Source organism: Prionailurus bengalensis, chromosome A1 (assembly GCF_016509475.1).
Source record: "Prionailurus bengalensis isolate Pbe53 chromosome A1, Fcat_Pben_1.1_paternal_pri, whole genome shotgun sequence".
Classification (NCBI taxonomy): Eukaryota; Metazoa; Chordata; class Mammalia; order Carnivora; family Felidae; genus Prionailurus; species Prionailurus bengalensis.
In genome coordinates, this window is record NC_057343.1 from 53,655,416 (window position 1) to 53,799,594 (window position 144,179).

At 37.9% G+C, this 144,179-nt stretch overlaps 1 protein-coding gene across 1 annotated transcript; it reads left to right on the forward strand.

Annotated features, from left to right (window-relative positions):
• Positions 1-16,638: 16,638 nt before the first annotated feature.
• NDFIP2 (Nedd4 family interacting protein 2) lies at positions 16,639-80,241 on the forward strand. Its single transcript, XM_043581396.1, has 8 exons — positions 16,639-17,066; positions 46,313-46,469; positions 52,664-52,797; positions 58,155-58,248; positions 66,583-66,707; positions 71,294-71,360; positions 74,228-74,333; positions 76,898-80,241. Exons 1-7 carry the CDS (start codon positions 16,794-16,796, stop codon positions 74,329-74,331), a joined length of 954 nt encoding a protein of 317 aa, XP_043437331.1. The 5' UTR covers positions 16,639-16,793; the 3' UTR covers positions 74,332-74,333; positions 76,898-80,241.
• Positions 80,242-144,179: the final 63,938 nt, after the last annotated feature.

Below are 144,179 nucleotides of genomic sequence, written 5' to 3' on the forward strand. Positions count from 1 at the left end.
CAGGAGGCATCACAATCCCAGACTTTAGCCTCTACTACAAAGCTGTCATCAAGACAGCATGGTATTGGCACAAAAACAGACACATAGACCAATGGAATAGAATAGAAACCCCAGAACTAGACCCACAAACATATGGCCAACTAATCTTTGACAAAGCAGGAAGGAATATCCAATGGAAAAAAGACAGTCTCTTTAACAAATGGTGCTGGGAGAACTGGACAGCAACATGCAGAAGGTTGAAACTAGACCACTTTGTCACACCATTCACAAAAATAAACTCAAAATGGATGAAGGACCTGAATGTGAGACAGGAAACCATCAAAACCCTAGAGGAGAAAGTAGGGAAAGACCTCTCTGACCTCAGCCGTAGCAATTTCTTACTTGACACATCCCCAAGGGCAAGGGAATTAAAAGCAAAAATGAACTATTGGGACCTCATGAAGATAAAAAGCTTCTGCACAGCAAAGGAAACAATCAACAAAACTAAAAGGCAACCAACGGAATGGGAAAAGATATTTGCAAATGACATATCAGACAAAGGGCTAGTATCCAAAATCTATAAAGAGCTCACCAAACTCCACACCCAAAAAACAAATAACCCAGTGAAGAAATGGGCAGAACACATGAATAGACACTTCTCTAAAGAAGACATCCAGATGGCCAACAGGCACATGAAAAGATGCTCAATGTCGCTCCTCCTCAGGGAAATACAAATCAAAACCACACTCAGATGTCACTCACGCCAGTCAGAGTGGCCAAAATGAGCAAATCAGGAGACTATAGATGCTGGAGTGGATGTGAAAAACGGGAACCCTCTTGCACTGTTGGTGGGAATGCAGACTGTTGCAGCCACTCTGGAAAACAATGTGGAGGTTCCTCAAAAAATTAAAAATAGACCTACCCTATGACCCAGCAGTAGCACTGCTAGGAATTTTCCCAAGGAATACAGGAGTACTGATGCATAGGGGCACTTGTACCCCAATGTTTATAGCAGAACAGTCAACAATAGCCAAATTATGGAAAGAGCCTAAATGTCCATGAACTGATGAATGGATAAAGAAATTGTGGTTTATATACACAATGGAGTACTACGTGGCAATGAGAAAGAATGAAATATGGCCCTTTGTAGCAATGTGGATGGAACTGGAGAGTAATGCTAAGTGAAATAAGCCATACAGAGAAAGACAGATACCATATGTTTTCACTTTTATGTGGATCCTGAGGAACTTAACAGGAACCCATGGGGGAGGGGAAGGGAAAAAAAAAAGAGAGAGGTTAGAGTGGGAGAGAGCCAAAGCATGAGAGATTCTTAAAAACTGAGAATAAACTGAGGGCTGATGGGGGGGGAGGGAGGGGAGGGTGGGTGATGGGTATTGAAGAGGACATCTTTTGGGATGAGCACTGGGTGTTGTATGGAAGCCAATTTGACAATAAATTTCATATATTTTTAAAAAAAGCGTTCTTAGTTATTGTGGTAATCATTTCACAATATATGTAAGGCAAGGCATTATGCTGTGTACCTTAAACTTATGCAGTGCTGGATGTCAGTTATATCTCAATAAAATTTAAACAAAATAAAAACAACAACAAAAAAACTTATCATCTTTCAGAGATACATACTAAAATGTACATAGACAAAATGAAATAATGTCTGAAATTTGCTTCAAAATAATCCAATGGAGGCCAGGGGTGAGAGAAGGCAGGTTATAGATAAAGATTGGTTATTAATTGATAATTGTTGAAACTACCTGATGAACCCAGGAAGATTTATTATGTCAGTCTCTCTACTTCTGAGCAAATTGTGATTTTTCATTATACAAAGTTTGTTTTAATCAGAGTTTGATCTATTAAGTATTTAAAAAGATAACAGGGTTGCCTGGGTGGCTCAATAGGTTAAGCATCTGACTGTTGATTTCAGCTCAGGTTATGATCTCACAGTTCATGAGTTTGAGTCCCTCATCAGGCTCTTTGCTGACAGTTTGGAGCCTGCTTGGGATTCTCTCTCTCCTTCCCCCCACCCCTCCCTCTATATCAAAATAAATAATTAATTTTTAATAAATAAATAAATAATAGAGAGATAAATGAACAAATAAGTGAGAAGATGACATTTGTTAAATATGATAGGAGTAAGTTTTCACTTAATGCAGAAAAGAAAAATGTGAAATAAAACATTTGTATCACACTCACATATCATTTTTCTTACATTTGATCCTTACTATAGATGATTAGTTTAGTTCTGAAATAATATTAAGTTTGTAGTATACTATAAAAAAAAATTTCTGTTACCAAAAATTGAGTAATTTATTGAATAAAATGGAGGCAAAAAACATAACTCATGAATTAATGCATAATCCAAACATGCCACTTTCTGCCTAAAGCCATAGTACAGCTCCATCCAACAATATTTTAATTCTGCAATAATTAAAATGTTCTATATCAGCTCTATACAATATTGTAGCCACTAGCCACATATGGCTATTGAGCTGGCTGGTGTAACCAAGTGGCTTGTGGGACTGGGAAATGGAAATTTAAATTTTATTGATTTTCACTTGTATTTTTAAGCACTTTTCATTATATCTGAGAAATTATGTTTTTCAGTGAAAATGTATATCCCTTGGACAAGTGAAAAATAAAATTATAAACTTAGTCCCACCATATATTAAAAATTATATAATTAGAAGTCCTACTACGTGACCTAAAATACTTTATAGTATTTATAGTACTTTATAGTATGTTAAAATTTAAACAGAAGGCTGTATAAATAATCTATAAATAATATTACAGATTTTAAGAGTAGTTAATTATTGTATTTGTCTTGTTTAAGATTTCAGTATTTAGCATACCAAATATGCACTTAATAATTTTGTGTGTATTTAATGTGTTGTAGGTTAACACATTTAATTCTTATACCAATCCTATCAGGTAGGTACACTTTATATTCCCATTTTTCTTTTTTTTTTAATTTTTTTTTCAACGTTTATTTATTTTTGGGACAGAGAGAGACAGAGCATGAACGGGGGAGGGGCAGAGAGAGAGGGAGACACAGAATCGGAAACAGGCTCCAGGCTCTGAGCCATCAGCCCAGAGCCTGACGCGGGGCTCGAACTCCCGGACCGCGAGATCCGTGACCTGGCTGAAGTTGGACGCCCAACCGACTGCGCCACCCAGGCGCCCCGATATTCCCATTTTTCAATGAAGAAACTGAGACAGAGAAGAAATAACTTACTCAAGTTAATGCTAGCAACTGGTGGGACTAGGATTTGAACACACAAATTTGGCTTAGGTCTACATTCTTAATTGCTTTGTATGTTTCATCTCCTGAAATAAGTTACCAGGAAAGGAGTTAAGAAAGAATAATTAGTTAGTTGTTAAAAACATGTTCATAAATTTAGAGATTTTCATCACCTTGGAAAAATTGTATGTAAAGTGTTATAAGTTCTAGTGGAAAAGGATATAAAATTGAATATAGAGTATCATTGACTATGTTTACTCTTTCCATTAGCCCCCTAAAAAAACTATGTCCAGGAAAAGAAATCAGAAATAAATATTTTGTCTATTTTTTTATATATACAGATTTCTAAAATTAAAAAAATGTTAATTATAAAACTTTATTATAATCATAAAGCATACTTAAAATTTCTTTATGGTATAAATTAATATTTTATATGATAAAATAAAAAACTATATTATTATAAAAGTTCATAAAAAATTTGTCTGAATAGTTTGGTTGTTTATTTTCCCAGATGCTAACTCTGAGAATTAGTTCAGTCTGAAGATGCTTTTATTTTTAATAAGTTATTAATTCCATATTCCTTAAAGATATGATTCTACTTACTTGTTAGAAAAACAAAATGAAACATTTTCTCCCTGAAGAGACAAATCACTGATACTCCTTAAAAGTGAACTCTTTGAAGTTCACTTTTAACATTTTAACCTCTTTGAAGTTGGCAAATAGATTGGGGATAGAGTAAAAAAAAAAAAATGCATGTTTCACAAATGATTCTTTTCTTCCTTGGGTGATCTGGATATTTTCTTTTATTTTTTTAAAGTTTATTTTTGAGAGAGAGTGGGGGAGGGGCAGAGAGAGAGGGAGACAGAGGATCTGAACCAGGCTCTGTGCTGACAGCAGTGGGCAGGATGCAGGCCTCAAACTCACAAACAGTAAGATCATGACCTGAGCCAAATGCTTAACTGACTGAGCCACTAGGTGCCCCAAGTGATTTGCACACTTTAGAAGTCAAAAATACCTTTTGCGTATGCCATATGTATATGACCTGAGATGACTTTTTCACAAAGCAGGTGATGCAGGAGATACATTGAGTACGTTAGTTTGGACTTCTGAGATGAATGGCACAGACTCTTGAATTGTTTGCCATCAACATGAATCATTATGTTACTAGCTACCCTTTATTTAATAGCAATTATATGACAAGCACTACACTAGGTATTTTGTTATCTTATTAAATCCTTACCCCAGTGAGGTGGGTAATTTCATTTCCATTTTACAAGTGGTGAAATTAATATGCAACGGGAAAATTCAACTTGACCAGAGTCAGTTGCTATGTAAGTGACAGACTCAGCTTTCAAATTCAGGCCTACCAGGACTGGTAATTGTGAAAATTAAATAAAATAACCCAAGTGGAAACAACCCAAATGTCCACTGATGGATGAATGGATAAATAATATGTGATATATACATACATTGTATATACATACAATGTATATACATACAATATACAATACAATATACAATGTATATACATACAATGTATAATTCAGTGTTAAAAAAAAAAGAAATTCTGACACATACTATGACGTAGATAAACCTGAGGACATTATACTAAGTGAAATAAGCCAGACGCAAAAGGATGAATCTATGATTCTACCTACATGAAGTACTTAGAATAGTCACATTCATAGAGATAGTAGTGCTTGCTAGGAGCTAGGAGGAGAGGGGAATGGGGAATTCGAATTTCATGGGTACGGAGTCTCACTTTGGGATAATGGAAGAGTTCTGGAGATGAATCATGGTGGTGGTTGCATAACAGTGTGAAAGTATGGGCTGTACCCTTAAAAATAGTTAGAAGGGTAAATTTTATGTTATGTATATTTATGTGTTACGTTATATGTATATGTATAAATATATGTTATGTATAATAAAAAGTAACTTAGGGAAACTCTTCTTTTTGTTTTTAGAGAGAGAGAAAAAGAAAGTGTGAGCTGGGAAGAGGGATGGGGTGGGGGGAGGGGGAGAGAGACAGAGAGGCAGAGACAGAGACAGAGAGAGAGAGAGAAAGAGAACCTTAAGCAGGCTCCATGCTCAGCACAAAGCCAGACATGGGGCTGGATCCCAAGACCCTGGATATGACCTGAGCTGAAATGAAGAGTTGGGTGCTCAACCGACTGAACCACCCAGGTGCCCCCACCCCCACCCCACTGCACCTTTTTTTAAATAGGCTTTATAACCAGTACAGAGCACAGCACAGGGCTTGAAATCACAACCCTGAGATCAGCACCTGAGCTGAGATCAAGACCTGAGCTGAGATCAGGCGTTGGACACTTAACCGACTGAGCCACCCAGGCACCTCATGAAAATTCTTTTTAATTCCTTTTTTTGGTGGGGGGTGGGGGTGTCTGGGTGGCTCAGTTGGTTAAGCAGCAGACTTCAGCTCAGGTCATGATCTCAATGTTTGTGAGTTCATGCCCTGCATCAGGCTGTGTGCTGACTGCTCAGAGCCTGGAGCCTGCTTCAGATTCTGTGTCTCCCTTGCTCTCTCTGCCTTTCCCCAGCTTTTGCTCTCTGTCTCTCTGTCTCTCTGTCTCTCTGTCTCTCTCTCTCTCTCTGTCTCTCTCTCAAAAACATTTTTTTTTAATGCTTATTTATTCATTTGGGGGGGGGGTGGGGAGGAATGGGCAGAGAGATAGAAAGAATCCCAGTCTCTGCACTGGCGTGCAGAGCCCAATGCAGGGCTCGAACTCAGAACTGTGAAATCATCACCTGAGCCGAAATCAATAGTTGGACACTTAACCGACTGAGCAACCCAGGAGCCCCCTCATGAAAACTCTTAAGTAGAGTTATAGCCCATTATAGAACCAGTACAAGGTTGAGAATCATGAGACTCTATCTGTAATAATAAACGAAAGTGGGGCGGGGCGCCTGAGTGGGTCAGTCAGTTAGGCATCTGACTCTTGGTTTGGGCTCAGGACATGACCTCATCGTTTTGTGGGTTCGAGCCCTGCATCAGCCTCAGAGCTGACAGTGTGGAGCCTGCTTGGAATTCTCTGTCTCCCTCTCTCTTCTGCCCCTCCTCCACTCTCACTGTCTCTGTCTCTCTCAAAATAAATAAATAAACTTAAAAAAAAAAAGTGGGAAGGAGATCATTAGTGAGATGCTATTTAAGTGGTCAGACCTAGTTCTATTTACATTTCGTATAAACCAGGAAAATATTCATGGAGAAATACTAGAGACTTTCTAAACCTCATTTACAAAGTATGGCATTTTTTGTTATCTCTTGAAATATTTTTTTTTTGATGTTAAAAATTCTTAAGAAACAAGACAACATTCTATGAATGGATATACTATGCATCTATTGCATGGCAATCAAATGGAGGCTTCAATCAATTACAGTCAACAAGTCAATAATGAGGGCCTACTTTATGCAAGGACCCATATTAGGTACTGAAAGCAAACACATACATCCTATCCTCTGTAGCCAGTGCTTGTAGGCAGGGGAAGTGAGCATACATAAAAAGCTGTAAAAAAGACAGGCGAGCAGGCCAAGTGGCTAAAGCCTTTGAAAGGAATGTTGAAAAGACGAGGCAGATAGACAGTGTGGCACTCTGACAGACATGCACGCACTCACTCGCTGAAACCAAAGGTCAGACTTAAAAAAAAAAAAATCCAAATAGACCAGATGCTGATGGATGGTTTTGCACTAATTTATTCCTCCTGTCACTATTTTAGGATATGATTTTTCACCTTCTACTCCTGGCATTTTAAACGCGTGCGTAAGAGAAGGCAGAAAGTGAAGCAAATTACCTATATCTGTCACTTGCCTGAAGCCTACTTCCTAACTCTGAGAAGAGTGAAAAGGGATATATGTGTATATATGAAGGACCCATTATCTCCGAAAAAATGAGTTACTGCAAGTCCCAAATTAACGCAGGTAATTAAATAGAAAAAAAGCAAATGACCAGATCAACAAAACGATCTCCACATGATTAATAACGATATCAAAAAGGAGTTCGACTTTATTAATCATCAGAGAAGTCAAAATTGAAATCACAATGAGATACAACTATCTTCCCATCATGATGGTCTAAATAAAAAAGACACCATACCAAATGTTTGTGAGGCTGTGGCTCAGCTGGAATTCTCATACATCGATGAGAGGAGGGGATATTGGTATAATCATTTTGGAAAACCGGCAGTACCTACTCAAACTGAACATATACGTACTCTAAAATCTATCATATCCACTTGTGGGAGTATACTCAGCAGAAATAAGTACATGTATTTACTGAAATATGTACAAGAATATTGTTAGCAGTGTTGGCCCTAGTAGCCTTGTGATGGGTTCAATTGTGCCTCTCCCTACCCCCAACTTACATGTTGAAGTCTTAACTCCCAGTGTCTCAACTGGAGCCTTATTTGGAAATAGGGTCATTGCAGATGTTCTTAAGGTGAGGTCATAGTAGGGTGTGGCCCTAACCTGACTAATGACCTTTTAGAAGGGGAGACTTTGGATACAGACACACACACAAAGAGAATGCCTTTGTAAAGATGAAGACAGAGATTGGGGTGATGCTTCTACAAGGCAAGGAGCACCAAAGTTTGCCAGAAATCCTCCAGAAGCTAGGGGAAAGGCATGGAATAGATTCTTCCTTACATCTCTCCAAACAAGTCAATCCCGATGACACTTGATCTCAGACGTCCATCCTCTAGAACATGAGATAATACATTTCTGTTGCTTAAGCCACTCAGTTTGTGATACTTAGTTATGGCAGTTCTAGGAAACTAATATGAGCCCCAAATTAGATGCAACCCAAATTTCAATCAGCTGTATTTATTCAGCAAAACAGGTAATTAAGATATGATATATTCTTGCAGTGAAATACTGCACAGCAACAAAATGAACTAGCTACACCTATACTCAACTGTGTAAATAAATCTTACAAATATAAAGTTAAGCAGAAAAATCAGACTCAGAAGAGTACATATACTATGATTCCATGTATATAAAAGTCAAAACTATAAATTAGTCCAAACTACTATATGGTGTTAAAAGTCAGGATTATGGTTACTGTTTGTCTGGGAGAAGACACAGGAATTAGGCCAAGGGTTTTTCTGAGGTTCTGGAACTATTCCATTTCTTAATATGGGTTCTGGTTGCATGGATTTTTTAGTTTATGTAAAATCTGTGAGCTGTATGTACACTTACGAAATGCATACAAGTATGTATATTTCTTTTTTTTGTAATGTTTATTTATTTTTGAGAGAGAGAGAGACCGAGCATGAGCAAGGGAGGGGCAGAGAGAGAGAGATGGAGACACAGAATCCGAAGCAGGCTCCAGGCTCTGAGCTGTTAGCACAGAACTTGACATGGGGTTCGAACCCATAAACTGCAAAATCATGACCTGAGACGAAGTTGGACACTTAACTGACTGAACTACCCAAGCACCCCAAGTATATACATTTCAATAAAAAGTTGTTAAAGTAAACAAACAAACAAACAAAAACAACAAAAACAAACAGAAAATTCCTTTTACCTCAGTTGTTGGTGACCTTTGGTAAATTTCTTGAGACTCTAGGTCTCGGTTTTCTGATATATAAAGTGGTAGTAACAATAACACTTATTGCATAGTTTGTTGTAAAAGATATGATGCACTTAGCAAACTGACTGGCAGCATTTAATGAATGTTAGCTATTATTACCACAATTATAATGATTGACAAACATACTTCTGGATAAACAAATGACATATTTTCTATGGTTACACATATTGGAGTCTTTTATTTATTTTAGGATGACTCCTGCAGAGCATACGCCCAGACACTTAGCTTAGAAAAAATAAGATGTGGCCAAGTTGGGAGGCCTAACCAGCTTCTGGGTTCTTTCAGCAAGTCTCCATCTTCTCCAAACTATAATATTTATTCCACATTTTAAGTATAAAAGGTATTAAACATCACTTTTTTTTTCTCTTGCAGTCACTAGAAAATGAAAGAAAGGAAAAGAACCTCCAGGATTAATACTACTTTTTATTTGTATGGCTACATTTCATTTGAGCTTTACAACAGCCTGTGAGACAGAGAGAGAAGGCATTAGTATTCTGATATTTAAGAGGAGCAAACCAGCTCAGCAGGTTAAGTGACTTGCCTAGGAGCCACACTGTTAAGATATTCAGAGTTGGGACCAAAGCTATTAGAAAATTAGGCGGATAATTCAGGAAGTAAAAGAAGGAGGGTGGGGCGCCTGGGTGGCTCAGTTGGTTAAGCACCTGATTCCGGCTCAGGTCATGATCTCACGGTTTGTGGGTTCAAGCCCGCCTCAGGCTCTGTGCTGACAGCTCAGAGCCTGGAGCCTGCTTCAGATTCTGTGTCTCCCTCTGTCTCCACCCCTTCCCTGATCACACTCTGTATCTCTCTCTCAAAAAATAAACATTGAAAATTTTTTTTAAAAAAGGAGGGTAATTTAAGATGAATAGTAAGAGAACCTTTGCTTGAGCAATGATGGCAAATGGAACTTTCTGTGATGATGCAAGTGTTCTTTATCTGCCTTGTCCAACACAGTAGCTGTTAAACATTTATGGTTAGTATCACTGAAGAACCACGTTTTTAATATTCGTTTAAATGTAAATGATCACCTGTAGCTATCATATGTATGTGCAATGTATATCATTTCCAGGAATCATGGCAAAGTCCCATGGTCAAGGGGTTGGGGCGGCACTGAGAGCTGGCATCCTGTTCACTGTATGTGTTTACACATCTTATATCCCAACCTTATCTGAATGGGCATGCTTGTATGGGATTGGGATTGTTTAGTTTTTAAGCTTGCATGCAAGCTGTAACTTTAGTTGTAACTAATGTTAGGTATCTATTGTATTTTCAAAGATTATCTTTTTGGAGGACTCATTTATTGTATGTTAAAAAGTAGACTTTCATGGGGAACCTGGTGCTAAACCATTTGTAGACGACCTGCTTCTGCTTCTGCATCGGGGTTTCATACTTAGCAGAGCAGATCTCTCACTGTGATCTATTCAAAGTCAGGCCTCAACGAAAGGGTTTGAAAAAAAAAATATATGAAGAGGGGCACGTGGCTGGCTCAGTTGGAAGAGCATGTGATTCTTGATCTTGGGGTCATGAGTTCAAGCCCCACGTTGGGTGTATAGATTATACTAAAAAAAATATATATATAAACTTTAAATAAAAGAAAAAAGAGCGGCCCCTGGGGGGCTCAGTCAGTTAAGTGTCAACTCTTGATTTTGGCTTAGGTCATGATCTCATGGTTTGTGAGTTCAAACCCCATTATGGGCTCTGCAGGGACAGTGCAGAGCCTGTTTGGGATACTTTCTTTCTCTCTGCCCCTTCCCCTACCCCTCAAAATAAATAAATAAGTAAACAAATAAATAAATAAACAAATACATGAATAAATAAATAAAAAGGACAAGAGATAAAACAATATTTAATATGTTTATAAAATTTTTAAAAAACACACAGAAAAAGGACAAAAAAAGTAGATGTTTTACTTGTTCTGAAGCAGCAACCCCTGAAAGAATTAGCAACAATCTTAAAATTTATCCTGTTTGGTGGCAATACATTTCACTATAATATTTCTTCCAAAAGAAATGTTGACATGTTGAGTTCATGATGCGTTGGAGTTCTAGATTTATTTTTACTAGTAATGTTTTGGAGGGCCGTTTCTTGTTGGATGTGGTAGGAACAGTCAATGGGGTATTTTTTAATGTTTTATAAGTTACCACATTTGAACTAAGCTGGAAGTGGAGTGGTAGTTTCACAGATAATCACTTCAAGGCACATTTACCTCTCTCAGCCTTAGTTTCGGTATCTCCAAAATGAAGGTTTTGGAATAGATGACAAGGAAGATCCCCTGAAATGCTAAAATTTTATTAATCCATGAAAACACACATTTCTCTCTTTTTCAGACATTTGGGCTCTAAGGAAATTTCAGTGACCTGTGAGCCAAATCATCTGTTGTGTTCAAACTGAAGGAATTAAATTTGATTTTCTATTCTATGTGCTATATTTGTAAGTACACATGTGTTTTTCGTAACATTTATGCTTTTTTTTTTAATTTTTAAATGTTTTATTTATTTTTAAGACAGAGAGAGACAGAGCATGAGTGGGGATGGGGCAGAGAGAGGAAGACACAGAATCTGAAGCAGGCTCCAGGCTCTGAGCTGTCAGCACAGAGCCCAACGCAGGGCTTGAACTCACAAACTGTGAGATCATGACCTGAACTGAAGTCGGACGCTCAACAGACTGAGCCACCCAGGCGGCCCTATGCTTTTGTTTTTAAAAGTCAGTATCTGGATGCTATCATCTGAATGTTTGTATCTCTCCCCTCCCCCCTCCCCAAATTCAAATACTGAAAATCTAATGCTGAAGTTGATGGTATTAGGAAGTGGATCTTTAGGAGGTGATTAGGTCCAGAGGCATTGGATTAATGTCCTTTTAGTCCCTAGATAGATCCCTCAGGACCCCTTCTGCCATGTGAGGATACAATGAGAAGCTGGCAGGATGAAACCTGCATGGGGTCCCTCACTAGAACCCAACCATGCTGGTATCCTGATTTTGGCCTCCCAGCCTTGAGAGCTGTGAGAAATAAATTTCTGTTTATAAGCCACCCAGTCTATGGTATTTTGTTACAGCAGTCTAAACACACTAAGACACTGGATAAAGAAGATTTGAGCTTGATGTCTTTATTGGGGAAATCATGCCAGATTTCTCAGTGATCATTCTTCGTAAGGAGAATTGATAGACATTTCATGGGAGCTTCACATATTTTTGACAGGTGAAGTGGAATAGTATAAATATTTTATTTTTTCTATGATATCTAGCATATATAAAACAACTCTTTTTTTTCATTATCTTGACTTACTTAGGCTCTGTAAGGCCATTAAGTTTGTTTGTTTGTTTTTCCCTATTTGAATCTTAAGACCAGGAATGGGTATGAATTTCTTCTTAATTATGGAAAGGCAGCATCTTGTAAGTCACTCTGTCTAAATACTGTCATCATTTTGTCCCTTCAGATATTGAATGCCCTTTATCCTCACTACTGAAATGAGGCACCTTTATCATACGGCAACCTTATTGGTAATGTTGTACAATGTTGTTAATAGCGAAGTGGCATTCTGACTTCAGATGATTTAACAAATGAGGCCTGGTTCCTGTTACAGAAGGAGAGCAAACAATGTCTTAGATGTTACGAAAATCTTGATATGTAAGAGACATTTGTCTCTCCTAGTATTTTATACACACACACACACACACACACACACACACACACACCCCTACATGCACACATAGTATTTGTCTTCTTCCATGATCATCTTGGCGGTAGTTAGTCAAGAGAAACCTGTCATAATAGGCAATGTACTCAGTGCCAGTTCTGCTCTTCTATGATGAAAGTGATTATCAGGCTTGCAGAGAAAACAGGAGACAAATAACACATAAAATCCTGCCTTAAAATGGTCAAAGAACAGCCTTCTGTACTCAAGGTAAAGCAAAGAACATTTTAATAATTTATGAATTAGCCCAATTTTAAATACGTAATCCCTAAGGCAAAATGGCTGTTGATTTGATTTGCTCATGACTAAACAAAAATGAAAATGATAAATAAAAGTAGTGTTAGGACAGCTTGTCAAAATTCAAATATTTTCTAATTGTTGCCTGGTGATGCCTCCATATATATAACAGTATGTATTTAAAATAAAGCTGATAGGAAATACTTATTATGGAAATTTATTTTAATCTCTAAGCTAACTCTCTGTACTTCGTTCTCTCTTCTGTTTCTCTCTCTCTCTATTTTATAGAGACAGTTTCAGCTTGTAGTATTTAATAAACATGGGATAGTCAGTTTTCTGTGTCAGCTTGGTTAGGTTATAGCTCCAATTAAAACTCAAACACTAATCTAGGCGTTGCTGTGAAGGTACTTCTAGATACTATGATCAAAGTCCAAGATCAGTTGACTTTAAGGAGATTATCTTCTATAATCTGTGTGGGCTTGATTTAATTTGTTGAAAGGTCAAGAGCAGAACTGAGGCTTCCCTGAGGAAGAAGAAATTCTGCCTGTAGATAGCAACTTCTAGAATCTTCTAGAGTTCCAGTGGCCTATACTGTGGATTTTGGATGTTTAGCCAGCCCTCACAACAGTTTAAGCCAATTCCTCACAATAAATCTCTTCATATATATCTTCTATTGGTTCTTTTTCTTAGGTTGAGTCCTGACTTATAAAAAACATGAGCTGCATTTTAGATTCTTCCTATATTCTTACTATATTGATATTCAACATAGTGTATGAGAATAAAGAGAGAGACAGGAAGTAGATACCTGATTGTCAAATTGCTCACTCAGATTTCCTCTCTTAAATTATAGACCTGAACAGATGACAGGAATCTCAGAACCAGTTAAATAAGGAACACTATGTGAAGCTAAATTGAGATACAAGCCTCCAAACTGCTAAAAGATCCACGTACATGGTAATAGAGGTAAAACTTTGGAGTAATAATTATACTCATTTTCATTTACCAAAATGACACAATAGTTTCTTGTATTTTCTAAAATCTACTTCAGAATTTAGTGAGCAGAAAATAATGGCTACTGAATTTTTTAGGTAGAGTTAGAAATCTTCAGACAGAGAATGCAATTTTACCTCTTTTTAATCATTCTCTAGATATACAAAATCATACATATTCCAAATGCAATTAACCATTAGGATCTATGGTCACACTAGCCATCAGCAGCTACTTGGCGAGTAGTTTTATGTTGTATGTTCTATGTTGTAGTGGAAGTGATAAAAAACTAGAAGTCAAGAAGTAAGGAAAATTTGGAGCATTTGCCTACCTATGATTTAGGCCTGTGTAGAAAGCCATGTGCTGGCAAGGGCACGTCTGTCCACTGCTCTTTAACGGGTGAGAATAACAACAAAGAATCCTGGCACATGTACATGCAGTTTAGCATATCTGGTTTGAACTAGGAGGAGGGTATGGAGGATGATAAGAAATCAGTTTATCTCTAAAGGGAATGGCTCTGCTTCTGGGAAGGTACAAGGGATTCCCAGTGGGAAGTATATCCCAGGGAAAGGGGTCTCTATGACTAGATAGCATCACTCTACAGAACTTCAAAGTCGTTCTTGGTGGGAAGAATGTAGATACATTATGCCCACATGAGAAAATGGTAAAAATGGAGGGTAACGGGGGCGGGGGGGGGATTATTCTGGGGATGACGCATCAATTGATGTGAAAAGACAGTTGTCACTTCATACAATTTTGATATTGACCATGTTTTATCACTTTATGTCTTGGCACGTGTTTAGTTTGGGTTCTCTAGGAAGCAGATGCTGATATGAAGTTATGAGTACAAGAGATTTATTGGGGAGTTAACATCTGTGAAAAAGAAAAGGATTGGGCAGGAGAGTCATCACAACATACTACAAAGCTAACAAAGTCTCTGCCAGGTTAGCAGGGAGTTTGGAAGCAAAGATTGCCTCTTAAAAGGGTGTCAGGCAAAAGTGGCTCCACCTGTACCACCACCAGTTGATGGCCAGATGCCACCCTGAAAATAAACACAACCACAGGTTGAAATAAACAACCTGTGGTTGAAATAAACCACACAACCACACAACCACAGGTTGAACTAAAACAACCACAGGTTGAAAACTGAAGGAAAACCGGGCAAAACAACTGGAGGTTGTTAGTTAATCACACTCCTTATAACTAGTCACAGAGTATTTTCTTGATAGGGAATCCAGGCAGTTTATCTCCATGTCTGCCCCAGTATTCTGAAGTTTCTGAACCTCTTGGTGCCTTAGTTTCCTGACTTGTTAAACAAGGATTATAGTTGTGCCTACCTCATGGAGTTGCTGTGAGGTTAAAATGACATAACACATGCAACGCCTGGCTGGGGAAAGGCTAAATATCCATTAGCTGTTATTCTACTTCTTTCCTCTTTTTCTCTTCCTTTTCTTCACTGAAAAAAACACTTTCTGTTGAATTTTGTTGTCTGCTGTCTAGATTAGCAAAATGTTCACAAAGCTTGGGAGGAGGGTAAAATTGAAAGAATCTGTTACTTTAACAGGATTCAGGATGTCTGCTTTTGGTCTTTGCTTTTCACCATTATGTTCTCAGTAGTGTTCTGGGTATGCTAGGTGCAAAAAATGGCCACTGCGCTGAGCATTAGTCTATTTGCAAAACAAAAAATGGGCATATAAATGATTAATGAAAACACAAGCACATATAAAATTAAGTTCTAAAGGAACAGTACAGACCATAAGTGATGTAGGAATCTAATTTCATTTTTCTGTTTCAACACTGTGTGTTGTTTTATTTAAAGGTGGTATCATTTGGGGTGAAACTGTGAAGGTGACCTCTTGTACAATAATACAATAAAATGTCCTATGTTTATTGTCTTCGAATCCAAAATACATGAATTTATATTTAAAAAAAAACAAGTTTAAAGACATTTCAGTATGTTATTGCCTCCTTTTATTGTTAGTCTATTCATACTCTCTACCATTAGATGTGTTGAGATGGTAAAAATAGGAAGAACTGGTCAATGCTTTGAATAAAACTATCAAGAAAGCTTAAATGTTTTTAGCTGATTATTTCTCAGTGAGTTTGTCTTTATTGTATTTTTGCTATTTTAACTAGCCTATCAGACTCACTCAGTGGCTTTTTTTTATCCCAGGACTCTACTTTGGAAATTCAGAAAGGAAGTAAAAAGTAAAGGAGATCGCTGGGCCAGATTATGTGAGATCATAGTTTTTGGGGTATAGAAAGGTTAAAAGATACTTTACTTTGTCCCATCATACTCTTCTACTCCGTAGAAAAACATGCTTTGTGGCCTTTGGGAGATACTCTCACATAGTAGGTCACGTGTGCCTAATCGGACACTAAGACTGTCTTACAATGTTGCACACCAAGTGATTTCTTACTGTTATTTCCTTTGGCATTACTGAAGTGAGTACGATGACAAAATAGTCCTATCGTACTGCCTTATTTTCTTGTATCCTTCCAGTAACCTAGGGTTCTAGAGGCCTCCTTCCTTGGCGAGACGTGAGTATGGTTGAAAAGTCCCTGTTAGATTCTCAAATCTCATACTACCAAGAAGGGGACAAAACAGTATTTAAAAAGATATCCTTTACCTCACTAATGATTTTGAACGAGCGTTTTAGGGACGTCTTAGAGACGGATCTCCCCGCATTGTCCTAGCCTGGGTGAGTTATACGAGGAAGTGTTGGGTAAACGGATGACCCATCCTGAGGTGTTCTAGGAATGCGTTCCCTTCCTCCTCGACTCCGGTGTCTGTGTGGTGTGATTGTGTATCCGCCTGTGCCGGCGCCGAAACCCGTCCAATAGAAAAGACCTATCAAGGACGGTGATTTTTTTTTTTCCGTCCCTTTTGCCACCGCCCACTCCCGACAAGCAGACAACCTAGACAGTTCCCCGGACTTGTCTTACTTTTCCATTTCCTTCCACCCAGCCAAACCCGCCCCCCCCGCTCGCGACGCGAACCGACGCCGGAAGACCCCACGAGCATGCGCGACCACTGCGAGCATGCTCAGTAGCTCGCGCGGCGTTCTGGAGCTTCGCCGCGCGGTGGCCGACGCGGAGGTTTCCGCGACTGCTGCGGGAGCGACAGGAAGTGAAGCGGCCCGGCCGGGCGACCGCGGCGGCAGAAACAGCAGCGGAAGGGGCGCTGCGGCCAGGACGTCGTCGACGGGGGTGGACGAGGGGTCCGAGAGCCGAGAGGACTCGCCCGCTCGGAAGCCGGATCCCGAGCCGGGCAGGATGGATCATCACCAGCCAGGGACTGGTCGTTACCAGGTGGTGAGTTCCTGCGTCCCCGCCCCGGCCTTCTGCGCTGCCCAGGACCCCAGAGCTGCCTCCCGCCGTGGACCCGGGAGTCCCCTTCCTCCGGCTAAAAACTGCCTAATTCTTCTTTTTTTTCTTCACACCTTTCCTTGTGGAGCTTGTCTCTGACTCCTTCGAGACCCTTTCCTCTCAACCCAAGGCTCCTCCTGCCTCCCCATCCCTCACCCGCACCCTATATTTGGCTGTAAGATACCCTTCTCCCTCCCCCTTCCTAAAACTTCTATTTGTTTTACTTCTCACCTTCTTGGTCATTTCCTTATTTCCTGACCCAGTCACTTCTGAGATATTTCCAGTGGATTGTCTGCTGGAAATGGTGCTGAGTTCACGTACCTGCTGGGAAGAGGATCGCCGTCAAAAATGGAGCGGGTAGGGGGGAAGGAGATGTAAGCACGATGTAGGGTGGGATGTGGATTCGGTGAAAAATGTGGGTTGAAAAATTGTGTAACTACGGAGAATAGTGGTGCTGATCTGTGTCTTCAGCTCTAGTTAACCTTGCCATTTTGTCCTGTTCCATTTTGTTAGTATTCAGATTTTATTTCTCTTCTCACTTGGGGGGGGAGGAGGCAGGAGAGGAAACAGGTTTTGCTAGAAAAAATGCAAATCCTGTTTGAAAATTATTTTTCACTAAATACAGGGTTTTCCAGTTCAACCACACAAATCTTTGTATGTTAAATGAGTGAAAAGTGTCCCTCTACATTTTCAGTGTCAGTTTCTCTAATGTAGTTTTTCCTGTAGTCTTAATTCTGGTAGTGTCGTTGGAGATTTCTCTTCTAAACCCTCTTTAAAAAATGGGCTCAGCAATAGTTGACTGTTTGGTTGTAGCTAGGTAGCATGTTATAAACTTTCATGTGGTAATTAAACCTTTTCACTAAGGAAGAATAGGAAAGCATTAATATGTAGCATTGATGGTGCAATTAATAGTGCTGTTTGTGAAATTTTGCAGATGTAGATATATTAGTGCAGATTTCATCTCTCAAATATGTATTTGCAAATGTGAGACTTAGTTACGAACAAAGAATTCCTATCAATAAGTGCATTTTGACGAATACGAACGAAGGCTACTGAAAGATGAAATTCCAATGTATGCAGTTGTGCATTTGTCTAAGATACAAGCTCATGATGCTTCCATTTCATCTGGTTTACATCCTGTAAACCTTCAAATGATCTATGTTGAATTTTGTGAAAATTTATCTATTTTCAGAACGGTTTAGAAAATATTGCTGCCACTGTGGAAGGCATTTTTCTTTTCTCTTTTCTTTTCTTTTCTTTTCTTTTCTTTTCTTTTCTTTTCTTTTCAATGTTTATACTTTTGAGAGAGAGAGGGATGGAGAGAGGGAGGGGGAGGGGCAGAGAAAGCAGGAGACACAAAATCCAAAGCAGGCTCCAGGCTCTGAGCTGTCAGCACAGAGCCCGACACGGGGCTTGAACCCACAAACCATAAGATCATGACCTGAGCTGAAGCGGCATGCTTAACCGACTGAGCCACCAAGGCGCACCCCTGGATAGTTTTTTTAAAAAAGTCCTTCTTTTTGCAGATGTTAGCTAAAATAAAATGCAGAAAATATTGAGTACTCTTTCCAGTGTCTTTTTTCTAATCCCTTTCTTTTCTTACTCCTATTTGTTCCCTTAATGGCATTAGCTTTATTTGAATTCTTTCTCGTTGGGGTTTTGTGTGTCAGAATCAACTGTGTTCTTATACACAAGTCACTACTCAAAACATTTTTAACTGATGTAGCTGTGTCTTAAAATAATTTGTTACAGTTGCTTTCAGTAATTATGACTAGTTGAGATTTGACTTAATTATTACTAAAAAAATGTTTTTCTGACATCAGTGTATTGAAATTTACTTACCCAGTTTTAAGATATTTTTTCTTTTTCTCTACAACTCCTTTTGCAACAAATGGGTATTGCATACCCGCCCCTGCCCCCCTCACCCCCCCCCCCACCCCCGCTCCCACGCCCACCTGGAGATGTGTCCTACATAAACTTTGAAATAGACTTTGAATGGGTGGAAGCATTCCTTCAGAGCAGAGGGCAAAAATTGGTTCTTGTAAAGATACTACTCCTGGTAGGATATCAGTTGTTTTCTTTGTAAGGCAAAATGTTTGAGAATCTTAGCATAGTTTAAATTTGGATTTTAATTCCTGTTGCTTTGTAATTACATAGCTATTTCATCTGTCTAGTATAACTCTGGGTTTTATTGAGGATGGCCTGATGAATAACTATATCTAGGTATTCTGAAGAAGCAGCTGAGTTGTTGACTATTAGACTATTTGGGGACAAGTCTGCAGCTCTGGATTATATGATGAACACAACTGCTGTGTAGTTGTCTTTACTCAGTTTTTTTGAAAACTCTGGAATGATTAATAAATTATTGATCAATAAGTAATTTCAGTTGTTAAATGTTAAGAGCTAAGTAGGAGACAGGCAGATATGCTTAGGAGTACAATCGTCTGTAATGTTAATTTATCTCTTATTGATAGAGTTAAAATTTAGGTTTCCATATTGGAAAGATAGTGGTGATGACCGTCAGAATGACTCACGACCATTAACCAGTGTACAAGTTTAATGTGGAAACAGCTTTTTCTGTGATGTCTTCTTCCCTTCTGTTGTTATAGGAGTCTGAATTTTGTTAAGTAAAGCAGTGGATAATAATGTAGAGCTACAAAAAGCCTGAATTATTACCCTTCTAATTTTAGAAAAAGCTAGATATGCTATATGGTTTCCTTGGGTTACGGGATTAAGTTTTGTTTGGTAGAAAATGAGCAATGTTGCCAAACTATGTAGTTGTTTTAGCTTGGAGTTGTTAGGCCACATTCTAACTTTGATGTTTTCTATTGTAAAGGATTATGTACCTATACCAAGCTGACTACTAAGGTTTCAGAGATGTTCTGTATACAGGTTAAGTTGGCATTGTTGATTGTAGCAGTAGTTTCCCAAACTGTTTTCCAGAATGATGTAGTAGATGGTCTTAGAAGATTTATGGCATATATTAGCGTGTTAAAACAAATATTTGCATATTAAAACAATGAGAAATTCTGCAGTAAAGACAATGGTTTAGATATTTAATCTAGCTCTTCCTAAATTTTGATCACAGATTTTTAAAGAAAATTTTGAGATTATATTAACATTTCCAAAATGTTAGTTTTCTGTGAACCTAATGAAGTATTCATACTGTAAAGATCTAGATACTTTGGCCTTGTATTTGGAGAATTAGAGTTGTCCTTGATAAATCAGGGAAGGGGATTAACTGTTGATGGTTAAAAAAAAAACACATTTTAAAGTCATCTGGGCTTATATTTAGGTTGTGCTGCTTACAATTTGTGAGCTCTTACCTTAGTTAATTTATTTAGCATTTTGAAGCCTCAGTTTTGTCATATCAGTACCTACCTCATAAGGATTATTATGAGAATTATACGTTGTAATATACGTAAAAGATGTAATACAGAGATTGTTATGTGGTAAATATTACGAATAACAAGGCATATAAACTGTAAAGTATTATATATCAGTTTTTGTTTGTGACCACTTTTGTATTTTTTTTTATACAGCAACAGGAATATCAACTACTTCTTTCTTGTTCATGTCAAGTACTGTGAAAAGTCTTAAGATTTGATTTTATCCTATTTACAGGCTAAGAAGTTAGTTTGTTAATGTTTCATGGTTACTAGCAGAAAACAGGAGACTCCCAGATGAGAAACAAATAGCATTCTTACTCATAGCACAGCGAGCTGCATGAACGTCAACATATTTGGGTACATTTTCCTTGCACCCACATCCCATTATGGTGATGGGTCTAGATAGATGCACTTGGTGGGTCACAGCACAGGAACTCAGGACCAAGGCTCTAGCACTTTAGCAAGCAACAAACAAGCTAGTTAACCTCTCCCTAGGAGTAATGTGCTGTGGTAACCTTGACCTTCTTTGTTGCCTAGGTGACTTATTACAAGAATCCACTCAGTACCAGGAAATAGATAAGTTTTGCAGACTTTAACACTCAGCAAGAATGTGCACAGACACTTAGGCCCATGGCAGACTGCCATACCCAATAAATAGTACATGTTCTGGGTGAGATAATAGATGGGAATTTTTAGGTGTAGTCATTTACTTTTGTTTTCCATGTTAAGGAAATATTGCAGTCTTTTACACTATGTTGCTGTCTAGTTTTGCCTTTCTTTTCTTGGCCGACCTCTGTTCCTTTGATCCTTAATTGTTTGTTTCCTTTGAATTTATCAGGAGTCTTTGGTTTATATTCTTACCACACCACTTTTACATCATCAGAGTTGCCCATTGCTTAATCCAATAGATACTTTTCAGTTCTCATCTTACTTGATTTCTGTTACATTGACCCTGGGAACCTTCTTATTCCTGAGAGGAAGACACTTTCTACTCTTTACTTCTCTGACTTCTCTTTGTAACTCATTTTGTACTTACTCCTTAAATGTTAATACTTTCTAAGGCATCAACTATTGTAATAGCTTACTTACTACTTTCTTCCTTCATCCAACCATTCTTCAGAATGTCTTTTGCATTGTGTGAGTCCTATTTGTAGAACCTAAATTTTATTTTCATTTCTCTGCTCAAAAATCTTCAGTGGCCTCTTAATTCAATGACCTGTTCCCCACATTTAATATTAAAACTTTAAAATACATATATAGAAATGTTGAAAAATTATACTGTTAACCCCCATATACCAAATACCAATTGTAGGATCTACAGTTGCCAGCAGTTAATTTTTTGTGTTGTATACCTGTCAGTCCATCTTCTTCTTCTTCTTCTTATTTTTTGATGCATTCAAACTTGCAGATACCTTGCAGTGTACCTCACTGCAAACCACATGCTTATCATTAGCCTAGAGTTTGATATTTCATGGTTCTCTTTCTTTGAGGTTAAAATTAACATAGAGTGAAATGCATCAATCTTAAGTCCTTTATTGGATGAGTTGTGACAAATGCATACACCTGGTAAGTCAAGTCACTTTCAAAATATAGAGCAGGGATCAGCAAACTATGTTCCAAGTACTGTTTTGTAAATAAAGTTTTATGGTAACAGCCATGTCTATTCATTTACAATGGCAGAATTGAATATTTGAAACAGGGCTACTGAAGTATTTATTATTCTGCCCTTTATAGAAAATGTTTATTGACCCCCTGATAGAAAACATTACTATTACCCTAGAAAGTTCCTTCATGACTCTTCCCTGTTGATTCCTATTCTCTAGTTGATAGCTGTTCTGATTTTTTTGACTTCAAATTAGTTTTGCTTATTCTAGAATCATATAGCTTATAGTCAGCAAAACTTCTTTCACTCTCTATGGAGTTTTGGAGATTGATCTGTGTTACTGTGTATATCAGTAACTCATCCTTTTTATTGGGGAATAGTTTTTCATTGTATAAATTGAATGAATACACTAAAGTTTGTTCATCCATTGCTCTGTTGATGGACATTTGGGTTGTTTACAGTTTTTGGCTATTATGAATAAAACTGGTAGGAATTTTGTACAAATCTTTTTATGGACATATGTCTTCATTTGTCTTGGGTGGAATAACTGAGTAATAGGGTAGGTGTATGTTTACTTTTATAAGAAACCATCGGACTTTTTTGAGTAGTTGTACTATTTTACACTTCTACCAACAATGTATGAAATTTTGGTTGTTCTACCAACTTCCAAAATTTTGGTGTTGTCAGTCTTTTTAATTTTAGCCATTCTGGTTGACTGATTGGCATTTTGAAGTATAAATTTTTGTTTTTAATGTACAGACAGAATGGATGGGTCTTCTCATACCTGTACAATGCAATATCTTAGCAGTTACCCCTTTTAATTTTTATGCACTAACTGCTGTTGTCCAGCAGTACTACTTATTATTAGTTCTGTAGCCATAATGTATTCTCTCTTTTACTTCCTTGGTTCTACATGTTTGTTTATCGTCTGACATTCTGTACCACACCCCTCTGATTTGTTTGCCTCGTAAAATACTGTTCTTAAATGTGAAAACTATGAAACCATAATTGAAAGGTAGGGCAAGTTACTTGTGTCTGTCATCTACATCAAGGCAGAGAAAAGTTGAGAATCACAGTATAGTTATAATGAATCACGTTGTTGTATGTCTTTCTGCTTTCTAGACTGGTGTATTTCAGAGGTGCATCAGGGTTCCTGTGAATGTCTGGTTTTTATCTCTTTAAAATAGGTTTTAAACTTATAAAAACTGTAATTAAGGAAATTCACACTCAAATGTATTTTATATCACGTTTCTATAGCTTGAAGATTAGTATTACGTTATTGTGTGTTGTCAGGGTAATTTGTTTTTGAATGGAGGGCATAATTAGTTTCTTTGGCTATTTCTGTGCTTGTAGTGATATTTACTGTAAGTGGGTTACTGATTTGATTAGAGCAGCTCTTTTTTTTTTTTTTTTAATTGTGCAAATGAACAAGAAACAACAAGTTTTGGTGAGGACGTGGAGAAACAGGAACCCTCGTGCACCGTTGGTGGGAATGCAAACTGGTGCAGTCAGTGGAAAACATTATGGTAATTCCTCAGAAAGTTTAAATAGAACTATCGTACAATTCAGTAATCACACTACTAGGTTTTTATCCTCAAAATACGAAACACTACTTCAGAGGGATGCATGAGTCCCTATGCTTATTGCAGCATTATTTACAGTGGTCAAGTTTTGGAAGCAGCCCAAGTGTCCATCGATCGATGAATGGATACAGAAGATGTGGGATGTGTGTGTGTGTGTGTGTGTGTGTGTGTGTTCACGTAAATATAAATCAGCCATAAGAAAGAATGAAATATTTCTATTTGCAATAACATGGATGGAGTTAGAGAGTATAATGCCAAATGAAATAAGTCAGAGAAAGACAAATACCATATGATTTCACTCATGTGGAATTTAAGAAACAAAACAAACACACAAAAGAAAAAAAAGACAAACCAAGAATTAGATTCTTAACTATAAAGAGTAAGCTGATAGTTACTAGAGGGAGGTGGGGGGGAGTGAAATAGCTGATAGGGATTAAAGAGTATACTTATAATGAGTACTGAGTAATGTATAGAATTGTTGAATCACTATATTGTACATCTGAAACTAATGTAACACTGTAAGTTAACTGTACTGGAATTTAAAAAGCTTAAAATACTGTATTAAAAAATTATACAAATGAGTATACTGTATTAGCACACCTAATTGGAGGTTGAATCAAATGCTAGTCATTAACTAGGGCGTATTTGTTCATTACATGAGCTAGTAATTGTAAATGATTTGTGCAGTAATAAGTAAATGCATTGGAATTATATCATGAAAATATCACATTGTAGCTTATATGCTTATTTTATGTTTTGAGTACCTCTTGTCAGATTTACACTTAAGGTATGGGAACAGTGTTAGATATCATTATTGATTATGGAAAAGAGGTCCTATAACTTATTTATTCAATATATAATTTATGAAGTATCTTTGCCAAATTCTGTTTTAAGTGCTGGTGAACAAGACAGTTAAGTTCTTGTCCTATGGCTTATACTGTGGTGGAGGAGGTAGAACTAGGTAGTTTAAAGAAAATGAAACAGCCTTGTGGGATAAATAATACATTTCATCAATACTAAAATAGCAGTAAGAGAACAGTAATGACTTTGCATTATGTCAGGAATATGCTGAGAACTCTGCCAAGTGCTTTATGCATATGAGCACATTTAATCCTTGGACCACTTCTATGAAATAATGTCATGATCCTCACTTTGCAGATGAGAAAAAATGATACATAAAGAGGGTAAATAATAGGCCCAGCTGTGATAGATCTTGTATTCAGATATAGTTTTAGTTTTGTTTTTTTTTTAATGTTTATTTTTGAGAGAGAGAGAGAGAGAGAGTGAGTGAGTGAGTGTGAGCAGGGGAGGAGCAGAGAGAGGGAGACACAGAATCTGAAGCAGGCTCCAGGCTCTGAGCTGTCAGTACAGAGCCCAGTGCGGGGCTCGAACCCATGGACTACGAGATCATGACCTGAGCTGAAGTTGGACACTTAACCTACTGAGTCACCCAGGTGCCCCTGTTTTAGTTTTATATTACTTTGTAGCAAACTACTCCATACACAAGCATTTTATTATGTTTCAGGATCCCATGGGTTGGCTCTTATCAACAGAGTGGTTTTTCTGCTCCATGCGATGTTAGCAGGGTCTGCAGCCATTTTGTGGCTTATTTGGATTGAACACTCACTTGGCTAGCAGTTGATGCTGACTATTGATTGGGAGCCCAGCTGACACTGTTGACTGACTCATTTCAGTTCTCTTGTGTGTTAAAAATTAAAGCAGTCCTAGGTTCAGCCCAGATTCAAAGGGAGAGGAAATGAACTCCATCTTTCAGTGAAGGAGAGGCATGCATGCACATGGTGGTAATAAATTAGTAGTGACCATCTTTGGAGATGTCACACCAGTTGGTTTGACCTCTTGGTTGATTGGAATCAGGATAATAGAGAACTGTATCCATTCTGAAGGTATGACAGTTAGGATGAGACTTGATTGAACTGTTGTAGTTGGTGAGTATTTCAGGTGTGGTAGTGGCCTATGGTGGAAATGAATTTATTTAAGAAATATGAAGAAAACTGTGGTAGAGCAAGATGAAGGGAGTTGGCTCATAGTGTAATGGGACAAACCATAGTAATTTTGTGAATTTGAAGAATGGAACTTTCACTTACAACTTCAGTTTATAATTTTTGTTTTATGAAAACAGTGAAGTCTAGCTACATAATTTGCAAGGTCCAATGCCAAATGAAAATGTGGTGTCCTGCCCTGGGGCAGTCCCTTTCTGTAGGTCTGCTGTCTCAACCCACAGCAGATGGACAACTCCCAATGGATTGCATCCTCCATGCTAGGACTTGCTCCATACATGAATCAGCAATAGGAGAAGACCTTGCTGGTTTGCCTGTGAACGTGTCATGGTGATACCAGCCTGGGATGGGGTCTTATCTACTTCGCCCCTCTACTCATGGGGCAAAGGTAGGGAGATCAAGCTGAGCCAGAGAGTTCAGCTGACTGAGAATTCTTCCTTGGGAGGCGGGCTGTTTATGAACCAAGGTTCTAAGGCCCTGGCACATGGTCTGTTGTCCCTTTGGAGTTCACTTATAAAACAGAAGACCATGGGGGAGGGGAAGGGGGAAAAAAAAAGTTGCAGAGAGGGAAGGAGGCAAACCATAAGAGACTCTTAAAAACTAAGAATAAACTGAGGGTTGATGGGGGGTGGGAGGGAGGGGAAAGTGGGTGATGGGCATTGAGGAGGGCATCTGTTGGGATGAGCACTGGGTGTTGTATGGAAACCAATTTGACAATAAATTTCGTATTTAAAAAAAAAAACTCAGATTCAAAGATAAAATTATTAAGAATTTTAAGATGGTGACCACAAAGCATTAAACCCCAAGCATGGGGCCTTTTTGAGTCAGGATTCTGTGTGACTACACTGGTCATGTGCTCATGAAGATGTCCCTGAAAGTGGTCTTACTATGAAGGGGTGGTGATGATGATGATGATGATTATGATGATGATCTAGACCAGGTGTTGTCAAACTTTCTGTAAAGGGCCGAGTAGTGAATATTTTAGGCTTTCCAGGGTAACATGGTCTCTGTCATAACTTCTCCAATCTGCCGTTGTAGTGCAAAAGTATCCATTCTTAATATGTAAACAAATTGATGTGGCTCAAAAGCAGTGGGCTGGATTAGGCCTGCTGGCTGTAATTTGTCCACCCCTGTTGTAAATGATTTGGGAATGTACCTCAATCAGTCCTGAATTTGGGGCCCTTTGCCAGATGCTTTTGCCAAATTATTTATTTCACCCAGTCTCCAAAACAAACCCTTAGGAATGTGGTAAGGTTGTTTTGTGTCACTTACTTGTAATCTCGCAGCTACCTAGTCTGTCACTAGAATGGGGGTAGAGATGAATGGATAGTGGAATAGAGTATGACATTTTGCTGTGAGAATGGCAAAGACAGGTTTCTCATGTCTGGTAGAATCTTCATTCTGTTGGAGTGGTCACGTCATTGAAGCCATTCTTGGCCCTCTTACTTGAAATAACTACACTTTCTTTACAGTACTCCTAATTCCACTTTCTCAGTTTTTTCCCATAGTACTTATCACCAACTGATACTCTAAATATTTTGCGTATTTAATTCGTACCTCCTCCTTTCACCACAGGTGTAATCTTCATAAGGACAGGGATTTTGTCTGTTTAGTTCACTGCTGTATCTTTCAATACCTCGTATATGGGAGGCCCTTAGAAGTATCTGATGAGAACGAATAAACAAATGATGCTAGCTCCAGACCAATTTCATACACTCAAAACCTTGCTTATGTTATTTTATTCTATTTTTATATTTGTTTTTCATTGTTACTGACACTTGGGATCTCTAAGGTTGTTGTGGTGGTGGTGTGTGTTTATGTTACCTTCCAACTTAACGTGTATTGCCTTGTCTTTCTGTGTATACATGATTGACACCCCCTAGAGTTGTTTATTAACCCATGAAGCCATTTGCAGTGGCCCGGCTTAGTATTTTCCTTAACTATGGAGCTGTGAGTACTCCTTTGGTTTTCTCATCTGTTTTATATTGGTTACTTAACGACTATTTTCTTTTTATTCTTTCCTTAATGTCAGACTTACATTCTAAAACATTGTCTGATTATGTGTGTATTAATAATATTTCAGAATTTTGTATATATTTTATGTTTATAGGCCTGACTTAAGTTTAAATAACTATAGAATACATTCTATTCTGCTGATGTTTATTAAATGTAAATTTACTGACAAGATCCTTGTAATTTGGACTAGCCTGCCTAGCATGTGATCATAATCCATCCTGTGTCTGTGTTTTCATGTCTTGTTGTTATGGTTTCTTCCAGAGTTTGATTACATAGCTGGAATTAAGGTGTGGATAAAATTCTTGTTAAAGACATGCCAAATGCAAGTTGGGAAATGCTGCAGTGGTCTCAGATTTACTATCAGATTATTTCAACTTGCTTACTTTTAAGATTTGTTTGAACATGAACAATTTAATATTTTAAAGTTAGGAATGTGCTGTCGTTTAGTTTGTGATGTTTCTCCAGAATTACCAGTTACCTTATATAAAGAGAGTGCTGTTTAGCATAGGCTTTGAAAATCAGGAAATAAACTGGGTGGTTTTACCTCTTTACTAATTTTGAGGTGCTTAGGACTTGTAGACTTTAGATGTTGGACTGAAGAAATCCAGTAGTGACAGTTTTTATAGAACATCGTTCTCACTTAGAGCTTTCATTTATATCAGGGTGACTTCTGTGTGATTTCCCCAAAAGAGGAAGGGCCTTGAAATAAATCTGGACCCTTTTTGAGTTTTTGTTTAGAGAACAACATGAGCCTCTGCTTGATTTGTTATTGCGCTGTGCACTAAGGATATTTTGAACTCTTTTTACTTTTGTTCTCTTGCTCTGCTCCTCTCTAACCACCACTCCGAAGCATGCTCTCTTGCTTTTTGGCTTTTGAACATATTACCCCCCCCCCCCCCCTTTTTCTTATGTCCCTCCTTCCTCAGGATTAATTTCTGTTCTTTATTCAGATCTGTTTAGATGTGCTTTCCTCCAGAAAATCTTCTCTCACTGTCTGCTTCCTCCCTCCCCCATTTCCCACCCTTTACTACCAAGTTCTGTGGGTTATTTTAATACTGTGCATGGATCCCTATCATAGTTCTTGTTCTTTGGTATGTATTTTGTAAACCCAATGGGAAGTAAAGCTTAGGTCTGTCTTGTTTGTGATAGTATATATCATAGTTCTGAACCCATTATAGATGCATAGTGCATACTTACTGAAGAAATAGATCAGGTCTTTCTGAATGATTTCAGGTGTATGATGAGTTACTGGTGTATTATCTTTTATTTGTAAAGTGAACAGTTTTCCAAAGTTACGACCAAAAAACCCAACAACGATGTTTTGCCTAGCCTATACAATGTTGATATTCTTGATGTCCATAATTAGGGTAGGTACTTTCTTTTAGAATAGTGCTGAGGAATCTGTTTAAATGAATTCTGCAATTTTTACATAATTCTTTATCTGACTGGTGGCTTGTATTTGCAAGATAGTGAACCATGGTTAGGTTATTTGATCTACTTATGGAAAGAAGGAGAATAAACTGTTTCCATTTATTGTGGAAGTTAGCTAGTGATCATTTTCTTCATTCTTCTCATTTTATAGATTAACTGAAGGAGGGGGGTCTGTTCCAGGTTGTGCAGCAAAGGTGGGAGGACAGATGTTACTTTATTACTTGCAAACATATCAGTTAAGTTAAAATATATTACATTTTATAATATATGTTACAGTAGTAGATATTAATATTAATGTCAAATACTGAGAAATAGTCCCCTTTTTCATTCTTTGTCCTCTAAGCCTTTCTCCTCAAAAAAAAAAAAAAATCTTTTTTAGCTGCTTTAACTCTGCATTTTTAACATATAATATGTATATTCATTTACTTATTGATTAATTCTACAGTTGATCCTTGGACAACATAGGTATAACTTGATGTTACATGTATTATATACTGTATTTTTATAATAAAGTGTGCTAGAGAAAAGAAAATCTTTTTTTATTAACTTATTTATTTTTATTAGAAAGTGCACAAACGGGGGAAAGGAGAGAGAGGCAGAAGGAGAGCTAGAGGGAGTTGGGGGAGAGAGAGAGAGAGAGAGAGAGAGAGAGAGAGAGAGAGAGAGAGAGAGAGAGAGAGAGAAAGAGAGAAAGAGAGAAAGAGAGAAAGAAAGAGAGAGAGAGAATATCTTACGCAGGCTCCATGCTCTGCGCATAGCCCAACATGGGGTTTGATCCCATGACCCTGGAATCATGACCTGAGCTAAAATCAAGAGTTAGACGCTTAACTGACTGAGCCACCCAGGTGCCCCTCATTATAATTTTCTTAAGATTTTCTCTCCTCAGGGCACCTGGGTCCCTCAGTTGGGAGTGTCTGACTCTTGATTTCAACTCAGGTCATGATCTCGTGGTTGTGAGATTGAGCCCTGCATGGGGCTCCGTGCTGGGTGCGAGCCTCCTTAAGATTCTTTCTCTCCCTCCATCTCTCTCAAAAACAAAACAAAACAAAACAAAACAAAACAAAACAAAACAAAACAAAACCCAAGAAAGTTATAATGGAAATACAATTACAGTACTGTATTTATTGAAAAAAATCCGCATGTAAGTGGACCCACACAGTTCAAACCCATGTTGTTAAAGGGTCAACAGTATTTTCTTACATGTCCTGCTTTCCCCTTTCAGATCTTGATCTTTGTAGTCTCACCTCTAGCGTCCAAATCTTGGCTCCTCGCTATAGGCACTGTAACCTTGGGCCAGTTACTTAACCTCTCTATGCTATAACTTCCTCATCTATAAAGTAAGGGCAGTACAAATGCAGGACCTACTTCATAAGATTATTGTGAGGATTAAATATATGAAATTTACCTAATTTTTAAATCAGTAATAGTGTTTACATTTTATGACATGAAAATATTGTTCGCTACTGAGTCAGGTGGTGTATTTTGTGGAACTTTTTAATATTTTTAATAGAGTTGCCTAATTTTTATTTCTTTATTTTTCTCTGTATCTGAGTTAATTCTTAGCGTACCCAATGGTGGTTTTTCAGAATTTGGTCTTCAGCTGTATTCTTTGTATCAGATAATTATTATTTTGTTCTTTGAAGATAGTCTTCTAGAGCCCTTCTTCCTCCTTTTTCCATTTGTACTGTTTGTTTTCTAGGCTTAGTACAGAGCTATCATACTGAGACTTCTTTGTGTAATACTATGTTGGATTCTGTTTCTTAAATTACAAGTCTTACTCTGATTTTGATTTATTCTTTTATTTCATTGTGACATGTTTTCTGGTAGGTTCCTAAGAAAAGATGCTTGGAGGTAAAATTCACTCAGAAATTTTGTTGCTGTTTTTTTTCCTGTTTTTCTGCTCAGATTCTCTGTCATTTCATTGATTTCAAGGTAATTTTGCTTTACTTCCTGGAACATAATTATAAGAGCTGCTTTAAAATGCTTGCATGGTAACTATAATCTGAGTCATCTTGGAATTGGCATTTCTTGATTGCCCTTTTCCTGGAGAATGTTTTATATTTTCTAGTATTTTTTATTTCTAGTAATTTTGGATTTTATCCTGGATCTTCTGAGTTTTGCTGTGGTCCTCTGGAGAATATAGCTGTTTTGTTTTAAGAGCCATCCTCTCAGCTTTAGATTTTAAGTACTGCTTCACACTATGTGTGCAGTGGTTCAAATATGACATTAAATTTTAGGCCTTTACTGATGTATTTTGGGTCAGTCTTACACCTACATGGTTCCAAAGGTAGTGATGCTTCTGTACTTTCTGGCCGGTTTGGCTGCATTCCATGCTTCTTTTGGCCAGGAATAGGATTTCTATTGGGGTTTTAGTAGCCCAAGCCACAGTGGTTTTCCACAACTGTGGTTCTACCTCAGAGCAAAGCTGCAAAAAGAAATAAAAGGCGGGTGGTGGTGGGGTGCTGGTATTTTGTGCAGGTTGTTTCATCAAGTTTTAACTTTCCTCTACATCCCTATTTTCTTTAGTGTTCAGAGTGCTCAGGCAGTTGGGTTGCTTTGTATGTTGTCCCGAGTTTTTAGTTGCTATCAGTGGGAGGGTTTGACTTTAGGGGGCCTATACTGCCATGCCGGAACTAGATCCAACTGTAGATTAGTGAGATTTTTTATTTTCTACTCCCTACATTAACTTTCTTTTTAATATTTTTGTTTTGTTTTTCTTTCATGTTGGAGATTTTCTTTAAGTTGGGTACTCCTCTAAAGGAGATATTTTTCTAAAAGATTTGTGTTTTATAAGATGTGTTTATGTGTTCTTGACTGACATAGGTGGGCTTCAGTGTTGTATTATTTCTTGGTGAACCAACCAAGAATTAACAAATGTTAGTGTCTGCAATTTAGTTAGGAAGCTATGGCAATAGTTTAGGTAAGAGATAGTGGTGGCTTGGATTAGAGGAGTGGCGCTGAAGGGAAGTAGATGGGTGGATTCAAAGATGGGGTGTGTGTGCGCGCGCGTGTGTGTGTGTGTGTGTGGGTGTGTGTGTGTACGTACTTGAATCAGCATAAGAAGTACTCAAAAAGGTTATTTTGTGGCAGAATGGATTACTACCCCTGATTTTTTTATTGGAGGCATTTTGAAATAGAAAGAGTCTGAATTTAGAGACAGTACAACCTGTATTTGAATCTTGGACTCTGCTTCTAACTAGGTGTGTCAGTTCAATTCATACTTGTTCCACCGTACTCATTTTACTCAGCCATACTCAGAGGGCTATCGTAGAGACAGAAGTGGGTGATACATGTAAAGTGGCTTTGTCTTGTTTTTTTAAACTAACACTTATTGGAGTTTTACTGTGTCAGGCATTATTCGAAGTGTTTACAGGTGTTAATTTTATAATTCTTATAGAAACCCTGTGAGTAACCATTTTGTGTTTAAGATGATAAAACTGAAGCCCAGGTAGATCACAAGAGTTAGTCAGTGCTGGAGCCTAGATTTGAATCTAGAAAAGTTGATTCCAACCCTGTTGTGTTTAAACCCAGTATGCTTCTTATTCTTAGCCCAATTCAGGTGATTGAGGATGGGCTCAGAACTGTTTGTGCTAGTATTTTATTTCATTTGTCTATACGTAATACATGCCTACACAGTGCTATTCATTGACTCTAGTTAAAAGCAAAATTACTGTATAATGAAATATGTACTTTCAAGTCTTTCACTGTTTTACTTACGCTAACTAAAGATTTCTTTTGAAAGCAAAATTCAGTTTTGCAGAGAGTAAAGCATTTAGATTACCAGGTTTCCCCCTCCCCCACCCCCCACCCCCCCGAAAAACCTATTTGGTAAATTTGTTTTATTATGTGTGCTGAGATTTGCTGACAGTTGGAATTTGAGTAACATAGAGAACCACCTACTCAGCTTCTCTCTGGGAAGTAATTTTGCTCTGGTTTCTTCAGAGGCACAAGTTATAACATGTTTTTGTCTTGTGCATCTTTGCTCCTAGGGCAAATCAATACAGTAATGGAATTCATGTGTGTAAATTTTTATTAGAAAATGCCAGCAGTCACATCAAGTTGTGTGGAAAACCTAGGCATAATGGTGTTTCTGTATTGACCATGCCTTTAGAAATGTGGCAATATAGGGATCACTATAGCATGAGAATAACTAATATTTATATGGGAATAAAATACATAGTGTGAGTCAGTGTAGAAACACATGATTTTTTGAAAGGAACAGAGAGAATGTGTGTGTGTTTGGCTTCTGATATTGTGAAGTTATTGAGATTATGTATTTGATTTATCAACCAACTTTTGAAGGTTTGCTTTTGCATGTAACACTGATGGATGAGTCCTTTGACTTTTGCCTGTAGTGGCATCTTGGCATTTGCTATCCTTCCTGGATGAATCATTAACAGCTTTTCTCATAATTGTTATTACTGTATTTAGTTTTGCTTGAGGATTCTGTTCGTAGCTTCTCTGTGTTTGCTGAGGGAAAATTGATGTTTCAGGCCTGGGTCCTTGCTGGTCTTGGCTCTCTGGTGTATCTGTGATAGACGATACAGACTTTTATTTTCCTTTATTCTCTCTGTTGTAGCCCTAGTTATACTGTATCATGGCCTTGCCTAGAGCTCCTAGTTGTTAGAAGCTAGAAGTTCTAGGGATTGATGGGTTGGAATTAATACCCATTTCTTGCACCCAGTCTGGTACCTAGAACATATTAGGCACTTAGTAGATGTTAGATAACTGACTACTGAATGACAATGAATGATTCACAGAAAGAAGATGAAGCCCAAAGACCAGTGAAGATTATGCAGTTAGGAGGGGTGGGAAATTTAGATCTTCTGATACTAGGTTATCTTCTTTTCTAGTTTATTCATTAGCAGCTACGCAGCCATCTAAGAGAATGTAAAATCAGAAGACAGTACACTGTGCTATTTTTTTAAAATGGTGAATGCTTGTAATAGCAACTTCAGCATTGTTACATGGGGTTAGTTGCTTATGCCCTTGGTAAATGAAACTAAATCATATCAATTACACACTATCCAGCTTCAGTCCAGTCTGTCTTCGAGGCAGTCTCCACAGCTCTTGATTCAGTTTTAGCTAAGACTTTTTAAAGTTGGCAGAGTAAAATAAGGACCCCTACAAAAGAAACAAAATGAGTAGTCAGAGGTAGGAGGAAAACCAGAAGGAAATAGTTCTGTGGAGGCTAAAGAAAAACCAATTAGAAGTACACTCAATCGAGTTGAATGTATTAAAGATTTTCTTATAATGAGGACTGAAAAAAAGGCTTTTGGATTTAACAATTAGGAGGTAGGTGTTCCTAGCAAGAACTCTTTGAGTGAAAGCCAGTTGGTGATGGATTGAGAGGAAATGAGAATTAGAAGTGCACAGAGTAAGAATAGATCTTTCTCTCTCTCTCTCTCTCTCTCTCTCTCTCTCTCTCTCTCTCTAGGGTGTTTGTCACTGAAGGAAGGAAAGAAAGGCAAGATGGAAATAGTTCAAAAAGCACAGGGGAAAAAAAACTTTATTTTTAGCTGATGGCAGTTTTTCTCTTTTAACTATGGCATGAATAGAATATACATGTGGGTAGAGAGGCAGAAATTAGTGGAGAAAGGAAGGAGAGACATAATTTAAAGAGAAAATGATCCTTTGGGAGGCAGGATCTTCTCTGTGCAGTTGTCTGGCATTTAGGAGTAAAGAATATGTTAGGATGGATGCCATAATGCTAAATTTAGAGATGCAGGGGAGAGAAGTTGAAGGAATTTTTGCTTGAAAACCTGTTTTCCTCTGTGAAGTAGGAAGCAAAGATTTTGACTGAGCTCCACGGTCGGAAGTGGAGGATAGGAGGTTGACAGAGCTGAAACACCTGTCGTGGTGAGGACTATTCTGATGACCCTGCTGAGATGAGAAACTAAATTTTCGTGGCACAATTGTGTGATTTGTTTTCCTCTTTCTACCTGGAGAATAGCAGAGAGACTCATTCCAGATTGGATCTCAGTAGTGTACATGTAGCAGAGGATATAGGAGCTAGAAAACTGAGTGTGCCATGTAAATTTTTCACTTTATAATCCTGGCTGCATAGGATAGAAAGTAAAACCAAGTGGCAGTGAATGTAGGGCCCAAAGAATAGACTTAGTGGAAGTAAGGAAGTGAGAAAGGCAAATGCCAGGAGTTTGTGAACCAAGTACTAGATGTAGAAATCTTTTTTATAGAAGCAGGAATAGATGACTGTCAGGTCAGGAAAAGTGGTGAACTGAGGTAGTCTCTGGATAACTCAACTCTGAATATCATCACTTCCTGTTTTATAGCTGGGGTGTTAAGTTGGTTTAGTGATCCTGTAACATAGTAGGACTTAAGGCAGAGGGGATGTTGGGGGTAAGAGCTGGCTTGTCAGGCTTAACTGGGGAATGATTTTTGACCCTTGTGAATAGTAATAATAAGATGTAAGTGGGTCTAACAAGCTGTATAGATAGTGTAAACTTTAAGAGAGCCTCTTGATCTAGATCTGGCAATATCCAAGAAAATGTCCCTTTTCTTCTTGTTTCCAGATAAGGGGGAGCTGTGGGAGGATTGACATATTTGTTTGAGAGGCCTTTGAGGGTTGTAATGCCATCCGGGGAAGTTGGATTTTGATTAAATGTGGAGAAACCATTTTCTACAGTGACTGAAGGTGTGGAGGTTTTTCATGATCTTATAGGATTTCTAATGCTGGAATGGAAATTGTTAGAAGCCAGATTATAGAGTTTAAGTTAATCTGTTGGTTTTTGTACAACATATTGTTCTATTTTCTTATTGTATAGCATTTTGTTTTTTGACTTTTATTTTAAAATAATTTTAGACTTATAAAAAGTGTGGAAAAAGATTCCAAAGAATCCTGTATAGCGTGTATACAGTTTCTTCAGATGTTGATTTTTTATTATATTTGCTTTGTGATATTCCCATTACATTGTATGTATATATACAAACATACACTGTTTCCCCCCCGCCCCCCCCAAGCATTTTTGAAAGTAAATAGCAGACATGCTGTACTTTTACATCTAAATATCTCCGTGTATATTTTGTAAAATCAAAGGCATTATCTTATAAACTTATAGTGCAAATTATCAAAATCAGTAGCATTGATATAATATAATCTGCAAAGTTCACTAGTTTCCCTAAGATCTTTTATAGCAAAAGAAAATATTTTTTATAATATCAGGATGTAGCTCTTTATTAAATATTGTGCTTCTGTTAGTCTCTTTTAATCTAGAACAGTTGTCTAATTTTTTAAGTCTTTCATGACAATGTTTTGGAAAGATTCACATCTGCTATTTTGTAGTATACTCCACAAATGTCCATTTTTTTCCTAACAATACTTTCACTAACTGGCTTTAGAATTTACTGGTTATTATTGCCTGAAATAGTTATACCTATGGTAGTCGTCATGGTAATTTTCTAGTTCTTTCATTTCTTCTACATTTATTTAGAGTTGTACAAGGAAACATTTCCTTGCCTCCAGTTTATTTATTCATTTATATTAGTATGAATTAATGGATTCTTATTTTATTCTACTGGTTATAATTTGATACTATTATCATTTATTATGAGGCTCAGCTCATCCCAGATTTGACCAGTGGTTTCCTCTTTCATCTCCCATGTCCTTTGATATGTCCCCATCATGTTTGCACTTTCCTACCATACAGAATCTAGATAATGTGAAAGATCTGATTTCTAGAGTTTAGTTTGGATTGAGGAAGTACTGTTTACACTTAAACATAGGGCTATAGTGGAAGCAAACTGACCAGCACAACAGTCACTGCCATAGTAGCTTACTATTGCTCTACTGGGTGCTTACTGAGCATTTTCTCACAGAGTTGTTTGTGGAAAGTTTGCAGAGTCGTTTATTAGCTGAGTTGTTGAATAAAACAGAATATTGGCGGCATGTTGCTGACGATGTAAGTGTGCCATCCTTGGAACTGGAGTATTAAGGACTAGATAGTGTTCCTGTGCAAACAGAATGACTTTGTAAATGATGTACATGAATATGTAATGTGATTAACAAAGGCAAAGGGACCCCATAAAGCAAACTCTGCTATAAGATGGATAAGAGACCAAGAAAAAGCCCTTATGAGTAATTTTGGCCTCTAAAGTGTGTTTTATTAGAAAATCATCACACGAAAATGGGTACATATTGGTATTACTTTATGTATTAGTGCTATTAACTAATTGATGGAAAATAAAGATCATATCAGTTTATATACCTGACTTTCTTTTCTTGTAAAGATAATGGTTATAAAAGGTTATTGGATGTATGTAGAGTATGTGGTGATTTTTTTTTTTTTAATTTGGTAATGGAGAAATTTTATAGTGTCTGTTTTCTAGCTTACAGAAACTTCTTTCTTTAAGCATAGATGGAAATGTCTTTAATATATCCCTTTGTGTCTTAAGAATAAAAACGAATGTTTCTTACTTTCATCTCAGTTCTAGAGAACTTGGAGAAAATAGAAAAGTAAAAAACAAAGAAACATAAGTACAACTTGCAAGCACTCATGCTGCCCATTTTGTCACCTGTCAGTTTGAAACACTTTTTCTTATTTAAACATAGAATAATATATAATTTATCCACAATTTTGTCAGTTTTTTAATACTATATCATGATCATTTCCTTATGTCATTAAGTATCCTGTTAGAAACACCATCTTAAATGGTTCCATTCTTTTGATACTCCTATATTAATTTGGATGAATAGATTGTTTCCAGTTTTCCATTACTGTAAAACTGTGATGAACAGCTTTATAAAGAAGTCTTGTTTTAAGTTTCTGATTAGTTTGTTTGGGTGTAGTCTTAAAGTAAGAATTACTAGATTAAAGTGTGTTTTTGTAATGACCTTTTTAATTTTTCTAAAAAGTTATATATACTTATTTTTAAAAATGTAGGCAGTAAGAGTACAAAGAAAGAAGCAATATAGGCATCCATACCTTAGCAACCAGAAATAACTTATGTTAGCATTTGGTGCACATAATTTCATTTGTGCTTATAGAAAGGAATAATGTTATAAAAATAGGATAATGCCATTTATGCTATTTTAAAAAATGAAAACATGAAATATGATTTTGTTTGAATTCAACACCAGGGGAAAAAATCTAAATGAACAGCTGAATTCTAGATAAAGGTTTAACAGAGCTGTTCGGTTATGTAAGATTTCACCAAAATTAAGAAAAAATACAAAAACCAGTAGGGAATTAGGATAATTTAAAAAAACTGCATGTTTTAATTTTAGGTATTGGAGATTAAATCCCAGCTGTGATAGATGAGATAAATGATACTTTCTCTCATCTCTTTTTTTCCTCAGTCCCTCATTTCTATGTTACGTATATTTTTACTTTTTTAGGTTATGTAATGTTTGCTTTTTGGGTTTTTTTGTTAAAGTTTTTTTTTTAATGTTTATTGATTTATTTTGAGAATGAGAGAGGGGTGGGGAGCATGTGCAAGCAGGGGAGGGGCAGAGAGAGAGAGGGAGAGGGAATCCCAAGCAGGCTGTCAGTGCAGAGCCCAAGTATTCACAAACCATGAGATCATGTGAGCTGAAATCAAGAGTTGGATACGTAACTATTAACAAACTGAGCCACCTAGGCGCTCCAGATTTTTGTTTTTGTTTTTGTTTTTTTTTTTTAAGTTTATTTGTTTATCTTGAGAATGAGAGAGAGAAAGAGCGTGAGCAGGGGAGGAGCAGAGAGAGAGGAGAGAGAGAATCCCAAGCAGGCTTAGCACTGTCAGTGCAGAGCCCAATGTGGGACTCCATCCCACGAACTGGGCAGTCATAACCTGAGCCAAGGTCAAGAGTTGGACACTTAACTGACTGAGCCACCCAGGCGCTCCTGATTTCTGCCAGCAGCTTAGACTTTAGCTCCATGTTTAGCATTAGTTCTGTATTTAAGAGGATTCAGTGCTAACCACCATATCTTTTCCTAATACTTTTCTCTTTGCCCTGTATTTGACTCATTTTCTGATTGCCTGTTTTTCATTGTGGATTAATTTTTTTTAAGGAGTCGTGGGTGCTATAAATATACATGGAGACAGGGGCGCCTGGGTGGCGCAGTCGGTTAAGCGTCCGACTTCAGCCAGGTCACGATCTCGCAGTCCGTGAGTTCGAGCCCCGCGTGGGGCTCTGGGCTGATGGCTCAGAGCCTGGAGCCTGTTTCCAATTCTGTGTCTCCCTCTCTCTCTGCCCCTCCCCCGTTCATGCTCTGTCTCTCTCTGTCCCAAAAATAAATAAACGTTGAAAAAAAAAAAAAATATACATGGAGACAACTTGGCCAGCTCAACTTTTTGTTTTAAATGTAAATATTAAAATTATGAAACATTTCAGACATAAAAGTACAGAAAATAATATACAAGATAGTTTTATATCCACTGTGGAGATAATGGCAAATGGAGATAATAGCATTTTGTCATGTTTGTTTCAAGTTTTGAACTTTTTTTTCCTTTTTTTAAGGAAAGGTATGCTTAAAGCCTTGCATTCATGCCTCCCCCTTCTTCCTTGTATGCTATCTTGAAGTTGATGTATATGATTTCTATGGATGTTTTTTACTATATGAAATAGATAGGTTTTAGATTTATGTGAAAATGTACTTATTACAGTTTTTTGCTGTTTTATACTTTTGCAGCTTGCTTTTTCACCTGGAATGTTTTAAAGATTTATCTGTGATGATTCATATTGATCGAATTCATCAATTTAAAGTGTTGAATTGTGTTATAAAATCATGAAATAATATTCATTTCCTGCTGGCAGACTGTTGTTTTCAGTATCTTACTATTACAGATAGTACTGCTGAGAGCAATCTTGTACATGTATTTTTATGTCCTAGTGAGTTTTCTAGTGTTGACATCTGGAAGTAGAATGATTGTATCCTACACACCTTCAGCTTTCATAGGAATTGCCAAATTGCTCTTCAAGGTAGTTCAGTGAATTTATACTCTTACTAGTTTAGTTTGAGTCCCAACACCATTCTTCCTAACAGTTTGTGCTCTTTTAATTATTAGGAATATTTTCTTTTTTTAATTAATAATTTATATTCCTTCTGTGTGATGCTGTTTTGTTTCTTATGTCCAGTAAAATTTGTTTTCTTAGAGTTTTCATTTTTACTAACTTTTATCAAAAGATCACCCCTTTTATGACCTGTTTTTGGTTTTGTACTTATATTCTTTCATAGTAAACTATTTTTTGATGAGTAAAAATCCTGTGTATGAACTTTTGCTACTTTGTGCTCTGAGTCCCTGATGCTTCTATCTGTACGTACACTCTCAGGTAGTTTGTCTGTAATCCAGTGACCCTTACCCTTGCCAACTCATTGATTTGCTTATGGGAGAGGATAGCTGCATGTGATTTTTGTGACTTTCTTTGTTGTTGGTTGTCTTGTCTAGCTGTGGTAAGAAAGGCTGACTCTAGTGTAGTTTTTCTGAAGACTTGGGTGATGTGGGGTTGGAATTTATTTTCTTGTTTAATGTAATTCAGAGATTTTTTTCTGAAAATATGGTTTAATTTTAGTAGGCTTAATAACAAACATTTTCTTATTAATTAATAATAACTGCCCACAAAAGTTGAATGACTAAATATTTCAGGTGTCTACTATATGTAGAGCACCGAGGAAATCATAGAAATATATGAAGTATGATTCTTGATCTTGAAATGTTAAGTGCATCTATTACTTGACTAAACTCCCTCCCCCATTTTGGTAAAAAAACTCTGGGAGGCTTAGACAACTGTATTTTATGTGAAGCCTACTCAAGCTCTACACTCAGCTACCTGTTTTAGGGTATACCAGGATGAATAAAGCATACTTTCTAAATTTCTGAAGGTTATGATCTGATCGGGAAGGTGGAAACATTCCCAAATCTAATTAGAGGTTGTCAGGGTCCCTAAGCCCCCACAGGGCATCATGAAGCACAGTACAGACTTGCAAGTGGTAGTTTGCTGGAAGGAAATGGTTGCAATTAGAATTGACTAGATCTTGTTTTTCATTCTTGTGCCTAAATGGTTTTGATTTTAAAAGCTCTTGAATGTTCAAAATCTGATTGCTGAATTAGGGGCTTATTTCATGTGTGGTGACATTTATTTTCATAGTTTCACTCTATTTTAATGTCTGAGATCTCAGTTCTTTTTTTCAGTTGACGTGTTGGAAGCAGACAATAGCAGTTTTGAAATGAAACCAAAACCCTTATTTGTTTAAGAGAAAACTAAGATGTGCCTTGATAAAATATCTGATGACACTTTTTTTTGTTGTTAAGTTTATGTATTTATTTTTCTGTAAGAAAGAGTGTGAGCAGGGGAGAGTCAGAGAGAGAGAGAAAATCTTAAGCAGGCTTAGCACTGTCAGTGCAGAGTCCAATGTAGGGCTTGAACTTAAAGTCATGAAGCATGAGATCATGACCTGAGCTGAAATCAAGAGTCAGACACTTACCCAGTTTAGCCATCCAGGTGCCCCGACACTTGGTTTTAAATAGTTGTTTTGCAGCCTTGTTCAGGTGATGGAGCATCTAGAACTCATGGTACCGTTTGTGGAGCACTATGAAATAATGATATTTTTTCATGCTAAGAAGAAAGGTTTTACTAGCAGAAATATGTTTATATTATGAAATATAAAACAACTAAAATTCTGTACTTTCAAGAGAAGAAGCTGAAAATTAAGCATGATTTGCCAACTGACAGTTTTTTATTAATATTCATTCATTGCTTATACATTCTTTCCTAATTGTTTATATTTTTGCTTTATCATAAGCTAGCTCTCATTAGTGGATAAATGTCCAGAGACAGGAAAGTTATAGCGAAGAAAAAACACCCTAACATTAAGACAGTTCTGTTACTTTGCTTAATAGCATATTTATATATATAAGGAAGACTGCTATAATTTAGTTTTATTGGTAGAAAATCTAACTTCATATACCAGGCAGCGGTGCTTTGTGGGAACCTGTGTTCCACGCTATTGGTTTAGATCGCTTGTGCTGTCTGCAGGGATTTCGTAGCTCCTGCTATTATCACCTTATCCCTAGAGGCATAGATAAGGTAGCTCATTTTCTTCTTGGGTGATTAAAATGAGTAGCTGGACTCTACCAGTTGATGTTATTGCAACTCTAATCTGTTTTCTCCTTTAATTGAGGTGTTAAGGCAACATAGAATGATAGAGACTACCATAGGTTTTTGCTAGAGTCATGTTATCTTATAGCAGCCTTTGCCATCTATTAATATTATATAAAGGGCAAGAATCCCATTATATGTAGGTTGACTATTGAATTGACCATTCAGTTTTCTTAAGAATGAAAGGGGTGGAGAAAATGCTAAGTTGAATGGAGCCCTGCAACAGTAAATATAAAAAGTAGGACTCTTCTGGGAAAAACAGTTATATGGTCTGCAGCCTTGCCAGAGAATCATCCAAAATCTGCCTGAAAGTGTTGCCCTTCAGAAAAGCTAGCATTCTAATAATTTAAAAGATCTAATTAAAAAATTTTAAAGGTTTTTTATTGAGGTAAAATTTATCTCCTTGCGTCTACGAACTCTTCTTCCCAGTTTTGTTTTGTGCTAAAATTAAATGTAAGAATATGGTAGTATACAAAATATACATTAGTTCTTCACGTACTTCCCCCCCCCCCCCAATAACTTACAATTTTTTTTTTCTCTTTCAAACACTGCTCACTGAACACTTCATAGTACATCCATACATTCTCATCTTGGTATGTTTAGAAAACATTCATTAGGTTTCTGGCTTCTCAGAAGCAAAGCTCACAGTTATTATGTTAATCTTTTATCACGTTAAGATAGAGTGAAGTGCCATAGCATAGGAGAGCTTAAAGGACAATAAATAGTAGTTTACACATGAGAAGGCTGGACGGCAAGGTAGAGTTAATCATAATGGTTAAGGTTGTCTTATCATTAAAAATAGTCAGCATACATCAGTAAGGATTAGCTACAGGTATGTTGAAGATAGCCCTCTTGTTATCCTAGTATCCTTTAGGCTAAAAAGCTGTGGCTCCCTGTGCAACTTTTCATCACCCTGGTCACTATATAAAAGACATGTTTTAGTTTTCATGTGCTATTTTTAAAAAATATTTATTTAGTTTGAGAGAGAGCACATGAGCGAGCCAGGGGCGGATAGAGAGAGAGGGAGATAAAGACTCCTATATGGAAGCTCAGTATGACAAACCATATCATGACCTGAGCTGAAATCAAGGATCAGAGGCTTAACTGACTGAGCCACCCAGGTGCCCCTTCCTGTGCCCATGTTTTTTTTTCAGGAGACTTATAAATAGGATAAGCTAGGAAGATAACTTTGGAGGTGCGTTGTTCATTATTGTATTTATGTAGGTCCTACTCTATTTATCCCTGCCCCTTTTTTTGCTGTTTATGGTAATCCTTACAGAATGTAAAATAGAATCATTGCACAGCATGATAAAGGAAAAATTTCCACAAATGACACTGTCTGCTTTGATAAACATGTGATTTGGTTTGAGCCCTTGAATGGACTTAGTTAAAAGGCACTCAAAGTAGGCTAATTTACAGAGGCACCAAAGAGATCAAATAAAAAAATTGCATTTTGGAAGTTCTCTGCTACAGTGGATAGACATTATTGACTGAGTTATTGGGTTTTACTATTGATACATGGCAAATGTTCACTGTATAATTTTTTTAAAAAATAAAACTGGAACTGTAGGGCATTTGAAATAATTTAGGGTATGTTTTACAAGTTCCGAGCTCTACTTCTGAGATCATATATAAAAATATCTGTAGTTAACTCTTTTTATTGCAGTTATCTGAGTACATTTCGATAGGTTTTAAAAATGAGTTGGTCATTCTGGGGAACACATTTATGTATTTGATATGGTAAGGAGTGTTTCTTAGGAACCAGAGGAGAGCTGTTTTGTCATAAGGCGTTTTCTTTAGTATAGTTCACCCACATTTGCATTGTTAATGGTAGCGATGGAGCAGTGGTTTCCTTTTTTGACACCGTCGCTGTTAATTGTTTAGTTGTGAATGTTAGTATATATCTGTACTTCACTTTTATTTGCCTTAATTTGCTCGTCTAACATTTTTGCTTTTCAAAATATGATCAAAGATGACTAAGTTAGGTGTTCCCTGCGTAACTTGTACTAGGAAACATGGAAGATGCTTTGTGACTCTGAGGCAGTGTTGCTAGTCAGGAGGGTGGTCGTGTAGTGCCTGCTTGGAAAACTGCAGGTAAATACAAAGCTCATGCAAAATTCACTTTATGATTCTTTGACCTTACAGTTCAGTTTCTGTGAGTGAATTCTGTCACATAAACCTTGGTGTTATGGAGAAAAAAACTGTCTTAGTAACTTGAGAAGTGATTTTAGGTATGTTTATGGCAGTTCTGTTAAAATTTATGAACTCGACAAAAGTATTGTGTTAGTGAGATCACTTACCAAGACATATGCAAACAGCAGTGAAGTAAATTTTACTTTGCGTATATATATTTTTAATTTTTTTAGAGGCATATGAGTGACTATTGGACTGATAGCACCCAATTATTTCAGGTCACAGAATAAAGTATATTAAAGGGGAAGAAGGAGGAAACTAGTATTTATTAAATGCCTTCTGTGTGTTAGATGTTAATATTAGGTGCCTTCCAAATATTATTTTACAATGCTATGAGGATTTTGGCTGCATTTAGAACTTAAACTTGGAGACACTGAGGCACAGAGAAGAGGTTTCTCAAAGCTCCTAAAAGGTAGAGCAAGAATTTGCATGCTCTTTTTAAACTCCAAGTGCATGTTCATTTCACCACATCACAACACTCAGATTTGTGTTTATACAGTTTTGCTGTGTGACAAAATTTATTTGGGGGATTTTTAACATTGAATTTCTTTACAAGAATAAATTAAGATGTGAAAATTGAATAATATTGAAGACCTGTAGTTTCTTTTCAAAACAAGGTTCTAATAGATTTAAAAGTATCTTAAAATATTTCATAAGAGAAGGGGAAATAATAGTTACAAATAGAGGGAGGGAGGCAAACCATAAGAGACTCTTAAATACAGAGAACAAACTGAGGGTTGATGGGGGGGCATTGAGGGGAGGGGAAAATGGGTGATTGGCATTGAGAAGGGCACTTGCTGGGATGAGCACTGCCTGTTGTATGTAGGCGAAGAATCTTGAGATTCTACCCCCAAAACCAAGAGCACACTGTATATACTGTAAGCTAACTTGACAATAAATTATATTAAAATTCTTTTAAATAGTTAATAAGAACTCTTTTGCAAATATAGGGATCAATTATAGTACCTTTTTGATGAGTCACTTTTTAGATACTGATGCTTTTGGTTGACCTCGAATTAGTTTGACTGTATGTCGTTATCATCACCTTCTAACAAATTTAAAGTTTTTAAAAGACTTTTTAAAAGGTTACTTGTAAATGAAGTAAGAAGTCTGCAGCCCTGCTGCTCAGGTTTGAGTCCTGGCCTTACCCGTCCTGGCTGTTGTGATGTCTAGCAAGTTACTCTAGCCCTTTCAGGGTTGTTCCCTTCCCCCATTTTAATCTGTCAAATGGGGATAATACTATTTCATAGATATGTGGTGAGGATTAAATGAGTTAAATACAGATCCAACGTATTATTTTGCCAATTCTGAGCTTTCAGTCCGTTTGTTGTGTTGAAGAGCGTCTTCCAAGATTTTATATACACATTGATTCATCTTGCTTGATAAGTAATTCTTCTGGTACTTGAGAAGACCTCCTTAGAGTATTCTGTATTTTTGAAATGTTTATATATTATTATTTCATTTTATTAATTCAGGTTACATTTCAGTTATCCTAGATGCTAGTGTAATAGAAATGGTATTGTGGTTGTATTAGTTGTTTTCTTTGTAGCGATTAATACATGGTAGATGATAATTAACTTAGGATTGAATGGATTTGAATGTATTTTAGTCATGATTTTTTTTCTTTACAAGTGCTTAATTTGAACCTCAATTTTATTGTAAAGAAACTACCAAAAATACAATTTTTTAATGACTGCTTAGGTCTCTTACAAATTTTGTTCATCTTTTTAAATGCTATTTTTCTTTGTTTTTAGCTAAAAAGTGATCCTTTGCCTAAAACAGTCTTTGAAAATCAGCTTAAATTTTTTAAAAATAATAATGAGAATTACATTATTGTTTCCTTTTTCCTTGTTCTCTTAGCTTCACAATGAAGAGGATAATTCAGAGTCATCTGCTGTAGAGCAACCATCGACTTCAAACTCAACACCGCAGACTGCTCCTTCTGCATCAGTACTTGAAACTGACTCTTCTCCTCCACCTTATAGCAGTATTACTGTGGAAGTACCTACAACTTCAGGTATTGTTTCTAGTTTGAAACGACAAGTAATATTTTTAATATCTCCTTTTTTTTTTTTATTTATTTTTATTTTTTTAATTATTTTTGGGACAGAGAGAGACAGAGCATGAACGGGGGAGGGCAGAGAGAGAGGGAGACACAGAATTGGAAACAGGCTCCAGGCTCTGAGCCATCAGCCCAGAGCCCGACGCGGGGCTCAAACTCACGGACCGCGAGATCGTGACCTGGCCGAAGTCGGACGCTTAACCGACTGCGCCACCCAGGCGCCCCTCCTTTTTTTTTTTTTTTAACCAGTATGGTTTCGTGTAATTATCGAGTCTATTAAGAGGCTTCCTGGTTTTATGATTTTTTTAAAAAAAGGTTTTCCCAAGGATAGTTTGTGAAATGTTTATTCATATATTACTTGCCTCATATTCTTGTTGTTTTCAAAAAAAATTATAAGTATAAACTTGCTTATGCTTATTGCTATTTCCAACAGAGTAGCATATTGCTTTTGGAAGAAATAAATACATTGTATGTACACGACATATTTTTATATATTTGTGTTTGTGTATATTTACTTACATAGTTGTAAAACATAGTTGTAAAACAAGGTATTATTGATGCTGAGTGTGAGCAGGAATGTGGTATGTGTGAACGGAGGTGAAGGGTGTACATAATGTTATCACATACATATGGTAGTAATTCCTGGACATACAACAGTGGTTCCGGCTTCTTACTGTTCATCTTATCTTTTCAGGTCATTCTAAAGAGATATCCTCCTCAGTTTCTCCGGCCACAATTTGTATTTTCCCAGGAATGCTAAGCTAATCATTATATAATTTATTTTTTATTCTTTACTTTTATTCCAGTACAGTTAACATACAGTGTTATATTAGTTTCAGGTGTACAATAATTTAGCAGTTCTGTACATTTCAGTGCTCATCATGATAAGTGTACTCTTAATCCCCTTCACCTATTTCATTCATCCCTTTACTCACGTCCTTCCAATAACCATTTGTTTGTTGTCTGTGGTTAATAGTCTCATAGTCTCATTTTTGGTTTGTCTCTGTTTTCTTTCCTTTGCTCATTTGTTTTGTTTCTTAAATTCCACATATGAGTAAAGTCATATGGTATTTGTGTTTCCCTGACTTATTTCACTTAGCATTGTACTCTCTAGCTCCATCCATGTTGTTGCAAATGGCAAGATTTCATTCTTTTTTAAAAAAGCTGAATACTCCACTATATACATACACACCATATCCTTTGTATCCTTTCATCTACCAGTGGACACTAGGGCTTCTTTCATAATTTGGCTATTTGGCTATTGTAAATAGTGCTACAATAAATACAGGGGCGCATATATCCTTTCAAATTAATGTTTTCATGTTCTTTGGGTAAATACCCAGTAGTGTGCGATTACTTGGTCATAGGGTAGTTCTATTTTTGACTTAAAAAAAAATTTTTTTAATGTTTATTTAGTTTTTAGAGAGAAAGTGAGAGAGCACTCGTGAGAGTTGGGAAGGGACAGAGAGAGATGGAGACACAGAATCGGAAGCAGGCTCCAGGCTCTGAGCTGTCAGCACAGAGCCCGACGCAGGGCTCAAACCCATGAATGGTGAGATCATGACCTGAGCTGAGGTCAGACTCTTAACCGACTGAGCCACCCCCTATTTTTGACTTTTTAAACTTCCATACTGTTTTTCACAGTGGCTGCACCAGTTTGCATTCCCATAGCAGTGCATGAGAGTTTATTTTTCTGCACATCCTTGCAAACATTTGTTGTTTCTTGGAGTTAATCATTATATAATTGAAAAAAGTTTAGGGGCGTCTGGGTAGCTCAGTTCGTTGAGCGTCCAACGTTGGCTCAGGTCATGATCTCACAGTTTGTGAGTTCGAGCCCCGCGTGGAGCTCCCTGCTGTCAGTGCAGAGCTTGCTTGGATCCTTTATCCTCTTCTTTCTCTGCCCCTCCCCTGCTTGCACTCTCTCAAAAATAAATATTTAAATTTTTAAATGTGCTTTTGTATACGATTGTAAATAACCTCTATGTATTTTATGTATTCTTTAGGAAACACTTTTTAAATCTATTATAAGAAACATTTTAATATTAGAAGACCCTTCACTAGAGTATTCATCTTTCTTATCTCTTATTCTGTAATCAATATCAATACTTCTCAAACTTCTGCCAACCTTATCTTGTTACCATTTCTGCTTCTACAAATTTTATCTAGACCATATGGGTGTGTAAAAAGATCATACCATTTACTTTTTCCATTTACAATTTTATGCAATTGCTGAAAATGATTTTCTTACGAAGGTATTCTCACTAATTTAGTAAATGCTTACTCCTTTTGTTTGTATATAATGTTTGTTTGATCAATGTGCTTCTTTAGTGCCCAGTTTGATGGACAGTTTTTATATTGATTTATATCAGTTTTATTTGTCTTTGTCCATAGGATTTAACAGCTGGATTGGTGCTAGCTAAAATTTATTTTGGGCTAATTTTTTTTTCATTATTCTACGAGTTTCCAGAATATAGTGCAGTGAATTTGCTATTCTAGTCTAGGTAAAAGAAAAATAAATCTATTTGATGGTAGTCTTGAAGAAAGAAAAGGAGGTGTTTTCCTGATGCTTTGCCTGTGTTTGAATGATGGACAATGCTAAGATTGAAATTACAGGTTTTTTTCTTGTGGCCACCATTGCCTGGCTGTATAACAAGCTACCATAAAACAAACAGAGTAAAGTAGCAGTCATTTAGTGTTATCAGTTCTCATGGTTTTTGGGGTGGGCTAGACTCAGTTATGCGATTGTCTCCCAGGATCTCATGTTATTATTATCTTTTGGTGACCTGGAGCTGGAGTCATCTTGAGGCTTCCTTATTTACATATTTGGCAGCTGATGCAAGCTTCCGCTGGGGCCTCCGCTGAGACTGTTGGCCAGAACACCTGTACGTGACCTCTTGTGGCCTGGGCTTCCTCACTGAATGGAGGCTGAGTTCCAAGAACAAGCCAAATAGAATCTGTGTCACCTGTTGTGGCATTACCACTCAAGTCACACAGTGTCACGTCTGCCACATTTGATTTGTTAGAAGTGAATATCTGGGGTTAGTCTTTATTCAAGACAATTAGTCTCCACCTCTTGATGGGAAGAGTTTGAAAGAATAAAGGAGGTTTCAGTACCTTTAAAACTGTCAGTGGCTTCTTCCTCCATCACTGAACCTTTTCCTTGTCAGTTGTCTTCACTTCGGTAAATGGCTCCACTAGGCCAGAAACCTTGAAGGCATCTTTTTGGGTCTTTATCACAGAATTATGTTTTTTTCTCCTTTAATTTTTGACATAATGAAATATGTTATTACTAGATTTCTTTTTAAGCCAATTCATTTCTGCATTCATAGACTAAATTGTTACCATATTCTAATCCATTCTGGATTTATATTTGTTAATGTTTTTTTTCCCAAAAGTTTTGCAATTTTATTAGTGGGATCTTTAACCCTTGTACTGTCTTTGTGGTTTTAGTGTTAATATTATGTATGGAAGCAACATAGCATGAATTGAGAAGCTTCTCATTCTTCTGTGCTCTAGAATAGTTTTGATAATGGAGCATGTCCATTTTTTTTTTTTTTTAATTTTTATGTATTTTGAGAGAGAAACAGTGTTAGTGGGGAAGGGGCAGAGAGAGAGAGAGAGAGATATGGAGAAAGAATCCCAAGCAGGTTTCACACTTAGTGTGGAGCCTGACATGGGGCTTGATCTCACAACCATGAGATCATGACCTGAGCCAAAATTAAGAGTTAGATGCTTAACCAGCTAAGCCACCCAGGTGCCACACAGATCATGTCATTTTTAGAGATTGGATAAATTTCCATTTAAGACAGGTTGTCCTTGCTACCTAGGTATTCAGTTATTCTTATAATCTGTGTGACTACTGGTCTCTTATTTTTACACTTGTACTAAAAGGCCATTCATGACTGTAATTGAACACAAGAACTGAGTAATTCTAGAAGTTTGCTTCTCTTTAATGAAAAACATCAATAGTGTTTTTCTTCAGCCTTTTACTGTTAAATTTTAAGCATGGACAGTACCAGTTTTCTGTGGAGATTATGTTCTTCAGTAGGTCACTTTATGACTGGTTTTATAGATCTGAGCGCCATCAATAATAATAGTTGACATTTGTATAATGCTTTACAGTTTACAGAGTCCTCTTGACTACTCTTAAATCCTGTCATATAACAGCAAGTAACAGCCTTACTGAGTCGGTTTTATGGATGAGAAAGTAGAGCTTCATAAAGTGCTTAAGTGATTTGCTTGAGGTCACACAGCTTAAGACGAGCAGCTAGGATTGGAGCTCCCCAGACTTTAAATTTTCTGGTTGAGAACTGCTGCCTTAAAGGGTAGATAAAAAATAAGTAAAATTAACCAGTGAAAGTTAAAACTATAGCAGTGCTTTTTCCCAGTTTGCATTGCATTTGTTAGTTTCATTTTGCCTTTCACGGGAGTTAAAACTTTTCAAAAATTACATATCTGTTGTTAATGTAAAAGATCTCATCCTTTTGGGTAATGTATGTCATTGTTCCAGTTTTTAAATTTATAATTTTAATGTTACTGCCTTAAAATTTATAACCATTGCTTTCACTTAAATTTTGCTTCTATTCGAGGCTTCAGAACTAAAGAAATCTATTTTCCTGACTGTGTGTGGTGTTTTTACATCTGAATAAGAAGTCATTTCTAAGGATTTATGAGCCTTGTACCATTTTGGTGGTACTCAGTGTTCTGCTGCTACTAGCATTACCTGTCATTGGATTAAAAATTGCCTAGCTTCATATCCTTAGCTCTTATTGATAGCATTTAAAAAACTTCTTTTAAAACCAGTATACATTAAAATACAAAAGGAAAAGAATTGCTAGAGTGAAATGTGTTTTCATGTGGAAATGCAAGAAATTCTGATAGAGAAAATTATAAACCGATATAGAAAATGTGCAAATGCTGTATTTATAATCGAGGAAATCACGAAAGCGATGTCAGACATTGGGGTGTGGATAACTTTGAGAGTCTGATTTTCTTGGCAGTGATGCTAGCATGAGTCTAATCAGTATATCAACCTGTATGTATCGCTTTACCTGTACTGCTGAAGTTGGTGATAAGTGATGCAGGTTTTTTTTCTAAATTAGCACTCTTTGGGGCTCCTGGGTGGCTCATTTGCTTAAGCGTCCAACTCTTGGTTTCAGCTCAGGTCATGATCTCACAGGTTCGTGAGTTCGAGCCCCGCATCAGGTTCTGTGCTGGCAGTGTGGAGTCTGCTTGGGATTCTCCTTCTCTCTCTCTCTCTGCTCCCTTCCCAACTTGCTCTGTCTCTGTCACTCTCCAAATAGATAAATAAACTTAAAAAAAAAGTAAAATTAGCACTCTCCCCTTGCTATTGTGTTATATTTCTGAAGATCATATTTTAAAAATCATCTAAAAATTGGGGAGGGAAAAATTCTTCATAAAAAGAAACTGAAAAACTAGGTAGATACGGAAAAAAATGAGAAGAGGGGAAGAGGAGTAAAAAAGAACTAAAAATCACCAGTCTTTTTTAGGAAAGAGAAATGTTGAGTTTGCTGAAGAGATTTGGACAGTTGCTAAAACTGACATGTAAAAAAAAAATGAACCTCACATGTTATGAGAGCAAATATTGGTAATTAGGAAATCCCTGGACTCTGCCACTTGTTGGTTGTGTAATACTGGGCAAATTCCTTAAGTTTTCTGAACTTGAGAGTTGCTAGGATTAATGTCTATAGAAGTGGCATATTAAATAATGAGTACTATACAAGTGTTATTATTCCTGATACTTCTACTTTTAGGCTATGAGATTATGAGCAAGTAAATTAAATTCTTTGAGCATAGCAGTAGGTAGAATGGATGCTCATATGTGATGACTTTCTCACCTCCCTTGTCTTGCACAGATTTTCAGATTTCATTCTTGATATTTTTGTTTTTTGTAACAGCCTTTAGATGATATTTATGAGTCTTTTCCCTTTATAATAGATACGGGACTAAACTAACACATAGGATTGAATTAGTAACTTACATACTACCTAGCTTTATAAAATAAGACTACAAATAGCAGTAATAGTCTTTAGTAGCCTGTTGTAAATTATTAAATTATGTTTTTGACTGTAAAAATTTTATTAAATAGTTTGTTTTAATGGTTGTCCTTTTTTAATCCCTTTCTTCAGATTCAGAAGTTTACAGTGAGTTTTATCCCGTGCCACCTCCCTACAGTGTCGCTACCTCCCTTCCTACATACGATGAAGCCGAGAAGGCCAAGGCTGCTGCCATGGCGGCTGCAGCAGCAGAAACAGCTCAGAGAGTAAGGCGATCTGATTGCTTCCTTTTGAGAATATCGTCTAGTAATTCTGAGTACATTCAGTAATGTCAGAAATAGTTCTCTAAGAGTGTTTGTGCATGTAGATTGTTTTTTAGTATTTTCTCTACTACTGCTTATGTGTGTTGTCATGCTATGGTGAAATTGGCACTCTCCTAGTTAAATCCACCTTCTCCACCATTTCTTTTTCTGTTAATTTCTATATCAGTCTTCCTCCTACACTCCATCTTAGTTTGTGGACATCCTAGTCCTTATCTTTACCGATATGTTTCCTAAGTCTTGATTTGTCTTCCCTCACGTGCTGACTTTTACCCCCCTCACTCTAGTTACTGTATCCCATTGACCTCTTCACTGTTGATATCCTTATTTCCTTCTTTATATAATTTGGATTTTGTGGTCCTTAACTACAATCATAAAGCATCTTTTTTTCCCCTACTCAATTGTGTGTATTAGTATAGCCAGTCTAGTGACTCTGAATGAACTCAGTGTAGGTTAAAAAACACAGAGAAATAACATTACAAGGCCTCCAAATTATGTTTGTCAACTAACTTTTTAATATTTTTTGGCATTTTAACACATCCCACACTAGAAGTTTAGAATGATGGTCAAGGATTCCACCTGCCCCTTCTCCCCTTACTGTCTCAGTAGGAGAGCCAGTGATACATATGGATGCTACTTCTTGTTCTGGTAAAGGAGTGACTATCTCAGTAGTGGACAGTCAACAAGATGCATGTGCGCTATTTTACAGTCCAGTAAAAGATGGAAGTTATTTCATTTCAGCATGGCTGCAAGCCGGGCTAGAGTTTGTTGCCCTTTTTTCTTGCTTTAGACGTTAGAGATGAGTACCATTTCAGAGTCCTAGATTCATCCCATTTTTTTTCAGGAAAAGACACCCAAACTTATGTTTACACAGAAAGCTAGAATGAGGTGAGGGATAAAGGGAGAGAAAGGAGTTTTTGTGCACAGCGTTCTCCTGCCATCAGGCCAGAGCCCAGCAAGTAGTGTATTTGATAGGTGAGTGTTTTCTCCTGGATGGGTTTCTTTTATCAGTACAGCACTTTCCATGCCTGCTCCCACTCTTGTACTCCAACACACAGAGTTAAATGTCAACATAAATAGCTTTGGGCACATAAGTAAAAACAGCAAGCCTCAAATTTATTATTTATGCCTTTTCCCTCTGAGGGGGAAAGCAAGTCTTTGTTAAGACCGTGGCATAAATACAGCTCAGTCAATAAGGGTTTTTTGATGCTTGGAGGAGAGAATCATAGAGAAGGAGCATAGATCTGTATAGAGTGTGGAGTTTCTATCAAAATCAACTCTAGGTTGCCTGGCGCATATGTGGTTGTCCATGCATTGTATACATGCATGCACTCTCCGTGAACCAGAAGGACTCTTTTTCTCAGGGAGTGTCTCTCTAGAGACCTTGGAAATGGCAGAGGTCCTTAAAAGGATGTTAAGCAAGTTTGGGACCTCTATTGCCCTAACTTGCACACAGTAGGGTAGAACTCTCCAAAGAAAGAAGCAAGCCTTGTCTTGCTCTCTGTGAGGAGAAGCTTTTAGAACATGGCTTATTCACCAGGTAGTCTTATCTTACAACCTAATAGTGAGCAGTGTTTGTTTTTTTGTACCTTATTTTAAAGTTTGTCAGTAACTTGTCTTTTGACACAAAAACTAACACTTTGTAAATTGTGAGCAACTCCAGGACGAGGACCTTGTGGTTACATTTCTAGCACCTCGCTATTATCTGGCACATACTTGGTATTTAATAAATTACAGTTTATTAAGTTGAATACTTTTTAAAAATTAGCAATGAAGAGAAAGAAATTAGGAAGAAGAAAATACCACACTTGTTCTCTTACAGCTTTTCATTTTAAAATATATTGGTGTCTTTTACCAGTTTTGGGATTTATAAAGCTGTGTTTAATGTTGTTGAAATTATCACAGAGTTTCTTTTATTTTTTAAGCATTTTATCTAAATGTTTCTCTGTTATTTTAATGGTTTAGTGAAATTCCATGGAATCAATTATGCTACTGTAATTTAGTGGTCATTCCTCTCTGGTAAAGTTATCAGATTATTTTGAAATGTGTGTTGATGTGTGTATGTTTTACATTGTTAATGTCGTAAAAGATATCTTTGCATATATGTTTTCTTTTTACAAATGATGTGTGATAAAAATATCTGGACTGATATTTAGAAAAAAATATGAAATGTTTATATTCTTGCTATCATACTGACTGGTTTGGAGGGGCTTACACTGGGTTTTAATGCTCATTTCTTGAATTAACTTGAAATTATACAAAATCTTATTGTGTATTTAGTCATTGCCAATCACTGAATTTTCTACGATATATGATTGCAGAGTACTTGAGGGATCTTTTGGCCCAAATAATGAGCAATATGGTTCTGAAAGCCTTTTTCTTTTGGCAGTGTATGTAGTGAGACTGCCATGAATATATTAGCATTTTCTTGACCAGTCTCCTGAGCCTCAGTTCCCACTAAGAAACACAAAGAGGACCAAGTAATGTTTCCACACACAGTGTGGAACCTTGAGTTTAGTGAACCCAATGTATTTTTAATGGTCACTAAACATGCCCACATCTCTGCCCTAGGGAGTGACACGCTCTCTCTTCTAAAGCCGTCTGCAATATAAACATCCTTGAAAAGATAGTACAGAAGAAGGGCAGCCATTGCCTCCACCTGGAAGACAATCAGAAACATGAAGGACTCATCAAGAATTGTCTCCTGACAAGAGTCCACTGTTGGTGGGCGTTTAGATTGTATCTGATCTTTTGCTCTTATTAACATTGCTGCAACAAATTATCTTTAATACATGATTTCTTGTAAGTGGGAATATAAGAAGTAAATTTGTACAGAGTATTTCAAGAACTGGAATGCTGGGTCAAAGGGTGTGTGGGTAAATTTTTTTTTTCTTTTTTAAGAGTTTTTATTTCAGTTCCAGTTAACATACAGTGTGATATTAGTTTCAGGCGTACAGTTTAGTGATTCAACACTTACATATGACACCCAGTGCTCATCACAACAAGTGCAGTCCTTGATCCCTATCGCCTTTTTGACCCATCCCCTGCCCCTCTGGTAACCATCAGTTCTCTATAGTTAAGTCTGTTTCTTGGTTTCTCTCTTTCTCCCTATGATCCTTTGTTTTGTTTCTTAAATTTCACATATGTGAAATCATGTGGTATTTGTTTTTGACTGACTGACTTCGCTTAGCAAAATACTGTGTTTAGCTCCACATCACATCCACATCATTGCAAATGGCAAGGTTTCATTCTTTTTTATGGCCAAGTAATATTTCATTGTATGTATGTACCATGTCTTCTTTATCCATTCATCAATCAGCAGACACTTGGGCTGTTTTCATAATATGGCTATTGTAGATAATGCTACACTGAGGTGCGTGTCTCCCTTTGAAGTAGTATATTTGTATTCTTTGGGTAAATACCTAGCAGGGCAGTTGTTGGATCATAGAGTTATTTCTGTTTTAACTTTTTGAGGAACCTTCCTCCATTCTGTTTTCCGGAATAGCTGCACCAGTTTACATTCCACCAACACTGCAGGAGGGTTCTGTTTTCTCCACATCCTCACCAACACCTGTTGTTTCTTGTGTTTTTGATTTTAGCCATTCTGACAGGTGTGAGGTGGTATCTCATTGTAGTTTTCATTTGCATTTCCCTGATGATGAAGTATGGTGAGTATTTTCTTGTGTCTGTTGGCCATCTAGATGTCTTCTTTGGAAAAAAATCTATTCATGCCTTCTGCCCACCTTTTAATTGGATTATTCATTTTTTGGGTGTTGAGTTTTATAAGTTCTTCATACATTTTGGATACTAATCCTTTTTTAGATATGTCATTTGCAAATATCTTCTCCATTCCATAGTTTGCCTTTTAGTTTTGTTTCCTTCACTGTGCAGAAGCTGTTTGTTTGTTTATTTATTTATTTATTTATTTATTTATTTAAAAAAAAATTTTTTAACGTTTATTTATTTTTGAGACAGAGAGAGACAGATCATGAACAGGGGAGGAGCAGAGAGAGAGGGAGACACAGAATCTGAAACAGGCTCCAGGCTCTGAGCTGTCAGCACAGAGCCCGACGCAGGGCTTGAACTCACGGACTGTGAGATCATGACCTGAGCCGAAGTCGGACGCTTAACCGACCAAGCCACCCAGGCGCCCCTTACTTATTTATTTTTGAGAGAGAGAGAGACAGAGCGGAAGCAGGGGAGAGGGGGAGAGAGAGGGAGACACAGAATCCGAAGCAGGCTTCAGGCTCCAAGCTGTCAGCACAGAGCTGGATGTGGGGCTTGAACTTATGAGCCACGAGATCATGACCCGAGCCAAAGTGGGATGCTAAACTGACTGAGCCACCTAGCCGCCCCTATTTACTTACTTAAAAAAAATTTTTTTAATGTTTATTTTTGAGAGAGAGAGACAGAATATGAGTGGGGGAGGGGCAGAGAGAGGGAGACACAGAATTCGAAACAGGCTCCAGGCTCTGAGCTGTCAGCACAGAGCCTTACCTGAGGCTCGAACTCATGAACTGTGAGATCATGACCTGAGCCGACATCAGATGCTTAACCGACTGAGCCACCCACCCAGGTGCCCCAGAAGCTTTTTATTTTGATCAAGTCCCGATAGTTTATTTTCTCTTTTGTTTCCCTTGCCTCCGGAGAGATGTATCTAGTAAGAAGTTGCTACGGCTAATGTCAAAGAGGTTACTGCCTGGATTTTCCTCTAGGATTTTAATGATTTTGGGTCTCATATTTAGGTCTTTCATCCATTTTGAATTATTGTTGTGTATGGTATAGGAAAGTGGTCCAGTTTCATTCTTCTGCATGTTGCTGTCCAGTTTTCCCAACAGCGTTTGTTAAAGAGACTGTCTTTTTGCCACTGGATATTCTTTCCTGTTTTGTTGAAGATTAATTGACCATATAGTTGTAGGTTACATTTTTATTTTTGATAAATATTGCCAAGTTGCCAGCCATAGAGGTCATATAATTTACACTCCACCAATGATCATGAAAATTCCTCTTTCCCATTGGATGCAAATGCACAGTGTCAGTCACATCTTTCTTGATATCATTTTCATTAATCCAGTATTTAGTTTTTATCTTTTTTGTTTAACCCTTTTTAAGAGTGCCCATGAAAAATGAATTCTTGCTAATGTTTTTGATTACTTTGTGGCAGATATTGTATTCTCTGTATCATTTTGTCTATACAACAAATTGAGGACATTTGATTTTATTTAATTTTTTATCTTTATACTTAAGATAATAAAGTTGTAATTAGTTTTTAGTGTGCTAGTCTAATGTTACATGTTTTACAGATTCAAGAGGAAGAGTGTCAACCAAGAGATGACTTTAGTGATGCAGACCAGCTCCGAGTGGGTAATGATGGAATTTTTATGCTGGCGTTTTTCAGTAAGTGATTTTTCATTTCCACATTGTTTCTTTGGGTATACTGGCTACATGTGTATTTAAAGTAACATAGATAGTGAAGAAAGGCAAATATTGTTAAAGTGTGTCTAATTAGTGTAAAATATAAATTGTTTCTGATATGTGATCATGTGAGACCATAAAAATCCTAGAATTTATTAAACACAACTGTGTATTGCAATCATTATGCTAGATACTGATTGTATAGAGTTATATAAGCATATTTAAGCTAAATATGGTTTTTTTTTCTTTTTTTTTTTTTTAATTTTTTTTTTTTTCAATGTTTTATTTTTATTTTTGGGACAGAGAGAGACAGAGCATGAACAGGGGAGGGGCAGAGAGAGAGGGAGACACAGAATCGGAAACAGGCTCCAGGCTCTGAGCCATCAGCCCAGAGCCCGATGCGGGGCTCGAACTCACAGACCGCGAGATCGTGACCTGGCTGAAGTCGGACGCTTAACCGACTGCGCCACCCAGGCGCCCCAAGCTAAATATGTTTTTGCATGAAAAATGTTGCATGTCCATGCAGTGATGTAGGACCAGGCAGAATGAAACTATTAACTTCTGCTTTTGGGGCAAAGGACTTCCATTTGAGCGTCTTTATAAGGCACGAAAGAAGGGTTGGAAAAGGAAATATTTTGGGCAACTGGAATAATGTGATTTGAGACACAAAAGAAATCAAGTATGTCTTCTTTGGGGGAATGGTAAGTGATTAGAAGACCAGAAACCTAAGTAAGATTTTTTTTTTAACATGTTGCAGAATTCTTAGTTTAATATCTGAACTTACAAAGTATGCTTTATGCTTTGAGGGAAGACTGTGTTATAGTCTTATTATTTAAATTCCTAATACAGGGATTGGCATATAGTATACTCAGTACATAATATTATGACACTTGAATTGTTTAATTGCTAAAATTAAGTTTTAGAAACCCAATATTCATGTAAGTAAATTTCTTAGACTAGGATATGGTGAATTTCTGCCCTCAACCTGGTTAAATGACCAAGCTTTCACAGAATGCATATTTCGTTCATTTTAAGTATAATGTTTATTTTGATAATAAAACTGAGGAATATTTTACTTATTTAAAGTATCACATTCAAATCTAAAAATAGAAAATTCTTCTTGAGTTACTTTTGAGTCTGGGAAATCCCTAATCCTCCATTTTGAAATGGTTTCTTGCTTGCTTTCATTTCACCTGCTGAAGAACAGAAGTAGATAACCACTCAGAAATGGTAGGTTAGTGGGAAGATGGTTACGTTTTCTCTTCAAATTCAGTACCTTATGTTCTGCTTCGCAGCCAGCTGATGTATATGCAATATTTAAATCTTGTGGTTTTAGTTAAAGTTTGTAATTAGATACAATGTTGGGTATAGTAGAAAGGAACACTTTGGCTACAGATAACTACTGTCTTGTGCTGTCAGTCTAGTAAACTGGCTTTTTTCTTAGTTTTAGTTTAACTAGTAAGCCTTTATTATCAAGTCTTCCACATATTTTGCTAAGAGCGTAAATATTAATTCCTCTAATGGTTATAGCTTTTAAAAATCTTAATTGGAAAAGAGAATTTAAATTAATTGGGCTATTTTTAGTATAAAGACCTGTTTCTTAGGAATAAAAATGTGATTTAATACCATCTAGTTATTTGACTCAGAGCTTAGTGATTATTTCTCTATTTCTCGATTTCACTTAACCCTGCTATCTTTTTAACCTTTATTTTTTTTTAGATTTGAAAACATTTTTCTTGATTAAACAGTGTTGTGTTTGGTAACCTAGACACGTGGTTGACCTTACTTGGCCTGTGGTGGTATATAATTTAATATAAATATATTTAATATATTTAGTGTAAATCACCTACTTTTACTGCATTTTTACTAATGCCTCTACACCTTATTTTTTTATGCATCCCATTCTATAAGTACTGCACCAATATTATAAGAGTAAAAATATATATTATTTTCAGACTTCATTTCCTAATATATGAGTTTATTTGCTTTGATGAGCATAGATTTATTTGTAATCACTACCATCTAGTGGCTGTTCTTCAAATTGCAACTTGGTATATTTTTCATGCTTCCACTATCTAATAGTAGCTATTGTCTAGATTTAGATTCTGTTCTATTTTCTATTTCTGTGGTTCAGAAATATATTTTTTTTAATTTTTAAAAATTTTTCATTTTAATTTCAGTACAGTTAACATACATAGTGTTATAATAGTTTCAAGTGTACAATATAGTGATTCAGCAGTTCTGTACATTTTCAGTATTCATCATAAGTATCTTCTTTAATCCCCATCACTTATTTCACCCATTCCCCTCCCCCACGGCCTCCTGTCTGGTAACTGTCAGCTTGTTCTCTATAGTTAAGAGTCTGTTTCTTGGTTTGTTTCTCTCTCTTTTTTTTTTTTTTTCGTTTGCTTGCCTTTGTTTCCTAAATTCCACATGAGCGTAATCATATGATATTTGTCTTTCTCTGACTTATTTCACCTAGCATTATACTCTCTAGCTTCATCCTTGTTGTTGCAAATGGCAATATTTCTTTTTTTTTTTTTTTTTTTTAGTTTTTTTTTTTTTACGTTTATTCAGTTTTGAGAAACAGAGTGCAAGCAGGGGAGGGGCAGAGAGTGAAGAAGACACAGAATCCGAAGCAGGCTTCAGGCTCTGAGCTATTGTCACAGAGCCCAATGCAGGGCTCAAACCCATAAACTGTGAGATCATGACCTGAGGCGAAGTCGAACATTCAACTGACTGAGCCACCCAGGTGCCCCGAGATTTCATTTTTTTTTAATGGCTGAATAATATTACACTGTGTGTGTGTGTGTGTGTGTGTGTGTGTGTGTATATACACATCACATCTTCTTCATTCATCTATCGGTAGATAGACACTTGGGCTGTTTTCATAATTTGGCTATTGTAAATAATGCTGAAATAAACATAGGGTAGCATATATCCTTTTGAATTAGTGTTTTTATATTCTTTGGGTACATACTCAGTAGTGTGATTACTGGATCATAGGATACTTCAGTTCTAACTTTCTGAGGGACTTCATAGAGTTTTCTACAGTGGCTGCACCAGTTTGCATTCCTACCAGCAGTGTGTGATGGTTCCTTTTTTTCCACATCCTCACCAATACTTATTGGTTGTCAGAAATAGATTTTCTTTAATATGGTTTATAGCTTAAGCATTTCAGGTAATAAAAGTTGTGTGAATACAAACTACGGTGAATATCAGTAAGAATATTTCAGTTAAAACTCTTTGGTGGCTTAATTCTTGCCTATTCTGTTTCAACATCCATTTTTCAGTCTCTTACCATATGTAATCCTGAAAAAAGTTTACACATAAATTTGTAAAATAATTGCATGTTTATGTCCAGAAAATGTAGAGAAAGAAATGTATGTATCCCTTGATAATTTTTGCTTTTCGTAATCCCTTGAAGTGTCACAGCAAAATGTCTCATACATGCCTAACTTGCTTGTTTAACAGACTTCTTAAGACAATGGAATGAAAGTCAGTTGTTAGTTAAAAGCTAGAAATTAAGATTGAATTCATTGGATAATTGATGGTCTGGAAATGACCTTGAACTCTAGTGCTTAAAAATGGAATCAACTCTGCTTAGAAAACTTTACTTCTAGGGTTTATTCCTACCTTTTATACTTACTGTAGTGATCTCTGTGGTGTGAACATTTTGTAACTTTACTAAATGAGAGCCCGTTACTACATGGAAAGAGCTTTGAAAACAAAAAATCGAGTTTGGGTATTACTTATATCAGTGTTCTAACTTTAAATTTTAAATAATTTTGAGCATTAGTTTCTTCATAATGAGCTGGTAACAGCTGCCTTTCATGATTTTTGTGAGGCTTAGAAGTGATATGATTAAAGCATTCGCCCAGTTGCTACACAAATACCATAGATACGATGTGTCCTTCTCAGTGCATTGTATCAGGAGGCAGTGATCCAGTTATGTCTTTTTACTGGTGATGTCAGTTCTCATCAGGTTAAGGTGGTGTCTGCTAGCTTTCTTCACTGTTTTTTCCTTTTGTAATTAATAAGTGTCTTGTGGCTTTTGAAAATTTAAAAGTAAAGTCTTATTAATGGATAACTAGTGTACAATATTGCTTTCTAGGCTGTTCTGCTACCCTCTTTCTGTAGATGGGAGGTATATGTAAGAAAGAGATCAGTGCATAGAAGACATGAAAGGCTTGGATGTGCCTATCCTACCTATACCTCTTACTTGCTTTGTGAGTTTATGTGGCACTTTGCTGTTCTAGGTCTCAATTTGTCCTTCTGTAGAATGGAATTAATTCTGACTTTGCCCTTCTTAAAAGGCTAATGAGAAGATCAAATAAGTTAAAATATGTGAAATGTCATAAATTATAGAGTGCTGTTGGGTGAAGGTAGTTTGTAGTAATGTTCTCCTTCCACATCCTTAATTGAGAATTCACCTTTTACATGATTTAAACTGATTGGCAGCCTTCTTTCAAATGTCATTAACCTGTCTGACTCACTTTCATACAAAGAAGGGCACTGTGAACGTGACTGTGGAGAGTGTAATTGGAGCAACACTTTGCATTCTTTACCAACTTTTCTTAATTGCCCTGCTTTGTAGCTGCTTGCTCCCCCCAGTTTTATTTTTTCTAAGGAATATAGGTTTTGGAAGTCTGTTCCTTCTTTGGATTCCATGTTGGGCCTTGACTGTGTGGGGACTAGGTGCCCTATGCCTTTTAAGCTTTGTCCTAAGTTTCCAGGGAAACATGGCACAAATGAAGTAAAGCTGAAAGAAAAGTGTTCCTGTCTTTTTCCCTAGGCATATTACATTCACCTGCCTCTACTACATGTTTCTTTTATGGATTTTACACACTTAAGGTTTAGCATACATTTATTTTCTTTTTTGCCAATTCAGACATGTCATAGAGGATTCAGAATTTAATGCTTCTGCCCTTTCTGTGTTTTAAGACCTGTTCAGCTTTACTTGCTATCTTACAGGCCAAGGCCATAAAAGGTGAATCTGTTGGAGCCCCTGGGTGGCCCAGTTGGTTAAGCATCCCACTTCAGCTCAGGTCATGATCTTGTGGTTCGTGAGTTCAAGCCCTGCGTCGGGCTTTCTACTGTCAGCACGGAGCCCTCTATAGATCCTCTGTCTTTGCCTCTCTCTGCCCCTACCCTGCTTATGCTCTCTCTGTTTCAAAAATAAAATAAACATTCAAAAATTTTTTTTAAAAAGTGAATCTGTCTACACTCAAGTAGTCACCAACTTTGTTTTTTTCCTAGTGCTTAAATCAATTACAGATGGATAAAGTTATGTATTAGTCTCTTAGAGCTAATACTACCATATGGGTGGCTTAAACAGTGCAAGTTTATTTTCTCACAGTTCTGGAGGCTAGAAGTCCAAGATCAAAGTGCTGGAAAATTTGGTTTCTGGTGAGGGGTCCTCTTCTTGGCTGTGGACAGCTGTCTTGCTGTGTCTCACATGGTCTCTTTTCTACATGTGGGTGGAGAGAGAGCTCCCTTAGTGCTCTTCCTCTTCCTATAAGGTCACCAATCCTAGTGGATTAGGGCTCTACCTTTATATCCTTAATTATCTCCATAAAGGCCCTATCTCTAAATTCAGTCACACTGGGGAGTTAGGGTTTTAAGGAGACACAGTTCAGTCCATAATACGTTATATTGCACGAGCATAGCTTGTAGGAATCCCTGCTGCTGGCAGAGTGCAAAAAGAGAAAACATGATGACTCAATAGGTACTTTTTTGTTTTTTGGATCTTATTTCTGGTGTGGGTACAGTGGTATGTGTACTAGATACCAGTAGATCTGATTTTGAAGAAAACAATGTTGAATTTTCCCCTGAACTAAACATGCTCAGAGGTGAAAATGCACTTTTGGAATATTTCGCTGTTTTGTATTTTCCCCATCAGTGCTTCCTGTGTTTTAACCATGTGACATGCTTTTAAAATGATAGACTGAGGCATCACTGGGATAAAGTAATAAGTTGCTCATGGCTGCTGGCAGTCTGTCCTCTGCCCCAGACCTCACCCACCCACTGAGGAGGAGGAGAGTAACTGCCTCAGCCAGTCACAGCACACGTATGGCACATAGGTTGGGAATCTTTACTGCTATTTATTAATGTAAATTCTTTATTTTAAATAGACAGGAAGATATTACATAAAGCTGTTGCATGGTTTCTCCACAGATAACACAAATATTAACCCATTGGATGTAGAACAGCTATGTCTAATAGTATATTCTATGATGCTGGAAATATTCTGTATCTCTGCTGTCCAATATGGTAGCTACAAGCCAGATGTGACCATTGCGCACTTGACATGTGGCTAGTGTGACTGAGGGACTAAATTTTAAATTTCCTGTCATTTTAATTAATTAAAGTGTAAACATCCCGCTTTGTAGAGCAGGGTAGGTTCCTGGAGCAAGTGGAAGAAGCAGTGTGGCTGGGGGGCACTGGATAACAGATGCAGAGGACAGCGAAGTACTGATCAGTATCTGGGTTTACAAAAAAGAAAGTGTGGAGTGTAAACAAGTTTTATTTCCAGTAGTGTCACCTGAATTTTTTTTTTTTTTTTTTGAAAAGATATAACCTATTCTGTAAAGAGATCATCTTGTATGGGTAGTAATAATGGCTAACGTTTCCTTAGGGATCACCATGTGCCAGATTCTATACCATGTTAAACTCTTTAAATTGATTATCTCACTTAATCCCCTTATCAGCCTTGTGAAGTAGTACTACAGATCAGAGAACTGTGGCTCACCAGAGTCAGCAGTGAGTCCAAGGTCATTTATCTAGTGAGTGAGTACACTTTGACTCAAACACAGGTCTCTTACTTCAAAATTCATTCTCCTGACTGTTGCACCATATAACATAGCTTACCATAAATGATCAGGAAAGCATTTGGAGAAAGAAGAAATTATAGAAGACATTGGGAAGGAAGAAATTACAGGAGTAGGGAAATTGCTTTGAAGAAATAGCTATTTCATTTAAATTTATCCTAAAATGTTTCCTGTCTTCAGAATTCTGAAAAAGTCAGCATTTCTCTAGGTAATTTACTTTGTTTACCCTGAGAGTTGGGTGGAGATATTTGGGGTAAGAGGATGGGCAGTGAATAGGACAAAGTTCTGTTCAAATTGATCTTTGGTTTTACTGTTGTTACTGTTATTATTTGATAATGTTACTCTCTTGGACACAGGGCACTCTGATTATATCTCAAGGACCTGTGTCAGAATGGTTTCTGCTACAAGTAATAGAAAACCCTCATTCAACTATTTTAAATAGTTAGGAGATTATCTCACAAAACAGAAAATCCATGAACAAGCAGATCCCAGCCGTAGCAAGTATCAGTGCTATAGCTCTGCTCCTCCTGGATTTCCTTCATTCTCTAGCCCGTTTGGAGTTACAGTTTAATCCTCAGGCTGATAGCAAGATCCCTGCAGTGGTTCCAGGTATCACATCCAAACTAGACATCTGGGGGAAAGCAGTATTTAAAAAAAAAAAACACAGTATGTATACACACACACACACACACACACACACACACACATATAGTAGAAATTCATAAACTAGGCAAGAATGTAATAAACTTCTATGTATTTATCATTCAGATTCAACAGTGATTAATTTAGAGCCACTGTTATTTAACCTATATTCCATTCTCCATCTCCTTGATGTGTTTTTAAGAACTGAAGAATGGTTTTCAGAAATCCTATTTCAAAAAAAAAATTGGCAGGGAGTTTTGGCCTCCTGTGATTTTTTTTTTTTCCCCCAAGACTACTCAGGATTCACCTTTTGGAGTTAAGTATGGAGTCCAGACTTCCCTAAACTAAAGACTTTGTAGGTAGGTGGATTCTTCAGGAGAGGGAAAAACAGGTTTTGTTAAGTAGGAGGAAGAGGCAATGAACAGTATCTTCTCTGGAAATATTTTATAATTTATGTGATTCATCTTTAATATTGCTTTTTAAAAAATCCAGTTTGGTTGGCTGATTGCTTAGGGTGGGATCACAAGGGAGCTACCCTGTGACTTGGTTTATTAGCTGGTTTAAAAATGCAGTTTAACCTAGTGGTGACACATTTTAAGGAATTGATTCCTCTTGGCCAAACTGACAAGAAACCAAGCGTACCTGTTTGTTAATGTATAGTTAATAGCTAATACATTTGCAAAAGGTAAACTACAGTCTATAAAGAAGACTTAATTGGTACAGAGTCAAAAGAAACGGGAGTGTTATTTCCATTGTGCAGTAAAGTAGTGTTAATATTACGTCTTTGTTAATTTGTTTCCAAAGTGTGATCTTTAAAAGAACTTTTTACTTCTCTTGCTTTTAGTGGCATTTATTTTCAACTGGCTTGGGTTTTGTTTATCCTTCTGTATCACCAATACCATAGCTGGGAGATATGGTGCCATATGTGGATTTGGACTTTCATTGATCAAATGGATCCTTATCGTTAGGGTGAGTGTTTTGATAGTGTCTATTACTCTTATCTCTAAAATTAAAATGTATGAAAATCTGTCTGTGGTTCATGAATGTTCATTTTATGTCTAGGAGTTCAATTATTTTGAGACTTATTCTTACCTCTTATTATTGTAGTGATCTCTGTGAGATGAACATTTTAAATGAGAGCTTGTTTACTACGTGGAAAGAGCTTTGAAAACAGAAAAAATTGAGTTTGAGTCTTACTTATATCAGTGTTCTAACCTTAAATTTTTAATTTTTCTGAGCATTAGTTTCTTCATAATGGGTTGGTAATAGCTGCCTTTCAAGACTTTTGTGAGTCTTAGAGGTGATAGAATTAAAGTATTCACCCAGTTGCTGCACAAATGTGCTCAGTAAACTGTGTCTATGACTATTGTGATCAGTCAAAACATAAAAATTTCTATCAGTTAGTAAATTGTCATGGATTTAGTTATTTTCCCACTCTTTTTGGGGGGGGGGGTAGCATTAAGAACTCAAAAGTAAACTAAGGCCCCTGAGGTGGCTATCAGAACTCACCTTTTTTCCTTTATGTTCCTTCTCAGCCTTTCTTCTCATTTCTCTGTTGTTCCTGGGATTCATCCTCTGTCTACTTCTTATCACTTACGAGATGGTGTGTTGGGAGATAATGCCAAGTCCTCTTCTTTCTCCCATCTCAAAGCTTGTCCCATAATAATTTTCTGTGTCCATTCCACCAGCAGTAGTGTTGTTAGCATAGCTTTCCCCCAGCTCTTTGCCTTTTGAAGGCCCCCTTTGGCTCCTTTTGATGAAGCCTTTTCCCTGGTTTCTTTAGGGTAAGCCTAGGAGAATGATCAGGAGTGCCTTTATTTATTGTTTTAATAAGTTTTCTTACAAGTAACCTATACATTTAAATGCTATTCTACAGTTGATAAAATGCATAATTTCAACAAATCATATTTATTTAAACATTGATTTCTAATTGAATGCTCAAATGCTCCTAAAATATTCGGTACAGTCACATAGTAAAATGTCAGCTTCCCTTACGTGCTTCAGACACTTGTTATGCATCTATATTATCAAATTGATTTAAAAAATTAAAACTGGATTTAATGTGTTTTTGCTTTATTTTTAAACTTACTGCCTCCCAGAGTTTCAGTAATCTTATCAGACCTTGTCTGTGTTCAGACCAGATTAAGGTTTTGGCTATTAATCAGTTGATTCTTGGGTGAGACCTTATTGCATGGATTCTAAGATGATTAAAACTAGAGCCATTGTAAGAATAGCCCCCTGGCAGATTCTTTTTATAATTTCATTTCAAAAGTTGTGGAGTGGATTCCCACGATGAGCAGAAATCTGTTAAGGTGTTATGGACCATACAAATATAAAGAGATGATATAGGAGTAGATGATGTAGAAGTTACTACTAGAGAACCTCAAAAGAGTTGAAGTTAGATATGTCCATTGGTTATGGTTATATTAGTAATAGAACTAATTACTGTTATTCAAATAGGATTTCTCATCTTAGTCACAGAACACAAAATGATTTGAGGACTGTTTTTTCAGTTCTCCTAAGCTTAATAAATTTGTGTATTCTAAATTTATAAAAAAGAAGGTAGTCTAGTCCATTATATGCAACCTATGCCCTAGGGGTATTAGCTCCTAATTCTCCCATAGTAGCCCTAGTTGGGAGGGGCTTGATTATCTAGTAATTAACTCCAGTTAATGTGATGAGGTGGGGAACTTAAATTCAAAGACTAGAGGTGCTCAAAGCTTTGTAAGGTATATACTAGCATCAAGTTTGATCACCAGGACTGTTTAGTTTCCCTTTATAATAGCGCTACTGAAAGGTACCTGACTGGCTCAATCAGAAGAGCATGTGACTCTTGATCTCAGGGTCGTGGGTTCCAGCTTCACATAGGTGTGGAGATTACTAAAAAAAAAAATAAAATTTAAAAAAAAAAAAACAAAAAACAAAAAACCCAAAACCATAAAATGTGCCTTTAAAAAAAATAAAGTACTGCTACTGAGTTAAGGTTAATGTCATGCCTTTAGTGTATACTGAGAATTGATACAAGAAAAGGATTTTTAAAGATCTTTTGTATAAAGTAATAATGGCAGCCATTCATTGAGTACTTACTATGTTCCAAGCAGAATTCGTTACCAACATGAAATTCTTGACCCCCACCTGTATCAGTGATGCTCGTGACAATGCAGCCATTATATTGACGATGAAGCTAAGAATAAAAAAAAGTCTAATAACTTGCTCCACATCCCATAGTTTGTATGTGAATTAGAAACTAGCTGGATCCCAGTTCAGTGCATGTTCTCTTGGTTCTGTACTGCCTCTATGACACTGCATTTTGACTTTTATTATAATGCTCCAAACAATAAATTCCCTGTGGAGCTCAGTGCTGAGAGAAAAGGTTTCTCCTGAAAACCTGTTTTATTTTATTAGACAATAAGTAATTTATAAATCATACTGCAGCTTTTCTTTTTGTTTCTGAGTTGCCATGAACCTCAGATTTAATGTAAATATCTTTAGCCAATTCTGGTATTATTTCTGTCTACGGCTTTTGATCTTTTTATTATTTGTTTGAAAATGCATATGTGTTTTGTTAAAAACTAACAACTCTTTTTGAAAGTAGACAGGATGTAAACAATAAAATGCTGGTGTTACATTAATAAAATAAAATTAGATAAATTCCTATTGTCAGTTAATTTATTTTTCAAAATTTGATTTTTGCATCCTGTGATTGGCCAGTCAACATGATGGATTTATTCATTAAAAAACCCAAGTTTGCTCAGCCCTGCGACTGTTGGTATTTTAAACATTTTTGCTCACTCAGTAATGAGTTCAAAAGCTTATTAGTTTATCCTTTTTATGTAGTGGACTTTACAAAGTCTCTCTTTGATTTCAAGGTGAAGGTAATTATATTTTTTACCCAGAAGTAAGTAAAAACTAACTTTGGCAAATATTTTTGGTGAAGAATGATGATGTTCTTTCTGGTTGTCTCTTGCCTGTTAGTATTATTTATTAAATATATTCTACAATATATTTAAATATTAGTTAAATGTATTGCTTTGCTTCTTTATTTCTTTTCGTTCTTATAGACTCTAAAACCCATATGAAAATCTTTTATTTATAATTAGTAATCACTTGATTAAAAAATACAGTGCAGTCCTACTTTACAAGCTATGTTTTCCTAATTTTTTAGCTCTCCCTTGTACTTATTTTAATGATGTAGGAGTCTGGAATTTGCATCTATAATGGCACTTTAAAAATTTTAATCTCTGAAATTTTTGAAACTCTAAGCTGAGAATTTAGATTATAGTTGATTTATTAATTATAAATACTTCCTATGGAAATATTTAAGGTTTTAAAAATAGATTTAGATAATCTTTAGTACATTTGCATCCTCTGTAGTGATATTTTTATTACAGTTTATAAGCATTTTGGTTATTACCAAACCTATAGGATTTTTAAAAATGCTTCTGTGGAAAATACCAACGGATAGTTGGAAATAATTATCAAAAAAAGTTGGAGGTAGATACTTTTAATTTCAGACTTGAGGGCAAGTCTCCATTTGATAAAATCATTTTTAGTTAAATCAGATTCAGTTTGGAGACCAATGGAAACAGTAGATAAAACAACATAATTTTTAATAGTTTTAGACTAGGTTATATTACTTTCAACAAACAACTATTTGCAACACTGTTTAATGCTAAAGGGTCATAGAGAAGAATTATCTGAAGTAACTCTGAAGAAAATTAGTTTGACTTTTTACAAAAATTTTTTTCAGTAATTAAAATCATGACGTCCAGAGTCTAATCAAGGAAAAGATAGCCGTGTTCATTGTCATCAAACTCTCCCTTCCCATCTGCCTGTTCATATTCTCATTTTACAGAACATATAAAACTGTCTACCGTGGTCACTAATAGGAACTGTTGAAATGCCACTTCAAGGTTCATTTAGCTGTTCTCAGCTCACTGTTGAGAGCTGAATACTGGAGCATCTAGTTTGAAAATAAAAAGAGTCTAGTGAGTTGGGGGTCTTTATGTGCCTAGTATTCTTGGCAGTGATTAACAGTAGGGGGTGTACAGAAGGTCAAAAGCTCTTCTTTTTAGAGGTCAGCCGAACATCCCCATCTGATAAGATTAAACTAATGTGGCTTTTGGTGTTAATATCTAAAGCAGCGGGTTGCTGTAGTGTGTTTGGGATGGTAGTTGTGGCTTTGAGAGATTATGAAGAAAGAACCGACATGTGAACTCTTTAATGAGAAAGTTGGATTCAGATACATAGAATTTACCTTTCTTTCTTACAAGCATCTTGAAACTGATTTTTGTTTCTAAAATACTTTGTATAAGTTTGTTAGCTATTGTATAAAAGATTTTAAAGAGTTTTTTCTCCTCAAGTAACTATGTATATATTACATAATGTATTAAGTAATTATGTATGTATTACATAATGTATTAGGCATTTTTTTTTTCTCTTTGTGTTAAGTGCTAGAGATTATTTGAGGTACATGATTCTGAAATTGAGGCTGATCTTTCATTTTCAAATTCAGGTACGTAAATATGGTTAATATATTTATGTTCACTCCATAGTTTTCTGATTATTTTACTGGATATTTCAATGGACAGTATTGGCTTTGGTGGATATTTCTTGTACTTGGTAAGTTTATTCTTAATTAAATTTCAGTTTAATTTACATTTAGTTTAACTTTGACATTTCCCCAAATTGTAAGATGTAAACCCATTGTGTTGGAACTTAGGTGGTAATAATTTTTCTGTTGTAAAGTTCTCCTGTCCTAGCACTTAAATCATCTAAGCTATTTGGGTAATTATACATAGCACTCTAGATTTTGGATTTAAAATCCAGAGCCTGTCGATTTAAAAAATCAGTGGTTGGATGATAATTAAATATATAAAACTTGAACACCCTAAAATGATTTTAAAAAATGTCTTCGGCATTTATCTTGGAAAATATACATGCATAATTTCTTTTAACGATCCTAGGAGATGTTGAGAGTAGGATAGTTGTTCTATGCATTTTACTTATTTTTGGAACATTGAAACATTCTTTATACTTTTGAAACATACCCTGCATTAATCATTAATCAGCCAGGCAGAAGACTTCATGCCTAACGACCCCAGTACTTCTGTTGAGTTTTCTTCTTACAAGGCATGTCTTTTTATTAATATTGATGAATTTTATGGATTTCCAATTTTTGTTGCCTGGTGATTTTCACTTTAGATGTATGATAAGTTAATCTTAAAATCACATGATGTCTTTAATCCACATTTCAGATTTATTTACTGGCGTGAAGAATATACTGAAGTTTAAAAGCCCACATTTCTCTAGGAACATTATTGTACCAGAAAATAATAGCATTTCAGTAGGTGGCAGTGTTCTCATTGAGTTTTTGTTTAGTCCTGCTATTGGATCTTTAGGATCTTTATGGAAACAAATTCTTGCGATCAGATAAGGTCACTAAAGATCCTGTATTCTTTATTTAATAATTATAGTGAAATTATTCTGCTGTTGTGATTTTGTTAGGGAGCCAGACTCTTACGAGGGTTTAGGCAGTTTTTCTGCATTGTTAATTGTGTTCTGACTGCCTGAATTCTGTGATCGTTATTGAGCTACTTATTTAACAGTGAAAAAAAACATATAGTCTATTAGATATTTAAGCATATTAGGTGAGTATAGTTGCTTCTGAATATATTATTAATGATTGGACCTTAGGAAGACAACTATAGGCCTGAGTGGAATGCAGAGGATGACCTCATTTCCACATCAGAACCATAATCTATCTAGCATTTAGGGAAATACGAAAATTTAATCCATGATGAAAATGTTGCTTTCACATATACTCAGAAGAATGTTGAGTACATTGTAGAACACTGAGAAATGATAGCTGCTGAATGATTGATTGGTTTCTAGGTATGAATTGGTTTATTTTAGAAAATGGTTGAGCAGAATAAAATATGTCTTAGAAACAGCAGTTTTCATAGACAAAAGAAGGGATTTCACAAATAATTTTGGTTTACATTATTCAATAATGCTTTTACATTTGGATCACAATAGCATTATGTTTGAACAGCATCTGCAAGAGCATGAGGTGGAATTCAGAGTGGGAGTCACAAATGGAAGGAGTTAGGATATGGGAAGCAGATGTGATCAGATTTAGCTGAAATTTATACCACTTGTTTAAGTCATTATTTGTGTATCTTCTATCTTTTTTGTCTATTACAACCATGCTCTTTTTTAGTACTTTGGTTACTGTCTTGCATTTGGGGTACGAATTTAGTTTGGAACTTTGCATTTGTATATATTTGCTATATGTATATATATCTTCTGTTTTTGTTTTGCATCCCCTCCCATTACTAGTTAAATATTTACTGAAGTTAGTAAATGTTTCCCTTAGAATTCTATGCGTAATAAGTATATCAGAGAATTTACTAATAATGCTAATGCTTTTTGTGGTTAACTAATATTTTTCATCTGAAACTTTGAAGCATTTCACAGGCAATGCTTGCTCTCCTTCAATTACTAAGGAGACCTGTTAGCAAATGGCTGTTATTTAAAATTCCTATTACAGAGAATACTAAATAGATATAGTAAGATCTATCCCAAATCATTTAAGAAATCACTAGAGTGGTTGCTTCATAAGTCTTTCCTGAGTCTTCTTAATGTGAATTTGTATTATAAATTAGTCTTATTATTACTTGAAAATAAAAAGTAATAATTAAAATTATTTATGTAACACACATGTCTTCAAATACAGATTTCACAGATGACAGGCACTTGATATTGCTAGACAGGCTTCTTGGTTTTATCCCACAGTTGTTAGCAAATTACACGCATATATTCCTTCTTGAATACTTTATATTAGCAAATATGTCTTAAGTTTGCTTAGTAGTTGTATTAATTGAAAAGTTTTATATGGGGGTGCCTGAGTGGCTCAGTCAGTCAATCTGACTTCAGCTAGGTCATGATCTCATCATGTATCTTGAATTCAAGCCCCGTATCATCAGGCTCCGTACTGAATATGACAGCCTTTTTGGGATTCTCTCTCTCTCTCTCCCTCTCTCTTGCTTGCTCTCTCTCAAAATAAATAAATAAACTTAAAAACCCAGAAATTTCTTTAAAAACAAAAAAAAGAAAAGTTTCATATAAAAATGGGATTTCTGTGAGTTGAATCACATTAAATGCATTAGGTAGCTTTTCTATTTAAAGAAATGGAATAAATGTATATATTTTTTATAATTGTGGATTTTCATGGCTGGATTTGCTTTACTTTAATTTAGATACATCTGGACTTAACAAATTGAAAGAATTTTTGGGAGGCAGTAAACTTTTATTAAATTTTTCTAAGATGGAATTATCATTATAATGTAAAATAGGTTATGGAATGAATGGAATTTTACAGATTAAATTCTTTAAGCCGAGAGGATTTTGTTTATAATTGTCTATTTTAAATTTGTGGTACCCCTTCTGTATAAGCACATAATGTATCTGTGATTTTAACCTCTCAGGCCTGCTTCTTTTCTTCAGAGGATTTGTTAATTATCTAAAAGTCAGAAACATGTCTGAAAGTATGGCAGCTGCTCATAGAACAAGGTATTTCTTCTTATTATAGAGGTAAGAAATCTTAACATATTAACTGTTCCCTTCATGTATTCATATTCACCAGATGCATATTGTTTGCACTCATATTGTTTGCTTAAATTTAGCATATTTAATATATTGATATACTGTTAATTAACTAATGAAAATTTAATAAGTTGTGAACTTTTTAAAATAGATTTTAAAAATTGAATTTCTTTGGAAATTTCAATTTTTTAAATATATAATGAATAAGCAAACTTTAAGTCAGACTTTTTACACTTCTTTTTTAAAGATTAACCACAGGATGTAACCATTAGCACAAAATTTAAAAGGTCGGAAAAATAGGATAAGGCACTTACATAGAAGGGATGGGCACTTTGTATAAAACAATGTGAAAGTCACACATGTGTTGAAGAAAACAAGAAACAAATTTGTGATTGGAAAGTAATTTTCTGTGCACTGATCTTAACAAACTAGATCGGAGAGTAAAAGTTGTGTGAAGAAAATAGGAGCTCTGATATTGTTTACTTGAAGTGTGTCAGTTTATACTAATAATGAAGGCTTCAACTTGAATAAACGGGAATAAAGAAACGAGCAGGGATTTCTTACTAGTTATCCAGTGAGTTTCTGGAGGCTGTGTGCAACCTGTAGTATCTTCACCTGAAGGGACCTTGTATCTCTATTTTCTATAATTCTTTTTTATTGAAATACAGGTAACATACAATATTGTATTAGTTTCATGTGTATAATACAGTGATTTGACATTTGTATATTTTGTGAACTGGTCATCACAGTAAGTCTAGTTATCATCTGCCACCATACAAAGTTAATACAGTATTATTGACTGTATTCCCCATGCTGTAAATTACTTCCCCATGACTTACTTGTTTTGTAACTGGAAGTTTGTACCTCTTGATCCGCTTCACTCATTTTGCCCCCCTCACTCCAAAACTCCTTCCCCTTTGATAGCCATCACTCTGTTCTCAGTATCTATGAGTCTGGATGTTGTTTTATTGTGTTTGTTTGTTTGTTTTTTGGTTGCATTTATAAGTGAAATCATGCAGCATTTGTCTTTCTTTGACTTATTTCACTTAGCATAATACCCTCAAGGTCCATCCATGTTGTCACAAATGGCAGTATCTTTTTTGTGGCTGAGTAGTATTACATTTTACACACACACACACCCACATCTTCTTTATCCATTCATCTATTGATGGGCACTTAGTTTCCGTATCTAGGCTATTGTAAATAATGCTACAGTTAACAGAGGGGTCCATGTATCTTTTTGAATTACTCTTTTCATTGTCTTCACACAGATAGCCAGAAGTGGAATTGCTGGATCATAGGGTAGTTCTACTTTTAATTTTTTGAAGAAGCTCCATGCTGTTTTCCAGCATGGTTGCCTTAATTTACTTTCCCACCAACGGCTCACAAGGTTTCCCTTTTCTTCATGTCCTTGTTAACACTTGTTTCTTATCTTTTTGATTATAGCCATGCTGACAGGCGTGAGGTGATAATCTTATTGTGAATTTCATATGCGTTTCCCTGATGTATAGTGATGTCGGGCATCTTTTTCGTGTGCTTGATGGCCATCTGTATGTCTTTGGAAAAATGTCTGTTCAGATCCTCTGTTTATTTTTTGATTGGATTGTTTGGTTTTTCAGTTATTAAGTTATACAAGTTCTTTATTTTGGATATTAACTCCTTATTGAATATATGGCTTACAAATATATTTTCCCTCTATACTATTTTTAAAACAAGCACCATATACTTCATGTCTATAATTGATTTGAACTTTTAAAGTATTTGAACTCCATAAGCAAAATGTCTGCTAAAACACTTAACTTCTGTATCTGTCTACAAGTACAAAACGTTCCAAAGTTACTATAACTAAATATACTTTTTATAAATAAATTGTATGGTTTTTTTATTTGAGCGCTTAAACTTTATAACATGAGTTTTACATTATCTAATATAATTTATTTATTTCTGCTGAAGAGTAGAGTGAATGTAGTTGTATTTCTGGATAATATTAAAGTATACTTTTAAATGTTCTTTTACCTCGGGGCGCCTCGGTGGCTCAGTTGGTTAAGTGTCTGACTTAGGCTCAGGTCATGATCTCATAGTTCGTGGGTTCAAGTCCTGCATCGGGCTCTGTGCTGACAGCTTGGAGCCTGGAGCCTGCTTCAGATTCTGTGTCTCCTCCTCTTTCTGCCCCTCTCCCGCTTGTGCGTACGCGCGCTCTCCCTTTCTCTCTCAAAAATAAACCAGCATTTTTAAAGAATGTTCTTTTACCTCTACCTAGAAGAGGTCAATTTTCTCTTTAGCCACTAAAATGTCTTTGCAAGAAATAACATTGAGTGTATTGTGATTGTCTTGTTTGCATTTTCAAGAGTCTATAATATACATATTTTCTAGATGGTTTTCTATAGAAGCTTAAATGTTGAAATATATTCTGATATATGCTGTTTTATGTCATCTTTACCAAAAGAGCATTATATACTTGATGTACTACTGCTATAAAATGGGTTTTTGTACTATCATTTAGATATTTGCATTTTAATATACTTTAAGACTAATTCTTTCTTTGTTCTTAGACTACATCGACCAGACATTCTTTTCTTATATCAATGTGAAATTTCCAGATCATCTGTAAACCTACAACTTTAATAGAATAGAAGACTACTAAAAGCAGAAGACAAATTAGTGAAGAAAAGATAGATCTTCAAGATTGAATGGCAGGGTGGTTTATGCTTAAAGGCCAATTCTGTTCATTCTCTTAAATATTTATATTTCATTCGTTTTGCACATTTGCATATGTGCCCATTTAAAAGATTTGCGTATACTTGAAAGAGACCGTAAAGTTGTATCAGTAAAGTCCAGTCATATTTGGTCATTTGGTGTTTGGTATAATTGAAAGAGCTGAGTAAAAAACAGTCTTCCAGCATGTAAATGCCATTGACTTTTGACCTGACATTTAGTATAATAAAATGAAATTATTAACCATGTCAAATGCTTTATAGTTTCTGGCTTCTAGATTCATCTAGTAACTCTACACATGGAACATCCTTTGTTATATATAGGTTTTTGAAACCTGCAGTGCTGATTATAGAAAAGCTTTGTCAGATTTGTGAACATGATATTTACATTATTATTTAGCATATTCTTTCTGTAAATAACCATGCATAAATTACTTTCTGCATTGTTTTAGAAACTGTCTGGATATCTTTTAATTTAAAATTAAGTGAACTTAATATATAGAGAAAATTTGGGTGTTAAAGATAGTTTGTTTTAGGACAAATTTTAAGCAAATGTGGGTATTCCACATGTCCTTTATAAAAAAAAAAAATCTTCCTGTTTTTTTTTTCTTTTTAAGGGACATGCCAGTTTTAGGGACTCTTAATTGAGAAGCTTGGTTTTTAGCATTGCCATCTTAGAGATTCTTGGAGGAAGAGATTGTATTAGATGTTCTATTTATTTCATTTAAGATGTTTTTGAAAGTTAATTTTCTGAATAAGATACTCTCATTTGCATTTGTCTTTTAAAAAGCCAATAAAAGTATCTTTCAATTATGATTGTAATAATTTTTTCTTTAGAGGTTTAGTTTGTTAAACGAAGCAAATCAGAACTTGTACTAGTAGCTTCTTGCTTTGATTATAGGAATAACCTATAAAAATCCTATCTTGAATTGAGATATGCAGACTAATCTGTCTTCAAGTTATGGAAACGTGTGGAATATGGGGGTGTGGTGTGTGTGTGTGTGTGTGTGTGTGTGTTGCAAGAATATGTGTGTCTGTGACCATTATTACAACTGGAATCTACATTCATAAGCTACTGCCATTTTGCAAATCATTTTGTGTCTCATCTGTTTTCTTTTTAGTTATATTTTTGCTTTTGAATGCCAACATTAAAAATGATGGAAATTATATCCTCTTTTCAACTTAAAAATCATTTAATACGGATATATAGAACATACAAAATTGGTTGCTCGTTTATTATTTGACGCTGACTACTAAAAAATACATCTAAAAGTATTCAGGGACATTTTTCCATTTCTGAAAAAATAAGTTATACTTTATAACTTCTTTTGTATTTCTCTGTATTTTCTGATTTATTTCATTGTCTTTGATAAATAAAACATGCAGTTTTGTTTTGCTAATTGAGCCTATTGTTTTTCCTCATTCATTCTCCCTGCATGGAATTTCTTATTGTTGATTGAGGTACCTGTGTTACCCCCTTGAGGTCAAACAGTAGCATGGGGTAAAGAAAACAAAATATTTAATTTAGTTGCCTGATTTGGAAATTAAAGTTAGAATGTACTTATAAGAAATATGATCTAATACTAGATCTCTTCTTTATCTCATATTAAGTTCCTGTACACCTGTACTTGTTTTTTTGTGGTAATTTTTAAATGAAATTAAGCTTTCATACATGGTAATTTTAGATTACTAGATCACCTATCACATCACTTTATTAAAATGTAGTATTTTAGTTCTTGTGGTATTTACACTTGGTTTCTGATTATGGATGTGTCACTTTTGGTCCAACATCAAAAACTTCATTTTCTGTTTGGATTTTTTTTTTTTTCTCCTTTCAAATCTATAAGGTTCAAGTGTGCATGTTGCCGGATGCTTTCTAAGTGGTACAATTCAATGGTAGCCTTAAATCTCATTAGTCAGGGGAATCAGAATATTAGTTTTAAAAACTTAACATTCTCTTCTGGATCTGTGAAATCCTGCACACTTCCCTTCATTTGCTGTGAGCTGGGGTAGAGCAGCTGCTGTTGTGCTTGGGGGATTCTGAACCACCTTTGCACTCTGTCCTGAAGTTCACAAATCGGAATCTTTGTTAGGATGTCTAAATAATTTTTGAATGAATATGATTCGGGGCTTGGAAGTTAATGTGAATATTTATTATATTGATTATATTTGAGTAAGCTAGTTATGGCCAGGATAATCCATTTTTATGTATTTATGAAATCAACTGAATTTAAGGTAAAAATACATTTTTCTGTACAGTGTGTTCAGGATCGAATTAGAAATTTGAAATTAGAAGATCTTATACTCAGTTAAAATAAAAATCTCCGTTTAACAGAGAAAAAAAAATACTAATGTCTAGCCTTTTGAGACCGTGAGATACCTCCCTTGCCTTTGAGGTTGTTCATAAATTTTAACCTGTTAGGACAGTAATCACTAATTCCCAGCAAAACCTTTCGTCACAGGAAAAGTGAAATCCAAAAAGTCCAATTGGAGAAAAAAAAAATCAGGGTTTCTTAATTTAACATTTCTTTTTCAACTGGTCCTTTCTGTCCCCCAAAGCACAAACATAACAGTGGTGAATGTGATACTGTATTTAACTGGAGTGACATGTCCTGAGCTTGCTCAGAAACAGTTGTGATTATTTGTTTTCTCAGCTTAAATAGTGCCTCTTCTCTGAAAAGTGTCCTAAAAAGGAGAATAAGTTATATGAACACAGTGTCTATATAGCTGTACCTTTCACTGAGAAGGACTGCCTAAGCCCACTGCCCTTTGGGAGAAGGAGCTGGCGTATTAGGTCAGGAGTTAATTGTTGTCACAGCCTTTCCTAGCCAGTGCATTTGTCTGGCCTGTAGAATACGCACAGTATCTTTTTTTTTTTTTTCTTTCTTTTTTCTTTTTAAATAGAAATTGTATTGGAATGACTCCAGCTTATAGTAAAGAGTAAACAATGAGCTTTTATATTTTAAGACTGCTGTTAAATGTTATGTTAATTGTTTCTTAGTTATATAATTCCTCCGACATATGAAATGTTAGTGTATTCTTTTAAAAAATCTCATTCAGGATAAAGTTCAACTGTTAGATGATGATGTGCCAATTATTGTAAGAATATCCTTGCCCATATATAAAACATGCTGACATGTGTTTTACTTGTTAATAAAGTTCTATAGATGTGGAAATGTGAACCTGTGCATCCTTTTGAAAATCAGTTTAAGACTGACAACATATTATTGCCACCTTGGCCTCACAAAATGGTTATATGGTAGACGTCATTTAAGATGAAAACACCTGGCATGGAATTAGGTTAGAGTGGGGAACAACATTTAACTCGTCACAGTAATTTGTTGGGAGGTGATTGTAGTTTAATTTTAATAAATGCAAAAAACAAGCTTTATGGAAATAATCTATGTTCATTGCTACTTTGCAAAATATCAGTGGTAACCATGGGCCAGACCTGCCTGTGTTATGGGCTTGTATTTTCATTTGGGACATAAGACCTAAAGTGCAAAAAACTTCAAGTTACTTAGAAAAAAAGAAACCAAAAAGCTCACTCCATACTTCATAAAAGTTTTTAAAAATGTTTATTTTGAACCCCACATGTTTGCGTTAACTTTTCTTTCTTGAAGTTTTCAGCTTAGCTTTCATTCTTTGATTTTGGTTTTGAAAGATTGAGCTACCAGCTTTTAAAAACCCACTTGATTTTCATGAAAACCGTAAAAAAATTCAGTAGTTAGAGTATTACTGTTTTAGCAGTTGAGGTTATGGCAAGCGAACGTCATACACTCCTGGTTTACAGAAACTTACAGGTGGCTTTCCTATCTCTCACACTTGCAAAATGAGTCACCTCATTACTTTCCCACTCCTTGTGTGTTTGTTTTACTTAAAATCAACATTTTACCTTCAGTGACACAAGAAGGGGTATAGGCTATCCTTACAGCATACTTTCCTCTTTTAGCTTTGTCAGAAGCATAGCAAAGTCAAGAAACATAAGTTTACTCAAAGCTCCAAAGAAATTTGGAAGAGCCTCTGCCCTCAGCATATGAAAAGTAGCGGATAACCTTGTTGGAAAGTATGAACGACTCAGAGATTCAAGAACAGTTCTTGTACATAAATCCCCTGTGTGGAAATACATTTATCATTCCTTTCCCATCAAACTTACTTTACCAGCCATCTGAATTCCTGCTTGGTGATTTGGTTTGGCTATGAAATCTATGTATGGGATTTGGGCTCTACAATTTTAATTTTCATCTTATTCAGAGATAAGACCTAAAGACTCTTTAATTTCTACCAAGCATTGGTGATGGCATAAATGGGAAATATCACTTCCTAAATCAGCTTTTAAAATGGCCAGCAGATTATGGAAAAGAACATCAGTTCATTGAGAGGTATGAACTTTTAAAAGATAAACGAGTCTTAACATTTCCCTAATCGAGTGGGATCTCAGGGGTGAATTCTTGATTGAATGATTCTTAGGACCTCTCTTAGAGCTGTGTATGGTGCATTATAATCACCTGGAAGTTTGGGTAAATTAACATTCCAGCTTCAACTTCCAGAGGGTCCAGTGCAATATACCTGCCCAGTGGACAGCACATTTCCTTCCCGTAGTTTGAAGTTCCGGGATTTGGGTCTGATAGTACTGCTGATTTCCTTTTTCACCATTGTGTGCTCTCTCTAGCTAGCTCCTAGTACACAGGTGATTAGTTAACAATGTTAGGATCAATGGAAGACTTCTTGCGGGGAAAGGGAAAAGGCACATAAAACAGATCTTAAAGAGTTAATGAGCATTTCTTGAGTTCTTGCTTTATGACTTCTCTGAATGAGAACCCTTCTGGTTTTCGTGCCTTTATACACACAGCGAGGCTCTGCAGGGCTGTATCAACAGGGGCAGTGTGGGAGCGTTGTGGCAGAATAGAACTGTTTGTGCTGAGAAGGCAGTTGTTTTCTCCATAATCCTGTAAAGTGAGCAGAATTGGATTAATTTTCAGACAGTTGATTTTGCCTCAAAAAACATAACTACTTTTCCACTAGCACCTTCCCTTCTCTATCCTTGAGGAGCCTATGGATTATTAAGAGAAGCAGCTTTATGTAACAAAGACTGGGTTTGGGAGCCAGGTTAATAAAACCTGAGCTCAAATATCAACTTCCATGTAAGCTGAGGCAATTTGCTTAACCAAAGCTTCAGTTTCCTCACCCGTTTGTTAAGGGGCACAACATGTACCTGAAGATTAGGGGAGGTTTAAGCAAAAGAACAAGGTGGGCAATATTACGCCTTTGCTCGGTGTTTCCTGACCAAGACTGCCTGTTCGTGTCAGCAGATGCCTCAAGGATTTGAAACAAGCCCGACCCTTGCCTGATGTGGGCATTGCACCTGCCGAAAAAAGGGTGATTATAATATCCTGTTGATCTAATGTTTGTTCCTTGTATCTTCTTTGCAGCAAGTGGAATCAAAGCAAAATTTCTTAGGTGACAATTGACTTTAAAGGACACAATCATGCCAAGGGGAAGGAAGTTGCCTGTTTGATGAGCAATAAAGCACTCTAGCTGGTGGGGAGAGAAGAAGCTCACACACATCTCTCCAGGCCAAAGCGTGGAGGCCCCCAAACCAGTCCCTCCAAGCTTTGCTGTTGAATTGGAATGAGGTTACTTTTTTTTTTTGTAGTGATGTTATTTTTTATAAGTATCCCCTGCTTTTTTTTTTTTTTCAACTTTTTTTTTTTTTTTTTAATTTATTTTTGGGACAGAGAGAGACAGAGCATGAACGGGGGAGGGGCAGAGAGAGAGGGAGACACAGAATCGGAAACAGGCTCCAGGCTCCGAGCCATCAGCCCAGAGCCTGACGCGGGGCTCGAACTCACGGACCGCGAGATCGTGACCTGGCTGAAGTCGGACGCTTAACCGACTGCGCCACCCAGGCGCCCCTCCCCTGCTTTTTGAAAGTCTGCAGTATGCCACTTCACTTCTGTGAAAACCTATGTTCTCGTTTTTGCTAACTGAAAGAAATCCGAAGATTTTAGCTTTAATGAAGAAAGGTGAAAAGCAAAAATAGCATTCAGCATTTGTTTTGCAGCAAGCTGTTAAAGGAGCAGTGCGCACCCCAGGTGGCCAGAGTGGCCCCGTCAAGCTGCTCCCCATGACCGGCTCCTAGTATCTCAGCATCAGGCTGCCAGAGCTCTGAACTGTGTGTGTGAGCATCTGTGACTTAATCATGGTTGGTTTTGTGCATTTGTTAGCAAGATGTCTCCTAAGGTACCAGAAAAGCCTGAGAGAGATGATTTTTTGGATCCAGGAATACTCAAAAATTAATGGTAATAAACTTAATGGTAATTGCTTTCATATAAATCTGTGGTAATTGCTGCTTTACACATTTTGGCTTACAAAAGGTTTCATAGGAATGCTCTACTTTTGGATAGCGGGGGAAACCTGTAATTGGTGACATATTGCTTTAACTCAGGGGACCCGTGTGCTAAAATCCTGGTTGAGAAGCGATCGGAAGATAGTTTGTGGGCAGGTTGTTTCTGATTCTAGGAATTCTAGGACTCACCAGCTTTCTCTTATAATTATGGTTTCTTAATCTTCAATTTATTTTCAAAAATGTCTATTACGTTGGAAGGGAAATACTTAGATGGGAGTTAAGTCCCCTCCCTAGACTCTACCCTGATCATAATTGGGGTCAACTAAATATTTTTGAATGCTGAAGGGCTGGTGCTGTTGCCTTCACATGAAATCCATATACCCTATTCATTTTTCCACCTTCTTTAAAAAGAGCTTTTGGGAAGGCCATTCTCTCACCATCTCACTCTGATTCTGGTCCTCTTGGTTTTCATAGCCATGTGTATTATTTCTATCAAGGCACTTAGGACACCGCATTATCATTACTGACTTTTCGTGTTTTTATCCTCAGTTGCAGATACTAAATCTTATTCAACTTTGCCTGCCTCCCCGACACCCAGCACAGCTCAGAAAATGGCTGGATGGGATGGCTGCTAGTGCCAAGCTGTGTGTGATACGGAAAATACTTTCTGCCCTTTAACTCAGGGTCCAGTGGAGGAAGATTTATAAACAGAAAAATGTGCTAATATGAGGTAGGGACAGAAATCATGGATCTGAACAACTGACCTCTGGGAGAACCAGGGCTCCCCTCACTACGGAGGTGACACTGGAACTAGATCTAGAGAAAACAGATGTGCAAGTATGTTTACGTGTATTACAAACATTTCATAGTTTGCCATGTCTTCCATGATGCTCTGCCTTCCTTGGTCCTCCTCAGAAGGAAATAAGCGTTCTTCCAATCCTCAGGACACTTCATCTGAGCCCCGTTATTATCAATCTGCTTTCTGCTGTGTGGCAGTCATTTGCAATTCATGCCTCATCTCTCCTTCTGGAGGCTGGGCCCGTGCCTGCTGTAGCTTCCTAGCCTCTGATGTGCCCGGCACAGAGGAAGCGCTTGCAAAACCAAGCCTGAGGTTCTCCACATGACCCTGTGAACCACTCGCTTTGCCACTGCAGCTACTACTGGCCTCAGAAGTTAATGATGGTACAGGCACCCTCTTCTCTAATTACACTGGTACAAGACGTATTAGAATAAACTGTGATCTTGCCTTTTCACATACCTTCCAATGTTCTCTCCCTTTCCAGAAGCAATCACTGTTAACTATTACAGAATCCTACAGACTTTTTCCACATACTTTTTTTTTTTTTTTTTTTTTAACTAGGATGACCCTGTCTTCTATGATGTCAGCAGAACTGGTTTCATATGAAGGTGAGCTGATCCGAGGTACAACGTCTGAGACAATGTGCCTTTTTCTCTGTATCCCAGGAGACCACTCTCAGGGGGAGATTACTGTTTATTCCTGCAAGTGTACTTTGTTTCTCCTGAGAAACCAAGGTTTATTTTCTTGGTTCTTTAGTCTCTAGATGAGGCATGACATGTGACTTCAGGGCCTTTGGGAGCTGGGCTATTCCAGGATCTGATATCTGCAGCATTTAGATGTCCTGCTTTGTGATCTTTTGATAGGTCTATTTTTGGTGAGAAGTTCTCTGGAACTAGGTTATTATAAGGAGGAAAGGGGTCGGAGTCGACAAAATACTCAGGCTGGGTAGGTTTAGGGAAGACCAAAATGATTCTGGGTTTCAAACTAATTCCCCTTGTTTCAGGACCAAAATTGTGTTCCAGGATGTGGCAGTCACTATTCTCTGGCTAAACCAACAGACGTTGGCAACCCCTCGTTCTCTTTTTCCCAATTTTTCCTTTCTTGAGCTCAAGTGTGACATCTTGAGCTGAAGCAACTATTGTGCCATTGAAGCAACAGTTGGTAGACTTAAGTATGACAGCAGTAAGAAAGGAGGAGCCTTGATTTTGCTGACATCACGGGGCACTGCATGAGCCCTGGACCTGCCTACCTTCCAACTTACTGCTCAAAGAAAAATAATTGCTTAGGTATTGTTACTCAGGTTTTTGTTACAGATATTTAAGAACAATTCAGACTGATATAGGTGTAACCATCCATTTCCCCAAAGCCACCCATTTTCCCAGAAGAGCAGCTCAAGGTCATCAGAAGCCACCAACATGAGCCTGCCCACGGGATCACTGACCATCCAGTCTCCTTGCACTTGGTTTATTGATTGTCAGTCAATACAGTGGCAGTGTAAGCAGCGGGTTTACATCTGCCTTGCTCACCCCTTCATTCTCTTTTTTTTCCTCTAACTGGGAGTCCCATGGAGCGACTAACTTCCCAACAACTGCTAACAGATAGGCCTAGTGAAAATATCAGTAGCCATAATTCAGCCCCTATCGCAGAGACCATTCAGTGCTATCCACACTTCCTGTCAACAAAACTTTGCTAGGGGAAGCAGGTGCCATTTTTAAATTATTGCTTGGTAAAACAACCAATGAGAATGGCTCAGGTGAATTAGGCAATCTCTTTTTACAGTGATCTAGCTCCCAAATTATGATTTTGGTTTGTATTTTCAGAAATGAAATTAAGTCTGATTCTTTGGAGCCAAGTAGCTTTCTAGATAGAGACCCTGCTGCCCAAATAGGCCCCCCAAAACACCATCTCCACTCTCACCTGCCTTGAATTCTGCCCTCTGACCAGTACAGGAGATATGACTCTGAGACTCATTGGCTGTCCCCACCAGGGAAGTCTGTGCAGACACTTCCCTAATAGTGTATTTGCAATGATTATGTACAGTTTGGAGCTTTGCTTTGCCTTCCCCCTCAATGTTAGCTGGAAATCCATATTTTCTCACTCCAAACTATTCCCCAGAAAAAAACCTATTTTCTCAAAGAGTTAAAGAAAGAATATGTAATGAAGCCCTATAGAAATACATACCTCTTGCTTGTTAACGTTCCAGATTCTGAAATTGATTTCCCTCTCAACTCTGTGTAGCACAGTGCAGAGGAGATGTAGAGAAAGAAGTCTGGCACTGTTTATACCTACTTGTTAACAGCGGTTGCCCTTCCCCTCTTTTGTTTCTACCTCCCTTACTTCCTGCCTTTTCTCCCTTTTCTGCCTTTTCCTTCAATTACCATTTTTTTGCTAACATAAACCTAGTTTGTCATTGTCTGAAGTCAAGAGTAAAGGCCAAATATTAAAAATTCTGAATGAGAAATTACTTGTAATGTGAGCCCCATCCTGTGCATTAACTTCAGCCATTTGTCTACATTTGGCAAATCTCTGGGACCTCAAATTCTAGGGAAATGTTTCTAATAATGCTAATATTTTACAATTTGTGAACTAGAGGTGTTTGTTTGTTTGTTTGTTTGTTTTTAAGATTTAATGTACTGTTGGAAGATGGGGGGATGTTCCTCCACCACTTTTGATGTTTCTTCCTTGTGAATGAAATGTAATTAGTATAACTTCTGACCTCCCTTTTTATTAGGTCTTCCCCTGGGGAGTAATTTATTCGATGGATAAATTTGAAATGTAAACACCTAGGCATGTTCTGCTCAGCTTCTCTTCTTCCTCTGGGGAGCTAGCAGCTCACAGGGGTTGCAGTTGTGCTCTGTTCTTCAGGGCAAGCTCTGTTCTGCTCCTGCTCAGGGAAGTCTCACATGACCTGGGTAGGGTACATCTGCCTAATTCTGGAATTCATTTAACTAAACTATACCCTCCAATCTAGTTTTATCAGCAATAAAATTAGTATTTTAATTCTCCATGTTCCACTCTTTTGTTGTGTTGCTTACATATATATAACCCACGTGGGAAAGAGAAGTGCTTTACTGGGACTGTCAGAAACTCACAATACACATCCCATTAGACTGCTGTTGACTAGATGTCTCATTAGCCATCTTCAATATACATGAGTCAAATGCAAGACTATCTGAATTCTTAAATTTGAAATCTTTCAGAGGAGGATTTTTGGACAGATCCAACAGACAAAATCAGTAAGGATATGCTGAACTCATCACCATCAATGAGCTGGATATAATTGATATCTACAGACTACTTCATCTAACAAGACACATTATTCATTCACCAAAGTAGACTATGTTCTTGGCCACAAGGTAGAGCTTAATAAATTTAAAAGAATAGAAATGACACTATTTCTGCTCTCAAATCACAATGGAATTAAGTATCAATAACAGGAAGATAACTGGAAAATCCCCAAATTTGTGAAGATTTTAAACAACACACTTCTAAATAACACAGGGGTCAAATAAGAAATCTCAAGAGAAATTTAAAAATATTTAGAACTAAATGAAAATGAAAACATAACTTATTGGGGTGCCTGGGTGGCTCAGTTTGTTAAGTGACTGACTTTATTTCAGCTTGGGTCACGAACTCATGGTTCATGAGTTTGAGTCATGCATTGGGCTCCACAGCTATCAGTGTGGAGCTTGCTTGGGATTCTCCCTCTTTCCCTCTCTGCCCCTCCCCAGCTCGTGCTGTCTCTGTCTCTCTCAAGATAAATAAACTTAAAAAAAAAAAAAAGACAACTTAGCAAAATTGGTGGTGAAAGCAGTGCATAGAGGGAACTTTATAACAGTGCATACATTAGAAAAGAAAGCTAAAATCAATAATTCAAGTTTCTACCTTATGAAACTAGAAAAAGAGTGAATTAAATCCAAAGTAAGCAGAAGAAAGAATTAGAGCAGAAATCAGTGATATTGAAAACAGAATTTCAATAGACAGAGTCAAGGAAACCAAAAGCTAGGTCTTTGAAAAGATAAAGAAAATTAATAAACCTATATAAAGCCAGGCTAAAAAAAAAGAGGACACAAATTAGAAATGAAATATCAGAAATGAAAAAGGGACATCATCATTACAAACCCCAAAGGATAATAAAGGAATATGAGTAATAGCTCTATACCCCCAAATTTAATAACCTAGATGAAATGGACCAACTCCTTGGAAAACACAATTTGCCAAAATTCACCAAGAAGAAACAGATGATCTGAATAGGCCTATCTCTATTAAATAAATCAAATCAGTAATTAATAACCTTCTAAAATACAAAGCACCAAGCCAGGTGGGTTCACTGGTGAGTTCTACCAAACATTTAAGAAATTATACCAATTTTCTACAATTTCTTTCAGAAGACAGAAGCAGAAGGGATGCTTCCTAACTCATTCTATGGGGCTGGCAATACCCTAATACCAAAACCAAAGCCATTACAAGAAAAGTAAACTAGACCAGTTGTTCCCATGACCATAGACACAAAAATCCTCATTACAAATCCGGATTAGTAAATCAAATCTGACAGTGCATAAAAAGTAAGATTTATCACCAGATATGCAAGGTTGGTTCAACATTTAAAAATCAATGTAATTCATTATATCAACAAACTAAAAATGAAAAATCACATAAATATATCAATAGATGTAGAAAAAATATCAGACAAAATTCACCATCTATTCATGATAAAAGCATTCAGTAAACTAGGAATAGGGGGAAATTCCTCAACTTGATCAAGACTGTCTCCAAAACCCTAGCGCTAACATCATCCTTAATGGTGAGAAACTCCAAATTTTCCCACTAAGATCAGGTACAAAGCAAGAATTTCCCATTTCACCACCACTTTTCAAAATTGTACAGAAAGTCCATGCTAATGTAATAATGCAAGGAAAGGAAATTAAAGCTATACAGATTGGGAAAGAAGAAATAAAACTGTCGTTCTTCACATTTGAGATGAATAGACAAATTCCTGGAACCAACAGGCAATTATAGCAAGGTTAAAGGATACAAGGTTAATATTAAAAAAAAAAAATCAGTTGCTTTCCTTTATATCAGCAATGAACAGGTGGAATTTGAAATTAAAAACATAGTACCACTTACATTAGCACCCCCCCAAAATGAAATACTTAGGTATAAATCTAACAAAATATGTATAAGATCTATATGAAGAAAATTATAGAAGTGATAAATAAAATTAAAGAAGTAAATGGAGAGATAGTCTATATTCATGGATAGAAAGACTCAGTATTGTCAAGATGTCAGTTCTTCCCAGTTTGACCTATAGATTTAATGCAATCCCAATCAAAATCCCAGCAAGTTATTTGGTGGATATCAAGCACCTGATTCTAAAGTTTATATGGAGAGGCAAAAGAGCTGGAATAGCCAACACATTATTGAAGAACAAAGTTGAAGAACTGACCTGACCTGACTTCATCACTTACTACAAAGCTACAGAAATCAAGAAAGTATTGTCTTTTCTTGGTGAAAGAAGGGACAAATAGATCAATGGAACAAAATAGCCCAGAAATAGACCTAAATAAATACTGTCAACTGATCTCTTACAAAGGAGCACTGGCCATACCATGAAGCAAAAGTAGTCTTTTGGACACATGGTGCTGGAACAACTGGCCATCCACATGCAAAAGATGAATCTAGACACAGACCTTACACCTTTCACAAAAATGAACTCAAAATAGATGACAGACCTACGTGGAAAATGCAAATCTATAAAAATCTTAGAAAATAATACAGGAGAAAACCTAGATGACCTTGGGTATGGTGATGACTCTTCAGATGCAACACTAAAGGCACAATCCATGAATGAAATAATTGATAAGCTGGACTTCACGAAAACCAAAAACTCAATCTCTGTGAAAGACAGTGTGAAGAGAATGAGAAGACAAGTCACAGAGTGGAATACAATATTTGCAAGAGACATCTGATAAAGGACTATGATCCAAAATATACAAACAACTCTTAAAATCCAACAATAAGAAAACAAACAACCTGATTAAAAAATGTGCCAAAGAGGGCCCTTGGCTGGCTTGGTTGGTAGAGTGTGTGACTCTTGATCTCATGTTGGGTGTGAAGCCTGCTTAAAAATACATAAATTAATAAAGGGCGAAAGACCTTGACATCTCACCAAAGAAGATACACGTAGATAGCAGCTAAGCATATGAAAAGGTATTCCACATCCCATGTTATCAGGGAAATTCAAATGAAAATAACTATGAAACACCACTACAAACCTATTAACATGGCCAAAACCTGGAACACGGACAACACCAAATTCTGGAGAGGATGCAGACCAACAGAAATTCTCATTCATTGCTGGTTATTATGCAAAGTGACACAGTCACTTTGGAAGACAGTTTGGCAGTTTCTCACAAAACTAAACATACTCCAGGATCCAGCAGTTGCACTCCTTGGTATTTACCTAAAGGAGTTGGAAACTTATGAACACACAAAAACCAGTGCATGGATGTTTCTAGAAGCTTTATTCATAATTGCTAAAACTTGGAAGTAATGAAAATGTACTTCAGTAGGTGAATGAATAAATAAACTGTAGTATCAGACAATGGAATATTCAGTGCTAAAAAGAGGGTTTTGCTTTTTGTAAGATTGAACAGACGTCACTGGGATTGTATACAGAAAGCTCAGAAAACATTAGAATTATCCTCTTAAAAATAAGCTATTGTCCCCTCCAATAATTTAACCATTTTCCTGGTTGTATGATTTCTGCACCGTCATCTGGATTTAGGAATCCCAGTAGTCAGTAAATTACACAGTGCCCGTTTTCAGTCTGTTGTTTATGCCAGACATGCCCTAACAGTCCTTGGTGTGAGCAGTAACGTGACTTAGCAAAAGGAAATTTGAGTTGGTATCTACCTCCTTTGAGCTTCCATAGCTGTTGGACCTTCTTTTATAAGAGGCTGTGTTTTCTTTTTGTTTTTGTTTGTTTGTTTGTTTGTTTGTTTGTTTTTAACCACATGATATGGTCATTTCTGGTTTTAACTTGTCGTCTTTGATGGCAACTTCTTTTGGCAACTCTTGACCAGTTGTATGTCCTTTGTATTCCCAAACTGTGTAATATTTCTCAAATTTCAATAATTATGTTGAAGAACAGAAGAGAAAGTGGGCAAAGAACACAGAAGGAAAGCTAGGAGGGAGAGTGGAAGGAAAGAAGGTAAATATGTAGATGAGAGTGAGGGCATTAGGGTCGCGTGGCCATAGACAAGAAGGCAACTACATAGGAAGGGAACGTATGTTGTGCCAATAATTCAGGCTGTGCAGTGACTCTAGCAGCCATGGTAGATGTTTCCTGTCATGGTCCATACGGAGAGCTGCAGCAGCAGGACCAGAGGTCCGTGCTCATCCAAACTCCACAAGTAGACACTCCTGTTGCAAAGCTCAGAAATCTACGTGAGAAAGTTATTAGAGGGATGTAGGGATATTGGGACTCAGGAAACCTAAGGGCATGAAATGTGGCTTATATGCAAAAAGACCTGAAACTGGTCACTGGACAGTGAGCAGGGGCCAAGTCAGAAACACATTCACACAAGTCTTCTCTGGAACCCCATGGTTTCTTGTCTCTTCTCCCTGTGTGTCTGCTTTGTTATTATTTTTTTCTTCCTACAGACTGATTTCTTCAGTTTTTCCTTCTTGTGCCTAACTCATAACAGTCATCTCCAAGTGCCTGCCTCAGCCCTTTACTGGACCTGACCTTGAACTTAACAGAAGTTAGCTTATGAAGTCTCTCTGTGTCCCAACCTCAAACTCTCTGGAGATGGAATTTCATGTGCCTCTCTCCCAGGCGCCCTGGATTCTGTCAGTCTGTGGTACTCACCCACAGCGTCACCCGGCAGGAGGGAAAGACAGGGTCACAGCTGCTTTCATCTGAAGCCGTGGCAGGGGCGGATTCTTTCATAGAAATGAGAAGGCAATTATTGCATCTTTAGTATACTGCGTACCTCTAGAAATATGATCAAGGTGGAGGATCCCCCAACCTAGGATGAAATTTCATCTTAGGTCAGAACTGATTTGGACTTAAACTTAATGGAGTTTGAGTGAAAGTTGTCTTCCTGTCAAAATGGTACAGTTTTCCAGATTTTGTTCTAGGCAAAATAAGATTGTTAAAGGATTTTTTCTGAGGACCTCTGCTTCTAGAAAGATGGAGCGGACATGCTTTTCTATTCCACCCACTGAGTATAACTAAAAACCTTGAACATTATATAAAACAGATCTACCAAAAAAGGTGGAGAGAGGAAGGCAGACCAGCTAGGGACCTTCGGATTCGAAAACAACACTGGGGTGAATACCTTGAGCTTTCCTTTGCCTTGTATATCCCAGACATGGAGCCAAAGAAGCCAGCAACTGGAAACACCAAAGGCCACAGACACAAAAAGTGCCCAGCAAAACCGTGGTCTCTCTACCCACAGGACCAGAGAAGGGGCAACCTAACAGGACAGAAAACTTTTGGACAACAGCTACTCTACAGCAACCAACACCACAGAAACAAGTTGTGTCTCCTCCAACCTTGACCAACAAAGCGTGGCGTCCAGACTTCAACGCTCACCAGGTGGTTATGAGGCATTCCACCCTCCACCGGGAGTCAGGACTTTGGTCTTCCAGTGGTAATAGGACCACCCCAGTGTCACCATGTAGGGAGCTGGAACACCCTTCCTGCCAGAGAAAGCCAGCTAAAACAGGTTTCAAGAAGATCCAGAGTCTCATAACACAATATGAAATGTCCAGGTTTCATTAGAAAATCATGCATCACAAAAAGGGTTTCAATGGTACAGTTACTAAAATCTAAACAAGGAAATAAAGGCCAAGAAATGCTCATGTGACTGTTAAAGTATTTAATCTTTTTTTAAGAAATGTTTGGGGTGCCTGGGTGGCGCAGTCGGTTAAGCGTCCGACTTCAGCCAGGTCACGATCTCGCGGTCCGTGAGTTCGAGCCCCGCGTCGGGCTGTGGGCTGATGGCTCAGAGCCTGGAGCCTGTTTCCGATTCTGTGTCTCCCTCTCTCTCTGCCCCTCCCCCGTTCATGCTCTGTCTCTCTCTGTCCCAAAAATAAATAAACGTTGAAAAAAAAGAAATGTTTATTTATTTTGAGAGAGAGAGAGACAGTGAGCAGGGGAAGGGCAGAAAGAGAGGGAGACTGAATCTGAAGTAGGCTCAGTGCTGACAGCAGAGAGCCCATGCAGGGCTTGAACTCGCCAACCATGAGATCATGACCTAAGCTGAAGTCAGTTGCTTAACCCACTGAGCCACCCAGGTGTCCCTAAAGTATTTAATCTGACAAGTAACTTAAATTTTTTTTTAATGTTTTTATTTATTTTCGAGACAGAGTGAGACAGAGCATGAGCAGGGGAGGGGCAGAGAGAGAGGGAGACACAGAATCGGAAGCAGGCTCCAGGCCCTGAGCTGTCAGCACAGAGCCTGATGTGGGGCTTGAACCCACAGACTGTGAGATCATGACCAGAACTGAAGTCGGATGCCCAACCCACTGAGCCACCCAGGCGCCCTAATCTTACAACTTAGACTGGAGAGAAATCCAAGTAATTTCAGTCCTCAGTTGTTTATTTCAACATATTTCAAGAATGCTAACAGGTAGAAGCAGATAAAGACTTTTAACTGAGTTTAGGCCCTGAGCTTATGCTGTGCTGCATATATGAAAGATAGAGCCCTTGGGAGGAGAGTTTGAAAGGAGAATAGAATGGAAGGAACAAGATTATCCAGAGAACCATGAGGATCTTGAGTTACAAGATCAAAGCATCAAGATGTACGATGGGATCTATACACTAGGGAATTTTTCTGGAAATATCTGGAAAATAAAGCTAGTAAGATTCTTGGAGGGAGGAGTATGGTTTTGCTTTTACTGGAGAGGTATTTTATATTTTTCTAAGTAAGTAGATGGCCTATTTAGTTGCCCATGTCAGTAAAAGTTAAAAATGCTTTAAAAAATCTTAAAAATTTCCATTGCTCCTGTATATTGTCATTGCTGATCAGTCCACAGATTTCTGGATGAATTTTGAACATTTTTCAAAAAGCGAAAACGATATCATTCTTAAGTGAAGAAAAATACTGCCAATTCTTTAAATAATTTATTTTGTACCACTCCCATCCCCCAGGTCTGGCACGCTTAGCTCTCACATATCTGTAATGGGGGTATGAGGGATGAATGAGCTGTTTAATTGTGTAACCAAGTTTGCCTTCTTTTAATGTCTGAGAAGAAGGGGAAGAGAAAGATCAGATGTGTTGACTTAAGGGTAAGTAATAACTGAATGCTTTTTGAGGGGCTAGATGAGTATCAGAGAAATGGTTTATGTAAACTTTGGTTTCTGCCCGCTGCTGATGCCCACCCAGAATGCTCTCTATAAAACCTTTAGTCTTGCTCTCCTCAGGTTCAGCCTTCCTGAATTTACCATATAAACTTTTAATGAGGGCCCTATTTGCAAACCTCCCTTCCGGATTGGCAAACATAAGTTGATAGGGAACGTCTATGCCTTTTTTCTTATAATTTTCCTTTCCTTGTATTTCCCCCGCTTAACCTTACTTACCAAGGCAGGAATCACACACACACCACAGAGAGTACACTTAGCGGCCAAAGGAAAACAAAAAGCCAATATTTACAGTGGTAGTTTACAGCATTTTTGCACTATTATTTCAGAGTGAAATGATGTGAAATCATGTTGTACAGCTAAAGCTAGTATGACAGTATTTGTCAATTATGTCTCGCTAAAGCTGGAAAAGAAAAAAAGGGTTTTAGAAAAGGGTGAAATGTGTTAGGCACTTTGATTTAGAAAAAAATGAACTACCTGAAATTTAAATTTAAAAAATAAATAAATGAATAAAAATGGTATCTGTTTTAGCCTATGTGGAAGTTTTTAGACATAAAACAAACGCTTCTTAGTAAATGCTAGAACCTACCTAATTGTTGAAGGATAAAGTGACATATAATGATACCTGGAAACAAAAGGAAGAAAGGGTTGAGATCTGTTATATTTTGATTTAAAGTAAGCAACTAGAATGCATTAGTGCTATTAGCTATCTTGTAAGATAATTTTACAAATAGAGAAAAGATTTGATTTACTGTTCAAACAAAGCAAAGCCACTTAACTCTGAGTATTATTCCCTTCTTATTGTGTATTCTGTCTTTCCTCTGGAATGTACATACAAAATGTGAATTAAATTTAGAATTTGAATGAGGAATAAATTCCGAAAAAATTATTCAGTTATGTTGAATTAGTAGATCAGCCATAACCACACCCCCTCAAATGTGCATGTTTGTAAGAGCAGTACAATTAAAACGGGGTACTTTGAGACTCTGTGCTGTTACTGTTTGTCAGCTGCTTTTCAAACACTGAAATGCCAGTAGATCATGCAACCAGTACAAATTTGATTATGTCATCGAAGGACTATAATGCTCTAAAGAAAAGCCATTCTTTTTTCACATATTCTTTGAAGAATAAGAATTACTACTTTTTCGGGGCGCCTGGGTGGCGCAGTCGGTTATGCGTCTGACTTCAGCCAGGTCACGATCTCACGGTCCGGGAGTTCGAGCCCCGCATCAGGCTCTGGGCTGATGGCTCAGAGCCTGGAGCCTGCTTCCGATTCTGTGTCTCCCTCTCTCTCTGCCCCTCCCCTGTTCATGCTCTGTCTCTCTCTGTCCCAAAAATAAATAAACGTTGAAAAAAAATTAAAAAAAAAAAAAAAAAAAAAAAGAATTACTACTTTTTCAATGGAAAACTCATGTGCCCCTATAATCAGAAGATGTCAGTGGTCTTTTCAAAAAAATTCCAGGGGCTCCTGGGTGTCTCAGTCAGTTAAGCAGCCAACTCTTGATAGCGGCTCAGGTCATGATCTCATGGTTTGCGAGGTGGAGCACCCCCCACCCCCCCCCGTTTGGCTCTGCATTGAGAGTTCGGAGCCTGCTTGGGATTCTGTCTCTTTCTGCCCCTCCCCACTTGTGTGTGTGCACATGCACACACTCTCAAAAGAAAGAAATAAAACATAAAAAAATTTCAACAAAATTTAAACATTGTCAAGTTTTGAAAGAAAAAAGAAATCACTTCCTTTTTTTTTTTTTTTTTTTTTTGAGAGAGAGAGAGAGAGGGAGAGGGAGAGAAAGAATCTCAAGGAGGCTCCACACCCAGGGTCAAGCCTGACGGCGGGGTGGCGGGGCTCAATGTCACAATTGTGAGATCATGACCTGAGCCGAAATCAAGAGTCAGACGCTTAACCGACTGAGCCACCTACACACCCAGAAATCATTTCTAATCTCATTATCTTGACAAAATTTTCATTTTGGCTCATTTTTTTCCTGATTTTGACCCCATGCAGTTGTTACTACTTTTCAAACAAATTGTGTTCTCTTTTTTCCTTAACAATGTTTTACCCTAAAATCTATTTTTTATACAATTATCATAATTACTGTTTGTGATAGTTGTAATAATCTCATTTATGGGAACTTATCATATAGAAAGTATTCAGCAAAGAAAAAATACTTTATATAAAGATGTTCATGACACCCTTACATATAATAATACATAAAGTAATGATCACATAATAGTAATATATTACTGAATAATATAAAAGTAAAATAATGAATACAGTCACCGTCCAGCAACGGTAAATCATGGCCTATAAACTGCATGGAATATGACATTAGTGTTTTCAATAGTGGCCGAAAGGCTGAACACTCTGATTCACTCTTTGGTCAGCTCCAGGGACTCTTAATGGTCGAGTGTTGGGGTTGGTTGAGTAATATTTCTGTGCTGCCTTCTGTGTTATGTTTCCAACAAAACGTCTTATTTGACAGTCAGAATGTGAGAAGAAATGAGTAAGAGAGGCCCGGGGATGGCAGTTAGAACAAAAGTGAAATACACCCTAAAATGTGGCAGTGCCACAAGCAGAGACGAGTTGACAAATTGTAGACGTTTTTCTTTCCCCTCAGGATTTTCTATAACGAGGGACTAAAATGCTGGGCTGACTTAGGTTACCTGGCTCCGGAAACCAGAATAAGGGAATCTGGATATAGGTCAGAATGGCAAAGATACCATGTGGAGGGACTGATTACACTTCACTGAGGTGCTGAATTGAGATGCTGGCTGCAGGCAGCCTGGGTGGGGCAGGTCCCACACAAATCAGAATGTCCAGCTCCCAACGCAAACTGCAAATGCTCCTTCAGTGGAAAGAGCCAAGGCCATGGTTGATGCCCACAGTATCCTTGCTGTTCTGACCTATATCCATACAGGCAGGGCAGATTGGCCAGGTCAAATTTGGACTTTGTGTTTTCACTGGGTATACTTATTCCACTGGTAATATATTTAAGAAATGTCTTAAAGTTTATTTATTTTGAGAGAGAGTGGGAGCACCAGTGAGGGAGGGGCAGAGAGACAGAGGGAGAGAGAGAGAATCCCAAGTAGGTTCCATGCTGTTAGCGCTTGATCCCATGACCCTGGGATCATGACTTGAGCCAAAATCGAGTTGGATGCTTAACTAACTGAGCCACCCAGGTGCCCCTAAGAAATGTCTTAATTTCATGTCATTATCTTTAAATTTTTAAAAAATATTTATTCATTTTTTGACAGACAGAGAGACAGCACAAGCAGGGGAGGGGCAGAGAGAGGGAGAGACACAGAATCCTAAGCGGGCTCCAGCCTCTGAACTGTCAGCACAGAGCCTGATATGGGGCTTGAACTCATGAAATGCGAGATCATGACCTGAGTCGAAGTTGGACGCTTAACCGACCGAGCCACCCATGAGCCCCTCATGTCATTATCTTTAACAAAGGTCCCTCAATATATGTAAAAATTAAACTAAAAATAAAAGTGGATTAGGGTTTTCATGAATAGGTTCATTGTTCATTGATACTTCATTAATAAATGTTCTATTTCAGGGGTGCCTGGGTGGCTCAGTAGGTTGAGCGTCTGACTTTGGCTCAGGTCATGATCTCGAGGTTTGTGAGTTTGAGCCCTGCATCAGGGTCTGTGCTGACAGCTCAGAGCCTGGAGCCTGCTTCGGATTCTGGGTCTCCCTCTCTCTCTGCCCCTCCCCTGCTCATGCTCTGTCTTTCTCTGTCTCTTAAAAATAAATAAATGTTGGAAAAAAAGTTAAAAAAAATAAAATAAGTGTTCTATTTCACTTATTCATCGGAAGTTAAAGGAAAATATCTTACATTTTAAATGTCATACTTATTTTGAAATGAATATCAAAAATGATTGCAAAATATTTTAGTGCAATGAGATAGTAGCCTACAGTATTAATCTATGCAGGTTTTTTTTTTGGTCTCCCCTGTGACCCCTACCATGTGCCCCTCAGTCAGGCAGCAGGGAAGGTTAATATTAACATTTCTCGGTGTATGGTTATTAGAACAGCAAGGCGAGGACTAATAAGTAAGGGGCTCGACTAAAAAAAAGTGAACGTTAGGTTTCATGTTCTCAAATAACACATTCATTGCAGGAATAGCAGTTGGAAAGGAAAAGTTTTTTGAGTTGTAGGAAAATCAGTGTCAAAACTCAGAACTCTGGAGAACTGAAGTATATAAAATATTATGCCACAAAAACAAGGTAGAGACGGCTATTACACCGATCCAGGTAGCCCACCTACCAAGACTAGACAAAGTTATATCTCTCTAGGGGAAGAAGAGAGTAAGCAAGGAAAGCCACGATTAGGGGATGAAAGGAGGGAATGAAGGACTCCATGCAGGAGTGCACTGCAACTCTTGTTTCCTTGGTGGGAACTGGGTGACAGGCAAGGTTCCAGATTTCTCCTACATTACAGCATGGGTCATGATGTCTAGGCAAAGTGGCAAGGAGAGCATCGAAAGCCTTACCCTCTCCCTAAGATGGACACAGAAACAGGCAGAGAGGGCTGTTGAACATATGGAACCCCACAGTTAGGACATGAGTGATGCAGAAGACCTGCCAAGGAGTTTAGACTGCGGGCCAGGTGGGACTATGGCCATGGGACTATGGACTATAGATGTCCCACATTAGAGACTAGTGAGAATGAGGACCAGCAGGAAATGCCAGGATGAGCAGATGACAGCTGGGCCCCGAGGCACACCTGCTGCCTATGCCTGGATGTTGTAGATCTTTCTGTATCTTTGATGCAATGTTGGAGAAATAGAAAGGGGATGGGAAGGGCATTGTGAATTGGCCAAGGAAATTCTGCCGGACTAGCATTAATTTTATGTCATCAGTGAAACGAGGGCTCGAGAAAGAAAATAAGTTTAGTTATAGAAAAATAGATATGTTTTTGCCTATCTGAACTCGCAGGCTATGAGATTCAATGTCTCTACATAGTTATTAGTACAAAGACCTCATCAAAAATTTATATCAGAACCTGGCATATCCAAATAAAATTAAGCATCTTAAAATAATCACATGTAAAAGGTTAAATATCAACTCTTGGAGAGAGATTTTCATTTTATAAATTCATTCCATCAAAATGTAATGAATTTGGAAGGGGATCTTGCTCAGTTTCCACAGTGTTCTTATGACATAAATGTCAGCGCTGTTACAGTAGTTTCCTTTGTGGAAAAAAAATATTGTAACATTTAAACTAAGTTTAAATGAGGACTTTGATTCAGGGGAGTCAATAGGTTAGAACTTTGCCTTTTCACTATTAACCTGAATCTGTATCTGGTTCTTTGAGAAGAGCTTTCTGCTTTGAACATGGAGGTGCTCTTCCAGCTATCATGGTTCTTTTTTTTTTTTTAAGTTTATTTATTAATTTTGAGATAGAGCACGAGCAGAGAAGGGGCAGAGGGACAGGGAGAATCCCAATCAGGCTCTACCCTGTCAGCACGGAGCCCATCCTGGGGCTCGAACCCACGAAACCGTGAGATCATGACCTGAGCCGAAATCAAGAGTTGGAGGCTCAGTGACTAAGTCACCCACGCGTCCCCCAGCTATGGTGTTTCTGCAGTCCCATGGACACAGCTAATTTGTCCAAAGGTATACAACTGACCTAGGCCGGGCCAATCAGATTCTGTTCCGGAAATTCAGAACTTAAAAACAGAGACTAGGAGTTTTTGGTAACTGAGACACTGGAAACTCATGTGGTGAGGTTCCCAGAGCAGCCCTATGTGGATCCTGAAAGCTTGTTTTTCATCAATCCTTGAATTTCATCAGCTTTTCTAAAAACATCTTTCCATCAGTTTTGCTTAACTAGATTGGTTTCTAGTCCTTAAAAACAAAGGGGTCTAAAATCCTACTTATAAATTTACTAGAAACAATTTAGGCAACAAGGCCCTACTCCAATGACCTGGGTGAAATCAGGTCTTGCTTGGGATGCTGGCCTCTATTTTCCTGACTGAATACACATCTCACGTTAACAAGTGTTCTTCCTGAAATCAGCTCACAAAGGTTGTTGAGGCAACCCTGTAAAACTTAGCCCTTGTTCCTGGAGTCTTTTTTTTAAAGAGAAAAATAATTTTCTGTGTTTATCTAATTTATTCTTAGATCATCACAATTACTTAACAATGGCATGTATGCACCTGTTGGGTACTACAGAACTTCTCAAACCTTGGAATCAGATTAGACACCACCACCCTTGTTTCCTGTTCTAAATTGATGTTTCCAAGTCATGCTTGCTTATTTTTTATCACAGCAATCGCTGACAACTCAGCTTCACAAGGTATGGTGTTATGGAAACAAATATAGTGTGATCTCATGTTAACGTTGTGAAACTAATTCGAATGAGCTGTTTGTCCATTGTCCGATAAATGGTGCTGTATTTCTCTCAAAAATGTTAACAGCCTGGGGGCTCCCATTGTGACTTGGCTGCTGTAATTCTGTCAATTTTTTGTTTGTATACATTTTGAAGCTAGGTCACTGGGCATCTAGTATTATAATTGTTAAGCTTCTCATAGTGGGTTGGATGCTTTTATCATTCAGGAAAATCTGTCTCTCAAAATGCTTCTTGCCTACATTGTTTGATAAGAGGATTTCCGAAAACGTGTCTTTCTGTTTCAGCGAAACTGTTCTTGACAGCATTTGAAACCTGTTCTAGAGAATATTTATATGTGCTTCCTGATGAGAAAATATTAGGGCTGCTTGAAAGTGAAATTAAGATTCCGGAGTACTCTTTTCTGGCTTATTCCTGTTGATTCTGTAAATGTTATTTAAAATAATTCACACCGAATTTTAGAGAGCCCTAAGTGGCCCACACACCCTTTTGCACAGGTCTGCTCTTTGGAGTCCTGCTCTGTCCCAGGGAGTCTGCCCACTGGAGGAAACCTCTCATCCCGGCCAGCACCATGACTTTTCATTTTGCCTCCCTTCCCTTTTCCCTTGGAGACCTGTAAGTGTACTCTTTAGGTCGAAGGGAAGAAACTATGAATGTCTTACTCACAGTTTTACTTATAAAATTTAAAAGTCCGCAGAGTGAACTGTGAGCTGCCCATTTCCCATCAGACATGTAAAGGGCTTGCGTGTCCCTCTTGTCCTTATAACAAGAAAAAGCTGAACAAACTGAAAATCAAGACCTGCACTTAGATTTCTCAGAGGATGCAGGTCACAAGGCCAGACATTGCCTCAAGTGTTGAAGAGATAGGTGAACACAGAGAATTACAGTTTAATGGGAGCAGAAGGCAGTCCCAGGGTAGAAAAACTTACACTGATGAATTTCTGGAGGCTTAGTGCAGATGAGCTAGAGAGTTAAAATCTCTAGGAGGCTCAGTTTTAGGAGTCTGCCATGCTTTTGTTAGATTTACCTCCCAGTGCCCCACCAAGTTCTCAAGGTGAAAATCAGAGAAAAATCTGGTGTGTCTGGTGGCAGGAAGGGGTAAGGACTCTTTGAAATCTGCCCAGAGCGTTCTGTTCTTTTGAACAAAATCCTGCCTGCTGGAGACATTATTTATCAGAGGCTCCCTGACTTAGGGGCAGGGAAACACCCAACTATACCTCCCTCTAGCCTTCCATGTGGGAGAAGAAAACACCCAACTACTGCCCCCTCTAGCCTTCCTGTTTCATCTGAAGTTGAGGAGCATGTTTGAAGATCACATCCCAGGGGCACGGGCTCACTAAAAGGTTGAGACCTGGTCATAGGACTAATAGAATACTTCCCCTCTCCCCACCTGTTACTACCACATGGCCTGTGCCTCTGTATAATAACTAGGGATTGCAACAGAAGGGACTGTCTGCCTCAGATCCTATGTAAGAAGGAGTGTCTAGGGAAACCCACAGACAACAGGGGAGACAAAAAACAATGAAGGTAGAAGGAATTTTAGCCTCTGACACCTGCAGCCACAAGAGTAAACACAATCTGACTTCTATACAGACAAACATGAAACCTCGCACTGACAGCCCACTTAACTGTGAGTTGCCTTGACCCAGGATCTGATCACGCAACCTCAGATGAAAGTAGGAGGCCTTACCCTTCTCAGAGAGTCAAAGGAACTCTGTTCTCTAAATAAAAATATTGCAGTATTTGCAAGTTCCTAACTGGCCACTTGACAATATTCTCTTTATTTTGCAAATAGTTTTTTTTTTTTAGAATTTACATATTGAATACTATGCAGGGATATTTATAACCTGCAATGCATAAAGAACAACAGTAACTAGAACACGTGAACACCTGTCTCCTGCCACCAGGCCTGTGAATAGGATAATCCTAGGGCTCTTCAAGGCCTAGTGGATACTCCTGGACCCTAGCCTTCTACCTGTACCACAGGGAAATTCTCCTGGACTTTGTATTTGTCATCCTCTTGCTTTTCTTTATAGCTTTCCTGTAACTTTAAACTTTTATTCATTTTTTGAGAGAGAGAGAGAGAGACAGAGACAGAGAATTTGTGGCAGAGGGGCAAAGAGAGAGGGAGACACAGAACCTGAAGCAGGCTCCAGGCTCTGACCTGTCAGCACAGAGCCCGACCTGAGGCTTGAACCCATGAACCACGAGATCATGACCTGAGCCGAAGTTGGACGCTTAACTGACTGAGTCACCCAGGGGCCCCAACTTTTCTACAACTTTATAACCAAGAGATGTTTTTTAGTTTTGCACAGTTTTGGACATTATATAAATGCAACCGTCCTAGGTGGATTCTTCTGCAGATGTTTTATCAATGCTGAGATTCATCCATAACAATACATGTGGTTGTAGTTCATCTCTTGATTTTCTTGGCACTAGTTTCTCTTTTGTTAAGGTGTATTATTGTTCTGTAGTTTGGGTTGAGTCATTAAGGACCTATGTCAGCCTGTTATTATTGTACACTTTCATGTATGTTTTATATATATTTATTTTATGTATATTGTCCACTGGTCATAAGTATTTTCCCTTTTTACTCCCTCCCATTCACTCCCATTAACACATGGGGCTTGGGCCCGATAGTCTCTCATGGGCTCCCTTTCTTCCTCTGTGACTACAACATTCAGAGGCAGGAAAAGAGAGAGGCTCCCCCCAGGTGTGTTTTAAAACCTCTTCAGAAGCCCCTCAGAGCCTTCCCTCACATCTTTTTGCCATTCCTAACCCGTTCACTGGCAAGAGCAATATAATTATGATGGCCGAGGCTAACAAGATGGAGGAACAGCCAGCTTCCTTGAAGCGTACCGCCTCCCCAAATGCAGACTGAGGTAACACTCTCTCAGACAGAAGTGAACAAGGGGAAAGAGAGCACTTGCCACACAACCCTGCCGCCTCACAGGGTGACAGTGGAGATGAAATGATGGGAGACAAGCAAAAGATGAACAAATGATGTAAGAAAAACCAAAAAATATAAGATGCCATTAGATTGAGAAACTTAAAGCATAAAATATGTTATTTCCTAAGAAACTACTATCTTCGCAGTTTTCAAGAATAACTATGAACAAAATAAAAAATATTATTTTTATAGGTGTGTTCTGAAAAACCAGTATTTGAGATGTGCCTTATTTCAACAACTACCATCCAGGACACAGTGGAATCCAGGGTCTATGAGATGAAAGACCCTCTAAGTTCTGGGGTCTTACTCTTGTAATAGAGGGTTGCTGGCATTCTGTTAGATTTGTAAACTGAGGTGGTAGACTAAATTTCCTGTTCTTCTTGGGACGCCTGCGTGGCTCAATTAGTTAAGCGTCCAACTTCAGCTCAGGTCATGATCTCACAGTTTGTGAGTTCGAGCCCCGTGTCGGGCTCTGTGCTGATAGCTCAGAGCCTGGAGCCTGCTTCGGATTCTGTCTCCCTCTCTCTCTATCTGCCCCTCCCGTGCTTATGCTATGTCTCTCTCTCTCTCAAAAAGAAACAAACATTAAAATTAAAAAAAATAAATTTCCTGTTCTTCTTTGTGACTTAGGAAAAATAAAACTTAAGAAGGAATTTAATAAGATACTTGAGGCTTAGGTTTTTATAAAGGAGTATCTTTCCTATAAACATTGCCACATTATTTTAAAAATCATCTTTGAATTTAGATTTTAACTTTTTTTTTTGTCTAATATTGTCTTGAATGAGAACATGGTTGACAAGACTCATCCATTTGAAGTTTTCTAGGAGAGATTACATTGGCTAAATAATTTGGAGAAATTAAAGGCTTTATATTAGATATAGTAATTCTATAATTATTAATTGATAACCAAAAGATCATTATATTAAGTATAATAAGCTTTCTAAATATTTATATTGTCTTCTATCTCTTAAGTTAGAACTTTGGTAGCAAGATATGGTTTAAATATTTGATTTGTGTTACATATAAAGATAGAAGTTATGTCTACTGAAAGTGACTTTATATTGTGGAAAAAGACATTTTTGACACATTTCTTTTACAGTTTACTTAGATCTGAGCTTTTGGGCTTGAGAGCATTATGGCCAGTTTTATAAATCTACAAGGCATTTTGATGCAAGAGTAAAGAATGGAAATAATATAAATAAATTTATAACAGAGTTTTATAAAAGTGGTAGCTGGGAATGAGGCATTGTGGTAAAACTGAGCAAAATTACACACCTTGTCCACATGCTGTGTCCATTTAAAATTGGAGATCATAAAGAGAAGTAAATCTTTTCTTCTGTTAGGTCCATAAGTTGTTGTTTTGCTTTTTTATTTAACTTTTTTAATTAAAAAAATTTTTCGAATGTTTATTTCTTTTTGAGAGAGAGACGGAGTGCAAATGGGGGAGAGGTAGAGTGAGAGGGAGACACAGAGTCCAAAGCAGGCTCCAGGCTCTGAGCTCAAAGTCGGCACAAAGCCTGATGTGGGGCTTGAACCCAAGAGCCGCAAGCTCATGACCTGAGCTGAAGTCATACGCTCAACCAACTGAGCCACCCAGGCGCCCCTGTTTTCCTTCCTTCCTTTCCCTTCCTTCCTTCCTCCCTCCCTTCCTTTTTCTTTCTTTCTCTTTCTTTCTTTCAAGTGAAGAGAGGAGGTAGAGAAAAAGAATTACAGAGAAAAGATCCTGAGCAATGGTAAGAAGGGGAGAGAAAACAATAAATGTCAAAACTCAAGGAATTTTGTGTGGTGAGCACAAAGTCAAGGGTAGTGTGTAATGGGAGAAGAGCCTAGAGACTCAAGCAGGGGCCGATGATGAAGTCCTAGTGGGAGACGAGGGAGACAGAATAGCTCCCCAGGAGAGGGGACAGGGGATTCCTGCTGGATCATTTCCTCGTGGGACAATGAGTGACAGAGTTAAGATTCCAGGTGGTGGCATCTCTGGGCTGTAGCTGCAGGCCATCTTGCAGAGGCTGAGCAGGTGCCTTTAATCTTCTCATTTACAGAGCACAGTTTTCCAAATTATAGGACACTTACATAGGGTAATCATCTTAAGTGGTGTGTGCATGAACATTTTTAATCATTGTGTTCTACAAAAAAGTATGTCCATAGTACAATTGGGACCTTCTGAATGTTATTGCTCATGCATAAATTAAACATTTTAAATAAAACGATTCGTGTTTTAATTTATTAATTTTTTTTAAATGTTTCATTTATTTATTTATTTTGAGAGAGAGAAAGACTGAGCAGGGGAGGGGCAAAGAGAGAGGGAGAGAAAATTGCAAGCAGGCTCCACACTGTCAACCCACTAACCCTGAGATTATGACCTGAGCAGAAACCAAGAGTCCCATGCTTAATGGACTGAACAACCCTGGTGGCCCTGAACACTGAAACGTTCCTAATGAGAAAAACTGTCTTCCAAAATAAGGTGGACTTGGACAGTATTACATTATGTCTGGCAAGGGGGAACCTATGCCATTATCCAAACAGAATATTTTGTGTTCCTACATACTAATGTATCATCTTTATTAAATCACATGAGGACACAAGTAAATGTCCTGAGGGATCCAATTCCCAGCCTAGGGGACTTAATAAATCAGAGTTCAGATCATGAGGCTCTTAATGGACAAAATTAGTACTCACTTTGTGAATCATGGTCTTAATCTGTGTTTTCTCTCGCAGATACTAAATTGTTACTGTGGCGTCTGCCTCCAGCGCAGCCAGTTAGCTACCAAAGGAGGCATCCCGGTGCCAAGAACGCCCCCTGCGGACCGCTCAGGACACACTTCCGGGGTGGGAGGGGCGTGTAAGAGTGGAAGCGCAGGCCCGGGGCGGCAGTGTCGGAGGAGGAGGTCATCCAGAGGACGTGACCGCTGGTTGACCCAGAGCTGGATTGGTAATCAGAAGTTCCCCACCCTTCCGCTGTCCGTGGAATGTACCTTCCGCCCACCAGTTCCACGGCGGGGTCGCTTTTCGAGGGCACAGCCTTGAGGGCACAACGTGTTGTTTAGACCGTCTAGATGGTATACGTGGCTGAACCCCGTTAAGGCCTCTATAAACGGTCTGGTCTTACGGCTGCTGAAGACAAGCCTCGTAAGTAGGCTTATTTTAAAACTGCCCCCCTTGCTTTTTAAAAAACTGCCGCCTAGCAGCCTGGAAGGGGGTCTGCCTCTTTCTTCCATCTCTCCTACCCCTACCTCCACCAGGCCAGTTTCAAATTTCAGCGCGGAAGCCCCCACCCTAGAAGAGTCGTAGGTGGAGGCAGGAAGTAGAATAGGAGTGACCAGGGGCCGGGGGAGAGGGAATGGGCCGTTACTGCTTAATGGGTGCACGGTTTCGGTTTGGGGTGATGAAAAAGCCCTGGAGATGGATGGTGCTGATCACTGCACATTATTGTGAATGTACTCAATGCCATTGAGCTGTACAGTTAAATATGGCTAAAATGGTAAATTTTATGTTAGGTCTCTTTTGCCGCAATAAAAGAAAAAACCCCTAAGGGCGCCTGGGTGGTTCTGTCGGTTAAGCGCCAGACTCTTGGTTTTGGCTCAGGTCATGGTCTCCCGGTTCATGGGTTGGAGCCCCGCGTGGGGCTCTGTGCTAACAGTGTGGAGCCTGCTTGGAATTCTCTCTCCCTTCTGTCTCTGCCCCTCCCCCGTTTGCGCACGCGCTCTCTCTCAAACATTAAAAACAAAACAAAACATAGACTTTGTATTAATTGAGTGAAAAATCACTAAGGCGGTCACATCATACTTGCAGTCTTACAGACTGCACCTTTACCACTGGGCCTCGGAGACAGTCTTGCCAGAGCTGAAGGTCCTGCAAGATCTTTCAGGAACTTAACTCTTTCTACTTCTCAATTTACCCCTCTCTCAGAGAGACTCAGAATCAGGCCTGCGCTGTGTAACACATACCAACCCTCATTCTGTATCTCTTCCCTTCTCCGGAGCTTCGGTGCACTGAAAACATAACTTCTGACGCCTTCTTTAGCTACAGTTCCGGTCGGTACCCTCACTGGATAAGCCTGGAGACCGCATGCCCATCAGTTCAAGTAAATAGGGGCCCACAGGGACAGGGGAATTGCTTCCTGATTTAGGATACCAGTTTCAGCCCGGAAGTATCTACTAGTGTAAGATATATATTATATATTATAGTATAAGATAGATCATATTATTCTGAAATGAAATTTTTACTTTGTGTTTAATCCCCTTACAGGAAGCTGGTGGAAGGGAGGGGCTATGTCTTAACTGTGTATGTTCCTAGGGCCTAACTCTGTGCCAGACACATAGGAGTAGGTATTCAGGAAATTTGTGCAGTTAAATTAGGGATCTTCAAGTCAATTAAACCAGTTAAACTAACATTTAGTAAGTACCTGTATTAGTCATCTATTGCTGTGTAATAAATAACCCCAGATTTAGTGGTTTAAAACGCTAATAATCATACGCTACTATTTACAGTTTTGCTGAATCAGAAATTCAGGGTTAGCACAGGAAAGAGGGCTCCATGAGGACTAGGTCCACAGGCAGATGACTTGAAGTCTGGGGACTGGAATCATCTGAAGTCGCATTCACTCCCATGTCTAGTGCTTGATGTTGGTGTGAGCATGTCTGGCTTCTCCACGTGGCCTGGGCTGCTTCCCAATATGGTGGCTGAGAATCAAGGGTAAGCATCCTAAAAGAGAGGAAGAGAGAGAAGCTGAAGCCATATGTTGCCTTGTCTGACTCAGAAGTTACACAGCATCATTTTTGCAACTTTTGGAACAGTTGCAAGGTATGCCTAGATTCAAGAAAAGGAAACAGACCCTAGTAGAGGTGTGTCAGTCTCACTTGGTAAGAACATGTGGGAGGGGTCATGTTAACTTTGGCCATCTTTAGAAAATACATTTGCCACAGAGCTTGTAATGTGTCAGGGACTGTGTCAATGCCTTTCTCTAGGCTTTTTTTTTTTTTTATGTTTATTTTTGAGAGAGAGAGACAGAGAGAGTGCTAGCAGGGGAGGGGCAAAGAGAGACACACACACACAAACACACACGAAGAATCCAAAGCAGGCTCCAGGCTCCGAATTGTCAGCACAGAGCTGGACGTGGGCCTTGAACTCACGAACTGCAAGAGCAGGACCTGAGCCGAAGTCAGACGCTTAATTGACTGAGCCACTCAGGCACCCCTCTAGGCTTTTCTTTAGAGTATCTATTTAAGTTCTTTTAGATGATTAAATAGTGATCAATGAAAGCAACATTCTTTTGCTCTCGTTCTTCTACTTCATGTTCTCTTAAGTCTAAAAATGCAGAATATAATTGGTCATCGTTTTCATTATTCAGGGTTGATTTACTTATTAACTTGTTTTTTGGCGAGTATTTATTGAGCACTCACTGCCAGGAAATAATGTTTGGTGATAAGGGGAGAGGTGCACAACACAGAAGTGGTTTCTGCCCACGTAAAGACTGTGGTCTGGTTGGTGATGGAAGAAAGCCTTGTACCATCATTTTATCCATGTGCAGAATGAAGACTGAGTCAGATAATAGACTCATAGATCAACAAGGGTATCATCAGGGCCACCATTCTTAGTAGGCCATGTTGACCAGATAGCTGACCATTCTAATTTTAAAGCTATCCAGGATATAAAAGAGGAAATTTCTGATGATAAAACCTGATGGCAATTCAAGCTCAATTCTCTCTTGTCTGGTTTTCTGTCAAGCCACAGAAGTGGTTAGTTCTCTCCTTATAAAAACTTGTTATATATTAAGTAATTATTATCAAGTCACTTAACAGCTCTTCCCTTTTCTAGCTAAACTTCCTCAATTTTTAAACTTTTCCTCATGGGGCCATTGTTTATTCTGTAATCATTTTATTATTTTGTCTCGTTTCTGTAGGGAATCTCAAACTGTATTTTGAGTAAAGCCAAGAAGCCACGGGAGTGAAAGAATAACGTGTGGGCTCCAAATGCATTTCTGTGAGTACACACTGATAACACTGACTTTTAATGTGACACCAGCTTGTAGCTTAGAGTTCACGGACTCTTCTTTTCCTCTTCTTTGCAATGTGAGTTCCAAATCACATTTGTAACCTTGCTGTAGTTTCTGCTTTGTTCTTAAATGACCATGTTTACCACCACCATTGGAATTAACACTTTACCAACTGAAATAGGGTCTGGGATTTTATTTTCTTATTTTGATACCTTAAATAGTTTAGCTTTTTCTCTGACCTAGGGTTGAATGTTTGAATCTAATACGTTTAGACAAACCAGTTCTAAACACCCTTGAACCTGGTTTCTTTCATTCCGCAAATATTTATTGAGTACCTACTATGTGCCAGGTGGTGTGCAATGCGCTAGGGGGTCAAGTGCCCAGCAAAAGCTGACATGGCGCTTGCGTTCTCAGAATATAGTGCTTGCCAAGGGAACTAGATGTTGATTGAATTGCAGACCAAGAAGATGCCTGCTTAACAAGAGGTAGAACTGTGTGCTCTTATAGAAAGTTGTGAGTTGGAGCTCAGAGCCTGATATTTTAGTTAAATAAACTTTTAATATTTGAACAGTTTTAGATCTACAGAAAAATTGAGAAGATACTACAGAGCGGTCCCGTATACCCAGTGCAGTTTCCCTATTATTAACATTTTACATTAGTATGATCTGTTATAATTAATGCACCAGCATTGGTACATTTTCATTCAAGTCCATAATTTATTCAGGTTTCCTTAGTTTTCACCTACTGTCCCTTTTCTGTTCCAGCATCCCGTCTGGTGTACCACATTACGTTTAGTAACCGTGTCTCCTTAGGCTTCCATAGGCTGTGATAGTTTCTCAAATTTTCCTTGTCTTTGATGACCTGGAAAATTTTGAGGGACACTGGTCAGGTGTTTGTAGAGTGCCCCTCAGCTGGGATTTGTCCAGTGTCTTTCTCATGATTAGACTGGGGTTATGGGTTTTGGGGAGGAAGACTATGGAGGTAAAGTTCCATTCTCATCACATCAGATCTAGGGTACATGCTATCAACATGACTTATAAGTTGATATTGACCTTGACCGCTTGTCTGCGGTTGTGTTTATTAGGTTCTTCATTGTGAAGTTATGCTCACCATTCCATGGCAGCTTCTTTGGAAAGAAGTCGCTATGCACAGCCCACACTCAAGGAGTGGGGAGTTGTGCTCCACCTCCTTGAAAGCAGAGCGTCTCAGTGGATTATTTGGAATTTTTCTGCATGACAGATTTGTCATTCCTCCTCCAGAAAGTTTATTTTATAATAGCTAGCTTTGTTGTTGGTTAGCCACGTGACCTCTGGCAAGTCGCTTTGCCTCGATGAGTTTGTTTCCTTATCTTAAAAATCTGTCTTCTTCACATAGAGTTTTGAGACATGGTAGGCCAAAATGCTTTGTGCTTTATGAACTGTGACTATAGGAAGGACTTGATGATTGCTTCTCTTAGTTCAGCTTTCTTGTCCCCCCTGTGACAGCCTTTCCTGAAGGTTATCTACACGTGCTTTCTGCCTAGCTGTCAGTGGAATGGCCACTGGTGGAGGGGGATCTGAGGCCTCAGGGGGCAGTTGCTGGCTCTGGAGGGACCCACAGATCCCAGTAGGGAGTCCTGCATTGCTTTCCATTTCTTCTCTTCCTGCCAGGAAAGTTCCTCATCTGGGGTGATTGCTGTGGTTAAGATTACCCAATATCGCTGTTTTAAGGCTGCTAACCAGGTCAGAGGGATGAGGAAGAGAAGGGCTTTTTCTAATCAGGTGACACGAAGAGAGCCCAGAGCATTTTGGTCCAAGGTTCAGTACCGCTTGCCTACTCTTTCCTCTCTTTGCTTCTCTCTCAGTCTCTCTCAGGAGTATTTTTGGTTTCAGTTTTGTTCAAGTTCCTAACACAGTTGCAGGTTGTGATTAGGATGATTGTCTTTATACAAGACACTTGAAAGTCAGGTTCAAACACAGCACATGCACGTTCTTTGCAGAAGATGTCAAGCTTGTTGACTGGAAGCCTGCCTGCCAGAACAAGATCCTTCTGCGAACACCAGAAACAATCTGCTATTGTCTCCTGGGATGAAACGGTGCCAATAAAGAATGAAAACTCTGAGCCAAGAGGAGGAATACCGCATTAACTGCTTCACCACTAAAAGTAATTATGGGAAGGGAGAGACGGGGTAAAACCCTCTCCTTTGTTTTTAGCTTGCAAGGACACACAGAGCACAGATGTGACCAGAGCAAAGCCTGCTGTGTGTCTTGGCCCAGTGGAGAGAATGGTTCACTCCTGTGTGTGCACTGATCAGGGTCAGAGCCCCTGCCTGCCTTCTGAGCACACTTGATGCTGCCGGTGGAGAAAGCCGGGCACCCCCTTAGTTTCCTTTCTGCTTGGTTGTCTTGGTTCCAGAAGCTGTTACCACAGGGACAGGCCTGTGCTGGGGCTTAGTGGGAGGGTGGGGGAGTATGCATAGCTTTAAGGGCACCATAAAAGAAGAGGATAAAATGCATTATCCATGGAGGGAATCTGGGAAGAAGAAACGAGAGGGAAAAGACCAAAGAAAATAAATTGAATTAGGTAATGGGGAGGCTTATCTTGTTTTTTTTCTGATTGTTTTATTAAATTTTTTTAATGTTTATTTTTGAGAGACAGAGGAGAGAGAGACAGAGCACAAGTGGGGGAGGGGCAGAGAGAGAGGGAGACACAGAATCCAAAGCAGGCTCCAGGCTATGAGCTGTTAGCCCAGAGCCTGACGCGGGGCTCAAACCCATGAACTGTGAGATGGTGACCTGAGCCAAAGTCGGCTGCTTAACCAACTGAGCCACCCGGCTGCCCCAGGCTTGTCTTAGTTTTATTAATTCTTTGATTTGTGACTGACTGAACATGGGGACAAGAGAAGACAGGGGCAGGGGGCTGAAATTCTCACAGCCCCTCTTCCATGTTCACCCCTAGCCTCTTATGAATAAAAGTAAAGGAATATTAATTAAATCTTTGTGGGATCTCCATTTTCTTCCGTCCTACAGTCCTGGTCAGCAGCCAGCCTGCACTGCAACTCCTAGCAAACTCTGTGCTGATGTTCTGAGCCCCCTGCTCTTCTCCTGACCACAAAGCCGGTCTACCCTAACGCCTGTCCTCACACAGAGTTCAGCTTTACTTAAAAAATTCAGGGGCGCCTGGTTGACTCAGTTGGTTTAGCATCTGACGTCAGCTCAGGTCATGATCTCACAGTTTGTGAGTTTGAGCCCCGCGTCAGGCTCTGCACTGACAGCTCAGAGCCTGGAGCCTGCTTGGACATCTGTGTCTCCTTCTCTCTGTTCCCCTCTCCTGCTTGTGCTCTGTCTCTCTCTCTCTCTCTCTCAAAAATAAATAATCATTAAAAGAAATTTAAAGGCTGTGCAACAATTCAAGACTCTAGGAGATTTGGGGAGGTACTGGGTTCATGTGAGTAATCACTAAGTGTAATGAATGAGCCTCTGGGATGGCAGTCAGATTTCCCTGCTATTATTCAAGGTCTCTCCACACACATGTCTTCCAAGGAGAAGCCCATTTCTGAGTTACCAAGATTCCTAGCTGGGCAGGGCCCCATTCTGGTTTCAGGCACTACAAGTTTGTCTGTGGTACTTTGTGAATGATCTGTGGTAGAGGTGGAGGGGGGAGGGGAACCTGCCCTTGTTTTAACATTGGTTTGATAATTTCGATACCTGAATCACAACTGCGTCTGTTTCTATTTTGATTTTTTAATCGTAGTTCTCCATCTGGGTGTGCCTGATAATCTTCCAGGGAAGTTTTATGAAACATTGTAGAGGGTCTAGATGATACTCTCTTTGGAGAGGTTGTTGTTTGGTTTCTGGAAGGCAGTTAGTGGAGATCACCTTAATCCATTAGAGGGAAACCAATTTGAGCCTGAGTCTCCCTCTTATAGGCTTTGACTATTTAAGGTTTGCCCCCCCCCCTTTTTTAATGTTTATTTATTTATTTTGAGAGAGAGAGAAAGGGAGGGGCAGAGAGAGAGAGAGAGAGAGAGAGAGAGAGAGAGAGAGAATCCCAAGCAGGCCCCTTACTGTCAGTGCCGAGCCCTGTGCAGGGCTCAAACTGGACAGTTTGCCTGGGCACTTCCACTTTGGCGACCCTGAACTCTTATTATTATTATTATTTTTCCTAGCACAGTGAGACTCTTAATAGCTCTGCTTAGTGTTCCAGCCGCTTAGCAAGCACTTTCTGGATCAGCTTCTCTATCTCTTGGCCAGCACCACAGACAAATGGATGACTATCCAGAGGAAACATGGGTCAGACTATCAGGCTGATTTTCCTATGGATCCCTTCTGTCCAGGATCTTGATTTCTTATATCTTGGGTTTCTTGATAATCCTGACCTCCCATTTTTGACTCTCCTGTTCCATCAGACTGCTAAAAGTTTTGCTCAGTTTCTCTGCATCTCAGCAGCCACTTTCTGCCCACCCTCTTGATTAACTTTTCTTCTTTCAAGGATCTTGATCTCTTCAAGGAGCTACTTTGATAGTTTTCAACACATTAAATAGGTGTGGGTGTGTGTGTGTGTGGGGGGGGGTGGGGGATGTGTGTATGGTCCTGCTTGTCTGGTTTTAAAATTTTTTAATGTTTTATTTATTTTTGAGAGAGAGAGAGACAAAGAATAGTGTGAGCGGGGAGTGGCAGAGAGAGATTGAGACACAGAATCTCAAGCTCTGGGTTCTAAGCTGTCAGCATAGAGCCCAATGTGGGGCTAGAATTCACGAACCATGAGATCATGACCTGAGCTGAAGTCAGACGCTTAACCGACTGAGCCACCCAGCTGCCCCTTGTCTGGTTTTTCTAAGTAGAATTAGTCTGCTCAAAGCCAGATAGCAAAGTTCTGCCCTTGTTTTTTTAATTAATTAGTTAATTAATTAATTTTTCTTTTTTAAATTTACATCCAAATTAGTTAGCATATTGTGCAACAGTGATTTCAGGAGTAGATTCTGTAGTGCCCCTTATCCATTTAGCCCATCCCCCCTCCCACAACCCCTCCAGTAACCCTCAGTTTGTTCTCCATATTTAAGAGTCTCTTATGTTTTGCACCCCTCCCTGTTTTTATATTATTTTTGCTTCCCTTCCCTTATGTTCATCTCTTCTGTGTCTTAAAGTCCTCATATGAGTTAAGTCATATGATATTTGTCTTTCTCTGGCTGACTAATTTCGCTTGGCATAATACCCTCTAGTTCCATCCACGTAGTTGCAAATAGCAAGATTTCATTCTTTTTGATTGCCAAGTAATACTGCATTGTATATATATACCACATCTTCTTTATCCATTCACCCATTGATGGACATTTGGGCCTTTCCATACTTTGGCTATTGTTGATAGTGCTGCTATAAACGTGGGGTTGCATGTGTCCCTTCGAAACAGCACACCTTTGTCTCTTGGATAAATACCTTGTTAAGTATTTAGTGCAATTGCTGGGTCATAGGGTAGTTCTATTTTTAGTTTTTTGAGGAACCTCCATACTGTTTTCCAGAGTGGCTGCACCAGCTTGCATTCCTACCAACAATGCAGAAGAGATCCTCTTTCTCCACCTCCTTGCCAACATCTGTTGTTGCCTGAGTTAATGTTACTCATTCTGACAGGTGTGAGGTGGTATCTCATTGTGGTTTTGATTTGTATTTCCCTGGTGATGAGTGATGTTGAGCATTTTTCATGTGTCGGTTGGCCATCTGGATGTCTTCTTTGGAGAAGCGTCTATTCATGTCTTTTGCCCATTTCTTCACTGGATTATTTGGTTTTTGGGTGTTGAGTTTGGTAAGTTCTTTATAGATTTTGGATACTAACCCTTTATCTGATATGTCGTTTCAAATATCTTCTCCCATTCTGTCAGTTGCCTTTTAGTTTTGCTGATTGTTTCCTTCACTGTGCAGAAGCTTTTTATTTTGATGAGGTACCAATAGTTCATTTTTGCTTTTGCTTCCCTTGCCTCTGGAGACGTGTTAAGAAGTTGCTGCGGCCAAGGTCAAAGAAGTTTTTGCCTGCTTTCTCCTCGAGGATTTTGATGGCTTCCCGTCTTACCTTTAGGTCTTTCGTCCATTTTGAGTTGTTTTTTGTGTATGGTGTAGAAAGTGGTCCAGGTTCATTCTTCTGCATGTCGCTGTCCAGTTTTCCCAGCATGACTTGAAGAGACTGTCTTTATTCGATTGGATATTCTTTCCTGCTTTGTCAAAGATTAGTTGGCCATACATTTGTGAGTCCATTTCTGGGTTCTCTCTTCTGTTCCATTGATCTGAGTGTCTGTTTTTGTGCCAATACCATACTGTCTTGATGATTACAGCTTTGTAATACATCTTGAAGTCTGTGATTGTGATGCCTTCTGCTTTGGTTTTCTTTTTCAGGATTGCTTTGGCTATTTGGGGGCTTTTCTGGTTCCATACAAATTTTAGGATTATTTATTCTAGCTCTGTGAAGAATGCTGGTGTTATTTTGATAGGGATTGCATTGAATATGTAGATTGCTTTGGGTAGTATCAACATTTTAACAATATTTGTTCTTTCTATCTGGGAGCATGGAATCTTTTTCCATTTTTTTGTGTCTTCTTCAATTTCTTTCATAAGCTTTCTATACTTTTCAGTGTATAGATTTTTTACCTCTTTTGTTAGATTTATTCCTAGGTATTTTATGGTTTTGGTGCAATTGTAAATGGGATCGATTCCTTGATTTCTCTTTCTGTTGCTTCATTGTTGGTGAATAAGAATGCAACCAATTTCTGTGCATTGATTTTATATCCTGCAATATATGCGTTTTCCATATAGAGTATCATGCCATCTGTGAAGAGTGGAAGTTTGACCTCCTCCTGGCCAATTTGGATGTCTTTTATTTCTTTGTGTTGTCTGATTACAGAGGCTAAGACTTCCAATACTATGTTGAATAACTGATGAGAGTGGACATCCCTGTCTTGTTCCTGACCTTAGGGGGAAAGCTCTCAGTTTTTCCCTATTGAGGATGATATTTGCGTTGGGTCTTTCATATACGGCTTTTATGATCTTGGGGTATGATCCTTCTATCCCTACTTTCTTGAGGGTTTTATCAAGAAAGGATGCTGTAGTTTGTCAAATGCTTTCTCTGCATCTATTGAGAGAATCATATGGTTCTTGTCCTTTCTTTTATTGATGTGATGAATCACATTGATTGTTTTGCGGATATTGAACCAGTCCTGCATCCCAGGTATAAATCCCACTTGGTTGTGGTGAATAATTTTTTTAACATATCGTTGGATCCAGTTGGCTAATATCTTGTTGAGGATTTTTGCATCCATGTTCATCAGGGACTGCTCTTGTTTTAAATGCCACTGATAGAAATGTTCTAAAGTTTCCTTTTCTTCTGCCTTGTTTTGAGTCTTTAGTTTTAACCCAGGGACCAAAAAGGTACTTGTTTGACTTTACTTACAGTTTAAATATGACATATCTCATATTTGTGATTGTGAATGTGTTTCTATAGGACAGAAGTTCACATTTCTTGCTTCTCCCATTGTTACTTACAGAGTAGTAAGTAATAATAACTGGAAAGTAGTAAGTAGTAAGTAGTAATAACTGGAAAGTAAATGGATTTTATAGTTACCATCTTACTGGCAAGAAATATCCCCTCCACACCTCTGGGAATCCAGCTGAATCATTCCAGGTGTCAGCCAGACAGAGACTTCCTGCCTGAGATAGGACAGACCATCTGCACCTCACTTGAGGCAGAGGAGAAAGGGAAGCGAAAAGACAGACCACATCAATTTCTTCAGCTGTAAAATGAATTGGATGAATCTTGACATCATCAAAATTTCTGCAGGCCTTAATAGTTTGTGAACCTTTTAGTAAACTCACCTCTGTTCTTTGGTCCTTTTATTGAGGACATTGTTAAGGCCAGCGCCCATCTGTACCTTTATTTCCTCTGGCCACTCACATGCTCAGTGGCACTCTGCGATGAGAGACTGTAATCTGCATGCTGATTTTTGCATTAACACCACTGTATTAGTGTCCTAGGGCCGTCATAATGAATGGCCATGGACTTGGTGGTTTAAAACAAAGAAATTTTGGGGTGCCTGGGTGGCTCAGTCAGTTAAATGTTCGACTTCGGCTCAGGTCATGATCTCACGCTTTGCGAGTTCGAGCCCCGCGTTGGGCTCTGTGCTGACCGCGCAGAGCCCAGAGCCTGCTTCAGTTTCTGTGTCTCCCTCTCTGTGCCCCTGCCCCACTTGTACTCTGTCTCTCTCTCAAAAATAAATAAATATTAAAAAATTAAAAAAATAAAACAAAAAAATGTATTGTGTCATAGTTTTGGAGGCCGGAAAGTCTGAAATCAAGGTTTCAGCAGGGTTGGTTCCTTCTGGAGGCTCTGTGGGAGAACCGTCCCATGCCTCTCTCTTGGCTTCTGGTGGCTGCTGGTGGTTCTTGGCCTTCCCTGGCTTGTGGCTCCAGCACTGCAGTCTCACCTCCATCTTCCAATGACTGCCTTCTCTCTGTGTCTACTCCTCCTGTGAGGACAACAAACACTGGATTTAGGGCCCACCCTAAATCTCAAAATCCTTAGTTACAGCCGTAAAGGCCATATTGCCACATTCTGCGGTTCTGGATAGGCTTGAATTTTTTTTTTTTTTTAAGTTTAGTTATTTATTTTGAGAGAGCATGCACGCGCTGGGGAGGGGCAGAGAGAGAAGGCAAGAGAGAATCTCAAGCAGTCTCCATGCTGTCAGCCCAGAGCCAATGTGGGGCTCAATCCCACGAACTGTGAGATCATGACCTGAGCCGAAATCAAGAGTTGGAGCCTTAACTGACTGAGCTACCTAGGCGTCCCTGAGTAGGCTTGGCGTTTGGGAGAACCCTATTCAACTCACTATAACCACCCAAATCAGTCTTAAAATAAGAAATTTTGTGAGGGCAGTAATTCTGTGTCTTGTTCACTGCAGTATTCTCTGTGCCTAATTGAAGGCATTTAATACTTGTTAAATAAATGGATGGATAAGGTTGAAATTGGGTCTGAGTGGTAGAAACCCAATATATATGGCCAGCTGCATTCAAATTAAGATGTCATTCATGGGCTAATCTTGTAGAGTGCTTGCTTTTTATGAGTTTTCAGTGTTTTTATATAAGGTTCTATACCTCAAGTGGGTTGATGGATATGCAATCCATTAGTGAAAAGCATATTACTGTGTAGTCTACTTTAAAAAAAATGAAACTTTAAAAAAAAAAAAATATTTATTTTGAGAGAGAAAGAGCAAGGGAGGGGCAGAGAGGGAGGGAGAGAGAAAGAATCCCAGGCAGGAGATAGCATGGAGCCTGACATGGGTCTCAGCCTCACCAACCATGAGATCATGATCTGAGCCAAAATCAAGAGTTGGATGCTTAACCAACTGAGCCACCCACGCTCCCCCTCAATATTACCTTTCTTTATATTTGAATTAAAAAAAAAATGTTTATTTATTTTTGAGGTGGGAGGAGGGACAGAGAGAGAGGGAGACACAGAATCTGAAGCAGGCTCCAGGCTCTGAGCTACCAGCACAGAGCCCAACGTGGGGCTTGAACTCACAGACTGTGAGATCATGACCTGAGCTGAAACCAAGAGTCAGACACTTAACCGACTGAGCCACCCAGCCCCCCGCCACCTCCAAATTACCTTTATATTCTTTACTTTTACTTTCTTTTTTCCCTCTTTTGTTTTGTTCCTATTTTCTGTTGGATTAGTTTACTGTTACCAGTTACAGGTCCTCTGTTTCCTTCTCATTTTCTTTCCTTTTTTGTGTTTTTTCCTTTTTTCAACTCCTTATATTGTGCTTTCAAAACGTATGGGTCTGCGATGTAAAAAAAGAAAAAATGTATTTTTTCTATGACTATGTATTTCAATATATTCAGTAAATATATATTTCAGTAAGATTTAGATGAAAGAGATCACAAGCATTCAGGTAGATTAAGCTGAAAAAAGAATGATACTTAGTGATTTTTTTTACTGTTCCCCTGAAGAAAGGAGACACAGCTTATTTTGTATTTTATTTTATTTATTTAAAAAAATTCTTTTTAACGTTTATTCATTTTTGAGAGACAGAGACAGACAGAACATGAGCAGGGAAGGGGCAGAGAGAGGGAGACACAGAATCTGAAGCAGGCTCCAGGCTCTGAGCTGTCAGCAGAGTCCAACGTGGGGCTTGAACTCACGAACTGCGAGATCATGACCTGAGCCGAAGTCGGACACTCAACCGACTGAGCCACCGAGGCTTCCAGTATTTTAAATTAGTCATAAGAGGAAGGTATTGCATCTGCATCTCTTCTAACTAATAAACTAGGAACATAATGAGGGAGGCGACATTGTACATAATAAGCCTCTAGCTGTCCGACTAAGGAATCCTTTCTCACGCTGTTTCCTGCAGAGTGAGATTGTGCGGATGCCTGCAAATATGTAAACTTGCTGCACTGTTTGAACATCCCTATTACCTTGCTGTGCCTCAGATCTGGTTCTTTGATTTGTTCTCTCAAGCTCCCTAAAGCTTCTTCTATGGCAGTTTGGATAGTATTTAGGAATCTTGCTGCATATGCTCATTATATAACACAAAGTGACATAAAACACTCTGCCACATAACCGTCCCCTGCTCAACTCCCGTGATTCACTCGGTACTAGGTTAATAGCATTTATGTTATTCATAGATCTCAGTTGACCTTGATCTGCTAGAAACTCCTTCCTTTTTATCTCTGTTCCATACTGGGGAGATTTTGTCCCACATAAACAATGGTTCTTTTGTACATCAAAGCACATACCCCCCTTCCCCAACATCCAAGTTTTAATTTTCCTGGCATGCATAGTATGTATCTCTCTTCTGTTCAATGTCTGTTACTTCTTACCTACGTTTAATTGATGGATAATAGAATTTTCTATTTAGTTTGCAAAAGAAAAGTATTTAAAAATTAAGTTTTTGGTATCTGAACAACAACAAAAAGACTGCAGCTTTGTGAATGAAAACGTTCACAGAAATGATTTTTCTTCTGTTTTTCAAATTTAAAAAATACAGATTAAGTGGGGATTTAGTCTCATATACCTCCGTTTATCCAGTATCTTTCAAATAATAGTATTTGTCTTGGAAAACAAAAGAGTTTTAGTCACACTGAAATATCCCTGTTTGGGTTGAGAGTTTAATATTTCTCTATGTATTTTGTATATATGTGTACATATTAAAAATGTATGTATGTGTGTGTGTATATATATATGTGTGTGTGTGTGTGTCTGTGTATATATGTGTAGATATATATATATATATATATATATATATATATATATATATGTAAACCCACACACACAGTCTTTCTGTGAGTAATGATACAGGCATTGGATAAAAGTTTGTTGGTAATAATTGAGAGTTTAATTCACAGAGTCAATTCTGCCATTCCTTTTGGGAAACTTCTTGGAAAAGCACTTACCAAAACACAACAAACAAATGAACAGAACAGAAAACAAAATCTAATAACAAAAACCTCATTTCTTAGGAACTACTCTGTAACGTAAATCTCACCTCTCAATAAAACATCTTATTTATAAAGTACCCCCTTCAGTTAGCTTATTTTTTGTAATCAGTGAATACTGATCTGGTATTAAGTACTTCTGTGTAAAACATTTACAACTCTGTTCTCCATCAATTACTCTAGTAGGTGGGTAAAATCTTTTAAAGCCTTCTTTCATGGAGTCCAATTCGGAGTGTTCAAATTGTCTCTTGTTTTTACTTGAGGATTCAAATATTTATTTATTTATTTATTTATTTATTTATTTATTTATTTAATGTATGTATTGTTCTGGTATATTACTTTTCTGTGAGGAGATATTCCGCTATTATTTGTGGTAGCAAAATGTGTAATGAGAATTATTTACCATACTTAAAATGTTTTTCAACATTCTCAAACTTTAGTTTGCTTAATAGTGCCTGGACAGCATTTTTCTTTTTTAAATGCAGACTCCGGGGCCCCATTTTGAGAAATGCTGACTTAGTAGATGGGGGGCACGGGCCCAAGCCTATGTTTTAAGAAAGCGGCTCTGTTGATTCCAGTGTGCTTGGGTACAGATTATACCTTGAGGAACATGTTTCTGAACGATTATGGAACAAAGAGCTTAGTCCTTTTGCTGGGGAACCTAGAAACTGAGGGTTGAAAGGCGCAGTGGAAACGTATTCTGGAACGCTAACGGTGCACCTAGATACACAGTGAGTATAAGCTAGGTGCAAGAAATACTTGACAGATCTGGCCTTTAATACCTTGCCAAAAGTAGGAAGGGGAAGCCCTTACAGAAATTGGTGTAGAAGGTCATGTGGCTTGAGGGGTGTTGTTGGAGGTGAAGATGTTAGGACATTTCTTCTGTACCTCTACTTGGTTTATTTAAAATTTTTTTTTTCAACGTTTATTTAATTTTGGGACAGAGAGAGACAGAGCATGAACGGGAGAGGGGCAGAGAGAGAGGGAGACACAGAATCAGAAACAGGCTCCAGGCTCTGAGCCATCAGCCCAGAGCCTGATGCGGGGCTCGAACTCACGGACCGCGAGATCGTGACCTGGCTGAAGTCGGACGCTTAACTGACTGCGCCACCCAGGCACCCCTCTACTTGGTTTATTTAAAATGAACTGGGCCCTGTGATTATTCATGCAAAAGACCAGGGGCACCTAAAACTCTTCTGTGGGAATAAAATTACTCACCAGCCCATCTATACTTGTTTTTGTTTTTTAAGTGTTCCCATAATCATGCCATAAGGATACTTTGGAAATGAAGTGACTCAATCATTACACAGTTTTTTACTCCTTCAGGATAAAATGCTCATTTCCCTGGATAAATAGGTATAGGCTTCTCATAGTCCAGATTACCATAATTAGTGTGGAGCCTACTTTAAAATTAGGTCATATAGTTAATGGTTTTGATTTACCTTTGGCTTTAGTTAATTACATGAGATAATACATGTGAAAATGTCTGGCATGGAATCTGGCATGTGCTAAGTACTTAGTTCCAATTGCCTAGTTAGCATCTCCTCTCAGATAGCTTGCAACCACCTCGGACTCAATATAAGCCTCTGAGTCTTATTGATTTGACTTCCTCCATATCTCTTAAATCAGCCACTTCATTCATTGCTCAGTGGACCAGTCATGGCCTGTGTGAAGTTTCTGGGCAGGTTGTGTGGATGGCCCTCAGGTCCAAAGAACTTAATGCATAAAAAGAACAGAGAGGTCAGCATGCAAGCGGAAGGAGGCCAAAACATGAAGTACCCTTATAAGTCACATTAAGAGTTTTTGAAATTTTATTCTAAGAACAATGGGAAAAGTTTGAAGAGTTTCAAACATGGGAGTGGCATGATCAGATTTGAGTTTTACGAACATTGCTCCCTTCCATCTCTCCAACTCCTTTTGTCCTAACATAAGACCAGGTCACAAACATCTCTCCTCAGGAGCATTACATCCAGTCCCCTTCCCCCTTCCTTCTCCTCTTAAATGCGTGCTCCACATTTCAACCAAGCAAAACCCACAGACAAAACCCCTAGGAATCTGATTATATCATTTTCCTCTTTCAAGTCTTTTAATGGTTTCCCAATGCCCTTAGGATAAATTCCAAATTCCTTGACAGGGGTTCCATGGCTTATGACTAATATTTACCTTCCCAGGCTCTTCTCTCAACCACTTTCCCTCAGACATTCCAGGTACACTGAACATCTTTCAGTTATTCTAATGAACCATGCTGTCTCTTGCCCAGACCTTCCTGTTCTCCATGCCTGGGCACCAGTCCTGCCCAGCTCTGTTTGGGCTGGTGAATTCTTACAGCCTTTGACTATGTGGAGTGCCCTGCTAATGATTGCCATCTTTCCCAGTTGAGACATTTATCACATGTTCCCCTGCCAGACTGAAGCTCCACCAGTGTCTGACCTGGTCATTCCTTCAACCGTAGATAACACTTGCCCCTGGTGGGCTCTCAAGATGCCTGGAAGTTTCTCAATAACACAATCCTACGGAATGGATGAATGAGCGGTACCTATCAGCTTCCTTCACTTTGCCTTTTATATCATGTCCTCTTTCTAAAGAGCTTGTTGGAAAAAGGACTAACTCAATAATGACACACCTGCTTTGGGTTTAGATGACAAATTGGACTCCTGTTACAATGTTAGGAATAAAAATAACCAAGTTAAATTTTAGACAGGGATATAGAATCTGATATTAGGCAAACAAGGAAAGACCTAAGGGAAATATTTTTATTGTAAGTGGGAGATGCTAAATAATTGTTGAATACAGTCAATATAATCAGTTGCTTAGTGTTGTCCCTGATTCCTTTCACAACCATAATTAATATTTGAAAAATGCTTTATATTTTATAAAGTGAATTTCACCCACATGATCTCATTATCCTAACAATACTATATCATCATTACCTGTCTTATGAAATAGGAAATGAAGGCCTACCTGTGGTGCAAAGTGACTCCCCAGTGGTAAGTGGTAGTGCAGGACTTGAACCCCTGTCCTCACCTCAAATCCAGTGCTCTTCTAATATATCACATTCCTTCCCTAAATGTCTGCAAGCAAAACCAAAATTGTTGGTTACTTCTGGGCATGGTTTTGTGTGCATTATTTTATCCGGTCAGAGTTGCAAATGATTGGGAGGACAAGAAAAACAACAGGGAACATGACTGTTTTGGCTGAGAATGGAACCCCTCTCCAAAATATTTGCTCATAGAAGGAGCAAGAGCAGTGTGGCAGACGTGCCCCACTTGACTGTGATTCTCTTCACAGTTTACCACCCGAGGAGGGAGACCCTGGTGGAGGGAGGCCTCCAGCTGCTGTAAGACTTTTCCATTTTTAATAGCTGATCAATCACCAGAGAATACTGAGATTCAGCTAGGTATTTCGCAAGTCTAAAGGGAAGATAGAAGGCAGAGGTTAAAACATTAAAAAAAAAAAAAAGGAAAGAAAGAAAGAATAGAAAAAAGAAGAAAAAAAAGAGATCACTCTTGCCCTGATGAAACTTCTGATCTATGGGGGAAATGCATAGACCTTCAAAACCTCTGCCAATATGATGAGAATAGCTACAACTAAGTTAATAGCGGATGATTTAATGAAGAGCCTAGGCCAGGGGTTCTCAATCTTGAGAACCTCAAAAATGCCTCTAAGGTTTTGCTGCCCAGACTGCAGCCCAAAACAATGAAACCAGAATCTCTGAAGATGGAACCCAGGCAACAGTACTTTCCAAAGCTTGCTAGGTCATTCTAATGTTCTGGCAAAGCTAAAGTAGGAGAAAAACCTTTTACTAATTTGATAGGAGTTATGCCAACCTCAGATTCATGACCGCTGGTGTGGTGGTTTTGATTATTTTGAGAAATGCTGAAAAATTCCTGATTGGAACCAAAAGTTCACTGAGTCTTCTTTAATTCAGAGGTGCCTGGTGGGGGCACCTGGGTGGCTTAGTCCGTTAAGTGTCCAACTTCGGCTCAGGTCATGATCTCACCACTTGTGGGTTTGAGCCCCACATCGGGCTCTGTGCTGACACCTCAGAGCCTGGAACCTGCTTGGATTCTGTGTCTCCCTCTCTCTGTCCCTCCCCCACTTGCACCCTGTCTGTCTGTCTCTCTCAAATATACATTAAAAAAATTCAGGAGCGCCTGGGTGGCTCAGTTGGTTAAACGTTGGGGTGGTTCAGTTGGTTAAACGTTGGGGTGGTTCAGTTGGTTAAGCATCCAACTTTGGCTCATGTCATGAGTTCCAACCCCATGTCGGGTTCTTTGCTGACAGCTTCAGAGCCTGGAGCCTGCTTTGGATTCTGTGTCTCCCCTTCTGTCTGCCTCTGCCCTGCTTGTGCTCTCTCTTTCTCTCTCTCTCAAAAATAAACATTAAAAAAGAAATCTCCTTACTTCAGTGAACACATTACAATAATCAACATCCACTAGAGCACTCAGTAAAGCTCAGCATAGAGCTAAGGGAGATAAATATTATATGATTGCACTCATGTGTGGAATTTAAGAAACAAAACAGATGAACATAGGGGAAGGGAAGGAAAAAGAAGATAAAAACAGAGAGGGAGGCAAACCATAAGAGACTCCTAAATGCAGAGGACAAACAGGATTGCTGGAGGGGTGCTGGTGGGGAATGGGCATTAAGGAGAGCACTGGGTGTTATATGTAAGTGATGAATCACTAAATTCTACTCCTGAAACCATTATTACACTGAATGTTAACTAACTTGGATTTAAATAAAATTGAAAAAATAAAAATAAAACAAATAAACTCATTGAATTCTCACAATTCTAAGGTTTCATTATTAGCCTGTTTGAAGATGAATCAACTGAGGTTCCAATAAGTATATTATCTGCCTGAAGTCATGTAGCTGGTAGGGGGAGTGGTAGAGACAGATTTTGAGCTTTTCTTGCCGAATTTTGTAGTCATCAGCCTCTAAACCATTCTGTATATCCACTGGGGAGTGAAGAGATGCTATTAAAACAAATAGCAGCAAACCTCACTTCCAGAAAGGCTGAGCCTTGCTGCACCTCACTTTACAGCTAGAGTACAGTAAACTTAGGTTGTATTTCTACTACTGTTTTAAAAATCTGTGAGTTTTTTTTTTAGGCTTCAGGTTTTTAAATTTAAAAATGGAGGATGGGGGTGCTAGAGTGGTTCAGTCAGTTAAGTGTCCAACTCTTGATTTCGGTTTAGGTCATGATCTCACGATTCATGGGGTCAAGCCCCGGTCAGGCTCTGCATTGACAGCACAGAGCCTGCTTGGGATTCTCTCTCTCTCTCTCTCTCTCTCTCTCTCTCTCTCAAATAAACATAAATAAATAAATAAATAAATAAATAAATAAATAAATAAAGGAGGATAAATTATTTAAAAATTTTATGATTTTTTCCCCCATACATACATGTCCTTGTTACAAAGGACATGTTCAAAGGGGTATTTCAAGAAAAGTAAATCTTTCAGCCTTTAGCCTTTGGTTTCCTCCAGAGAGAGTAGTCTGGAGATTTTATTGTATGAATGAAAAGACTGCAATTGATTTAGGATCTTCAAGATTAATCTCCTGGGGTTGTGGAGAGGATTAGAAAAATATGGCCCAATAGCAAAAAAAAAAAAAAAAAAAAAAAAAAAATTGGGGAATGATCATAGGATAGACAAGCAAGAGTGTTGTCTGCCATGGTTAGATGACTTGCCACTTATTTAGGCTCAATTGATGGCACTCTCCAAACTCCTGCTAATATAGGCGTTGCTCCAGTGAAGAGCTTTATGTGAATGTCATTTTGCACATGCCTAAGTATTTCCATAGGATAAATTCTTAGAGGTAGAATTTCTGGATCATAAGTATGTGCACTTAAATTTGATAGATACTGGGGTGCCTGTGTGGCTCAGTTGGTTGAGCGTCCAACTCTGGTTTCGGCTCAGGTCCTAATCTCACAGTTGGTGAGTTCGAGTCCCACAGTGCAGAGCCTTCTTGGGATTTCTGTCTCCCTCTCTCCCTTTGCTATTCCCTGGCTTTCTCTCTCTCTCTCTCTCTCTCTGTCTCTCTGTCTCTCTCTCAAAAAATAAATAAATAAACTCACACACACACACACACACACACACACAATTTAATTTTTGATAGACACTGCCAGTTGTGCTTCATGAAGGTTGGATTCATTTGCACACCCACTAGCAGCAACATAACTCCTGGTTTATTATATACCTGCCATTATGGTACTTCACCAAACTTGTTGAACTTTGCCAGTCTGATGGGTGACAAATGGAATTTCAATATAGTTTTAATTATCATTTTAGAATTATTCTTCATTTGAAGATCTTTTCATATTTTTAAGAGACATTTGTATTTACTCTTGTCTGTTTCTAAATTTTGCTTACTTTTTATTGGTCTTTTCTTATTGATATCTAGAAGCTCCTGGTGTTAAAGAAATCAGATGTTTTTGAGTGTGAATTGCAAGTATTATTCCCAGTTTGGTTTTGGCTTTTTAAAAAATTTGCTTACACATTACCTCTCTGATTATTAAATAGACTACAGATTAAAATCTTAATTCTTACTCTTTACAAACATTTAGAAGGCAATATTTTCAGAATAGCTATAAAATTTCAGCAAACCACATTTGTGTTTAACCATCTACAACCATAAGATCTCTAGATGTGTTACTATAAGGTAAAGTTTCATACTGTTTTTAAAAATTTTGTTTCAATTTTAGTAATTTTTATTTACTTTTATATAACTTACCTTTGACTCAAATTCCTTTTTCTGTATTACATTTAAATGATGATTAGATCCAAAATGAGTTCCTTACCACTGTAGATACGGTGTCTCAAAAACATTTTCCACAAACCATTTTATATCACAACACATAATAAATTAGCATACTTAGTGTTTTTATTTCCCTACCTGTTATGAATATTCAGCCTATCACAAGAATGCCACTTTTCTTTCTCTCTTTCTTTTTCTTTTTTTTCTTTTTCTTTCTTTCTTTCTTTCTTTCTTTCTTTCTTTCTTTCTTTCTTTCTTTCTTTCTTTCTTTCTTCTTTCTTTCTTTCTTTCTTTCTTTCTTTCTTTCTTTCTTTCTTTCTTTTTCTTTCTTTCCTTCTTTTCTTTCTAAATATTTTAATACCCTCTTAACTGATTTCTCACACTACCCCTGCAACCACCAGTCTGCTTTGTGTATCTTTGAATTTGTTTTTTTTGTTTTTGTTTTTGTTTGTTTATTTGTTTTAGATTCCACATATAAGAGAAATTGCATGGTATTTGTTTTTCTCTGATTGGCCCATTTACTTAGCATGATACTCTCAAGGTCTATCCATATTGTCACAAATGGCAAGATTTCATTCTTTTTTGTAGCTGAATAATATTCCATTATGTTTATTATATATATATATACACCACAATTTTGTTATCCATTCATCCATTGATGTACACTTAGGTTGTTTCCATATCTTGGGTGTTATAAATAATGCTGCAATAAATGTGGATGCATATATCTTTTTGAATTAATGTTTTTGGTTTATTTGCATAAATGCCCAGAAGCGTAATTTCTGGATCATATGGTATATCTATTTTTAGTTTTTTAATGAACCTCTCTATACAGTTTTCCTAGTGGCTGCACCAATTTACATTCCCACCCAAAGCGCACAAGTGTTCCCTTTTCTTCACATCCTTGCCAACACTTGTTATTTCTTATCTTTTTGATGATAGTCATTCTAACAGGTGTGAAGTGATATCTCACTGTGGTTTTGATTTGCATTTCCCTGATGTTTAATGATGATAAACATCTTTTCATGTACCTGTTGGCCATCTCTGGGTCTTCTTCAGAAAAAGACTGTTCAGATCGTCTGCCAAATTTTTTTAATCAGATTGTTTTTTTCCCTATTAAGTTATATAAGTTCTTTATATATTTTGGATATTAACCTCTTATCTGATATGTGATTTGCAAATATCTTCTCTTTCATTTTGTTGATGCTTTCTATTGCTGTGCAGAAGCTCTTTAGTTTGATGTTGGTCCATTTGTTTATTTTTGCTTTTGTTGTTTTGCTTTTGGTGTCAGATTCAGAATATCATCGCCAAAACCTATGCAAAGGAGCTTACTGCCTATGTTTTCTTCCAGAAATTTTATGGCTTCAGATTTTATATTCAAGTCTTCAATTCATTTTGAGTTAATTTTTGTATACGGTATAAGATAGTGGTCCAGTTTCATTCTTTTGCATGTGGCTTTCCACAGTTTCCCCAACACCATTTATCGGAGAGTATTCCCTATTGTAAACATGTATTGCAAACATTATTCTCAGTTTGTGTTTGGCATTTTGACTTGATTTATGATATCTGTCTATCTATCTGTCTATCTATCTACCTACCATGTAGAAATGTTCTATTGTTATGGCTTCAAATTTAATTCTGGACTTCTTATCAACATTAGAAAGATTTTCCTGCTCAAAGATTACTTACATTTTTAAGTATTTTTTTCCTAATGCCCTTAATGTTTTATTTTTATGTTTAACTGTGAACTGGCATTTTTTTTTTTAATGGAAGTTATGAAGTAAGGAGCCCAAAAATCTTTTCCCTAGATTGTTACCTGGTCGTATCTGACATCTTTTATTGAACACTTCTTTTCCATTGATTTGAATGGAGAAGAATTTGAATTTGCTTTGAATTATTTTATCAAGTATTAAGCACTTTTACATTTATTTCTGCAATTTTGATTCCGTTCCATTGCTCTATTTGTCTGTTCGTATAACAGGATCATATTGTTTATAATAACTGTAGCTTTATAATTGACTTGATATCAAGGAGGCCTAATCTTCATTGACTGTTATTATTTCAGAAATTTTGTAGTTCTTTTTGTTTTATTTTTAAATTTTTATTTTTTTGTTTAATTTATCTAATTAAAATGCTCCATGTGTATGATTATTATAATTAAACTACATTTATAAACTAATTTAGAAAAATCCTAGTTGATATTTTACCTTTCTATCAAAGGACATGGTGTATTCTTCCACCTTTTTTTTGGGGTCCAGTTTTTGTTTTTAAACTCAAGATGTTTGATTCTCTTTTTCAGAATAAATTTATCGTCGGACAATAGGAAAAAGTATAATTTGAATTTTCTCTTTTTCGTTTTTGGTCTTTAGATTTGGTCAAATGTTCCCTGAAGTCACTCATCAATTTTGTGACTGCCAGTATATGGTGTGGGGGGTGGGGGTGGGGTGGAAGACAGTTTGTTTGCTCTCATAAAGTTTCTGGTCCTGAAAGTTTGAGCAGGTAAATGAATCCTAGCAATGCCAAGTCTGTTTTTTTGTCCCAAGAGACCTGGCCGCGAAACATAAACTGAAGCAGTCCTTACCATTTCACAACACTGTTTGGAAAGTCCTGCTAATGAATTGTGTGGCTGTATTTCCAAGGGTTAGTATGCTTTGTTGTGGCCTTGGAACTCCAACAGCAATGCCGGGTCACCCAGTGCAGGTAACACCATAGCAGTCAGCATATTAACATTTCTTAACCAGCCTCACTCTCATGCCAATATTCAAAAAGAACAAACTAAACAAATATTTATTTACTGGTTTCAATCTTGTCTTAAATTCTGCAAATGAAACCTGCAGCTTTTTGAAGCCAACTCCCTGAGTAATAAAAACATGCTTATCAATGTTGGGCATGTGCTATAATCACTTGTGTCGTTGTTTTGGGAGGTATATAGATTATGGCCAAATAGTCCTTTCAATTTGTAAGGAGCCACTGTGCAAATCTTATGAAATAGTTCTGACTTTTCTGCATGCTCTGACTTGCCATGAAGTAAAGAACGTCTCACAGTTAACCAAACTTTCTGGATTCTTCACTGCTTTGAATTTGAAAAGTGCCCGTTTCTCAGAGATGTACTTGTTTTACTTGAAATTATTCCTGTTTGCAACACATATACCAACACCTGCATTCTAGGGATCAAACGTTTTCTTTCTTTCTTTCTTTCTTTCTTTCTTTCTTTCTTTCTTTCTTTCTTTCTTTCTTTCGTATATGTTTAATTGATTGTATGTTGGGGATGAATGGTAAATTCAAGTTTAGTGGTAAATTAACTTTATTAGTTTGTGCAGATATTTAATTTGGGAAAAACATCTTGAAATGTATTTGCTACATTCTTACTTCTTGCTGTGTGGCTGCATTGGGCCCAATAAGTTCCCATGATAGTGTCAGAAGTCAACGTGAATTTCATGACTAGATAAAGGCTGACTGCTCTTAATTTATTTAATATTTCATAATTTTGGAAACTCATTCTACTATATGCTCATTAATTTGGCCAGCTCTAAGTTTTTTGCTTGTTGTTGTTTGTTTGTTTTGATTTGATTGGTTTTGTTTCTAGTTGTCTAGAAAGAGTCAGAAAGGAGTGACTGTTTTAGTGACTCAGTCCCAAGCCCAAAATGAAACAGGATTATGGGATAGAGAGGGACCGGAGGGTGGTGATGGCGATACCTTTAGCTAGTGTGTTCAGGAAAAGGCAGAATATCTGAGCAGAGACATGGACTCTTGTGGTAACTAGTCCCATGCAGATCTAAGGAAAACATTTCCCAGGTAGAGGGTGATAATAGCTAGGGCCAGGCCCTAAGGTAAAGTCAAGCTCCGTATATTCAAAGGTAAGGATGAAGGCCAGTGTATCTGGGGTCTGAGGAACAAAGGTGAGAGGGCTGAGAGTTGAGGTTAGAGCAGGTATGGTGTACAGCTTCTGACAGCTCCCAAGGATACTCACCTTCTAGTATTCACACCCTTGTGCAGTCCCCTGCCCTTGTGTATAGACTGGACTTAGTGACTCACTTCTAACACATAGCATATGGCAAAAGTGATGGAATATCACTTCTGGGACTAGGTTGTGAAAAACTGGGACCTCTTCTGTCTCCCCTTTCCTCTGCCTGTTTTTGACTCACTCCTTCTGGTGAAGCAAAGTGAAAAATTTTGAGCTGTCCCCTAGAGAGACCCATGTGATAAGGTATAAGGGGTGGCCTTTGGCTTCTAATCAGTAGAGAACTGAGGTCCTCAACCAACAGCCCGCAATAAACGGAATTCTGCGAACAACCATGTGGATGCTCTTGGAAGAGGGTCCTCCCCAGTGGAGCACTGAGATGACCTGCAGCCTTGTTTAACACCTTGAACGCAGCTTGTAAGAGCCCAAAGCAGAGAACCCCGCTAAGCTACACTTGGATTCGTGGCGTACAGAAAGGTAGTAAATATTGTTTCAAGGCAGTGAGTTTTTGGGTAATGTGTCATGCAGCAATAGATAAATAATACAGGTGGGTAGGGCCAGATAACATAAAGATTTATAGGCCATGGTGAGGAATTTGGATTCTCTTTCATGCAGTGCAGGGAAGGGTATGACTACTTTTAAAAAGATCACTGTGATGGCTATGTGGGGGATGGGCAGAGCAGAAGCAGGAAGACCAACTAGGAAGCTCTCAGGGAAGGATAAATGCGAAACGGTCAGATTTAAGATACATTTGTGCACGATAATGCTCATATGTCTTGCTGGGGATTTTATAGAGGAGATAAGGGAAATAGGAATTACAGGTGAATTGTACATTTTTGGCTTGATTAACTGGGTAGATAGAGGTACCAGTTGCTGAGATGAGGAAGATTAGGGGAAGAGTAATTTTGGGGTAGAGATGGAAATATTTATGTTGAAGATAATAAGTCTATGTGGAGATGTAAATGGGGAAATGCCAGGGGTTCAGATGTGTCCACCCATGTCTGGAGGATAGGTGGGGACGTTCCTTGGGGAGATCTAGTTATATGAGTTCTCTGAATCCTCTTGAGAAAGAAATATCCTAAGAGAAGTCGAGATGCTTTCATTTGGTTGAAAGAAAACAGGCCAGAGTTAGAGACAGTTGGTGATTCTGTATATAGCATCTTATCCTCTGACTTAGTCCACATGTTCTAGGGTAAAGGGAATACAATAGCAGCCTCAATAAACATTAAAATAAACACTTTCCATAAATCTCCATTGCTTCATTTATCACCTCTCGTGCCAACAGTTCTGCAGAAATGGGAGATGGCGGACTGAGCACAGACATCAACACTGATAATATGAGGAAGCCTTGACTTGGATGTTGATGAGTCTTACCAGTGTGTCAGTGTCCTTGTCAGCCATTGGTGATGACCACTTCTGTGAACCACACTGATGTAGCTGCCATTTTTGGCTTCAGCAGTGATAGGAGCTGTCACTACAGAATAGAAGAGAAAGAAAATGGCAAATATCAAATTACAGCCAAGTAGGCCCTTTTTGGGGACTTTCTCTTGTTGAGAAGTTTGAAATGGGTTGCATTCTCTCAACTGGGATGGATTTGGAGGGTACTGTTGCCATGACCGTATTTTCATCTCCAAGATATGTTCTCTGGAAAACTGGGGTTACAAGAGTGATTTAATAAGGACTTCCTGGGGCGCCTGGGTGGCTCAGTCGGTTGAGCACCGGCTTCAGCTCAGGTCACGATCTCACGGTCCGTGAGTTCGAGCCCCGCGTCGGGCTCTGTGCTGACAGCTCAGAGCCTGGAGCCTGTTTCGGATTCTGTGTCTCCCTCTCTCTCTGACCCTCCCCCATTCATGCTCTGTCTCTCTCTGTCTCAAATATAAATAAACGTTAAAAAAATTTTTTAATAAGGACTTCCTGTATTTGTTGGAAAGTTTTATTCTCAAATATGTTTTTGGAATATTTGCTTTCTTCTTAGTTATGGTTTTTATTTTGTAATTTCATTTCTTAATATTATTATGAGGTTATGAAGTCATTTTCTGTGAGTTCTTTCAACTTTCTTTTTCTTTTGAGAAAGATGAGGAACGTAAATAAAACATTTTAAGGTAACACAATATTGTATTATAAGTGTCCTAAGTGTTTTATACACCATGCAATGTGGCTCAAGGATTTTTCCATATGGCATTAACCCTTTATTTTAAATTCTCACTCCTAAATAGGAAAAATAAATTCAAATCGTTAGATTGAACTCTTCATTGTCTTTTGCCATTTTTGTCAAACATGAACGTTTGGGACGCTCAGCTGTTTGAAAGCTGAGTGCTCTTAGATAAATTATACAGCCTAAGCAAGTTTAGAGATTTTTTGGAACGAGAAAGTTGTTGATTGAGTAGAAAGAGTTGAAAGAAAGTTCTGAACTAGAAATATTATCACGTGAATTCCAAACATTTGCTTTAATATACTCAGAATAAAAAATGTTTTAATGTGATATTGAGATGTTTTTTCCTGAACCATTGTTTTCTTTAAAAAATTTCCTGGCATAGTATATGCTATTGTTTTCCCTGAATACAGTATTTATTACTTCTGATATGGTTCAGGAATTAATAACCAGCAAACTTGATGGCATAGAAAAAAATGACTATTTCTTGAAACTTCAGATACAAGATGAAATTACTAAATCAGTAATAGGAAGGGTACACATTGTCTTATGTCACTATTTAAAAAAAACTTTCCAAACATCTACCTACTATTCTTGTGTTGAAAATTAATTAACATTATATATAATTCACTTAGGACAGCTGATGGGAATAAAATAATCTGGAAAGGGCTACTCTTGTTAAAACTAAATGAGGCTCAGGGATCTCTTCCTGTCTGGTACCCCTAGACCTGACCCTATATCTTAATCAGGGTGAGTTAGTTACTGCCTACAAATGCTCCATTGAGTTATGTACTGCCTAAAAATCAAATGACCATATATTCATTTTTTTTTTCTTTTTTTTTTTTCAACGTTTATTTATTTTTGGGACAGAGAGAGACAGAGCATGAACGGGGGAGGGGCAGAGAGAGAGGGAGACACAGAATCGGAAACAGGCTCCAGGCTCTGAGCCATCAGCCCAGAGCCTGACGCGGGGCTCGAACTCACGGACCGCGAGATCGTGACCTGGCTGAAGTTGGACGCTTAACTGACTGCGCCACCCAGGCGCCCCAAATGACCATATATTCAAATGACCTCTGGAATCGTGCCAGTGTAAAAGATTTTCTATCTCTTTTACATATGGGGTGATCTATTCCTTGTTGATTTTGTACTTGTTGCAGTTGGTTTTGACTTTAGACTCAGAGGGCAATTTATTTTCCTTATTTAGAAAATCTCAGAGGACAGCCTCACTACAGTTCCTAAATAATTGTTTCAGTAATTTCTATTGTATGAACCATTAGCTGAGAATATCTTTTTTTTCTTCCTCCAAGTCAATTTTCAGACTGAACTAATAACTTTTCTTTTTCCAGTTTAGTAAATCTCAGTCAGACAAGGCTACATTATATTAACTTGTTAACTCATCACCAGAAAGTTCCAGATTTAAGTTTCTAGCTTGGATTTGTAATGAATGTGCTTAATATAGGATTATCAAAAAATGAATTAATGAGCAAAAGAAATAATCTCCCTTCAAACTGATCCTTTCAGAGTTCTACCTCTCCATCTATTACAAATTGGAAGTTCACTGACTTGTTCAGGAATATTTCCCCCACAGTCTGAAGCATAGTTGACCCATGACATATGCTACCTGAAATGTGCTTTCAGGTTTTATAATTAAACCACAACCCTACAGACTTATAGTAGAAGATCTGTTGTGAGCATTCTGTCCCTGGCCAGCTTCATATATATGCTAAAAACGTCCAAAGTGATCCGGGATATGTTTCATACTGAATCTTGCCTTGCACAAATTTAGTCTGAACTTGACAGGTTTCTTTGGAGTATTGCTATATAAAGTAGTGACATACTATAAGCTACCTAAGGTCACAAGTGTCCTCAATTAGACAGGTATTAAATATTTAAAGATAACTTTATTTTTTTATTATTTTATTTTTGAGACAGAGAGAGACAGAGCATGAACAGGGGAGGGGCAGAGAGAGAGGGAGACACAGAATCTGAAACAGGCTCCAGGCTCTGAGCTGTCAGCACAGGGCCCGACGCGGGGTTTGAACTCATGGACCGTGAGATCGTGACCTGAGCCGAAGTCGGACACTTAACTGACCAAGCCACCCAGGCGCCCCTAAAGATAACTTTTAAGGACTAGGATAATTTTGCAGTGTATTTATTCTTTTTTAAAAAACATATTTATTTTGAGAAAGAAAGAGAGCACAAGCAGGGGAAGGGCAGAGGGAGAGCTAGAATCTCAAGCAGGCTCTGCCCCTCAGCATGGAGTCCCATGCAGGGCTCCAACTCACAAACCAGGAGATCATGACCTGAGCCTAAATTGCCAAACGCTTAACAGACTGAGCCATCCAGGCACCCCAATGGTGTATTTATTCTTGATGTTATAAAAACTTACACTATATACAAATGAACCAATGTATGCATGTCTACAAAAAATGCTATGTCAGTTTCACTTGAGATAGAATTCTCTTGTAAACCAATAACTCGTGTTCTTTTTGAACACTAGGTTGGTTATGATTAGAAGGTTACATGTTGTGCTTAGATTCACTAAGAAGCCTTGAGTGTTTCCTGAAAGTAAACCTGAGCCACAAACCTGCATCATGATCCACTCTATTTTAGAATATGCTCTCTCTTAGGGGAACCTGGGTGGCTCAGTTGGTTAAGTGTCTGATTTCGGCTCAGTCATAATCTCAAGGTTTGTGGGTTCGAGCCCTGCGACGGGCTGTCTGCTGACAGCTCAGAGCCTGGAGCCTGCTTTGGATTCTATGTCCTCTTTTCTCTCTCCACCCAGCTGATGCTCTGTCTCTCTCCCGAAAGTAAACATCAAAAAAAAAAAAAAAAAAAAAAAGATGATTCCTGCAGCCACGTATAAATGTGTCTTACCGAGGAAAGGTATGATATTTGTTCATTTATTCTTCATCATTTCCCCCACCCCATGAGGTTCTGAACAATTGCACCATCTACCTGTGTGAGCAGCTTTCTGTGCTTCTGCGCTACCAGGGATCCTTAAGCCCAGCAGGCCGGCTGCTCATCAGAGGCAGCTTTCTTGGACCATACCTGGTCCTTGGAAAACAGAATCTATGACTGATGCAGGTGCAGGGAGTTTATTGGAGAGCACTTGAGTTCAGCATTCAGGGGGAATGAAGGAAGGTGAACCACAGCACACCTGAGACCAAGGCCTCAGCCTGTTCCAATGCCTTTAGTGTCTTTAACTGACCAATCATCGGATGGGTGAATAGGGTGGTGATCTCTGGGCGAAGGGGTGATCTTCAGGGCAGGGCAATTACTGGAAATGGATACAACTGAGAACTGTTGGTCATTAACACACCCGATAAATAGGGGAGCTAGGGCTTTGGTCCCAGCCCGGGATCTGCGCTGGTGTCTCGCACGTTCCAGCGGTCGGTGGAAGTGGAGCGGTGAGTAGGTCCTCCTTTACTAGGTTTGGTCTTTCTCCTGTGGAAGGCTGTGCAGGAATTACAGAGAGACTGATAATCCCAACAAAAAGAGTTTTAAGCTGGTGAAGAATGTGTCAGAAAAGATACGGAAAAGAAATGCTTTTGCTCTTGAGCAAAAACTGAGTGTGTTCAACATTGGGTATGTTCTGTGAAATGTTTTTTTTTTTTTTTTTTTTTTTTTTAAAGCTAACTATAGCAACTACCTTTATTTAAAAAATTCCTGTAGGAACTGTGAGAAGTGAGAGGATTCATTTTCAGAAATACCAAATAAAAGCTGTGCTGTCAACAGTAGGTTTACAACCTATTGGAAATATGTATGAACCCCTGCCCCCCACAGTGGAGTCCCAAACCCTTAGACACTTCACTTCCTGGTTTTTTTTCCTCTCTCTATTTCACGGCCTTACTTTTCTTGAGCTTTACAATGGACACGTGCCAAAGAACTGAAGTTTCTGCGTAAACTTTCGGAAGTTTCTCTGTAGTACTCAGCCAATGAGGAGTCGGGGGAGGGACTTGCAACTAGGAGATAAATTGCCTGCTGTAACCACCCTGAGTGTGCCTGTCCATCGGACACACCCACTCTTGCAAGAACTTCGATTAAAGCCTTGCTTCACTGCTCTCCCAGTCTGCATGCCCCTCTTTTGATTGGGGCAGTGGTCTTATTTCTCACAGGAACCCCCTTCTTCTTCTTCTTCTTCTTCTTCTTAAAGATTTTATTATTTTTGACTAATCTCTACAGCCAACATGGGGCTTGAACTCACAGTCTAGAGACGATGCTCTACCGCTGGAGCCAGTGGGGTGCCTCAACACACCCCTTTTTAAAGGAGTCTGATAATCTGTACACTTCAGTGTACTTCTTTCTTTCAGTCGGGGTAGCTATTGTAGCTACTGAAAGGTAGCTATTGTAATATGGTTTTTGAAAACATGAGGCTACATAGATACCCAAAGCCTTCTTTTTGTAATTTAAATATAAACTTCAGTTAACATCACAAAACCTTCTCAGTAATGGAAGGGACAACATACAGATGCTAAGGAGTGTGCTGAAAACTCTTCCCTTATAGAACTGGAGCTGATTCAGTATATGTTTAAACAACCAGTCCTCAATGACTTTGAAAACTTTTGAGGAAGAAAGCATGAAGTCTGGATAACTAGTAGCATTTCTTCTTTATGCATTGTTTGCTTTTGCTAAGGCATTTTGTTACCTAATGTTTTAAGAAACCTGACTTAAAATTTTTTTTAATGTTTATTTTTGAGAGAGAGACAGTGTGAATGGGGAAAGATCAGAGAGAGAGAGAGAGAGAGAGAGAGAGAGAGAGAGAACCCCAAACAGGCTCTAGGCCCTGAGCAGTCATCACAGAGCCGTATGCGGGGCTAGAACCCACAAACTGCGAGATCATGACCTGAGTCAAAGTCAGATGCTTAACCGACTGAGCCACCCAGGTGCCCCAACAAACCCTGACTTCTAACAAAAGAACAAAAGTCTTTATAGAATTCCTTAGGTGCTAAAAATAACTTGTATACGTTTTCTTAGTTTTACATATATTTTCTTACCACCTGCTTTTAAAGATGAGGATGCTGGGGCTTTTGGAAATGAAACGAATTGCCAGATGCCATGCTTCTGCCTTCCAGAGCTTGTGAACTTTCCAAATACTACAAGACGCTGGATTTATTTACAGTCTCTGATACCCTGATAAGTTAGCAGAATATCTATAACTCAGAAGCAAAAGTGGGAGCGGGGTGAGGAGAGCATGTAAACCTTTCTGAAATGGATCCAGTTACTGGCAGAGAAGGAAAGCAGTCTCCTTTTGCCTTGGGCGGTGAAATACCTTGGACCCACCCTGGATGTAAGAACAGGGGAAAGGACCAAAGGGATGTGAGGAATTCAAGAGCTTTACCTCAGGGTAGGGAAGTGAATCTGATGAAATGGCACCTGAAAACCACATTTGTTCTGGGAGCCTGAGACCAGGAAAGATGTGGACATTTTCTTGGAAAACGTTCAGAGGAGAAATCAGGAAGATGACGGAGGAGGGTGGAGGGATAGGTTAAAGGAATTAAGTAGGTTCACCTGGGCTTAGAGACAGCAAAGCTAGGCCTTGTTAACCATCTGCAATTATTTGGATGTAGAAATACCAGGGAAGGTAAAGTGCTACTCGGGGTGGAACAAAGAAGTAGAATTACCTGAAAATTAAGGCAATGAAAATGAACCTGAATATGAAATAATTCATGTTTACAAGAATGTTCATGGCAATTCTATTACAAAACTTCTTAGTGTTAAAGGACCAAGATACCTTAGATGAAAACTGCAGAACGTAGTTTATTACCTCAAAGAATAATACTGTTTTTATGTTATAAATTGTATTAAACCTAAATTCAAGTACTCTACGTACTCCTCCCCACCCACCCCTGGAAAAAAACCCAAAAAACAAAAAAACAAAAAAAAACCCCATGATGGAATTTGTACTGAGCAGATCACACTGTCATTCAGCTGGGTGCCAGGGACATCACTAATGCCATTTATTCTTGACCCGTGGGTTGACTCAAGGTGATGAGGAAGGCACTGGATGTTCTCTCTAGGAGAGAGGTTCAGTGACCCAAGGGAGTGGCTGGCCACCAGAGGTCACCTGGAGAGGTCCGTGCTGGGGCTGTGGTTTTATCTATGTGCCATGAAGAAAGAACTATGTTCTTGTCAAACTCCTGCCTCCTTACTGGTAACATTTAACCTTGACTTTCAGATTCTGTCCTTGGCCCTTCAGCTATTTTAAAGTCCAGTCTTTATGCCTTTGTGCATTATATGCTGCTTTTATAAGATAGAAAATTCTTATTTGGGAATATTTGCTTTCTTTAACAAAGTATTTTGAGATGGTATCTAGAATTCCTAGTATATACTTATTTTCACCTATACACACATAAGGGTTAATTTTGATTCAGGGAGAGATTTGATTTAGAGCTGGGCAGTGTTTCTCAAACTTTCTGTGTTGACGGATCAATTTCTTTTTCAAGATCTTGTGGACCGATACTTTCTAGAATCCAGTAAAATTACTCAGGTAAAGGAAATAAAAAACTCTGAAGACCTGCAAAGTACAAATGCTAACTTACTTTTAGATTTTTGCTGACAAAATTCACTTTGGAAATTGTTACAGAAGTCACTAAATCCTTCTCAGTTCTGTGCTCCATAGGAAAGTCTGTCTAGGGTTCTACTCTTGACTCTGCTGTTTCCTGATCGTGTTGCCTCTGGCAGCACATTTACTCACCCAGAGCATGAGTTTTCTTATTTCTAAAATGGATATAATAATTTCTGTTCTTTCTCTCTGGGCACAGTGAAGATTGTGGCAGGAAGGAAGGAAGGAAGCTTGGTTTGTAACTAGTGAGGTGCTAATTACATATTGTAGACCATATGGGTGAAATGGTTCCTGTGTGATGTGCTTGAGAAAGTTTTCGTTTGTTCTAGCTAAGAAGTGAGTTTTTCATCCAGTTAAATTTTTTAAAGATCTTCAGTTCCAAACTGCTTGAATTTTGAATGTTTTTATTCCAGGAATATTTTGTGCATTTGACTGGTCAGCAAAATCGAAGAGCCAAGGACCAGTGGTACAGGTTTCAAGAGGTTACATGCTTCAGGATAACTTTGGGGCTTTTTCATGCCATGCACGTTGGCCCCTTGCTCCAGATTCGGAGCTATCCCCCTTCTCGCAGGCTGGGATATAATTTTTCAAAGTTCATATGTTATTTCTTTCTCCTGAGATTTTTCCAAGTGTCTTATAGTTGGACATCAAAACCAGAAGATGTGGGTGGAGTTGTAGAAGCTCAAAAAAAAAATCTCATAGGACATTGATATTTCACCCATTCAACTCTAGCTTGAGAATAATTACTCTCTACATAGTGTTAGTTTGTGAGTTTTACAAGTAGATTTGAGGGACCAGGAGGTTGAGAATTTAGGAAATAGAGGTGCTAATAATAGCATGAGAAGTGCCTATAGATTAATTGGGAACAATTCCAATATGGAGGCCATCTGCTTGGCCTGAAATATGGCAGATTAAGATAATAGACATTTGACATTAAGATTTAGGCAAACTTTCAGTGGGCAGAAACCTGCTAAACTACTGAACTTTCAAGAAAGGCTATAATTTTTGCTTGACTGTTTCTTGGATTTTCTGTGCTTCAAAAATCTAGAGAATCTACAGAATATTTTGTGTTCCCTAGATCCTGCATGTGTGTCATAACAAGGGACTCCTGACTACTTCCATAGAGGATTGTTAAGTGTAGATGATCACATAGAAGATTAACATATCCTTTCATATACCACTATCTGTGATTCTATAGGACAAGTGGTACATATACCAGAAATCTCCAAGTACATTCTAGAATAATTCATGATTTAGAATGATGCCAGAAAATCATACATACATAGTTTAATCTCACATTTGTTTTTTAGCACATCATTATTTGATTCTTATCGGTCAAACTTTGAAGTATTTGGAAAAAAGGTGTAGCAAAGAATAAAGCTACTTGACATATAACCATCTACTGCAGTAATATTGGAGGAAGACTTTGTAAAACCTGAAGATCCTATTAAGGGAGGAGTGTGGGTTTGAGATTCAGATAGAACGGAGTGTTTGTCTCTCCCTCCTCAGTTACCAGCTATGTGACCCTGGGCAAATTAAGTGATTTCTGTAAACCCCAGTTTCTTCATCTGTAAAATGGAGCTAATCTCGTCTTACTTGTAGTGTTGTTACAGGATTAAATAAGAAAGCCTATAAAGACATCTAATCTTGTCCCTAGTATAGAAAAATTGTAAATAGGGGTTTCTCTTCCTTTCCTTTAGTGACCTTTTGAGATTACAGATTTGTACATGTTTGTCTGTTGACTAGACACTTCTACTGAAATGATAATTGTGAAGTCCAGTGAGATAAAACAAATACCATAATACCATATGATTTCACTTACATGTGGAATCTAAACAAACAAAAAAAACCCCCCATAAATACAGAGAACAAACTGGTGGTTGCCAGAGGGGAGGGTGCTAAGGGGGATGGGCAAAATGGATGAAGGGGGGTGGAAAGTACAGGCTTCAGTTATGGATGAAAGGTACAGCATAGGGAATATAGTCAATGGTATTATAATAGGGATGGATGGTGACAGGGTAGCTACGTTCGTGGTGAGCATAGCAATAATGTACATAGTTGATCACTGTTGTACACTTGAAGCTGATGTAACATTGTGTGTCAACTATACTTCAACTTAGAGTCCACACACCCTTGAACAAAAGGTAACAATGTCAGATTTCTACGTCTGATATACCAAGACTATATTTCAGAAAGTGGTTTCTTGACTCCAAACCTAATCATTTGATTTAAACTTTAACTGTTCTTAACCTTTTTAGGTTGATCTTAAGCCCACAAAAATGTGCTGAGATTGATTAAATTTGACTCATTTTAAAGCTAATTTGAAGGTTATAGTCAGGGCCTACCGTCCTGAATCATGTAGAAGTTTGAGTGCTGACAGTTTCTGGCAGGTCTTTTCATGGAACCACATAGAAAACAGAAACTATGCTATTCCAACAATTGTTTTAGTGATTTACTGTAATATATATGAGTACCGTTTTATAGAAGTCTGCCTTTTAAAAATGCGTATCTGTTCTGATATGGTTACATTTTTCTTTGAATGACTAGTGAGTAGAATTTTTCAATTCTATTTCCCATATGTCCTTATATTCAAAAAGATCATTGTATCTACCTGTTCTCAAAAGCCTTAGTGTATCATGATAATTGTTATGGTGTTTGTCTTCTCTCAGAGAAACATATAGTTAGCAGTCTCCCCTTCTTAACAACCAAGGGCTCACATGTAGACAAGACCTAACTAATATGTATTAAGTGTATGTTGACTTAAAATATTTTGGAATGATACAATGGAAGATCTAAAAAAAAAACAAACAAAAAAAAAAAACAAAAAAACCCACAAAAAACCCCCAAAATAAGCATTTCTGAGCATGGACTGTGTTTGGGGACTCTGCCTTTCTTTACCGTTTTAGAGGACATACCACTTTTTTTTGTGGTTAGTCTTTCCATTCAGCAGGAATGTGAGGGACTTGATGTTGCCATATTTTCACGAATGTGGGTTTGAGGCACAGTGAAATGGATTTTAAAACAAAGACTAGTTCATAGCAGCACTATTCAAGGGTGGAAGCAATCCAAGTGTCCCTCTATAGATGAATCGATGAACAAAAGGTAGTATATGTATACAACAGAATATTCAGCCTTAGAAAGGAAGGAAATGGACACATGTGGCACATGAACACTGAGAACATCATGCTGAGTGAAATAAGCCATTCACAAAAAAACAACTATTGTATGATTCTACTTATACCAAGTACCTAGTGGGGTCAAATTAATAGAGATGAGAATGGTGGTTGTCAGGGGTTGAGGGGAAGGAGAAATGAAGAGTTGTTTAATGGGAATAGCAATAGGGTTTCAGTTTTGCAAGATGAAAAGAGTTCTGGGTTGGGTATACCTCAGTGTGAATGTACTTAAT

Bases quoted from the DNA above. Each gene is read 5' to 3' on its own strand.
- NDFIP2 (XM_043581396.1), top strand. From the start codon at position 16,794: ATGCTCAGTAGCTCGCGCGGCGTTCTGGAGCTTCGCCGCGCGGTGGCC. The intron at 52,798-58,154 runs GTAAGGCGATCT...CATGTTTTACAG, and splicing joins CAGCAGAAACAGCTCAGAGA to ATTCAAGAGGAAGAGTGTCA. The intron at 66,708-71,293 runs GTGAGTGTTTTG...TTCACTCCATAG, and splicing joins AATGGATCCTTATCGTTAGG to TTTTCTGATTATTTTACTGG.